Here is a 144,179-nt window from a genome sequence, read left to right on the forward strand (position 1 = left end):
TGAGTACTCAGAAGTTGAAATTGAAAAGATATACATGCGTTCTCCATTGACAATATATCCGTGATGTTTGGTGATCAAGTATTTCGACAGTTTTTTTTTTTAGTTTACCATAGTTTATCAGTTTTAAAGACAAGGGAATATATATATATATATATATATATATATATATATATATATATGGATTATGTTTCAAATTTAAGACATACTTTACAAGGAATTACAGATATGTACATTTTTTGTTTGTTCTATTTAACGCAAATCCTTTAGTATGTAAAGTGTGACGTTAAAATGACGTTAACAGAAATACAAGAAGTGACAAACTCACATATCTGTGTAGCAAAATCGTATATATATTATATGCATACAAAACAACACATTTCAATGCTTCAAATCAATATGAAAAACGCCATATCATTAAATCAATCTAAAGACATCATCTAGATAAAATCATCTGTAGATGAAATCATGGTACAGTACCCGCAACGTTATCCTTGACATTCCTATCGTGTTCTATCGTGCGTGTATCCTATCGTATTGTGCGTGTATCCTATCGTATCGTGTTTTGCGTTTATCAGGTTTTCCGTTTTCTATCGTGTTTTGTTTTTATCAGGTATATCGTGTTTTGCGTGTATCAGGTTTTCCGTTTATTGATAAAATCGATTATCGGAAACTATCGGGATTGTATATCAAATCTAATGAAAAAGTACGATACTTTTCGAAAGCTTTGTTGGTTTTGTTAAAGAAGCTATTTTTAGGAATCGAGAGAAGACAATATATTTGAAGGATAACTTAAATCTGTCGATTTTAAGGCAGAAGAAGAACTATTTATCTGTCCCGAGAGGGTGAAAATTGATCACAATTTAATTCCAAGTAATATGAAAAGTAGGCAGTGGTTTGCCGAGCAAAGCGAGGACAGTAAATCTGAAAGCTCCTTCATGTACAGATCATAAACACTTGCTTGTCTAGAAACAATCATTTGTAATTAACACTAACAGAGACGTAGGAAATCCGATTTGAAAGGAAAAATCAGTAAAGTACGTTGTTTATTACATATATTTTAATAAAGGCTCGTTTTCTTCCGATTTTTTCCCACCTGTGTTGTATTTATATACCCACCATTGAAGTGCGTGTCTGTGTATCACCCGTGTTATGACTGCAAACATTCTCAGGTACATTGTATTTGACACATTTAGAAGATTAAGTTTTAAAAGGGTGCAAGGGTTGATACTGGAAATTAATACAGGGTTTGATGATTATTTGTATTTTTTTTTTACATACTAAATATAATTTTTTAAGCGTTTCAAAATTGTGAATTTAAAAAAAGCCGTGTTTTATTCATTTTTATCCCATAGATTATTTATTTTTGTTATTAAGATATCAATTCAAATACATATGTTCCAATTACTTATGGATATCAATTATCACTCCGTGTAGAAATATCTAACGTAAGAAGATTTGGTGTAATGCAGTGGATCTTTTTTTAAGCGGTCATGATGAAAATAATTGTAATTGTTGAATGACCAGTGAACTTAGAGCTTGATGCAAAATAACTCCCTCCTCGTTACACAAAAAATTTCCTTGGTTTATTTCACATTCAAGATAATAGACATTATAATTAGAGAGCTAATGAAGCATGATATCACTACATTATATTACATTTAATTAATCCCCAGAATGATTTATATATTAAACATTATACAATTTTAGAATCATTGGCTGGGGAAATTCATATAGATATCAAATAATGAATTAAATACCGTATACAGTTTAGTTTTCTGATTTTAGCTGTGATGGCGTAAAAAATTGAAATATTCTTTTTAATACGACCGTGTATTAAGAAATTATACGTTTTAGGTGTATAATGAATATTGAAATCCTTCAGTATTATTACCAAAATAATGTAATTATGTTATCGGTATCAAAATTTCGTTCTGTCTAAATTGATTCTGAATTTACAACATTTCTATCAGGTTTTCCGTTTATAGTGAAGATCGTTTATCGTGTTTTGTGTCCTATCGTATCAGGCGTGTATCCTATCCTATCGTACATGTATCGTGTTCTATCGTTTATCATGTCAAGAATAATGTTGCGGGAACTGTACTACAATTCAATAAGTGGAACTCGCAATGAATTGAAATTCCCACACCTAGAGATGAAATAATGGTACTATAAATCAATAAACAAAAGTCACCGCATCGTGTTTGCCCAACTATCTGTTTTGTATTGCTTATAGGAGTTATGAGATTGGTCACTGTTTGTTATATTCACCTTTCATGTGTACAGTGTGTGTTATACTATTATAACAGCTGTTTATGAGATTTATTATGATGGTTTGAATGCCCTCTGTTCATTCTAGATGAATCGATTTATTACAAATATCGGGAGAAATATCATGACGTAAAATGTGCATAGGGTTTATGATGTAATCACAACGTTAATATGCGTAGGTCTTATTTTGCTAACAAAACACCACTTGCCGGTACATCGAATTCTTTTTTCATGAATACATTATATTCATCATTTTCGGAGAAACAATGTTTCATTTCTTGTGAGCCGATTGTACAAGTTGTCCATTGAAAGAGTAATGCGGTGCTGTTGTTATAGATATGCCTTCAAGTACTTCTTAAATGGTATTTTTTTTCGATATCTGGAATAGTGATGTCCTTTTGTGTGGTGTTTCATGTCCTGGTACGTCTCTCTACGATGGTACCTGTCATATGTTGTGTTCATGGGACGAAGTTCGTGACTATATGTGACTCTGTGATGTGATTTTCCTGTTCGTGGATTTTCTGTGATGCACTGTTTGACCGTGACATTTTGTGTTATGAATAATTTTAGACTGCTTGAGTGTTAATGGTTTCATAGAATAAAGTTTTATTATACAGTAAATCATAGGTGTAAATCATGCATTGATTTGCAAAATACATACGATTTTAATGTATAGTGCTGCGGTTAAACTTGTCAGAATTTGAATATTCTACCAAAACATGGGGGGAGGGTGGAGTGGGGGTGGGGGCTTGATGTGATTTGGGAGTAAATTTTAGAAATTGCGGTCTGACTCGGGCTCCTGTGGTGTTGTACATGTACGTGTAATTTATCTGTTCCTTTTACCTGCCAAGGGGAACGTACGTGTTTCTTGGAGCGCAGCACTGTAGTTATAGCATTCGTCTAGTTTGTGTAAATTGTTTGTTATTCATCAGTTAATATCCTGTGTTTATAAGTTTTGTGTGGTGTTCAGTTTTTAAAACAATCTTTATTATTAAACACATGTATGTGTGTTCTTATGACATTTATTCTACAGCAAACCCCCGTTAATCAAAAACGTTAATTAGAAAAGTTTTTATGCTTAATAATATTTTTCAAATGACGAATCCCAACTATTATTTCCATCTGCCTTTTTTTTTTTTTTTTTTTTGGTCAGCATCGGTAATGAGAGTGCGGTAGGGGCGCTTGAGTCGAATCTGGAAAGTGAATTTGAAACTAGGAAAATGGAGGGGATGTTGTAGATGTTCTCTCCCTGTTTTACCTTCAACATTTTCTGAATTTCCGTTCTAATATATATATTAAAAAGCATGAAAATTTGGTTTGAACAACAACAAAAAATATTCTGTTTTCCTACCGTGTAGACCAATCGTAACCGAGGCAGATTTCTTCATAATCAGATGGTGCTTCCTCGAGTGGTCCAATAGTCGAAAGCCTAGTATTAATCTGGCAACAAAAACTTTAATCCAATGACTGGCAGATCTGTAGGGGTTAAAGGGATCGCAACCCCCTTTTTATTTGAATGAAAAAGGTCATTATTTCCCATTATTTTGGGGCTGTCGATCTCTGTTCCCTTCCTTTGGCATGAAAGGTACAAACTTTGGGAGTAATTCCCCCTCTCTCCCCCCCCCCCTTTCAAATTGTTATGGATCCACCGCTGAATGATATAAATATAGCAACAAAATATTGATGCTTACTAGCTTGATCAGGTACACGGAATTATCCGTAATCAAAATCAGTTTACCACGAACGACCTAACAATCGGTATGAAACACATCAGACAGCATTGACGAACTAGATAGTTTTAACGACCATATAATTTGCAAAATGCTGACTTCAATCGAGACGGTTGAAACCCCTGCACCATCAACCTGTTGTCTTTAGCCTGCCTCATGTTATAAAATTTAGAAATTCATTTCAAAATTAAGGATTATCTCCCTCATGAATAGTTCTTATCCTTAGACGAATTTGGCTCCCCCTTTTATTTTGGCACGCTGTTTTCGTATATAATACCTCTAAAACGTCATTGTTATTTCGGATCTCAAACATTTCGGTTGAGCATCACTGAAGAGACGTTATTTGTCGAAATGTACATCTGGTGCATCAAAATTAGTACCGTATAAGTTTTACATTATGACCCCTGGGTCGAGGCCTCTGCTGATGGACTGTTAGTCCCCAAGGGTCTATACAGCCCAGTAGCTAAGTACTTCGTTACTAGCTTGAAAATACTGATGTATATTTAATTGCTGCTATAAAATTTAGAAATTCATTTCAAAATTAAGGATTATCTCCCTAATGCATAGCTCTTATTCTTAGACGAATTTGACTCCACTTTTTTTGGGAACGCTTTTTGTTATTTCGGATTTTTATAATTATTTGTCGAAATGCGCATCTGGTGCATCAAAATAGGTACCGTATAAGTTTTACAGAATTACATACAGATTGTCTTCCTTATGCTGATAATAATAAATTATAATAGTTCGTTCGACGAGATATTGCGAAAATTAATCACAATACAAACTTAAATTAAAAAAAAGTCTAATTAATTAGTTAGGTAGTCGCGTGGTACGTTGACGTCACATACGCCCTTCTTCGATCAACTGATTGTGAAAGTAGTGTGAAATATTAAAAACTCGGCTTTTAAGGGCCTAATTTATTCACCCTGGGCAACATTTAAATTGATGTTGACACAAAGTCCGCGTTTTATATTTTTTTTGCCACTAGTGTATACAAATAGCGATGGTTATAACCAAATATAGCGAGGAAAGCGAGAATGAAATATCGGCAATATTGCGAGTAAAGCATTTTTATATAGGTCGCTGTCTGCACACCATTTGGTAAAGTTATTGCTTTATACATCTGTAATTAATTGGCACTATAATCAGTGCAATTATTATTTATTTTTGGATTAGACAAATTATGACACGTTACATTGTTGACAACTATAAATAGTACTAGCTACTGCCATGAATGAATTTCGGAAAGAAGAAAAGAAAAGAAAAAAAAACCCACACACAATTCCATAAAAAAAAATCAAATTTAAAGTGGAAATCACAATATTTTATATTAATAAAGCAATCTTGAAAAAATGCGAAAATTGCGATAGTAAATATGCATATCGCAAGATTTAAGTTTCATCACTTTCAAACTCGAAAACTATTTAATATCTTTCATTAAAAACACATTTAAAGTAGTTTTAGACAAGAAAAGAATTAATTTTGCTGACAACATGAAAAAGTTTAGAAACATACTTTGTGTTCTTTCACCCAGGTACTGGAGGTGGGTTAAAGTTAATACAGAATTAACACAGTGTTAACGCAAACTCGCTTTTGAATAACACTTAATCATATTGTTAAACTTAACACAGAAGTTAACACTGAGTTCACACCGTGTTAAAGTCCACTATCTTTCGAAAACCAGGCCCAGATCACGATATCGGTTCACAGTGGATATGACCGGCCAATATGTTTTCTTACTCCTCCTAAGTATCTGATCCCAACTTTGGTGTGTTTAAAGGCCCGCCTTCGCTCTTCTCTTAATTTTGTATCCCTTATGGGATTCATGAGATTGGTCACTGTCCGTTATCTTCTACTGTTTGTGTTTTATGTTTAGGTGAGTGAGAGATTTTGTTCCTGATATAAGGTATTTATTTTTTGGCATAGATGTTTTTATGACGAGAGGACCACCATTATTGTGAGGAACGCATGTAAATGAGTGTGGCCGGTCGACAGGGGATGCTTACCTGTCCAAGGCACCTGGACCTACCTATGGTATATTCAGAGGTCCGTATTTTCCAAACTTCTTATTTTGTATTCCTTGTAAGTGTTCTGTTTGACTCAATAGTTTTCGATCATCTAAATTCTAAACCATTATTGTATCAGTAAAGGTGATTGTGAGGAAATTTCATCGCTGCTACATATGTAATAACAAACGAATGAGCCAATGTATCTAAAATTTTATTACAGTTTGGATTATATTTTTAAAAGACTCATGTTTAATCCTGCAAAACGTGTAAACATTGTTCTGTGATATTCCAACAATGTAACAATATGATATATATAACCAGGGCTATATATATAATGCTCATATAAAGACATGGTAGAAAATTAGATATACCCATCAGGTCAAATGCGCTATTTAGCAATGTAACCAAAAATTTAAAAAATATGAATATTATATTTTTTCTAAGCAATGAATGTTTATCATGACGAATATTTAGACGGTTCATCCATGATCCACACTCTGATGTGTCCAGGGTTCCATGTTTGCCCAACTATCTAATTTGTATTGCTTGTGGGATTTATGAGATTGGTCACTGTTCGTTATTTTCAGCTTTCAAAGCTTCAAATTTGAGAAATGTAAATCTGCATAATGCTCCCCGTATGTAAAACAGTCATATACCTAGGTTTGATAATATGTGATTTCAAGAATGTACGGATCTAGATTTAAATACAGTTTTAATTGTGTATATTGTTTATGCAGTACATTAGATCGTCTCTTGTAGTTAGTTAACTGAAGCTTTGGTGTTTTCCGTCGCGTTGCATATAATTCAGTCATATCTCAGTGGTGATTAAAAATCCAAACTCTAAACAGGCGTTGAAAATTTCTATTAGCCGTGGCTTACTACTTCGAGTTTCATCTTTTCAAAACATTGGATAAATGAAAAAATCACAAATAAAACATGCATGATGGTTAAGTCCATGAGGAAACAAAGATTCAACCAATAATTTCGACTCCGCCATGCCTAAATAAAATATTTTATTCAAACAAAACGTAATTTTCTCGCAAGTTGACCACATATTATTACAACACGCATTTTATCTTTTATTTACGATGACAGCCAGTATATCGTGTATCGTCATATAGTTATCACATGTATACACTCCTCAACATATTGATAGCAATTAAGTTTAATATCTACATCTTAAATCGAGTGCACACAATTTTGTGTCCGTCCTGTTGGTTGGTTTCCTGTGGAATTAAATTTTTGTGGAGCAGATTATGGACGATACACCTCCTGTAATGTATTGCATTCAAAACTATTCATTGATGTATTCAATAAAATGAAACGATGTATGGTTCTATGATATCTTCAATCATAAATTGTACCGTGATCCGGGTTAGAATAGGTCCTCAGTATCCCTGCTTGTCGTAAGAGGCGACTAAACGGGGCGGTTCTTCGGATAAGACAACATAACCCGAGGCCCTGTGTCACAGCAGGTGTGACAGAATAAAGACCCCCTGCTCAAAGGTTGTAAGCTCCAACCATAGGCCTAAATTTTGAAGTCCTTCACCGGCATTGGTGACGTCTCCATCTGAGTAAGAAATTCTCAAGATGGACATAAAACAATTTACAATCAATCAATTGCCATGCAGATATTTAGTAAATGAGTTTACTGTGTTTGAACTGATCAGGTGTTTCCTCCGTATATTCTTGATTAGCATTGCTAATGGTTTACAATGATATGGTGATTGTTATTTTTCTGGTCATTTAGAACGAACGAGTTCTGAACGAAAATCAATGATCAATTGAAAGAGACGAACTGAGAATAAATACCATGAGAAAGTTTTGTCATCCTGTGGCACTTTTCAGTTTCAGTTCACCATAGGGAATGCGGGTTCTGCATCAACTACATCATTTGAGCTTGGGGTGAAAAACTCTACTATGAATACTTCTGAATCCTACTAGTTGCGGAGGTACTGATGAATTCTGATCATCCTTTGAAAGATCAGTGTTAGAATGTGCTTATAAAAAGGAAAATGATAAAAATCACATCAAATACGGACAAAATATACAAGTGTGGCTAGAATCTAAGTTCCGTGCAATAAGTGACACCTGCACAATCATCAACACCGTTGTTTAAATGTTTTAAACATGCATAATCAGGGGAAAAAAAACTCAAATGCATTTTTTTAAAATTCCAGTAGGGTTTCTTACATGGATTCTACGAAAATGAAAATGGGTGATGCCAAAACTCAGACCGGATAATGGACGGCTTGTGATGGTAGGTTGTCATAAAAAAACTTAAATCCACAAAAAGAACAAAAGAAAAAATAGATAGATTAAGAGAAAAGAATAAACCTACAAAAACCTAAGTCCAAAAAAAGACTAGAATTAGAAGTCAATTTTTCAAAGTTTAGTACATTTTTTCTGGCCACCAACTCGACAAAAGATTTAAAATGCCCATCCAATTAAAACAAAACCCCCCTTTGCTTAACTAGATCTATAAAGATAAATCATGTCCTCAACAATTTTTCTCCAAGCACAGGTTTTTTAAAACGAAAATGTGTTTGATTAAGCTAGATATTCTGAAGATAATTGAAATTGAAATCTGATTATACTTCAAATACTTGATATACATAATCATATATCATATCAAATTTAAAACAAACGGAAGTGATGTTTGAAAATGGTTTGCCTCTGTGATCGAATTATGCAAAGTGAAAGTTCATGCATGTACCGATATCCTGCGAATGTGTTAAACCCAAAAGAAGTACCGCGTTTTAGCAAACCCAACTAAAATAAGCCAACTTTCAAAATTTAAATTACATGATGGATTCATTGAACACTTTCCAACAAACCAAGCCATTGATGTATTGCAGACTGATAACAAATGCATGTGGTTCTCTGACATTCAGAAGTTTTTCTGTCACATTTGGGATTGGGCTGTAATGAGCTGGTTTCGAAAAACTGATGTGCTCATAATGGACCTACACTTTTCTGATCTGAATTGATATTAATTCAGATGATGTTGTCTTGCATCCATTATATCAGTTAAAACAATTGAATTAGATTTGATATTTCAAACGTAAAGATCTAACATCAACTACAAATTGGATTCGATTAAGATATTTTAAAAATATTTTTCATATCTAAAGCCGTTCTGATCTTCTTAATAAGTTACCCTATTCATGTTTGTCACATTTAGTATTAAATAACAACAAGCAATATGTAACGGAAAAACGCAAGTATCATAAAGATAGTTGGTGCTCGATTTACCTCGTGCTATCCAGTATTCATCATTTATACACCCTTCTCAACATATTGTCCTTGAAATATATTTGGGGATGGTGTAACCAGCAGAATTTGAAGTGATTCCATATCTTCCAAACAGGTTATGCTATAAGTAAATCAGTATAGAATTATGTCTGACAACACATCGATTGATTTTGATAACCAGTAGATTGATATCTTAGAACCATAAACAGGGTGGTATATTATTTTAAAAATGTTAATACTATACTTTTCATTATTTTTGAATGGTATTACATACTCGTATTTTTGGTTTAAATAAAAATTGAAACTTTGTAACAACACAATTTCTTAAATCCTGAAAAGTGGAATGTATTTTAACAGGAAAAAAAAACATACGACGGTATTTTTACGTATAGGTTAATGCCCGAGTACCTATCCATTCCATAAAAATAATGAAGTAATGGGACCGAGGCCTCGAAGGGTACATTGCTTGTAAGGATTGAACAGTACGATACTCGTACCCACTTAAATTGACCCACTTAAATTTCAGTATCTTATAGAAGACATATAATTTCTTTTATGCATTATGAATATACATCTTAATATTATATAAGCAAGGACGCTGTATATTTTTTTCATATAGAACATCTGTTTAATTACTTCAACAGATGTCATCAACGCCAGCGGCGTAGTGGATAGAGCTTCTGAATTATGTGCGGAATGTAGAATGCTCGAATCCCATCTGTGTGTCTGGATTTTAATCTGAAATGAAAATGTTCACGATATTTTGGTAAACTGTAAAAGCTCCATAGTGATAAAGAGGTATTGAAATTTGTACATACAGAAAATGATAAAAATCAACTCAACAGAACAATGTTATGTAGTTGTCTGAAAATCTGTATAATATGATGACACTACAGGTGGATTTTAAACTAAAATACTTGTACTTTTTTGTGATATCAAGTCACCATGAACTTAAAGGCATGAATTAGTATTATGCTTTATCAAAATGTTTAGCCACACTATAAATGACTAGAAATAGCTTATACATTCACTTTCATACAGTTGTATTATTTCTGAATTGATTGGCTTCCCAGATGAATATAAAATTGAGAATAAGACAAACGCGGACTACTGGAAACATCAGAAGTAGGATCAGATGCGTATGAGGATACCTGCCGTGTGTCTTATATCTTGACCATGTAAGCAAAGCAATCCATAGGCAAAATCAGTATATCAAGAACGGTGTAACAAACGGTATGAAAAACCGGCAACCCTAACCCGCCCGTCAGTATCTGGCACCGATCCAAAGAAAAAACCCACAGCAGACCACGCCATTGTTTACCCAACAGTCACATCTTCTTCTTTTCTGATGTCCTGAAATGTTCAAATACGATAATAGAAATAAATAATAAAATAATATTTAAAACTTACCGTATTACATGTTTGTGATTATTGTCGTCATTGTAATAAGTGTAATAAACATGAAAATAATGTGATTTTTTATTCGATCCCTCATCTCTCCAGACGTACAAAATACACCATCATAAACACATACCTTATAGACACCAAACAAAAGGTGAACTTGTACATAACAAGTAAACGTGTAACTTTTTACATAGTTACGTAAAGGATGTTTTGCTTTATAGCAGCCTATTCCATAGAGAGAGAAAATAGTTTTACTCACCAGAATTGACAAATGGAATATAAATACACACCAGAGTTGAATATATGGATATAAAGGCCCATCAGCGCTGAAGACAGGGATGCATGTCTACTACGGTCTCTAGGTAGCAGTGCATTGGTGAATCTTCCATGGTTTTATTGATTTGTGAGCTGTTCTAATTGATCACTTTTCATTTTATACAGTGTGTCCGTTTGATGGATTTCAATACATGAATGAAAAAAGTTCTTGCTGTTTTATAATATATATTACATTGCGGAAATTTATTTGAAATGTATAAAGGTATCATCATTTTTCCTAATCACATGACTATGCTACTTTTGAGACAATAACTAACAGTAAATTGTTGTACAAGTTGACCCCAGGTAAAAATCACAACTTTACAATTAATCAGGATCACGCAAAGATTCAGTTGACTCGTATTGTCAGCTGTATGAGAATGATGACTGTTTCCACGTTCTAATGACAACACCTTAATCAGCGGCATATCAAACAAGACAGATCTGAGTATGTAGACAGATGTCAGATGTCTGTAATGTTTAAAAGTCATTCGAAATCGCATCAAATTAGATCCTACTCACGGTACACACTGGTAAGTGGGACAAATTGTTAACATTAGAGATGTATCTGCACACACACACACACACACACACACACACACACACACACACACACATATATATATATATATATATATATATATATATATGCGCATGAATATGCATTTATAGGATATGTCATACTATTTGTAAATAACTACATAAAATAACAAACTTACTTCCGATGCCGAGGGCAATTTAGATATTGGACAATAATCCAATTTCTACACAAAGAGTTTACCTCGTGGATTGGAATTCTTCAAGCTTTAAAGCCATTTCAAATCGATGTTTTCAATGATGTTAGCGGCAAGAGATACAATGACATTCATTGCTGATAATTTCATGCATCAAGTGTCATTGACGTATACTGTAAATTGCTACTTTACAAATCAGTGTTCTATACAATGTTCAACATGTTTGGTACATGTTGAATACTTTCCAAATCCGGTTATTGTCGAAAAGACAGTTTCTGCATCAGTGGAAAAAAAAATTCTCTTTTAATATAGAAAACTTGACGAAGGAACAATTAGAACAAAGGCTAACTGTCCTAGGTTTTAAGCTACATGTACCACCAGTAATCACACAACCTTTGATTAAATTGATCCAAAATACGTACCAGGAACTCTTGTTTCCACGCGGATAGAACCGGTGGTGGAATCTGAAATGATACAGCTTTCATTAATCTGTGGAATATACATGTACAAATACTGTTAGGTGTATATTCATTTCGTTTTCGAATCAAAGACAAATAAACGTTACAATCATAGCTTCATTGTGCAGTCGTTTCTACATTGACATTGTAAATTAGTGCATTGGACTAGTAGGGCGTGTCCTATTTCGCTCCCTATAAAACATCCATTCGCATACCAAATCCAATAAAAACGTAATTTGTAAATACGTTTGTATATTTAGTGTAATTTTAGTGCTAGTGTTTTAGTAAAGCTTTAGCCATCTGATGTAAACCTTTTTGTTTGCCATGAGGTTGGGACATATCCTACCAAAAAAGGATGATCTAATTCTTCGCGTCGTTGGTAATTGCAACGATTAATTGATTAATCGTATCATGCTTAACGTCTCGCTCGATAATTTTTTCACTCATATGGGGACTTCACCTAGACCGGTCAAGGACTTCAAGTTTAGGCCTATACTCGGCGCTTATGGCCATTGAACAGTTAGGGTTCTTTAGCGTGCAACACCTACTGTGACACGGGGCATCCGTTTCTAAGGTCATGTCTGAGGACCCGTGACGTCATATTCATACCTGGTGCCGATCGTTTGGCGATGGAACTGTCACTACCGGTTTTAACGAATTAGGTTTGTCGCCACCGGAATTTGAACATTGGCCTTCAGCATGCTGGGGGAAAGCTAGAACCTTTTGGCAACCACGGCGGTTGTCATTGTAAGGAAGTAGAGTACTTCAAGCATATCCAATATTCGCGGGAAGGAGCCGAAATCATGTATCGGGGTAAGTTTTTGAAAAGTATTATATCGTTTGCATAGAAACAATTCAACTTACACACAATAACAAACATGGTCTGTCGCTTAAAGGGAGGTATGTCCGAGTATTATACAACTCTTTTTTTCTCACTCGAAAACCCCACCTGGAAATCTGACCGATGTATCTTGACAATGTATATACTACTCTGTGAAAATTGTTTTTATTCAACAGCACAATTACTTTGAATAATTACGTCTTCAATATACCATTGTTTTTACGGTAGCGACACTGTTTTCCATTGAATTATATAGATAATAATAGTGATTGACTTTACTCAGTGCAGAATTCAACTTAAAATAGACAGAATTTGTTGTTGTTCATTTGGATGATATAAATAATAAAGCGAAACAAAAACAAATGGAAAAAATTCTTTGAAAAAATATATGGGGTAATCGAGTTTGTTTTTTAAACAAAAAAGATGTCAAAGTTTGATAAAAACTATCAAATCAGCAGTTTTTAACAAATAACGTTACACATATTCGCGAAGTCATTTAACGATATTTACTTTTCATGCATCCCTTCAAAAAGAACTCAGATAACGTTATTGACTCCTAGTTTTGAAGGGGAAATCAAATATTTATGGACAAAATAATCAATTATTTTCAAAATAAATATCACAAAATGTCTTGATATATATAAATGTGTACATGTTTTGCGTTATATATCTTAACTGTGTTGCACGGCTAATAATTGAAATACTTTTAGTCTTTTATGATCACAGTAACAATGAATAAACTAATATAATAGTATAATGTTATTTTTGAATCTCATTATGATTAATTTTTGCAATTTCATATAGTTTAATCATGTCTCAATATGCTATTCTAACCAGAAATACTACTAAAGTTGTTTCTATTTTACAATATATTTATGTTTATTTAACACACACACCCTCCCCCGTCACGTACTCACTTTCCCAAGTCAAACAACTCCTCCAAAACATGAACGCGGTTTAAAAATATTATTATGTTTAGCTTGTATTGCACATTCACTTGAATCTTTTTCTAATTTTCACCCAACTTCATTCTCTTGTTCTTTTTACACTTAAAGTCTTGAGTCCGTTGCAGTGTTTGAAATAACCGTGAGCCCGACCGCACGAAACGCATACATTTTACAACGGGCGAAGACATTTCTTTATATAGACGTCCGATCGGAGATGATAAAATTCCCGCTAAATGAAATTTAGATGAATCAACTTCATTATTGTACCTGTAACAAAATGGACAAACCTCATCAATTTAGTACATTTTACTTCATTTTCTACCCTATATCAAATTTCAATAAAATATAATGTACTAGAAACGAATTAGGTAGTTCGTATTTCATTAGACGATATATACATGTAGTAATACATGTAAAAGTAATTTTTAAGAATGCAGTTATTTTCGCAGGGCTAGTTGGTCTTTGACAGGGCTAATAACTTTTACAAGCAGTCAGTCCTGCATGTTTAGCTAATTTTACAGCGAATTTCAAACACACCTTAAGTATGGCAGTTGTAAGTTTCAATTTTGCTAGAATACATACATTGTTTACTTGCTGTTCCCCTATACCGGTGTTAGAGAGCCAGACTCCCACAATAATGAGATTTCTCCCGAAAGTAAGGATTTAGAGTGAGCCTTTCCCCTGCGAAAGTCTGGCTCTAGAGTGAGCCTTCCCCCCGGAAGTTTAACTCTAGAGTGAACCTTCCCCCAGAAGATTTGCTCTAGAATAAACTGTACCTCTAGGGGGGAAACTCACTCTAGAGCCGAAACATTCTCTTGAAGTCTCGCTCTAGAGGGACACTCCACTTTCATCCCCTTCTGCGCAAACTATGAATCTCTCTCTCTCTCTCTCTCTCTCTCTCTCTCTCTCTCTCTCTCTCTCTCTCTCTCATTCGCTCCTTATAAAACATTCATTCACAAGTCAAAACCAATAAACACTTTTTCCGTGGAGTAAATACGTTTGTATATTTAGTGTAGTGTTAGTGCTAGTGTTTTAGATTAACTTTTAGCCATGGCACGAGTAGGACCCGACCTGACGACGCCCTGCTTATGAAGCAAATTATCTACCACTGGGCTACCGCGACTGATCACTGAACCTAGGATTTGTATTGATTAAGTATATGTAATATAATTTTTGGTAAAGTCTATCCTTTTTTAGATATAGATTTGTTTTATTGCTCTAACAAATACACATCACTTTTCATATAGGCGCACCCATACATACCGTACCCTCCCCTCAAGATTAAGTTGTTTACCTTTCATGTTTCTAACAATGAAAAGACGTCATAAAATCCATCAACATTATACAATTCATTGCATTGTAGCGAGGGAGATATAAAGATTTATTTACCCAATTTTTCTTGGGTGAATAATTCTTCACATCTCCCGAACATTCATTAAATAAATTGTTTATCATACCGAAACAAAGTAAGACTACAAAATGCATTCAAAATTGGAGCCCGGTCACCTATACATTGTATGTAGGTGTGGTCGTCCTAACGGTAACACCGCGCCGTCAACGTATTAGTAGGTAAAGACAACGAAATATAGTGATGTATTTCTATTCTCCATGAATGCTGATTTACTTGCTTGCTTTTGTATAAGCCAAAATCAGACGATTTAACTGTGTATCAGAGACCCGCACATTATGTAGCTTACGGACTATGAAAATAGAATGACTCGGCCTTATTGTGACATCACAATATAATATGTCTACCTTGACGTAAAATGTATGGAAAATGCACGAGGCTACCGAGGGGGTGAAATATGATGGGGATATATAATGTTTGGGAGACAAGTGATTGTCTTAACCAGTCAGATTAGGCGTGGCATAGAATTCTCATACTGCGCTATAAAAATCACTTTAGCAGGTCAAGAGCTGATAAATCCTGCAATATACGCCACTTGAGATGAATGATGTATATTGAGTTTCTTATGGTCTCTATAACGCATATAGTTGGATTAGACTCTAGAATATATGGTTTATGATATATGAATTCAACGATTACATATATTCAGATTAGTACATGTACATGAAAGGTGAAGATAACGAATAGTGGAACTGATATACATTGATGAAATATATCAGGGAACAAATTTGTTGTGGAGACCAGACCGGTGTCTGTTATCCCGAGGGTAAATGCTATACCTGAATCACAAATTACTTCTTGAAGTTTCAGGTCCTTCAGCAATGTTTTTCTTAGAGTCACAGGGCTGTGACAGGAAGGACGGGAAATCCACTGTAATCGTCTTCTTTTCACCAAGAGAACAATGTCGACTAATGGACAATTGCAAATTAGAGGGTTTCCATATAATCCACTGAAAAAGACAAATATCATGTATTGATTAAAGAGACAAGATTGTATTATAACCATGTGATAGAAAATTGAAACACTGCTATACTTTGTTGCATTTGCCGGGGGAGGTGCAGTGATAACATTATCATGATATGTGTCCTTTCATTGAGTAATCTATTCCACATTCGTTTGAAAGTGTGTATACTATATACCAATTCAAGATCCAATGTATGTGCGTGTGGTTACGATATAACACAATGGTGAAGTAAAGCTACCTCCACATGGCCAGGAGTCCCTGCTTACGTTTTTTATTTTGTATTAATTACAGGAACATTGAGATTGATCACTGTTCGTTATGTTCACCTTTCCATTCATTGTGAATATTCTCGGAAAATATCGCTTACTGTGTCATTTAAAAAATGTTGTTAAACTTTGATATTTCGTTATATTTTACTAACAACAGAATCACAATTTTGAACCTAAGGGAAGTTCACAATGTCTATTAAGTATGATGTCGGAGTAGATCTGCAGGCTATGTTGTTTGCTTGTTTTTTGGGCCAGGAACATCTCCAGATCAATATCATTAGAATTACAATTTGGAGGAAGGTAATCACTAAATCAAAATATTTTTAAAGATGCCATTATATAATCAATTTTATGAGATATAAGATAGAATCATTTCTTCAGACGAATTATTTCATATGAGCAGCTTAAATAATTTTGCACCATTCATTATAAGATATATCACTGTTCGTTATTTTCACCTTTCATTGGGTAAAGTAACAAACATCAACACCATTTTCAAATTTACACTTTTCGTACAATTACTCTCATCGACAATATTGAATTGTCATACAAATTATCGGTATATATATAGATATCCTTACAGTATCCATAGTTTCATCAGTGTATCGATCATTCTATTCTTTAACGTTTTATGTACTAATTAAGTTTAATTGATCAACACTACAATGATGAAATATATTATTCTGTAAACTACACGAGCGCATAAGTATGGCTTTAAACATGGGAATTTTCTCATGAAAAAAAAATGATGGGAATTAGATCCATCGGCCACCATTTATTTATTTTCTAACAAATGTAATTTTCATACATATATTGAATAGAAATAACCCAGTGAATTCCAAAATAAAACACCACAGAGATGTTATTCTATATTTAGATATTTCTTCTTTACAGAACGGAGACGATGATGGTAATTGAACTCATACCCTTTATGGCAAATGGGATATTTTCACGTTCTCCATCATCAGTTCCTATATCTATGTAGCGATATTCAATTATCACCTATTTACCGTACCTGTGTCTCTCAGCTGATTCATTTCATTAGCGAAATTTTTGCTTATGATCTATTTGGATTGCAATTGAGCACCGCCTCAAAATAACAAACAATGAAAGGCAAAGACAACGAACAGTGATCAATCTCATAACTCCTATTAGCAATACAAAGCAGAGAGTTGGGCAAACACGGATCCCTGGATATACCAGAGGTGGGATCAGGTGCATAGGAAGAGTAACCACCCCCTGTCGACCGGTCACACCCACCGTGAGCCCTATATCTTGATCAGGTAAACGGAACTATCCGTAGTCAAAAACAGTGTGCCAAGAACGGCCTAACAGTCGGCATGAAACACGTCAGACAGCATTGGACCCAATCTTTTATTACTCCAATATATAGATACACATATTATCTACCTAAGCTGTGAATACAAAATAATTCGCGTCATTCATAGGGGAGTTACAGACATTTTAGTATTATCCAATCAAAATGAAGCGCACATGCAAGTGCATGCATATTGGTAATTGTGACCATTTAGATCAGTTAAGGATATCAATACCTACCTAAGACATGGATTTCAAACCATTTCCTCGAACAACAAAAAGTGAGACTGATTACAAAGTTAGCGTACAAAAATCATTTTTCACATCTACAAATGATATACCATCATCCTATTAAGGTTTCATATCGATCCCTTGCATATTCTGATTTTCCAATTTCTATACCCAAATTGTAATGCACGTGCATGTGCATGCATGCATGTGCGAACAAAATGACTATCGTTCTGCACATTTACAAACGCCATACTACCATCCTTGAAAGTTTCATATCAATACCTTTTATAGTTTCTGGGAACACTCCCAGACACAAAAGTACCGGAGAAAAATAATAATAATAACTACACTCGATCTCGTTGCGAGCAACGAGTAGGTCTTCCATCCAATTTCTGACGAGACAGAATATTAACTGGAATAATTCAATTAGTGAAGAATTACTTGATGTGAAAGGAATAAACATCTACATTATTAAAAATAGAGCGATAAACAAATTAAAGATATTATTTGTCAATGATAAACAACACCCGCTTTATTTTATTCACTTCCGGTATCTCCGAAGTCCATAAAACGACTAAAAAGTCCACATTGAGCGTGCAGAAATCCCCACTAAAAGTTTCAATGAAAAATACAGATTTTTCGGACAAATTCCGGTTTCTAATAATCAACTTCCGGTTGAAATAATATGACTTGTTATACTCTACTAGACGATATTATGAGCATTGGAAATGAAAAAATGAAAAATTACATATTTAAGCTACTTCCGGTGGACGACCGAATTGACGGCGTGGGAAGTGAAACTCGTATGTTACGTATACAAGTCACTATTTAACAACCCTGAAATTTTCAAGACTCAATATTAGACCGTTTACGAGAAAACAGCCGCAGAAAATATTAACAAATATTAGACATATCTCACAAATGACAGTGAATTTTGAAAAAAAAAATTGACGGTGGTCTTAAGATGGATAATGTTAATAATATATGTGAAAATCATATTAATCACATGATTTACAAGCGTGATTTATGGGGACAAAGAAATAGCCATTTTTTTTAAGTTTTCCTCAATAAACCGGAAGTTGCTGTTTTAACTTCCGGTAAGTATTGCACTTTTGAAACTATAAAAGAAACCTTATTTCATCATGCCAATTTCGTCTCAAGCACAGAGTTTTGAAATTTGACGTTTTCTTTGTTCACTTCCGATGACGATCGGAAGTGACGGCCAAAATAATTATATGTGTATGTCACATCTGTCAAGATCTATTATCTCTAAAAGTGTCAAAATCAAATATTTGAACGTTTATGACAAAACGCATTGACAAAATCTCTTTTTAAAATCGAAAATCGGACATATCTCACGTATTGAAGAAACATTTTGGAAAAAAATGGACGTTACTCTAGAAATAGATAATGTCAATAATATATGTGAAAATCAAATCAAAGACTTGATTTATTAGCGAGATATATAGTGACAAAGAAAGACCAATTTTTCAACATTTCTCTCCTTAACACGGAAGTTACCTTTTTTGACAGTAAGGGTTTTTCCGGCAAGTATCACATTTTCTGAAACTATTAAAGAGACCTAATCATACCATGAAAGTTTCGTTTTAGACGCATAATTTTGAATCTGACATTTTCTTTGTTCACTTCCGGTGACGAGCGAAATTGACGGCCGAATAAATGATATACGTATGTCACATCTAGAAGTCGAGATATATCGTCACTGATATATCGGACGTAATTAACGACCGGGAGTAAATATCGAAAAAAGAAAAGGAATTTAGTTCATTTTATGGTGCATCTTTCCTGAAAGTTTGATAAAAATCTGTCAGGTCATTTCCGAGAAATCGCGTGCTCAAAAACGCGGGAAAAAACAACATTAATAATAATAATAACAAAAAAGAGGACAAGAAACAAAGGAATAAGAAAAAAGGTCTTCATTTGGAAACGGAAGACCTTAATAAGAAAGAGAGTAAAAACAATATGTTCCCAAACTTTGTGTGATAATAATAAGAAACTGAGTAAAACAATGTTCCCAAACTTTGTTGGGGAACATAATAATAATGATAATAATAATGATAATGATAAGAAAAAGAGTAAAACAGTGTGTTCCCAAACTTTGTTGGGGGAATATAATGGGGGAAAAAGATGCACAGTCTGGAATACATTGTATAGAAAGTTGTTTTAAAATTTGACCCACCAAAGCAATACAAAATAGACAGTTGGGCAAACACAGACCCTGGACACACCAAAGGTGGGATCAGGTGCCTAGGAATAGTAAGCATCCCCTGTGTGATGTAAAACATCGATATTGCTTTTATTTTGTTACACTTTTCGTATGGAAAAGAGAAATATTAATCTCTATTGATCAGTCAATCAAGAAATCATTTTATTCAACAGCACCCTGACTCGGCAAACACGTATTCTGAAGTTGATTTTAAAAAGATGTTGGATTTTCTCACTAATAATATATCTCCGTAGTCTTTCGTGACCAGGTCTTCTAACGGTCTGCTAGAATTCAAATGGACACGAATTATGCTCCTTTGTTAGCTGACCTGTTTTATATTCTCATGAAGTAGAATTTATTCAAAGGATTCTACATGACAAATAACATCTTTCCTGACCTTCCAATAGTCATTTCGATATATTGTGAAGTCGAAATAAAAGAAACCATATAGCCTTCTATTTCTGCATCGTACTTAGAAATGTTATTGAACATACATTTTAAAAGGAAACTAAGCACTCGACCTGATGACAAACACGATGACTTCAGCTTCTCCATCGTTGACCTTGATTTATATCTATTTAGCAGTATTCAATTATCACTTTTATTAGGTATTTATGTGCCTGCATTGCTATGCTTATGAAAATTTTTTTAATCGAGGCAAGATACTGAAAAAAAGTTTATATTACAGGAGTCTCAACAGTCTCGATTAAAGTCAACATTTCGCAAATTATATGCTCGTTACAACGATCTAATTTACCAGTACAACCTGTCGGTGAGTCAAATTATGTCTAATATGTTTCATACTAATTGTTAGGCCATTCTTTACACATTGACGTTGACTACGGATCACTCTGATTATAGGGCTCATGGTGGATGTGACCGGTCGACAGGGGATACTTAGTCGGTCAATAAGGAATGCTTACTCTTCTTAAACACCTGTTCCCATGTCTGGTTTACCCAGGGGTCCATGTTTCTCCAATTCTTAATTTTACATTGCTTATAATACATGCAGATATAAGATTCAACACTGTTCAACATTGTTTATTATCTTCACCTCCTCTGCATACAAATAATTGTTATGTATATATATATACACTTACAGTTTCTGTAGCTTCGTCAATGCATCAAAGATTCCATTTGGTAACGTTGTTATGTTATTGTTACCCAAGTTTCTGAATCAAAAAGATCTCCTGATTAATCTTAATTGATCAACGCTCCAATGATGAAATAGATAATTTTCTAAAATGATTCAATACGCAAATGCATGCTATTTGCAGTAAACAAGTAGTTTAAATCTATCATAAATGGCTTGTCTATTTTCTAAAATTTATATTTTCCATTTGGTCGAGGCCTCTGCTGGTGGAGTGTTAGTCCCCGAGGGTCTCTACAGCCCAGTAGCTAAGTACTTCGTTACTAGCTTGAAAATACGGATGGATATTTAATTGCTGTTATAAAATTTAGAAATTCATTTCAAAATTAAGGATTATCTCCCTCATGCATAGCTCTTATCCTTAGACGAATTTGACTCCACTTTTTTTTGGCACGCTGTTTTTGGCTATAATAGCTCTAAAACTTCATTGCTATTTCGGATTTCAAACATTTCGGTTGATTATCACAGGAGATATATTATTTGTCGAAATGCGCATCTGGTGCATAAAAATTGGTACTGTATCAGTTTTACATTATGACCCCTGGGTCGAGGCCTCTGCTGGTGGACTGTTAGTCCCCGAGGGTCTCTACAGCCCAGTAGCTAACTACTTCGTTATTAGCTTAAAAATACGGATGTATATTTAATTGATACCGTAGAAGTTTTACATTGATCAGAAATTATCCAGTCAACTCGATCTAAAAGCATCACATAATGTTTTAACACACTCCTGTATCTGTGTTTTATATCTGAATCTCTCTTTTTATTGATTTGGGATGTTAATGGTAAACGAACACATAAGGTTTACGGCAGCTAAGAAAAATTAAGGCCCGTCACCATCAACTTCCTATATGTATATAGACATATCCCACTATCACTTGGGTATGGTATCTACGTTCCTCAAATGTTTCGAACAACAAGCGCATTATTGTTTGGCTAATTTTGGTTTGTAATTCCGCATTGACTCAAAACAATTTACCAACTTAAAGTTTAAATATATGCATGGGTGGCAACACGTTATAAGCAAATTTGCCCTATAACGTGAACCAATGTTGAAAAGTGACTGTCGCATTAAATTATCGTTATTCTTATTTGTATGTAATGTAAATACATATACTCTTATTTTGTGTATATATCGAACACACCCCAAATCCTGTTTGGTGCCTCTTTTTACGCTGCTCTAATAGGAACCTAACTTCACGGGATTTTAAACCACTATCCCATGCGGAATTCAGTTTGGACACGGCAGTGTAGCAGGATTGACGTTTTCATACTTCTCTGCATATCAGTTCATATTGATCAACAAACTTTTTCCGATTCTATGCATGGCGTATACATGATACAGCATATGATCCAGCTTTTCTGAGGTAAGGTGTTTTATTTACTACTTAGCATCTTGTCTATTGTTTTATGTTATTTTAACTGTCCTAAAACATCCAGTTACGGAGTTCCTTAGTGTTAACCTAATTTCATGCATGTGATTTTCATATGTTTCAAAATGGTACTAATTGAAACAAGTGTTCAGTGTATGGTGCAGTATTATAGTCATAAAGTAGACTTTATCTAATATCTGTAAATGCATATAAATGCAATGTAAAACTTCAATGTATTTTTGGAGTCTTTCCAATAGACAAAAGTATCAATGTATTGTCTTAAACAGAAGATATGTCCAGAATGTGTTATCTGCAAATAAGATAATGTTGTGTGTGTATTTATGTGTAATGTAACTCCACTCAGTGCGTATAAGTAATTCATTACAGTTTATGGATGTGTATCAAAACAGGTCCTCTCCCTGTAGTCTACTACATATATCCTGTTGTAACCAGTGTATGCAGGATGTGGAGAGTAATCGTATAGTACAAGAACAACCAAGCTACAGGAGTGTGTACACCGGTCAAACCCCACAGAGGTCTAAGCTAATGAGCCAAGATCATGGACATTTCTGGAATTATGACCATGTTGATTAGGATAGATCATACATAATGACATTTTTATATCTACATTGTGACTTTGTAATATGTTAGCTTGATATGGTTACAGCCATCTCGTCCAATTATAATAGTGACTAGTAAATTATTAGAACTATAGTTCTTAAGCCTTCAACTCTACATTTAGATATATCGACGACGTTTTACCTATTAACAACATCATTTTCATTCAGATATGGATTCGAAATATCCAAACAAATTTGAAATAAAAGACACTACATATTCCTCTACACCTGCTTCGTACTAAAATATTTTATTGAAAATAGATCTTAGCGACAAACTAATGACACACGAAATGTGTTCAGCTTCTTCTTCAACTTCCCATATCTACATGACATGTAGGAACTAGTCCATTATCACTTGTATATGATTTTTATATATCTTAACTAATTCGATACCAAAAACCTTGCTCTCCGTATGTTCCTTTTTAATCAAGGCAGGCTTCTTACAAACAAGTTGATATTAAAGGAGTTTCAACAGTCTTGTTTAAAGTTAATATTTCGCAAATTACATGCTCGTTATAACGATCTAATTTGCTAATACAACCTGCTGTTTAATCAAATTATATCTAATGCGTTTCGTACTAATTGTTAGGCCATTTTTTACACACTGGTGTTGAATGCGGATCACTCCGTTTATTGGGCCTATGGTATATGTGACCGGTAAACCCGGGATGCTTAGTCGGTCAATAGGGAATGCTTACTCTTCTTTAACACCTGTTCCCATAGTTGGTTTACCCAGGATCCGTGTTTGACCCATCTCTTAATTTTGCATTGCTTATAATAGATATAAGATTCATCACTGTTTGACATTGTTCATTATCTTCACCTCTTCTGAATACAAATAATTGTTATGTATATAGATATACTTACAGTGTCTCTAGCTTCGTCAATGGATCAAAGATTGCATTTGGTAACGTTGCTATTTTGTTGCTTCTCAAGTCTCTGAATAAAAAAGATTTCCTGATTAACCTTAATTGATCAACGCTCCAATGATGAAATATATAATATTCTAAAATGATTAAATAGGCAAAAGCATGATATTTGCCTTAAATTTGGTTTTAAAGAAGTGATACAATTCCACCGTGAACGATTTGTCTATTTTTTTAATAATAGATATATCCATTAAAACTTGTAGATCAAAAATTATTCAGTCATCTTGAAATAAAAACATCACATTATTCTCTATCTCTGTATTATATTTAAATATATTTCTTTATTGATTTGGGACGTTAATGGTAAACAAACACATAAGGTTTATGGCAGCTAGGAGAAATTATGGTCCTCCACCATCAACTTCCTATAACCATCTATTTTGTATTGCTTGTAGGAGTTATGAGATTGATCACTGTTCGTTATTTCACCTTGCATGTATGTAGAAATATTCCACTATCACCTGGAATGATATCTACGTCGTCCAACTGATTCAATAAACAAGCGCATGTTCTGCGTATGATCGATTTGGTTTGTAATTTCCCATTAGCCCAAATCAAATTCCCAACTTATAGTTTATATAGGTGTACAGATGGCAACACCTTAGATACAAATTTGCATTATAATGAGAACCAATGTTGAAGAGTAACTAGTAATAAGTCAGAAGTACAGTTGCTAGTCCTTCAACTCTATCTATCGAGATACCAACACCCTTTTACCTATTAACAAAATCATATTCAATCTTCTGTTGATTGGATATTTCCACATGGACTTGAAATAAAAAAAAACAACAACATATACCTCTACATCTGCTTGGTACTTAGATATTTTATCGAAAATAAATCTTTACGACAAACTAACGACACCTGGAATTATTTTAGCTTCTTCATCAACTTCCCATATCTACATTACACGTAACAGTATTCCATAATCACCTGTATGTGGTGTATATATATCTCAACTGATTCGATACCCAAAACCTTGTTCTCCGTATGATCTTTTTTATTAAGGCAGACTTCTTACAAACAGTTGCAATCTGATATTACAGGAGTTTCAACGGTCTTCTTTAAGGTCAACATTTGGCAAATTCTATGCTCGTTTTAACGATCTAATTTACCAATACAATCTGCCGTTGAGTGAAATTATGTGTGATATGTTTCATACTAATTGATAGGTCATTCTTTACACACTGATTTTGACTGCGGAACACTCTGCTTATAAGGCTCATGGTAGATGTGACCGGTCGACAGGGGATGCTTAGTCGGTCGATAGGGAATGCTTACTCTTCTTAAATACCTGTTCCCATGTCTGGTTTACCCAGGGGTCCATGTTTGTCCAACTTTTAATTTTGCATTGCTTATAATAGATATAAGATTCATCACTGTTTAACATTGTTCATTATCTTCACCCCCTCTGCATACAAATAATTGTTATGTATATACATATACTTACAGTGTCTGTAGCTTCGTCAATGCATCAAAAATTCCATTTGGTAACGTTCCTAATTGATTCCCCTCAAAGTCTCTGAATCAAAAAGATTTCCTGATAAACGTAACCGATCAACGCTCCAATGATGAAATATATACTATTCTAAAATGATTAAATACGGAAAAGCATGATATCTGAACTACATTTGGTTAAAACAAGTGATAAAATTTCACCGTGAACGATTTGTCTATTTTCTAATAATAATAATAATTTCCATTGAAACCTGTACATCAAAAATTATCCAGTCATCTTGAAATGAAAACATCACATCATTCTCTATCTGTGTATTATATTTAAATATCTTTCTTTATTGATTTGGGATGTTAATGGTAAACAAACACATAAGGTTTATGACAGCTAGGAGAAATTATGGTCCGCCACCATCAACTTCCTATAACTATCTATTTTGTATTGCTTGTAGGAGTTATGAGATTGATCACTGTTCATTATCTTCACCTTGCATGTATGTAGAAATATTCCACTATTACCTGGAATGATATCTACGTCGTCCAACTGATTCAATAAACAAGCACATGTTCTGCGCATGATCGATTTGGTTTGTAATTTCCCATTAGCCCAAATCAAATTCCCAACTTATAGTTTATATAGGTTTACGGGTGGCAACACATTAGAGGCAAATTTACATTATAATGAGAACTAATGTTGAAAAGTAACTAGGAATAAGTCAGAAGTACAGTTGCTAGGACTTCAGCTCTACCTATAGAGATATCAACACCCTTTTACCTATTAACAAAATCATTTTCAATCTTATATGGATTGGATATTTCCACAAGAACTTCAAATAAAAAACCCACCACATATACATCTACATCTGCTTTGTACTTAGTTATTTTATTGAAAATAAATCTTTACGACAAACTAACGACACACAGAATTATTTCAGCTTCTCCATCAGCTTCCAATATCTACATAACATGTAACAGTATCCCATTGTAACCTGTATATGATGTTTAATATTTCAACTGATTCGATACCCAAAACCTTGTTCTCCTTATGATATGTTTTATTGTCGCAGGTTTCTGACAAATAATTGGAAGTTGAAATTACAGAAGTTTCAACAGTTTCGTTTATGGTCACCATTTCGGAAATTCTATGCTCGTTATAACGATCTAATTTACCAATGTAATCTACAGTTGAATCAAATTATATATAATGTGTTTCATACTATATGTTAGGCCATTCTTTACACACTGATTTTGACTGCGGATCACTCCGCTTATAGAGCTCATGGTAGATTTTGCATTGCGTATACTAGATATAAGATTTATCACTGCTCAACACTGTTCATTATCTTAATCTCCTCTGCATACAAATAATTGTTTTGTATATACATATACTTACAGTATCACTAACTTCGTCAATGCATCAAAGATTCCATTTGGTAACGTTGCTATTTTATTTGCCCACAAGTATTTAAATCAAAAAGATTTTCTGATTAACCTTAATTGATCAACACTCAAATGATGAAATAAATCATTTTCTAAACTGATGCAATCTGTGACAGCATATTTTGCACTAAATTTGGTTTTAAACAAGTAATTTGAATCCATCACGAACGGTTAGTCAATTATCTAATAATTATATTAAACGTGTTGATCAGAAATTATCCAGTCAACTCGAAATAAAAACATTATATAATTCTCTATCTGTGTTTTCTATTTGAATCTCTTTTTTTTTTCATTTATTTGGGACGTTAATAGTAAACGAACAAATAAGTTTTATGGCAGCTAAGAAAAATTAAGGCCCGTCACCATCAACTTCCTATATGTATGTTACAGTATTTTACTATCACATGTCTGCGTCGCCCAACTGATTCGATAAACAAGCGCATCTGTGTATAATTGATTTTTGTTTGTAATTTCTCATTGACCCAAAAGAAAGTTGAAAAGTGACTGTCGCATTAAATTCTCCTTATTCTCATGTTGCATGTAATGTAAATAAATATACTCTTATTTTGCGTATATATTGAACACACCCCAAATCCTGTTTGGAACCCCTTTTTACTGTGGCCTAATTGGAACCTAACTTGATTGGACTTTAAACCACCAGCCCATGCGGAATTCAGTTTGGACACGACAGTCTAGCAGGATTGACGTTTTCATACTTCTCTGCATGTATGTAATGTAAAACTTATACGGTACCAATTTTGATGCACCAGATGCGCATTTCGAAAAATAATGTCTCTTCAGTGATGCTCAACCGAAATGTTTGTAATCCGATATTGATCAACAAACTTTTCTGATGCTATACAAGGCGTCTACATGATGCAGCATATGATCCAGCTTTTCTGAGGTAAGGTGTTTTATTTACTACTCAGCAGTTTGTCTATTGTTTTATGTTATTTTAACTGTCCTAAAACATCCAGTTACCGAGTTCCTTAGTGTTAACTTAATTCCATGCATGTGATTTTCATTTGTTTCAAAATGGTACTAATTGAAACAAGTGTTCAGTGTATGGTGCAGTATTATAGTCATAAAGTAGATTTTGTCCAATATCTGTAAATGTAAAACTTATACGGTACCAATTTTGATGCTCCAGATGCGCATTCGACAAATAATGTCTCTTCAGTGATGCTCAACCGAAATGTTTGAAATCCGAAATAACTATGAAGTTTTAGATCTAAATATAGCCCAAAACAGCGTTCCAAACAAGTGGAGCCAAATTCGTCCAAGGATAAGAGCTATGCATGAGGGAGATAATCCTTAATTTTGAAATGAATTTCTAAATTTTATAACAACAATTAAATATACATCCGTATTTTCAAGCTAGTAACGAAGTACTTAGCTACTGGGCTGTAGAGACCCCCGGTGACTAACATTCCACCAGCAGAGGTCTCAACCCACGGGTCATAATGCAATGTAAAACTTCAATGTCTTTGTGGAGTCTTTCCAATAGACAAAAGTATAAATGTATTGTCTTAAACAGAAGACATGTCCAGGATGTTATCTCCAAATAAGATAATTTTGTGTGTGTATTTGTCTAATCTAACGCCACTCAGTGCGTATAAGTAATATATTACATTCTATGGATGTGTATCAAAATAGGTCTTCTCCCTGTGGTCTACTACAGTTATCCTCATATAACCAGTGTATGCAGGATGTGGAGAATAATCGTATAGTACAAGGACAACCCAGCTCCAGGAGTGGGTACATCCGTCAAACCCACAGAGGTCTACGCTAATGAGCCAAGATCATAGACACTTGTGGAATTAGGATCATGTTCTTTATGAGATATTGTACATAATAAACTCTTTATATCTACATTGTGACTTTTTAATGTGTTAGCTTGATATGGTTACAGTCAGTTCGTCCATCTGTGACAGTGACCAGTAAATTCTTAGCACTATAGTTTTTAGATTGTCAACTTTAAATTTAGATATATCAACCACGTTTTACCTAGTAGCAAAATCATTTTCATTCATATATCGATTCGATATATCCAAAAAAAAAAAAAAAAAAAAAAAAAAAAAACACCACATATACATCTACACCTGCTTCGTACTTAAATATTTTATTTAAAATAGATCTTATCGGCAAACTAATGACATAAGGAATGATTTGAACTTCTCCATTAACTTCCCATATTTACTTAACAGGTAGTAACTAGTCCATCATCAACAGTAAATAGTGTATACATCTACTCAACTGATTCGGAACGCAAAACCCTGTTCTCTTTATGATTCTTTTTTAAAGCAAGACGGGTTCCTTACAAAATTTCAACAATCTTGTTTAATGTTAGCATTTTGCAAATTATATGGTCGTTATAATGCTCTAGTTTGCAAATACAACCTGCCATTGCCTCAAACAATGTTTGACGTGTTTTGTATCAATTGTTTTTTGTACACACTGATCTAACTACCCATTATTCTGTTTTCCTTATCAAGATATAGGACACAGGATGGGTGTGACCGGTCACAGGTATGATTACTCTTTCTAACCATCTTATCCCAACTCTGGTATATCCAGAGGTCCGTATTTGTCGAAATCCTTTTTTTGTATTCCTTATTGGAAAGGTGAAGATAACGAACATATTCCTTATTGGAAAGGTGAAGATAACGAACAATGATCGATCTCATAACTCATATAAGCGGGTCACACTCGCTGTGAACCCTATATCATAATCAGGTAAACAAAGTTATCCGTAGTCAAAAATAAGTGTGCCAAGAACGGCCTAACAATCGGCATGAAACACGTCCGACAGCATATGACACAATGATAGGTTGTATTGACGAACTAGATCGTTATAATGACCATAGAAATTGGGAAATGCTCACTTCAATCGAGACTGTTGAAACCCCTGTACCATCACCTTGTTTGCCAATACCCTGTCTTGCTTTAATAACTGACCACACGCAAAACAAGCTTTTGCTTCAGTTGAGATATATGAACATCATATGTAGGTGATACTGGAATATTGTTACATAAATATGGGAAGTTGACGATGGAGAAGATGAACTCATCCTGTTTGTCATACAATTGAATTGTCAGTTTGCCGTTAAAGCTGACATGAATTAATAAATCTTGTGTAATTTTATAGATCCACCATATTGCTCTGATAATCCGCCATATTAGTTTGATATTCTGTCGTTATATGTATCAGTTTCGCATGGTATACAATGTATAAGGGGACGGGTTTCATTACGCTTCACTTGACATCAGTGTCTTCGATTTACCTGTGCGAGTAGCTTCGACAGGTAACAAGTACATATCCGATAATAAATTAAAGGACATTAAGAAGAAATGAAATCACGTTTTGGAACACCACACAGTGCTCAAAATTATAGTAAACATATCGTACAGTAGTAAATCATTCTAACAGCTTTGAATAAATATGCATGTGTATATAGAATGCCTTTTCTTTACGTGAATGTGCGTACATTTGCAGTCAATATGTCAAAACTATACAAAAAACGCAGAGGAATATTTCATCTATTATCTATTGATAGAATAGAATAAGCAAACTGTATATATCTATACAATTCACAATTACTTTAAGGAAAAGGCAAATACATAAATACTACTGTACTTATAAACATGACATGTGTGCTTGCCAAGCAAACGCATAGGATGCGGAAGACTGTTTTTTTGGGTCTACTCGTAATATCTGTAAAGGACAGCAGATGTACGTGTACACCTGTCGAAATACTCTAAGTAGTAGTAAAACTCCCTTTATTTGCATAATCCATGAAACAAAACGATAAACTCCATTTGCATTCCAACAGTAAATACCATTCTCTATTGTACAGAATGCGATACACTTAGCCCGTGTCGATCAGTTATCTTCAATCAGGGGAAGTATCAGAGTATTATATTTACCCTGTATTTTGTACGAATCCTTATATTATATGATTTACTGGTCAGAATATTGTAGATTTTTAAAAATTAGGAAATCATTTAGGTACATCAATTATTTATGCATATAAGAGAGAGAGAGAGAGAGAGAGAGAGAGAGAGAGAGAGAGAGAGAGAGAGAGTATAAAGATAATCTAATATTTTCGGTAGGTGCACATCTCCGATACCTGTTGAATAGACGCCCGTGTTTGACCGGGTTTTTTTTTTGGAGAATATACCTTGTGAATTATATATTATGCATATGGCCTGCACCTTTATTTTGCAAGAAATGATATAAATAATATATGTTATGCTCTTTGCTTATTCCATTCTATCAGTGTGTTATTGGCAAATGATTTATCCGCATTTATTTTATAAAAAAAACTGCAAATACTTCTATGCACTGGCAAGTATACACGAACAGCGCTTTTTTTTCTTCCTTTTTTGTCTAACTTATCTAAACTTCCAGAATGTTGCATTGGTATACAATAAATATTTTGTAATTTTGAGAAAAGTATAATGTTTTCAAATGTGATTTTATGTGTCTCTCATTCCCTATATATTACTATCGGAGATGCGCACTGGTCAAATCCACCTAGAAAAACCACTCAGGTGTGACAATCACATGTGACCGGTCAAAAGGGATGTTTACTCCTCCTAGGCACCTGATCCCACCTCTGGTGTGTCCAGGGGTCCGTTTTTGCCCAACTATCTAATTTGTATTGCTTGTAGGAGTTATGAGATTGATCACTGTTCGTTATCTTCACCTTGCATTTGGGGTATACAGTACCCGTAACGTTATTCTTGACATTCCTATCGTGTTCTATCGTGCGTGTATCCTGTGGTATCGTGCGTGTATCCTGTCGTATCGTGCGTGTATCCTATCGTATCGTGCGTGTATTCTATCCTATCGTGTATCAGGTTTTCCGTTTTCTAACGTGTTTTGCGTTTTTCAGGTCTATCGTGTATCGTATTTTGCGTGTATCAGGTTTTCCGTTTATCGTGAAAATCGTTTATCGTGTAGCTTCGGAAACTATCGGGATCGTATATTAAATCTAATGAAAAAGTAAGATACTTTCCGAAAACTGTATTCGTTTTGTTAAAGAAGCTATTTTTAGGAATCGAGGAAAAACAACTTATATTTGAAGGAGAACATAAAGCTGTCGATCTTAAGGCAGAAAAAGAGCTATATGTCTGTCCAGAGAGGGCGAAAATTTATCGCAATTTCATTCTAAGTAGTCTGAAAAGTAGCAGTGGTTTGTCGAGCAAACGGGGACAGGAAAACTGAAAGCTCCTTCATCTGGAGTTCATAAACATTTCCTTGTCTAGAAACAATTATTTGTAATTAACACTAACAGAGAAATAGGAAGTTCCGATCTGAAAGGAAAAATCAGTAAATTACATTGTTTATTACATATAGTTTAATAATGGTTCTTTTTCTTCCGATTTTGTTCACCTGTATTCAACTTATATATCAACTACTGAACTTGTGCGCGTTCTTATCTATCTGATTTTGTGTATCACCCGTGTTTTGACAGTAAGCATTCTCAGGGATATTGTATTTCACACATTTAGAAGATTAGGTTTTAAAAGAGTGCAAGCGTATATTACATCTCACAAAATTCTGCTCAATTGGGCACGATTCAGCTCTCATCGTTGTTTTTTTTTTTATTTGTACATGTACACATATACCAAAAGTCGTACGTGTATATACTGAAAATTTATGCTGGTTTTGATGGTTATTTGAATTTTTTACATGCTAAACACAAACATTTTAAAGCGTCTCTAAATTGCGACTTGAAATCAAGTCGGGTTTCGTATATGTTTTTAATAGTTTATTTATTTTTTGTTAACAAAATACCAATTCATATAAATATTGTTCCAATTAATTATGACTATCAATTATCACTCATAATGTAGAAATATCTAACATATGAGCATATGGTGTAGTGCAGTGGATTGTATTTAAAGCGGTCATTATGAAAATAATTGTCGTTGTTGAATGAGCGGTGAACTCAGAGCTTGATGCAAAATAACCCCCCTCCTCGCTACACGCAAAATATTAGTTTTATTTGATATCCAAGATAATAGACATTAGAATAAGAGAGCTATTGAAGCATGATATCACTACATTATATTACATGTTAATTCCCTGTTTAATTGCTAAGCGCTCGGCATCAAGTTTCAATGCCACGGGTCCTCGGATATGACCTTAAAAACAGATTGTCACGGTAAGTGTGGCACCCTAAAAAACCCTCACTGCTCAATGGCCGTAAAATTTTGCCGAGCATAAGCCTAAATTTAAAGGTTCTTCACTGGTCATGGTGACGTCTCCATATGAGTGAAATATTCTCGAACAAGACATTAAGCAAGATAAAAATCAATCACTCCCTATATGATTCATATATTAAACATTCAAGGTGACAATATACGTTTTAAATTCATTGGCTGAGAAAATGCATATAGATATCAAATAATGAATTCAATACCGTATGTAGTTTAGCTTCCGGATTTTAGTTGTAATGACGTTAAAAAAACAATAAATAGAATTTTAAGAAAATAAGAAATAAACGTACAACCGTGGATAAATAAATTATATGCTTTAGATATATATTGAGTATTGAAATCCTTCAATATTATCATGAACAAAATGTTATTATTTTGTACGTATCAAACTTTCGTTCTGTCTAAATTGTTTCTCAATTTACAACATTTCTATCAGGTTTTCCATTTATCGTGAAGATTGTTTATCGTGTTTTGCGTTTATCAGGTGCAAGGTGAAGATAACGAACAGCAATCAATCTCATAACTCCTACAAGCAATACAAAATAGATAGTTGGGCAAACACGGACCCCTGGACACACCAGAGGTGGAATCAGGTGCCTAGGAGGAGTAAGCATCCCCTGTTGACCGGTCACACCCGCTGTGAGCCCATATCCTGATCAGGTAAACGGAGTTATCCGCAGTCAAATCAGTGTGCCAAGAACGGCTTAACAATCGGTATGAAACACGTCAGACAGCATTTGACCAAATACGAGGTTGTATTGACGAACTAGATCGTAATAACGACCATAGAATTTGCGAAATGCTGACTTCAATCGAGACTGTTGAAATCCCTGTACCATCAACTTGTTTGTCAGTAGCTTACCTCGATTTAAAAACTGACTATACCCATAACAAGCTCTTGCATATCGAATCAGTTGAGATATATAAACACCATATGCAGGTGATAATGGAATATTGCTACATAAATGTGGGAAGTTGACGATGGAGAAGCTGAATCATCTTCAGGTCTGTCGTGAAGATCGTTTATCAGGTTTTGCATTTATCAGGTTTGCCGTGTATCCTATAGTATCGTGCGTGCATCCTATCATATCGTGCGTGTATCCTATCCTATCGTGTGTGTATCGTGTTCTATCGTTTATCATGTCAAGAATAACGTTGCGGGTACTGCATACGGGTAGAGTAAATTATGCTACCTCAGAGAAATATGGCGGATAAGATGAGAAAGGTGTACGTATTTATTAATTCATATCTGCTTTAATATCTACTTTCAATAAGATATCTAAGAATGAAGCAGACGTGGACGACTCTATGGCGCCTTTTATTTCTAGCTCACATGGATATATCGAATCGCTCTATGGCTGAAAGTTATTATTGTTAATAGAAAAAACGTTGTCGATATACAGTGTATCTAAAGGTCCAAGCGCATTTAAAACAACTCAAGAGGATCTGAGAATATTAACACATTTTTTTAGAATGGATAACATTATGTTTTTTCTTTTGTTTAGCTTATCGAATCATTGGAAAACTTTAAAACCTTATATTAAAAACGATAATTTAATCAAAAATTGATAAAAAAAAACCAACTTATTCTAAGGACTACAGAAACCCGGAGTCAACACAAAACATCCAACAATATAAGTAACGTAGATTACAGGAAACGCAACATAGATTACCAGATTATCATTTAGCAATTAAATACTGCCACCGTCTCCTTTTAAGTCAGCACTTCTCACATTATATGATCGTTGCAACGATCCAGTTTGCCAACTCCTCCTAGGCATCTGATTCCACCTCTGATGTGTCCAGAGGGTCCGTGTTACCTAACTATCTATTTTGTATTGCTTATAATAGTTTTGAGATTGATTACTGTTCGTCATCTTCACCTTCCAACCTATCATTAGGTCAAATGCTATCTGACTTGTTTCATATCGATTGTTAAAACGTTCTTGGTACACTGATTTTGACTACGGATAACTACATTTACTTGATGAAGATATAGGGCTCACCACGGGTGTGACCGGTCGACGGGGGATGTTTACTCCTCGTAGACACCTGATCCCACCTCTGGTACATCCCGTCGTCCGCATTTGTCCAACCCTCTATTGGTATTACTTACAGGAATTATGAGATCGGCCTGACGTGTTTCTTGTCGATTGCTAGACCGTTCTTGGCACACTGATATTGACTACGGACAACTCCATTTACCTGATCAAGGTATAGGGCTCAAGGCGGATGTGACCGGCCGACAGGGGATGATTACTCCTCCCAGACACCAGATCCCATCTCTAGTATAGCAAGGGGTCTGTCTTTGCCCAACTCTATTTTTATTGCTAATAGGAGGTATGATATTAATCAATGTTCGTTATCTTCACCTTTCATCACTGTTCGTTATCTTCACCTTTCATTAATGGTGTGTAGTAAAACTGATCAATTCGTTCATCCGACACCATTGTGAATGTTCTAATTATCGTTGATTTACTGATTGTATATCATTTAACGATATCAAGAATTTTTCACTGGTGAAAGTTTTGATAATAACTGATATTTTTGCAGTTGGCACTGAACATGTATGTTGGTGCTGAGAATTACTGACATTTACTGTGGTTTTTACTGTTAATTCTGATATTTAATGATAAGTGCTGTGAGGAAAGTACTTTCGGAATATATTCTCTACACACTGGTGGAGACTGATTGATCAACGCTTCAATGATGAAATACATAATTGTCTAAAATAATTCAATACGTGAGAGCATGGTATTTGCACTAAATCTGGCTTCAAACAAGTAGTTTAAATCAATAACGAACAATTTGTCCATTTTCTAATAATAATAATTTCCATTAACCCTTTCTCTACGGGTACATTTTAGAGGTTTTTAAAGACTAAATGACAATATTTTTAAATCGAGTTACATCTGCATGTATCACGATTTTAGGTAGGCATGTGATATATAATTTTGTTACGAATTGGACAGGGAACATTTTTTTCATAAAGTTTGTCATGTTGTCCCATGTCCCAAAGAGTTCTACGGGGTCAAAGGTCATTTAAGTGCACATTTTTGCAATCTTTTTTCTCTGGAATATATATATTACGACCCCTCTCACTGGATTCGAGTCAAAAATAGGAAATTCTAAATGTATGAGCTGATATGTCTTTTAAAATACTACAAAAACGTCACAATCAAATTAATCAATTTTATTGACAAACAAATATTTTTGGTTGCTAAGTAACGACACTCATGGTGTAATTTTGACCATAATTTGCCTTTCTACATCCATTCGACACAATTTAAACATAGTTACATTGCATGATGATTAGTAAATGTCACATTATTTTAAAAATATAATCTTTGACTAGATCTCAATCATTTTAAAAGGTTTTCAACAAAAAATATAATGACGAGAATTAAGGTCAAAGGTCATAAAATGAAAATTTCGTACTTCATATACATATTCATCATTTTCTAATAATATGACGTTTTGCCATTGTATCCCACTAAATAGTATAAATATTGCAACATTAAAACAAAGATCTTTCCTGTTAAAATCTAAAAAAAAAAAATCAATTTTTTTATATTCAAATATATTTGGTTGCTAAGCAACAACACCATTATGATATCAAATGCTATGCGAAAATAATGCCCGTTTTTCCTCCCCAAGTTCATAGCACATGTATACGAATGTTCAAGTACTTACTTTCAATCACTAAATTTAAATGTACTTGCATTATATTTAATAAAAATTGTTCTTCTTATATTCAACCTCTTAAAACATATTTCTAGACATAATTCTTGATACTAGGTTGTTCCGATAGGGGCATGCGTTGACCAATATCTGTCTATCGACTGGAACTTCTCAGCAGACATGTATAAGATAATGCCCAAAAATCTGAAGGAAAAAAAGAAAGATTGTTTATACTTAGCCCCAATATACTGATGTATTCTCAGAGCTTTTGAATACTCAATTGGCTCTGTAAATGTTTTCTATAAGCAAGGCCCTCTGAAAATTATGCGTTTAATTACTTGTAAAATTTTATCTTTAATAAATGTGTTAGATGCACAGTCAGATTAATTTTGGTAAAGGTAATCTTATAAAATGCATTTTATTATTCGTTTTAAACTGGAAATCACTGTCACAATATCGGTACTTTAAAACTAGTAATACCTGTACAGTTCCTCTTCAGTGAGAGGCTTCGAACTTCCTTGGGAAGCATATGACAACCCTTCCCCCTAGATATGACCATCACAGCATAATGGTTGGTGGCAACACAGATGGAGAAAACCAAATCTTCTGTCAAAAAACAGCTTCATAAAATCTGCAATTCTCTGAATAATCAGGTCCCATATCTGAAAATAAAAATACAAATAAAATCAGTATTGGCCATCATACCTTATTTGTCAGCATTTAAAACACTTAGCATACCTTATAATTAGAAACAGAATAATGATTTTCCGTGTTTTGTCTCTTTTTGTATGCATGTTATATCTAGTAATGCAACGATAAACAGTAAAATGGTACACGCATATCAGTGTACCATAATGCCATGATTCCATTTGTGAATGTATTATCTGGATTCATTTGAATGTTAACTAAATGTATACGGATTTAACCCTATATTCAACCTCAAAGAGTCATACCAACTGCATGTCAGGTTGTCACTCCGAATGAAATGCCACAGTTCTTGGATCAGGTGTCCCTGTGTCCTCCACATCAACATACTTCCAATGCATGTCTGGATTTGCCAGTAGACTGTCACTAGTGGAAGATACCTGGAAGCTTCCCACTAAATATTGAGATGTCAATAACCTTTTTAAAGATAAAAAAATACAATTAAGAATTATTGGTTTGTGTTTTAAAGCAGAATATAAGCTTCATGATAGTAAGGGACAGTTTCTCACGAAAGTACTGATCATATTTATTTAAAGATAGAGATGTCCTATATTTGAAGTGCTATTTGGTAAGGGATTACATAGATAGTTATTTCGGATTTCAAACTTTTCGGTTGAGCATCACTGAAGAGACATTATTTGTCGAAATGCGCATCTGGTGCATCAAAATTGGTACCGTATAAGTTTTACATACATATGTTAGAAATCAAATGAATGGAATATTTCATTATACTTTGCGAGTGTAGCAGAGTGCGTATTGAAAAAAAAAACCCACTATACATCATGGAGGTGTTAGCATTATGCCCAACATATACATGGGAGCAAATACTGAAGAAATTCAGGTTAAAATATACAGTGTCCAGCGAAAATATTGTGCCTCTGAGGGAAATTGAATGGCCCCAGATTTAAAGTAGAATTGAATTGGTTCTTCACTGTACACAGTGTCTAAATTCCCTGGCATGGTACTCTGATGGGGTGTGGATTTAGTCGATATTAGAGAAAATCTAAGCAAGAAGTGGGCAGATGCTCATCAGCTCAAAGCACATCAGCATGTATGGATCATATAATTAAATGCTTTTTCAATAGCCTGTCATAACCTGATTTTGATTGATGTTAACACCCCCCCCCCCCCACGCACACACCTTTTGTCCCAAACAAACATGTTGTTATTATTTCTGTTGCAATATGAAGAAAAACCTCAAATTACGGTAATAAATTCTATTATTACGATAATACAATAATGCAATATATGCTTTCCTAACAGATTGTGTTTTCTTTTCATAGAAAGATTTTTTCTTATAAACATAGAAAATCTTGGAAAATAGCCTCCGCACCAATGGTCATGAATGCCCAGTCTGATTAAAACCACCCCACCCTTTTCTCATCGTACACTAAATCCACCCTCTTCTTACACTCGCACGTCAGGTAAGGATATACCAAACGGGGGGGGGGGGGGTCAGACTGATTAATGCCGGACCAGGACAGATTAATTGATGTCAGATATGTTCAGCTCTTAATAAACAATTGGGTGTTATACACTTGGTTTAGATATCATAAAATATAAATATTTTCTTTCATGAAACGACAAATTATGGCATCAAATCGCGGTTAATATATTAATCGTGCATTTTTCATAACGTGACATGACCGCGAACGGTTTTTTTTTTCTAGTCGGCCTATGTGGCTACATCAACTTACATGTTTATACTGAATGCATGATCGTTTGGGTCATCCTGCAACAGGATATCCAAGGTATCTTCAGACTTCTTCATCTGACATCAGGTCCTTTTCAAGATGTAAAATACAATACAAGCGTTTGTTGTGTTGTTGTTTTCGTTGAAACGGAAACACGTGTGTTGCCCGTGGACACTTTCAGAAAACCCCGCGGTCGCGATCCGGATCACGGGGGGAAAAGTATTATATAATACAATATGCAGACTGGTCTTTTTGTTTTCTTTGTTTGGCAGAAAAAAATAATTCTATACCGAATAAATATTACATAACGTTTATATCTGAATTTGAAGTATTTTTTTTTTTATTCACTCTGCCGATGTAACATTCTCGTTAGGTGTTTTATGAAGTTACAATACAAGTAGGTGGTGTAACTGTTATTTACCAATAATGGTTTTTATACTTCTTTTTTTTTAAAGCAGATAAATATCTGGCTGATTATTTCATACATATATGGATATTGTTTTAGTGTATCAAAAAGTATTCATATTACCAACATAGGACAATACAAATAGTTTTCACTACTTTATTGTGCGATGCGTGTCGATCGCTTTCAGCACCGACGTTTTATCGCTAATTTTGAAGAAAACCGCGCAGCATGTCCCAATTTCATTTTATCGTAATATAAAAACTGACAAGAATTACAACACGAATAAGGGCCCATCAAAAAGAAAATGTCCTGTACTTTTACAGGCTGTATTTACTTTTCCCTATTTCCATATATGAATATTGGTAAAACGCCGATCTGTTTAAACATTGAGAAATAAAATTGTAAGAAAGCGTACATGTGCAAAAAATAGCTATTTTCTTATAACTTTGCCAGGCATTAAAAATAATTTTTATATGTTCTGAAAGCAGGGAATATATGCTTTTCAAAAATATAAAAAATAGTGCATTCACACGGGAGATTAAAAAAATCGTATCGAGGGGGAAAATGGCCTTGCGACAAAGCGTTGCGTCATATTTAGACGAAGCCATCTTTCGCTTTAAATGCTTTTATTAATTTAATAGCTTTATTTACTTAACTGATTTTTACATAGTTAAAAAATAGAGAAAATTTCCAAAAATAAGATATATAAATCATATATCTTATGACCGTAGTTTGAAATATTTAGAGGCACTTCTTTTGCGCTGTCCCGTTTTTACGCGCCACCGGTCAAATTGACCGGTACGGTAGAGAAGGGGTTAAGCGTGTTGATCAGAAATTATCCAGGCAACTCGAAATAAAAACATCAATTTATCCTTTATCTGTGTTTTACGTCTATTGCTGTTTCTTTATTGTTTTGGGACGTTAATGGTAAACGAACATATAAGGTTTATGGTAGCTAGGGAAAACTAAGGTCCGCCACCATCTCCCTATATGTATATAGAACTATTCCACTATCACCTGAGATGATATATATATCGATTAACTGACTCGATAAACAAGGTATGTTCTGGGTATGATCGATTTGCTTTGTAATTTTGCATTGACTCAAAACAAATGCTCAACCTATATTTTATATAGATATACGGGTGGTAACATCTTATATGCAAATTTGCATTATAATGAGAACCAATGTTGAAAAGTGACTAGTAATAAGTCGGAATTACAGTTGTTAGGCCTTCCACTCTACACTGAGATGTATCGACGACGCTTTACCTATTAACGAAATAATTTTCATTCCATATTTCCACATCAACTTGGAATAAGAAAAGCACCTCATATACATCTGCATCTGCTTTCTACTAAGATATTTTATTGAAAATAAATCTTTACGGCAAACTAACGACACACGAACTTATTTCAGCTTCTCCATCAGCTTCCAATATCTACGTAGCATGTAGCAGTATCCCATTATCATCTGTTTATGATGTTTAATATCTCAACTGATTCAATACCCAAAACCTTGTTCTCCTTATGATCTGTTTTATTAAGCCGGGTTTCTTACACACAATTGCAAGTTGATATTGCAGGAGTTTCAACAGTCTCGTTTAAGGAGACCATTTTGCGAATTATATGCTCGTTATAACGATCTAAGTTACCAATACAACCTGCCATTGAGTCAAATTATGTCTAATGTGTTTCATACTAATTGTTAGGCCATTCTTTACACACTGGTGTTGACTGCAGATCACTCCGCTTATAGGGCTCATGGTAGATGTGACCAGTCGACAGGGGATCCTTACTTTTCTTAAACACCTGTTCCCATGTCTGGTTTACCCAGGGGTCCATGTTTGTCCGACTCTTAATTTCGTATTGCTTATAATAGATATAAGATTTATCACTGCTCAACATTGTTCATTATCTTCATCTCCTCTGCATACAAATAATTATTATATATATAGATATACTTACAGTGTCTCTAGCTTCGTCAATGCATCAACAATTCCATTTGGTAACGTTGCTATTTTATTTCCATACAAGTATCTGAATCAAAAAAAAAATCCTGATTAACCTTAATTGATCAACGCTCAAATGAAGAAATAAATCATTTTCTAGACTGATCCAATCTGCGAGAGCATATTTGGCAGTAAATTTGGTTTTAAACAAGTGATTTGAATCCATCACGAACGGTTAGTCAATTATCTAATAATTATATTTTGTTTTAAACGTATTGATCAGAAATTATCCAGTCAACTCGAAATAAAAACATCACAAAATTCTCTATCTGTGTTTTATATTTGAATCTCTTTTTTATTGATTTGGGACGTTAATGGTAATGGAACACATAAGTGTTATGGCAGCTAAGAAAAAAATAAGGTCCGTCACCACTAAGGTCCTATATGTATGTAAAAATATTTCACTATCACATGTGTATGATATCTGCGTCACTCAACTGATTCGATAAACAAGCGCATCTATGTATCATTGATTTTGCTTTTTAATTTCTCATTGACTCAAAAGAAAGTCCCAACTTATAGTTTATATAGATGCACGGGTGGCAACATCTTATATGCAATTTACTTTATTATGTGAATCAATGTTGAAAAATGAATGTTAAATTAAATTCCCCATATTCTCATTTTGTATGTAATGTAAATAATATTTTCTTATTCTGTGTATATAACACACCTCAAATTCTATTTGCAGCCTTTCTTATTGTGCCCTAATTGGAACTTCACTTCACTGGACTTTAAACCGCCAGTCCGTGTTGAATTCAAATTGGACACGGCAGTCTAGCAGAAAGGACGCTTTTATACTTCTCTGCATAACAGTTTATATTAATCAGCAAACTTTTTCCATTTCTATACATGACATATATGTAAAGCTGCATATAATCCAGCTTCTCTGAGGTAAGGTGTTTTATTTACTACTCAGCAGTTTGTATATTGTTTTATGTTATTTTAAAAGTCATAAAACATCTAGTTAAGGAGTTCCTTTGTGTTAACTTAATTTCCTACATGTGATTTTCATTCGTATTAAAATGGCACTACTGTATATCAGGTTTTTTCCGCGTCATGTTTTTTTCCCGCGAGTTCAGAACCTAAAACAGTATATCAAATTTACGCGAATGAAATATTCACTATTTCAAAGTCATAGCGAAAAAAAATTTCACGATTATTTAAACTTAAGAAGGAGTTGAGGGGAGAAGCCAGCATTTGTACCTATATCTCGCAATTTCTTATGCAAAGCTCAGTCAATGAAATGATTTACAAGATTTCTGAGTTACTCTCGCAATTATAATCAAATCTCAATATGGATGAAATTCCTATTTCTCTAAATCCATCTCGGACCATTTCGAGTTTTGCTCGCACGTAAACATAGAGCGTTGTCAGCCATTTTGCTCCAAGTGGCTTGATCCAGGTGAGAGATAAATCGAAATACACCTCGTCAATTTCTAAAGACGTGTTCAGCTGATCACCCTCCTGTGCTGCAAACCAGTTTTCAAAAAGAATTGTACACTTTCGTTTACACTCAAATGTATTGTAAATATGTACAATTTGCCGGTATAGTAACATAAATCATTGTTCGTTAACTATACCGATACTCATACAAAAGATTTATCGATAAATATTTTCAGTTTAGAACGATAAACCATGCACTGGTACATGCATGGGTAGCTCAGGTATAATTATACATTGATTGAAGCAAAGAATGTGGCCCATTTCAATATAGTGTCATATTTTGAATAAACACCGAAGCTTACATACCTGTTACTTGGCGATTATCAGATATAGGGGGAACTGAACACAGAACTTTTACCGCACTATTACCTTATGCTATATAACTCTACTACAAAAACAAAACTTTGAATCAAATTTACGAGGATTTATTCTCCGCGATTCAGAAATCATCGCGAACAAAGCGGAAAATAGATACACGTTGAAAAACCCTGATATACGGAAATTTAAACAAGTGTTCACTGTATGGTGTGGCATTACAGTTATAAAGTAGACTTTGTCCAATATGTGTAAATGCATAGCAAAACAATGTAAAACTTCGATGCATTTGTGGAGTAAAAGGTATACGGAGTCTTTCCAATTGACAAAAGTATAAATGTATTGTCTTAAACAGAAAACATGTCCAGGATGTTATCTGCAAATATGCTAATGTTGCGTGTGCATTTATGTGTAATGTAACACCACTCAGTGCGTATAAGTAATATACATTTATTAGATTTTATGTACAGCTAAAGAGCGATGTTCATTTCTTAAATAGATAGTGCTAATTTTTAGCTTTAATTTGTGGGGATATCATATCTACCTTGCTATGCTGCTTCCTTGCAATGACACAGTAACTGGGATTGCACCAGAGAATCACGCATCCCGTGTACATGTCGTATATTGTATTGTATGAATTCCACACAATTATTGCACGAATGACAGTTGCTAATCGGACAGTAAACACACTGTAGTTTAAGTTTGTTGTGCAAACAATTAATTTTACAAATATTGTAGTGTCATGGGACATTCAAAGGGCTATTCACAGCTCTTGAACGACTTTGGGAGATCGCACAGGGGCTATTATAAAAGTACTCCATAATCTAACAATTTCCATAGGGCCATCATACAAATTTTCCCGAACCTCTTTACAATAAGTCGTGTAAAAATAACACTGAAATATAAACAATATACAATAACTTCTTGAGACGTCCTAAATCATACAGAAAACAGCATACTAAATAATCACAAGACCACTGTTGCCAATGTAAACCGAGCTTTACAGAACAGTTATTCTCATTATACAACAGGGGGCGATAACCGTCCAAGATTAAATTATCGATATCACACAAGTTTTAAATATGTGTTTGTAAATGCTGAAGATTGTGCAACTACTAGTAATTGAGATGGATTAGCGGGAACATTTGCCCCAGTGATAGGAACAATACAAATACATTGTGACATCGTAATAGAAAAGGGCAAAACAGCAACGTTGGTAAACCCTTCCTACTTTTCCAACTGCATTCAATACTTTACACCAATACAACATACGCGTATTAATTCCAATCAAATAAAAAACGGCAATTGATTCCATTGACACTAAACAAGGTGATTGAACTGGATATGAAGAGCATATCAATGGTTTTAATGACTGAAGACCGTCCATGGAGTTAATGTGGGTCAGTATGTTTCTAATTGCTACGATAATCATAGATTTGTTTCTTAAAGTTGACGAAAACGATGATGAAGTTTTCATTACTTTTTTGCACGGAAGCCAGAAACATTACCAGGAGCACAGACCTTGTTTAAATTGCCAGGTAATCCTGATGAGCTACGAGTTTAACAAATTAAAGCAAATAACAAAGTCTCTGAACCCATTATTCATGACAGAATTGGAAAGGAATTTTAAAAAGGAAAAGCAACGACAAAGTATGCGTTTAAAGTAACAGAGTAAAAAGGTTTGATGCTTCATGGTTATAACGTAATCCGTATTGTTTGAAACTTTGTCATGTTGTTGGATAAGGCATTCGGGTAATAAATGACATCATTAAAGGTAGTAAAAGTGTTTTAAAGACAATAAGAGAATTTATCTTCAATTACTCATTTGAATAATCATCAGTTTTAGTATTTAATTGCTAAATGATAATCTGGTAATCTACGTTGCGTTTCTTGTAATCTACGTCCCTTGTGTTTTTGAGTGACTTTAGTATTGCATCCGCATTTGGGGAGTCCTTAGAATAAGTTTTTTATATCAATTTCTGATTAAATTAGCGTTTGTAATATAACCTCTTTGAAGGTTTGCAATGATTTGTCTGATAACCAAAAGAAAAAGCGATATATCCCAGTGAACTCGAAATAAAGACACCACAGAGTCGTCCACTTCTGCATCATACTTAGATATTTTATTAAAAGTGGATATTAACGGTAAACCAACAACTCGATTTCAACTTTTCCATCGTGAACTTCTCCATCGTCAACTTTCAATAGTGATGTAGCAATATTTCATTATCATCTGTATATGGTGATTATGTCTCTTGACTGATTCAATACAGAAGAGCTTGTCCTGTGTATGGTTAGTTTTTAAATCGAATCAGGCTACTGAGAAACAATTTATTGGTGCAGGGGTTTCAAATGTCTCGTTTAAAGACAACTTCTATGTTCGTTATAACGATCTAGTTTGCAAATACAACCTATAGTTGTGTCAAATGATGTCTGACATGTTTCATAGCGATTGTAAGGCCGTTCTTGGTACACTGATTTTGACTACGGATAACACCGTTTACCTGATCAAGATATAGGGCTCACGGCGGATGTGCCCGGTCAACAGGGGATGCTTACTACTTCAAGGCGCCCTATCCTGTATCCGGTATATCCAGGGGTCTGTACTTGCTCAATTCTCTATTTTGCATTGCGTGTAGGAGTTATGAGATTGATCACTGTTCGTTATCTTCACCTTTCAAGAATGTGCAATATTCGATATATCAGCTCTTTTGTGATGGAGGTTCATTCACTATTCTATAGAACGCTTGCATGAGTACAAGACGTATACATACAGTATAGAGTGGCTGTGTAAATAAGGATACCATTTTTTATATCCAGGAGTCTGTGTTTGCCCAATTCTCTATTTTTCATTGCTTAAAGGAGTTGTGAGATTGATCACTGTTCGTTATCTTCACTTTTCATTTCTCATTTCTACAATAATCTGACAATAAATTACAATGTGACATTTTAGATGTAGCAATAACATTGGACCTCGGTTATGAATGGACATGCAGATTTTTAATCATCGTTTTGCTCCATTTTCGAGAATGTGTTCTTTCTTGCCTTATCTTCATGTTTTCCACAGTGAAAAATGATCTTGCATTATTGTATACATGAATATCTAAAGCATCACGATCTGCAGTATTTCATTTCAACACCTTCAAGATTGGTAAACGTTAAATATTAAGCTGTCAATATTGGATCATATGTCCAAATTCTACATAATTTAGTGAGATGTTAGCAATAAAGCATCTGGAACGAAGTACTAGTAGCTTCTTTCCTCTTTCATTATGCTAGATATAAAGATTAGGGTGTGGAAAAGTGAAGATAGCAGACAGTGACCAATTTCAATCTAAACAATGGCAATTCGTGATGTAAAATATATTATATCTCACCTTTTTTTTCAAATTTGGTGTTAGTTCAATTTAAATCGGTTGTTATGAAATATTATCAATGTTAGTATTATTATTAATTGACAGCGTAATATCACGTTTTAATGAAAGATAAATCACAAACAAAATGTGAAATATTGAAGGAGCAAGATAGTAGTAATCAAGGATGACGAGCATCGCATATGCACGCTTCTTTTAGCAGGATTTTTACTTTAAAGCCCCCCCCCCCCCCCCCAAAAAAAAACACCGTACGGTTGCTCCACGGATCACTGAATGTGGGCGGAGCTTATCCATGGTCAATGTTATTAACTTGGAATTTACCTGGCCAAGAGATCAGCTGTTGTGTATATTTTTATGACATACACAGAAAACTTCTCAGGTTATTACAAATTATGCTTAGTGTTTTGATTTGTGCAAAAAAAAAAATAATTAAAATTTCTACGTACATGCATACCGCATTTCTATTTCCCGTAAACCTTCAAACTTGGTCATATTTATGTATTGCAAATGACAGGTTTAGCCTATTTCTAAACCTTTGCTTTTTAAAACTTCTAATTAAATTGTTATACATCGTATATAAATAATTCCCTAAATATAATATTACCCGGTGTTTCCGGGCACTTCCTGGTGCCCTGGGAGTTCGCGGTGTCGTGGGTGTAGTAGGTAAAATATTCATGTTTCGAGAGCATGAATAAATCCAAGTAGATCTGTGTACATGTACAACTAAATGAAGAATGATCAAGATACCCCTCAATATGGGCCGTCTGTAGCGTTTCTGTAGCTTTAGTGTTTGCATAATGGTGGTATCCCAAACAGAAGTTGACACGAAGTCTACCCCCTCCTCTCTATCTCTCTCTCTCTCTCTCTCTCTTTAGGTTTCTGTGGACGTAGTGTTTGTGTAACGATGATATCCCAATCAGAAGCTGACACGAAGTCTACACCCCCTCCTCTCTCTCGAGCTCTCTTTAGGGTTTCTGTGGACGTAGTGTTTGTGTAACGATGGTATCCCAAACAAAAGCTGACACATAGCTAGTCTACCCCCCTTTCTCTCTCTCCCTTACTCTCAATCATTGACTAAATGAGTAATTGTTGTCATACGTATGCAACACTATTGCCATGCCATATTATTTCATCTATATTATTGCTACAGTTTTACACATCTCTCTCTCTCTCTCTCTCTCTCTCTCTCTCTCTCTCTCTCTTTCTCTCTCTCTCTCTCTCTCTCTCTCTCTCTCTCTCTCTCTCTCTCTCTCTCTCTCTCTCTCTCTCTCTCTCTCTCAATATAAAACCGTGATAAATTATAAATAGAAATATCTCGATAACTTATATTCATGCTTTTTTACTATTGTTTGATTTCTGATTGTGTAATTTGTAATCCATGTGGTATCTGAAACAGAAGCATTTTTTTTAACTACTGTAACAGTTTTACGCATAGGCAATATAACCATTATACATGTAAATGTGCTGCGCCAATAAAGAATTGTTCATGTTTTTTTTTTATAAATATAAAGCCACAATAAATCATTAATAGAAAATATTCCAATAACTTTATGTTTATTTTATTATTATTATTATTTGATTTCTAATTGTTTAATCTATAATACATGTATAAAGATGGAGAGAGAAAATATGATGATAAATTGCATTGTATAGGGGACGTTAGAAATTAGAATATTCTAGGTGCGAGTCAATGCTATCAAAACTCAGGTATACTGGGGCTTTCCTGGAGATCTGAAGTCTGCCGGTCATCATTAGCCATGATTGTTATCAAAACATCTTTCTCAGGTAGCTGTAGACCATGGTCTCTGCAAACGTCAATCAACTTAAGCTCTATTGTTAAAAGTTTGATTGACCAGCGGCTTATCATTGATCGCAACACAGGTAAAATTTGGGGGCGTTAACTTAAAGTTGGGTCTTTAATCCATTATGCCTGTGTAAATTGGCTAAATTTGATTACGTCATGACCACAACCATTTGAATTACAAGTAGATATGCAATATGGATGTAAAGAAGCATTGCTAACTGATGATTGTACTCAACAATCCATGATGTACAAATACTAAGAATTGGATGAAAATCATTATGTAGTCATATAGTACTTGATATCACCAAAAACCTCTCAAATAAGCAGCGCAGTGGTTGTAAAAAGATACCATCTTACGACAAGAGGCCATTGGGCCACGTCGCTCAGCTGAGTCACCTTGGCTCATATGTAAATATTTTTCATATATATATATATATATATATATGTATATGCATGTAAAACTTTTATCCCTATTGTGGCCCCAAACTACTCCTGCGGGCCAATTTTTTTTTTCAAATTTGAATCTGAACTATGTCAGGAAGCTTTCATGTAAATGTGAACTTTTCTGGCCCAGTGATTTTTCAGATTTTCTAATGATTTTTCCTATGTATTTGTGTGTAAAACTTTGATCGCCTATTTATGCTTCATCTTACACCGGGGGTAATGATTTTGATAAACGTGAATCTGTACTATGTCGGGAAGCTTTCTCGTAAATTTCAACTTTCCTGGACCAGTAGTTTTTGAGAAGATTTTTAAAGATTTTCCCATTATATTTTTATGTAAAACGTTGATTCCCTAATGCTGTCCATCCTATCCTCGAGGGCCATGATTTTATCTGCACTATGTCAGGAAGCTTTCATGTGAATTTCCATTTTTTGGCCCTGTAGTTTTTGAGAAGAAGACTTTTAACGATGTTCCCTATATATGTCTATGTAAAAGTTTGATCCCCCTTGTGGCCCCCTCCTGCTGCTGGGGCCATGATCTTTATAAATTTGAACCTGCACTGTGTTAGGAAGCTTTCATGTAAATATCACCCTTTTTGACTCAGTGGTTCTTGAGAAGAAGATTTTTAAAGGTTTTCCTGATATATTTGTTGGTGAAATTTTGATCCCTTATTATGGCCCCATCCGACCCCCGGGGCTATGATATTAACAGACGTGAATCTGCGCTATATCAGGAAACGTTCACGTAAATTTCAGTTTTTCTGGCCCAATGGTTCTTGAGGAGAAGATTTTTAAAGATCTTCTTGTGGTAATTGTCCCCCCTTTGAAAGGGAAATGACCCTTCATTTGAACAAACCTGAACGTCCTGTACCCAAGGATGCGTTTGGCCAAGTTTGGTTGAAATTGATTCGAGTGTTCTGAAGAAGAAGACGAACATCTAAAAAAGTTTAAAGACAGACGGATAGACGACGTACTACAGGCGATCAGACAAGCTCACTTGAGCTTTCAGCTAAACAGTTTAGCAAATCAATTTCTTGAGCTTAAACTTTAGTCAATGTTATAATCACTATGCAGTTGACATCTGTAAGAAACATCGGTGTTTTAATGTACTGACTCTCCGTGCATATTTTGAGAGTTTATTCAGCGATTAGTCATAAAATGCTATCATCAAAACAATAAAGAAAACAATAAATGTTTCTCAAAGAATACAAATATACAACCTCAACCCCAACGTGGTGCAGAATTGAAAATGTTTATACACATGCATAATTTAATTGATAATAGTTCCAAACCAATTCAAGTCAAGATGTTGAGTGGATAATATCTTCCTATGCCCAACATGGACTGACCCTTGGCATTGACATGTGACCTAAAATAAATAGGTGTCACCTACTCCATCGAATGTACCAGTGTACCAAATTTGGTGTCAAACAAGCTACTGATTTTTGAAATATAGGATACAATATATTACTACGTCCAGTTTGACCCTTGATTTTTAACCATGTGACCTCAAAATCAATAGGGGTCATCTACTTCTTAAGATATACCGGTGTTTCAAGTTTGATGTCCGTCAAGCAAAGGGTTCTCGAGAAATTGAGTTGATAGTATTTTCCAATGTCCATTTTGACCTTTGACCTTAAACCATGTGACCTTGGAATCAGTTGGGGCCATGTACTCCTTAGGATGTAGCAGTGTACCAAGTTTGATGTCTGTCAAGCAAATGGTCCTCAATATATTGAACGAACAGTATATTCCTAAGTCCAGAGTAGACTGAATATTCACCTTCTGACCTAAAAATCAACAGGGGTCCTCTTCTACTCATAACCAACCAACATTTGAAATATCATAGCGATCAAGTGAATGGTTCCCAAGATATTGAGCGAACATGTGGTCTGCCGACCGACAAGAACAATGCAATCCCCCTTTCTCCTTTGAAAGGGGGCATAAGTAATGGTTTACATAATCTCATATACATTCATATTAATTTAGAAATTTATTTCGTTACAATGACATTAATGGGCGTCCATGATTCTAGGAAAAAAATACAATTGGAATAATGCATTATGCTTATCAATTTACACTCGTATTTAACCAAATATAATACGCACTATTTGATATTTTTTATGAGAAGGGACACATACTACATATCACAACAGGTTTTTGACTCATGTTGTTTTAGTTAATGCAATGTGCACTTCATTTTTCGCCGAGTTGTTTATCTATTTAAAAGTGTAAAATTGTTTTTTAAAAATTATCTTACACCTTGTAACTAATTATTATGAAACAGGCAATTGGAATGTATCACCGTGCAATTTTTAAAACTGCCATGATATTGTGATACCGTGATTAGCACATGTTTTGTGTACACGTCCTTTGTTACTTGATTTTGTCAGATTTCTGCATGTAACACGTTTTTCATGGGTCTGGGGATATGCGATTACTTGTGAGTTTTAACTTTTCTTTTGCAGTAAACGACTGATGTACTTACCCATCTAAATGCAGCGACATTTGAGAGGTTTACGTTTGAATTCTTCATTTAGTACCAATTAAATTACTGGTTTTGATTATTGATATGTTTATAATTACCGAAGGGGTCTTTATATCGCACATTGGTACGTCATTTTTCGAATATTTGGTGATGTTTTGATTACAAAACATGGAACACTCGCATCAGCTTTTTAATTGATATGAACTTTAAATAAAGAAAATATCATGTCTTTAAAACTGTATTGCTACAAACTCTCGTACTTTGCTGAAATTAACATTATTTCCCCAAACAAAACTGCTATGTAGTGTGTTTAAGGACAATATTGCCGTTTTCGTAAAAAAACAAATTTGCTGTACTGTACACAAATTCTAGTTCATTCTTTTTTAAGAACCTGCATTATTTCCACAAAGATTTATCGTGAAGTTAAATGTGATTGTACACATGAACAATGTTATTTCCACAATTTACAGGCCCCAAAAGGGGATGCGTATTAAATATATTCGGCAAAATACGGTATATGTGATCATCTATATGTGACTGTAGAATAGTCTGAAAGCGAAAACATAACAAACTGAACGTGCGTTCTTCGTCTGATCCCGGTAGATTCCCGCAGAAATAGTCACATGGTTTAGGTTTTGACACACTTTCGAAGAGGCCTAGACGTGGAGTATGATCGGTCGTAATAGATCAATACAATTTTCAAATATTTACTATGCTTTCCAACCCAAGAAAGCAAGATATTACTTTCTTTACTATAAAATATTTACTTCCAAGTTATTTGTTTCATGTTTAGGAATCTATTTTTGTACTTGATATATTTATACCCACGTACGTTGCAATCGCCTGTGACACTTACTGACTTAATTTGCTTACATTAATTATTCATGCGCACTATGTTAGCTTTCTTTAATCGTATTGAGGGAACTCATTTAAATTACTATCGGATTAAACATTCTTTTTGAAGAATTTTTCGATCTGTAAACTCCGGGCATTTTACTCACAAACTGAATAAAAATGCGAAGTACTTTTAAGTCTGTATGTAAAATTTCCGGAGCTTACACATCGATAAATTCTTCTAAAAGAATGTTTGATTCTTATAATTCCAATTCATTCACTTAACGATTACAAACATTTTAATAGTTTCCCCGTACTATGTTATTTGTTTTCAGGCGTGTATGAATACATCGCGTTCTCGGAATTATTGATTTATAAACTTTTGTTCAGCTTTATTTTTGTCCAATCAAAACAGTTATAACAAATGACACTGGGGTTATATTGTTATAAAAATGCCAACATACATGAATGATAGGTCTTCAGAACTTTATGAAGCTGTTCAAAAAAGCCGACTCAAAAATCAGAAATGATGCGAGATGATGGTACCGTTCCAGCCTATGTACTTGATCGCCCGTACACTGTACGACTTTTAACTCTAAGACAATTCCAAGAAAGTAAAAGTGCATTGTGTGTGATATTTCATCTCCGCGTTTATAGGGGATATAGTAATGACACAATTTGTATGTGGGTATGTGTGTGTGGGGGGGGGGGGGGTATAGTTGTGTGTGTTTTAATATTGAGCTTATAGACAGTCTATACTCCACAAGCTTTTTCGCTCGAGTTATTTGATACTTCACATTTAGCTTTGTTATCATGAGATGAAGAACCCTATTGATTCTGAGGTTAAAAGGTCGAAGGTTAAGGTATGAAAAGCTTGTAGACACTCATTGTGAGAGAATGCCCCACCTTGCGGATCTCTTGTCTAAATCACTTACGTACTTAGTAATATCTCCCGACTGTTTATCCTTTGGTATTTGCTGTTGATCGAATGTTTACTATTGTGTGGTCGGATCACCCCGGTAATTTAACTCAAAATCCATTCAGATGCGATAAAGTCACAACATCGAAATCTGTTCGTAAGTAGGACACATTTAATATTGCATGGGTCATTTATATTCATTATGAATTATCCAGGCAGGTAACTTATTTCAGGTATTCTACTCACCATTTAAGTATGGTTCCACGTAAAAATCAGGCAAAATCGCATTTTCGTGATAAGTCCATGTTCATGAAATGAACCCAAACTTAGCATACTAACTCACCGTAATATGTTTAGCAAATATACAAAGTAGTTTTGATTTATTTCGCCTTGTTCCAAAATTATGGACACATAATTATGAACATGGAGAATTCACGCTTAGTGCAAATCTATACAAAACACTACTTGTAATCCCTTTGAAATCTAAAAACAGCAAAGCGGGTATGAAAATATATCATTATATAACATTAAACAAATAAAAAAGGCATGCTCTGAAATAAATATTTTTTTTGAAAGTTTCAATATAACATTTTAAAACCGCTCTGAATGTTTCGATTTTAATGCAATTTCGGTTATCGTTCTTGAATTTAACCTCGATGATCGCTAGGGGCGCTGCGGTGTCAACACACTAAGTGCGCGGAATATGGCGGATCCAAAACTGAATGCCGTGTAGGATAATATTCCGACAGAGTGTGATCTACCCTCAAGCCTCATCTAAAGGAAACGAATATATATATAGCTTCGGAGAGTGTCAGAAATACATTGATGCATATGGCGTCACAGAAGATAGACCCTGTATGGAGCAGCCGACAACGAAGACCGAGCAACATATCTTGTATGACATGTCACCAAGTCGGCGCATTCCGGTAATTTCAAATGGTGTGATTTACAAATTTAATAAGTCAAAATTCGCAATATTTATTATTACTAGCATAAAAATCATAACGAATGTTGTATTATACAATGTAGCATTGTATGAGACGACTGTGTGCAGATGACACCCCCCCCCCTTGTTTGAAAAAGTCATACTTTCAATAGTTACGCTATATGTTTTAGGCCTAGGCTAATCGACGGCATGTTTCATTTGTAATGGTCTGCAATAATAGCAGACATCTACGTATCCTCCACACAAACGCCTCTTGTCTCAGATAGAAATGTAGATTATATGCCTAACTGAGGATCAGTGGGAGTAGGTATCATTTCAAAAGAGTGTGGTTTTATGTACTACATGTAGATTTCAGTCGAATTTGCATATAAAAATTTAAGACATGATATGACTTTGTGAGATGCAGTGTTTAGTATATAATGTAATCCTTCTCTTTACATATCATACATAGCTAAGTGGTTAGGTATCTGGATTAGCATGCTGGAGGGGACTTTTTTCCTTCAATTTATTTTATATACACATCATTTTTTTTCCTTCAAGGTATTCTATAATTATAAATACACACAATTTTTTTAAGTATTATTTCATATGCACAAAATCCTTTCTTTTAGTGGTCACCATTCAGCTCTTGACAAATCAGAATTCATATTTTAAAAACATATGCATACTATTAGACATATCAAAGAAAATATTTAGGGTCTGTAATTTTTTAAAGAATTCCATTTTATTGTCAAACAATTCATAATGTTAATTATAAATCTTCATATCAATCAATAAGTTGAGTCTCCTTGACATTTTTATTAGATATATATTATATTACTATTTAAAGTCTGCCTCAATTTGATATGGTCATGGGGACTGGTCAATGCATGAGTTCTTGAATTTATATTTCTAATAATAATATATAAATATAACAAAGATCAAGTCATTTAGCTAATGTATATTTCTTTAAAGTTTTCATACCAGCATCATGCAGTATCATTACCATCACTACATGCATTGGAAACCTCTGTGGTAAATACATAACTGTAAATACATGTAGCACATATGTACCAATGAATCTACAGTGTAAATGTTTTATAAACCTCAAACTTGGTAGAGCAGTATTATATAATAATCCTGATATACAAGCACTATATGACCCTTTCTGATAATGAGGTCAAAGTCAACCAACCCCCAACCCACCATTATAGGAAAATATTGGTCACTCAGAAACCAGACTCAAAACCTGATACAGCTGTTGCCCTGACTAGTACCTGAACCTACTTGTCACTGATTTAGAATATTTGGAACACCTTCTCGATGCCATATACAAGTTTCTTTAAGCATTTCTTGTTTTCAAAAGTTTTATATGCTGTTTTAGTATTTTATTCTTTCTAACTACATGTATAATTTAAATATCAATGTGTACTATGATTACTAGGCTCTGAGGTGTGTACTTTAATTGAAAGTTTTATGATATAAAATGTTCAAACATTTTCAAAACTAGAGAAATATATATTATATATTGAGGAGAGAAAAAAAAGTAAATTCTTGTGTCCTGAAAATTAATGTATATCTTATTGTATTGTAGGTCTCTGCAAAACCCAAGGACATACTTAAAGTGGTAACAGGAAGAAAATCAATCAAACCAAGTGAAAGTACAAGACACTATTACAAAAGGAAAGCAAAGGAGTCCATAAATTCAATGTTGAACATCAAAACAGTCTAAAATATTGAATCCAAACAAAATATCAAAACTTTATGAAGAAATAAATTGTCAAATAAACATGAAAGCATTCTTATCTATGGTGTTTATTCAAATTATTTCAAATGAAATTCCTAATGTACCTAAATTCGAAAGGGAAACAACTTATGAAAAACTTAAACACCAATGGGTTGAATTGCGTAATGAAATTGTGTTAACATGCAAAAATACATGTATAATGTGATGCATCATAGAATAGCTCAAATGGTCTATTTTATGCAATTTTTGTGCTCTTCACTCACCCCTTTCTGGATGGAGAAGGTAAATACACGAGTCACAGCCCCTCCATTCCCACCCTTATATTTTTTTCTGGATCTGCCTCCGTTTTGTAAATATGTTCGTAACAAATATATTTCTGTGCTCATTTGTTCCTTTATCATGTTTATGCCTTGTTTGGGGTTACACTTTTAAAAAAGTATGATTTTGAAATAAAATTGTTAAGCTTCAAAGAACTCTTCCATGTACATTTTTCAGTATACAGTTTATAAAGGATCTAAACTTACAAGTTGCAACTGTTAAAAAATCGTATAGATAATGGAATCTATTGATGAAATAATTAAGAATTCATTTTCAATTCACTTTACAGACACTAATATCTACATGGATTATGTAAAACAGTTGTTTTGTCATCTGAAAGCAACCTGTAATCATACTTGGTAAAAGATAGTGCCATAGACATGATAAATGAGTCAACTTACATTTTTTAAACTACATTATTGAATTTTAAAACAATCCCATTTCTACATTACATGTATTTTCATAAAATTGTATGAAGTCAATATAAACTGTCCAAATTTTACAATATTAATGACACAAATGTCTGCAGTTTCTGTTCTCATTTTTATTTTTTCCTGAACAAACATATATATTATACGACTGTAAAAACGTACATTTCACTAAATGTTTTTGTTCCACTCTTACAAAGGATTCATAAGGAAATCATGTGCTAATAAGTTTATTTTAAAATTTGAGCCCTCTCATGTTCTAGAATTGTTAGTCAAAGTGTTAAATGTCCAGATGCTTTGTAATAAATGTTTTAAATTTCATATTACACAGAGAAAAAATGAATTCAAAATGATTTTTCAAATAAAAGATATTTTCAATGAATTATTTAGGGTAAAATACAAAAGTTGATAAATTATATCTTAATGTTTTATCATGGGATTCCCTTGAACGTTTTTCTAAAGATATATGTTTTAAAAGAGCATAGGCATTCATTCTCTTTATACTTGGGACTATAATGCCAATCTCTTGTCATTCGAGTAACCTACAACGTACGTCGTTGACCAGCCTCACAAGAGTTGTTGATAGGTGAATTTCAAAATGAAAAACAATTGCCAACCAAGCATTTTTTCTTTAATCTGTTAATTACCCACACACTCACAACTATCCAGCCAAAAATACTTGCAAGTTAAACTCGCCATTCAGTGCAAAATATCCTATAAAGACCGGTCTAATAAGTTGTTTACAATAACCTGAGGAAATCTGAAAGAAATGGGTTAATAATAAACGGACTTTCGATCCCGACCCAAAATGCTATGCATCGTTTCTTGCATTTACATCTATAGACATATCAATATGGTATGTAAACACATAAAGAAGATCATTTTAGATATTTATAAATATGATAATTACTAGAACATGACAGAAAAGTATACTTGTTGAATAGTTTGTAAGTAGAAGAAAATTTAAAAACATGAAAATATATTATTTTCCCGCCATTTTTCACAATTTTCATATATTTTTTTCCGAGTACAGTAAAAACTTTCAAAAAAATATTGAGTAAAAATTATTCAATAGCATGTACTTTATCCGTCTAATTATAAAACTCTTTTGAAAGTGTTTGCTGTTTTGAGAAAAATGGTCTTAAAGTTGGAATGTTTTTCCGTTAGAAAATCCTTTCGTTAACTGCAGCAACGGTTACCATGGTAACACATAACAAATACTCACTGTGACAACAGAAATTCGTAAACAGTAGCCTTCTTCTTCATTTTATATAAGCCATTTGAAAATGTATGATCTTTTCATTTAACAAAACCTTTAAGAATATATAGCATTTTTATGAGTCAATTTTGGTCAAAACATGGATATTCTACTTTTAGTAACACAGCTCTGTGAAGGTGCGTCATATGAAAAAAATATTATCACCGAATGATTTCCTATAAACAATGTTACTATATATATAAGTATCGGCTCGATCCCTGACGGTCGACTTGTCACCCTCTGCCTGATTTTTACATGGAACCATACTTAAGCATTTTATGATTTACTTTTTTCTGAACATATGTAGATTTCCATTAAAGGCATAATTAACATTGGAAGGTAATTGACATACAAGCGGTATTAAATCAGGTGTAATAAATGGGGTTGTTCCAAGCAGACACGTGGAATCAGGGAGGAAACGTTTTTGACACTGTTCATTTCCCGTTATTTCTACATGTAAAGTTAGTTTACATTATCACATTCAATGTAAGGTGTACTGTGTGACTACTCCCTTCCACTGTTTTTAATAGTATAATCTGATGATAAGATTTCAAGATTGAAATGGGTTTTTTTAACCTACATGTATGTAATGAAGTAGGACGCCCCCCCTACAATCTAGGATTCTGAAGTTTGGGCAAAATAAACATCTTTATTAGATGTGGGTTTTTTGTGCTTGCTTGAAGTCAGCTGCAGCCCCCCCCCCCCCCCCCCCTCCCCCACCTTTTCCCCACACATGCACTTTGAAAAACAATTCTACGTACCTACCAATATTGATATATCAAATCGAGGGTTTCAAGTTTTGACAGAGAAATCTAACAACCTTCAGAAAATTTTTGAATTCATATATCCAAATCCTAAATCCTCAGAGATCGATCCAGTTGAAGACCAGACAAGTTGTTCCTGTCTTATAGACAAAGGGGGAGAATTCCTATTATTCTAATTTTACATGCAAAACAAAAAATGCTGTATGCATAAATTCCAATTTAAGTATCAGAATATTGAATTTCATACAAACTTGAAAATGAAAAAAAAAATGTAATTTCATGAATAACATTGATATAGATAATGCACTGCAGGTTATTGAGAATATATATAAGTCATGAAATGTCTCTGTTCTCAAATAATACATACATTTCACATACCTGACACATACATTACAAATCAGACCCGCGTTCTAACCACATACTATACATATTGTAAAACCAACTATGACACATGTACGCATGAGCAATTGCGTTACATATTCGAGTATGTATGCAATACATTATTTTATGAATATATTTACCGTGTGTTTTTGTTTGTTTGCTAAATCTGTTTTCAAACATACATTATATGAATGTTTACAAAACATGAATAGCATACTTACGTCATATGATTAAAGGTCCTTGAAATCATCATACAGATAAGAATAAAAGCAACAATGTGGAGTTTCTTGAGAAACAGGGATTGTCAGTACATATGTCAATGTTTTGAAGAAGGGTGTCAAACAACATTCTACGGAAGATGAAAATGCTAGTCACCTTGTTCTAAAAATCATATGGATTTGTCGAGAGTGTGAATGGAAGGCTGAGGCAGTGGCAGGTTTTCGACAAAGTTGTTTCTAATCAATACATACAATATATCGGTGAATTAATTAGATTGGTTTCAGCAATATGAAAAAGATATCGACCACCGCTTGCAAGACAAAATCCAGACGATATCAAATTGGCAGAGGAAACGCTTGAAAAGAGTAAACAGGGAAACCATATCCAGAGTCTGGTAGAACAAGAAGGCTTTCTGAAGAAGAGATCAGTGTATACAGTTGTAGACGGATCGTCTAACCAGCAGAAATAATTCCCTGTACATACTGAGAAAAAACTGCGTCAAATCACATTAGACATTTATCAATTAGAGCAAGCGCCATTATATGGAAAATAGCACATGAAGAAAAACAACTCATTCGAACTGAATGCTTGTAAAATAAAAGAAAACCTTCTAAAGATCAAAATGCAGTCCCGTCACAGCAATAGTATCACACACACTCTGTTTGTACAGTACAACTTAGATGGGGAAATAACTGGTTGTTAATGCACGTGCAAAGCTGGAGTCAGATTGGTAAGATGTGTATATGTTTCCAGTGTACTTTGGTACCTAGGGTATCAAATGTTACAAGGACAACACTATGATCAAAGCTTAATTTTTTCTAAATCTGTATTATAGGCTGGTGAGATTCCACAAAGTAATTCTGACTGTAGTTCTGTTATTGAGGAGTAAAACACAGTTTTCTGATTCTAACACTCCCCTAATTATTGATAAAAAATGTTAGTTAATTGTTGACGTGATACTGACGTTTGATTGCTTAGAAACTAATGATACATAAAATTAAATGTTGGTGATCTATTTGTAAATGTACGATGTTTTGTAGTTGGCTATGGAATTCATTTCACTCGTAAGACAGTTTCTTTTATACCCTTACGAATGTAAAGCACAAGTGAATATATAAAAAAGAATATTGTTTTACTTGTGAATACAAAGCATTAGATTTTTTGTTTATTACATTTTCTTTTACTTCAAATCTTATTGGATGGTATAGTAAAACACAACATAACGTCACTATCAGTTAACATGGCGTCACAATCAGTTGTTATTTTCACTAGTGAAAATATAAAGTATGATTTTATTTTTATTGAATGGATAAATCATAGCAGTTCACTGTTGAAAGTGTAATGAATCAGTTTTAATTAATTTCTCAGTTATTTAATGTCATGTGTTAGATGTATATATTTACAATATGAACTGTTGCTAAGGTATACTTGTACAGTGACTAAGGAAATATGAGCATTGAACACTTAAAAAAGTGCAATCGTAAATTTTTGTTCAAATACAAGGTGATGGAATTTGAAATTGATAAAATGTTATCATTCCAGTTTAAAAATTTGAACTTTGAGTCTTGCATTTGAAATATTTATGGAAATGAACAATTTCATTGTTGATATGTTCAATGCGTTGTTAAGTAATCAATATTAAAGATATCATAGTAAATCATGTATTTTTTTATCCATACACATGTACACTACTACTGTGATAGAAATGAGTAAATTTGAAAAGGGGGCCATAAATGTCTCTTGTGTTATGTAGTTCTTTATTATCGCGCAAACTGATTTAATACCCAACAACATATTGTTTGCACAACATGTGGCTTTAAACATGATATTTAGATACATTAACGATGATTCATCTATTACATTGATCATTTTCACTGATATGTCGATAAGACATACTCCTGTAAACTTCAAATAAAACACCACCTACTGTATTCACGTGAGTAAGTATCCCCTATAAACCGTTCACACCCGCCTTTAGCAATATATCTTGATCAGGTGAACGGAGTTATCCGTAGTCAAAATCAATGTGTCAAGAACAGTTTAAAAATTGGTATGTTACACGTCAGATAACATTTGACCCAATGATAGGTTGTATTGGCAACTAGATCTTTATAACGACCATAGAATTTGCGAAATGCTGAATTTAAACGAGACTGTTGAAACCCCTGTACCATCAACTTGTTTGTCATCGATTTAGAAACTGAACATACACAGAACAGGCTCTTGTGTATCGAATCAGTTGAGAGATATAAACATTATATGCAGGTGATGATAGAATATTGCGACATAAATATGACAAGTTGACGATGAGAAAGCTGAAATCATCCTGTTTGTCAAAAGGTTGACTTGTTTGTTTGCCGTTAATATCTACTTTCAATAAAATACAAAGCACAAAGCAAGAGTGGACGACTCCGTGGTGTCTTTTATTTAGAGTTCGCAGGGATCTATGGAATCGACACATGAATGAAAGTTTTTGTTGTTAATACATGAAACGTCGATGTATCTAAATGTCGAATTACACTGCATGACACAGCAAGAGATTGTTTCTTCTCATGTAGAGAATTTTGAATAGATTTTGTTTCATAGGATAAAAACAGGTCAGCTGATAAAGGAGCAAAATTGTTGCTCATGTACTGTACTGTAGGACGAACTGCTCACCAAAGACCACGAAGATATTGTCAATGAGGCACTTACTGGATACAACAATGTATCTTTGTTTGTTAGGGTTTTTATATAGTTTAGGAATCTTCATATTCATTTAACCCATTGACTGGAATATTAAATGTGTCAAAACTGAAGCATGGTTTTGAAGAATTTCATCTTTTGAAAGGGGAGCTGGAGTATAAGTACGATTATCAAAAGTGGAATTACTGTCAAGTTCGTATATAATACAGTTGTAATAATGAGCCTTACAAAGAAATAGTGTTACAAGCGTTGTCAACTGCAACCAAAACATATTCCTCATATAACTTATCTAATTCTTTTATCACCTCTGGTTTACTAAACACAAGGGATAGATGGTAGGTACTTTTGTTTTTATGTGTCTAATGCGGGATTTTAATATTTGTCTTATACTTTTAATCCATTCTGAAAATGTAGCAAGCCCTATTTCTATTTACTCCATTGTCTGACATATTCTTTGACATAATTCATAATTGGAAATTCTCTCACCAATTGAAAAACCGATATTATCTGTATTGATGAGTTTTAGAATAAGTGATTTGAAGTCCTCATATTCAACTATATCAACATCACTAGTAATGACATGCCCAGTTGAACTATAGTTGAAAAAAGATGAAGGATATGTTGGTGGATTACGTAGAAGATGGTCTGTATCTAAGCACTACAAAGTTTGTTTACAATTAGAAAGTTTGAATGCAATAGTAGTAGTATAGTTGTAGGAAATACTATTTGTATCTCTATCAAATGTAAATTGATATTGTTTAAGTATTTCAATATACATGTATCAGACTATCCTGATAAAGGACTTTTCACACGCTTGTTACATACTTTGATATGTGTACTGCAAATGTCTGCGTCCATGTGCAAACGTTTAAAAACAAATAAAAATTATACACATTTTCGGCTAAAGTGTCCACGCTTTTTCTAATATACTTTTTTTTATTGAAAGTAGACATTAACGGCAAACTAACAACTCAACTGTATGACAAACGGGATGATTTCAGCTTCTCCATCGTCAACTTCCCACATTTATGTAGCAATATTCCATTATCACCTGCATATGGTGTTTATATATCTCAACTTATTCGATATGCAATAGCTTGTTCTGGGTATAGTCAGTTTTTAAATCGAGGTAAGATACTGACAAACAAGTTGATGGTACAGGGATTTCAACAGTCTCGATTGAAGTCAGCATTTTGCAAATTCTATGGTCGTTATAACGATCTAGTTCGTCAATACAACCTTGCATTGGGTCAAATGCTGTCTGACGTGTTTCATACCGATTGTTAAGCCGTTCTTGGCACACTAATTTTGACTGCGGATAACTCCGTTTACCTTATAAGGATATGGGGCTCACGGCGGGTGTGACCGGTCAACAGGGGATGCTTACTCCTCCTAGGCACCTGATCCCACCTCTGGTGTGTCCAGGGGTCCGTTTTCACCCAACTATCTATTTTGTATTGCTTGTAGGAGTTATGAGATTGATCAATGTTCGTTATCTTCACCTTGCATACTACTCTGTTTCGATATCTTTATTCTTTTTTATCAGGATATATAAGACATTGTGTTACAACTAGTCAAATGTGGCACCCGTGTCTCTTGTTTATATAGGAAGTGTATGACAAAAGATCGGGAAAAAATTTGACGAAATTGTTCTATTGTTTTTTACAGCTATGTCTAATTGAAATGTCACTAGAATTTTAATTTAGGAAATGCAAACTTTGATTATACATACTTGTTATTGAAATCATCATATCGCTATTAGCTTACGAATGCCTAAAAAACGACAAACGTTTTTATCAAGCAATGTGTTTCACATTCTTAGATGTATAATGTACAAACTAGAACACATAATGTTTATATAAGAATATTGGTATTACAAATCGCACTTTCCTCTATGAATCAACCAATTTCTGCGCAGCACACAATCCGTTCATATTGAATATGAACGGATCATGAATTTGTTTAAAGCACGCAACTTTTTTTCAATTTTGAAGCTTTGAAACATTCTATAAATCACAGAATTGAAATGGAATCTTAAATGAAAATATAATAATATAGCTACCTCTCTACAGACCCAGAAACACTTGGGAACCACCTTTAGGCAAATGTGAACAAAAACTTCTATGTGAGAAGAAAACACATCTTAGTGTTGCTTTCATCATCAGAGTTATATGTAGTCAAAAACAATGTACCAGGAACGGCCTAACAATCGGTATGATAGAAGTCGGACAACAATTCACCCAGTAATATGTTTGTAGCAACCACTAATGATGTCAAATCCAGTAATGATAAATTTTGCATTAACGGATGCATTTATGTTTGCTAATGCAAACACTTTAATGATGGTCCATCATAACCATAAATCATTCACCAATGAAAAAAAAACTTTGTTTCATTGGAGGACAAACGAATAATCCACCACTTTGTATCAAATAGCAATTGTCAGACTCAAGGTCAAATTGATTTATTACGTTTGAACATAAGCAGAATAGAATGTTTTCAAACGAAACATACATTCTGCAGTTTCTATGTTAAATTTAGTACATATTTGTATTTAACACATTCAAATTAATTTCTTTTTCGCATTTGTTTAAGTTTCAGATCAAACGTATAAACGATCAGAATATGTGAAATCCGATTATCTCGGTTTTCAGTGCTTTTCATGGTCAAGTGTAAAAATAAATGATGACACCGTAATCAAAACAGGAATACAAATCTTAATGTTTAACCATTGATTTATTAAATCAATAACAGCGAAAAATGAATTTATTGTATGAATGTGGTTAAAATCACCATCAAAGTCGTCCGACTCACGATCGTATTACCAGAGACAGAGATCAAGATTTTATATTACCTATAGCTATTTTGAGATTGATCATTGTTCGTTATCTTCAACTTTCATGTTTTTATTCATATAGAAAACATGTGTATACATTGTTACTTTCATTCTTATCTGTATGCTGATTTCAAGGAGCTTTAACCATATAAGGTAAGCATGCTATTCATTTGTTGTAAACATTCATACAAGGTATATTTGATTTGTCAAGCAAACAAAAACATACGTTAAACATATTCATAAAAGAATGTATGACATACGTACTCGAATATAGAACGCATGTTCTCATGCGTATATGTGTCATATTTGTTTTTACAATATGTATAGTATGTGGTTAAAATGCTGGTGTGATTTGCAATGTATGTGTCAGGTATGTGAAATATATGCGTCATTTGAGAACAGAGACATTTTATGATTTAGATATATTCTCAATAGCCTGCAGTGCATTATCTATATCAATGTTATTCATGAGATGATATATAACCACTCATTTCATATTTTTTAAAAGGGAATCGTGAATAAGTGTATAAAGAAATAACATATATTTAATGTTATTTACATTGTTATGAAACAGGAAATAATATCTTAAAGTATTTATAATCTCCATTACTCTATGTTGTATTGTAATTGATTGGTATCTATATCAAAATACTTACAGTGTATGTAGATTTGCCAACTGATCAAAGTTTCCATTCTGTAACGTTGTTATCTTATTCAAGCCCAGGTCTCTGAATCAGAAAGATTTCCTGATTAACTTTAATTCATGAACACAGCAATATTAAAATATATTACTGTACAAATTGATTCAATACCCCAACGCTTATTACACTCAAGTTTATCCAGTGATCAAGGCGTTCGATAATTGGAACAATATATCCAGGCGCCTTGAGGCTTGCTTGTCAGATATAAGTGTGTGGATGAGCTCAAATATGTTAAAATTAAACCAGGACAAAACCGAACTTATCGTGTTTGTGCCTCGACATCGAGTGAACGAACTAAAAAGATTGTCATCTTTCGTTTGATGGATCCGTTGTGTATGATGTTTAGTTTGCTAAAAACCTTGGTGTATTTTTGACAGAACACTAAGCATGCGAAAACAGGCAACTCCTATATCAAAGGCATGCTTGTTTTCAGATCCGAAACATTGGAGGCATAAGACCATTCTTTAACATTCATTATTGAAGACGTCTGCAAGACTTTGATCAGTTTGCTAGTGACTTCGCGTTTAGACTATGGAAACGCCCTTTTCTATGGTGTTAATTCTGACATAGTGTCAAAGTTACAGCGTGTGCATAATTCAACACGGCTGCTTACAAGAACTAAGAAACATGAGCACATAACACCAGTTTTAGTGAAACTCCATTGGCTTCCAGTACAGTTCAGGGTTGAGTAGAAATTGTTAATGTACACATTCAAAGCTCACCACGGTCTTGTACCTGCCTACCTTGAAGAACTGGTCAGTCCATACAAACCATCAAAATCTTTATGATCCGAAAACGCCATGCTTATTCAAAAGAGTTAAGACCAAAACGTATGGCGACAGAAGGTTTGACAAAGCAACCGCCACATTCTGGAATAACCTTCCAAGTTATATTTGCAACGAAAATTCTTTCGAACTTTTCAAGAAAAAATTAAAAACTTACTACTTCAGACTTGCTTATCACGATTTTATGTAAGCCATTTCCAGTGACAGCATTAATATTCTCTTTTATGAAACCTTTTTGTATGTATTTTCTGTAGATTAATCATTATTTTGTGTAAACCAGCGATATAATTCATATTCTTTTAATGAAACGATTTTTTAAACACTATTTTAGATATATTCAATTTTTAATTGCAGTTTATTGTTGTATTATTGTAAAGCGCTTAGAGTAATTTTCTTTTTTATTATATAATGCGCTATATAAATACTGTAAATAAAAATAAATAATTAAATAATCAATAAAAATACGCGAAAGCATAGCGTTTGCACAAAATATGGCTTTAGACTTGATCTTTAAGTACATCAACGATGATTTATCTATTACATGCATTCAACAATAATCAATTTCACCGATATGTCGATAAGGCATACTCCTGTAAAAATTAAAACACCATATATTCTTCCAAATGAAAAGTGAAGATAACGAACAGTGATCCATTGTTTCATATTTTGATGTTTTACTTTCCTCCACTGTATACAATACATTAATTGAAAAAAAAAATACAGATGAAATTCATAGCAAAGGATTATTTCAGTTTCTCCCTTTACCCTTTACATATATATGTAGCAATATTCCATTATCACCTGGGTATGGTATCCAACGAATTCGATACACAGGTACATTTTTTGCGTTTGATGAATATGATTTATAATTTTGCACTGAGTTAAAGCAAGTTTCCAAACTACAATTTATATGAAAATGATGTATTGGTGCCAACACCTTATTTCAAATGTTGAAAAGAATCTACCAGCTTTATATCAAACTATGATGGGATTTTATGCACTCAATATGAGACTATATTGATAACATTTTCACCATTGCATGTTTATTGTTTTAGGAAAGGTGGTATATCACCTAGTTTCGGAATAACTCGTAATTGTGATAGAATACTTTTCCCTTGATACCTTGTCAGGATTGATAAAAGTATAAGAAGAATATTATATTTCTGTATTCGACACATCCAAACAAACATATGTATCGTCTATAATTCTGTGTTTAGTAAACAAGAAGTGATAAAAGAATTACATAGGTCAAAAAAGGAATACGTTTTGGTTGCAGTTCACAAAGCTTGTAACAACTTAGTGTTTTTGTTTGCAAGGCTCATTACTACAACTGTATTTTAAACGAATTTGGTATTAATTCCACCTTTGGCAATCGTATTTATATTCCAAATGTCATTTCACAAATGAAAGTCTTAAAAATCATACTTTGGTTTTAGACATATTAAATATCCTAATCAATGGGGTATTTAATAGGAGTATCGTACCTTTGCTGGATTCTTGATATAAACTACATCAATCAAATAACTGATTTGTAAATGTTAAAAGAATTTGAAAACAAGCCCCAATCTCCTGGGATTTATATATGAAACACTTGACTAATAGAATAAAAACCTTCTCTAGTGACATAAAATATTGTGTCATACAAAATGGAATAACCTCAGAGTATTTTCACACAAAAAGAGGCTGTATGCAAGGCGACTCCATATCACCTGATATTTTGTTCTTGCTCTGTGTCCTTGGAATAATGATACATATATAAAAGGAATACCAATTGAGAGGAAGAAATATAATTTTTTGACAGTATGCTGATAATACCTCATTGTTCGCAGATGGATCACCTGAATCCATGGACGGTATCCGTAGAGAGCTAGATACTTCACCAAAGTCCCTGGTTTTAAAATAAATTTCTCTAAAACTAAAATGGTATGTATCGACAGTTTAGACATTTCAGATGAAGTTTTCCATCGGTCCAGATGGAAAATTGACTGGCAAAATACAACATTTGATCATGTAGGGATTAAATTTTCTGTATACCTTAATGAAGTAGTTGAACTGAACTATAACACAAAAATATCCTCACTATATGTTAAAAATAAATTATAATTTCTGGAAACAATGGTTTTCCAGTTGGATCAAAATCATAAGCAATGAATCCAGCATTGTGTTTTTGTTTGTTGGGGTTTTTATATATTTTACGAATTCTCATATTCATTCATTTTCATTCAAAGAAAGAGTTAGATGTCTTTGAACATATATGGTCTAACTCAAATATCAAAATAAACAATAGTCCTATATTCTGGAAGAGAAGTTGTAAAGCTGGTATGATATATGTAATTGGTCTCTTTGATTCTAATGACTACTTCAATAGCTTCAAGGCACTCAGTGATTCAGGTATCAAAACAAATATTGTATATCTGAGACAGGTAGTCATAGAAAAAAAAACTAGACATGTAAATATAAAAGAAAGTAGAAAAACAAATTAAACTGTTTATCCCTAAAAACAATTTCTATATTTTTTTAAATGAAAAGGGATGCAAAGAAATGTACAATGCTTTAATAGATAAAAAACGGGTACCAATTATCTCAGTATCAAAATGGGTAGATAATGCTGAACTGTATGGAATAAAAAAAAATTGAACTCCCCTTTAAGGTAAAAAAGGGTCAACGTTTCAATAGTTACAATTTCAAATACTTCATTGAATAATTCCTACCAATAATTATCTTAAACTTAAATCAATCAACTCTCCCATTTGTACGCTTTGCAAAAGTAACATAGAAACAATTGACCACTTGTTTTGTAGATTGTTTTGAAGTAAAGAAAATCTGGTAGAAGTTTTTAAATCAACTGGAATTTTTCATTTGATACATAAGTGTTTGTCGGAGACCATTATGTTCTTGATGGGTAACTTTCAAAGATGACGTAGCAGTGAATTTACGCTGCGATCATGATTACAGCAGGGATAGCTTATATGCAAACGCTTCTGAAAAGATTAGCCGAAAAATAAAATCACAGGTGACATTAAATGTGTCCAATGCCGTTGTCATAACAATTCAAAAGTACTTCATTATTATGGATTTTGCCCCAGTTTGCAAAATAACTAGACCGTAAACAAATATATCGTCGACTGCCCTTATTACAGTGATTGACCAGAATCAATAACCTTTTGTTTACATGTGCGTGTTGTTGTTTCCGGATTTTGATTACCTCATCAAATTCATTGTATTGTTTTCAAACATACACATGTAGAACAAGTCTTCATTTTTTCCGATAATGAACTACTAGAAGGAGAGTATGAAAAAAAATCAACATGGACACCAAAGATGCATTAAAGCCGAAATCGCTAACAGTGAAATGTTATTCAAGTTTTGTGTTTCTTGACTTTTATTATTGAATGTATTTACTGTATCAAATACGAATTCTTTTTTACAAACTATATATATATATATTAAGAATCGATGTTCTGTTAGGTAAAGTATATGAATGGAACTAATAAATACATGATGTTTGAAGTGGTTTTAAGGTTTTTACTGCTTGAATAATAGAGTAAGTAATTGAAATCGCCATATACGGGTATAGATATTGACAATACATTCAATGACACAAGAAAGGTAAAATCGTGAAGAGGTTTTTGTTTTAAACACTCCGGTCGCCAAAATATGTAGTGTTTTGAATCGAAATAAATTATTTAGTTTGTTAGTTGTAAGAAATCAGTGCATGATATTCATCACCAAAGGAATATATATGAATTAATTGATTGGTGATTTCCGCCACAATCAACATTTTTTTCAGTTATGTGGTGACGCCTAGTTTTTATCGGTGAACGAGAGAACCGAGATACAATGTACCTGGGAAGAGATTTCCGACCTTCCGAAAGTAAACTGGTAAAATCTCTCCCTTACCGGCGCGAGCGAGATTCGAACCCGTGCCTGTAGAGGTGAGAGACCGTATGGTGTTGAGGCCGATGCTCTAACCACTCGGCTACGGAGGCCCCGAATATATATGGAATATGTACCCAGAAAATTATGGCGCCCCATACAGTTGCGCAAAGACAGCTGCGGCAAACTGCCTCCCTTAACGAAGAAGAAAAATGATCCAAAAATACATCATTGTGTGTATATGCATGTCAATGATATACATAATGCTTTTATTTCGTATTGTATTCATAATTAATTTCCATACCATTGTTATGTCATCAATATATATGAAGACATTCATTGAAAGTTTTGACAGTGATTTCTGTCCTTAATCATTGTTTCAGTCATTCCATCGACAGAAAAATGAAATGAGTGAAACACCAGTGGCGGTTGCTTAATGGCTAGATATTTCGCTTTCGAGAAGTCATCCTGTCAACACAGCAACAATCGATTATAAATTTTCACATAGATTATCATTGACTCTTTCTGACATAATAATGTTAACCGAACCGTTTAATGTTTAATTTTTGAAACCATTAAAGGACATAACTCTATTTTTCCAGATAATGGCTATGGAGGAGATTATGCCGGCTTTTGAGGAAAATGTTAAGATAACGAACAGTGACAAATTTCATAACTCCTATACAAATACAAAATTAACAGTAGGGCACATTTGGACATCTGGACATACCAGTGATGGGACCCAGTGTCTATATTGGGAATAAGCATATCCCGTCGACCGACACACACCCCGTAAAGACTATATATCGATCATGTAAAGTGAGTAATCTAAAATGCTGATTTTAAAGAAGGCATAGAAATCCCTGTAATATCAACCTACACGTATTTCTCAATACCCTGCCTCGATTTAACAAGAGTACCGCAATATACACTCGTCGGACAGTGACATTAAACCTGGAAGTATATTATGCATTCTGAATTGATACAACACATATTGTGAATGAAAGGTGAAGAAGAGTGAAGATAAAAGCCCTAACGTGGGTCATGATGCACCAGTCCATCTAACACGTGAACAAATTATGTATTTCTCTGAGAGAGAGGTAGTAACACATTTTCAGAGCAATACCTGCAAATATACTGAAGAAAAAATTGGAAAAATGTTTGATTTGATCTTACCCTCAAGCTTATGTTTAAATATGTATTAAGTAACAACAAAAGTGCGGAAGTCTGTTTGACCTACTTTTAGCCCTAAAGTAGGTCTATGATGACCCAATCCATCTGAAATGCAAACTCAATCTTACACTTCTTGGGGGATATATTGTGACATAATTTCAAAGTCTTACATGTACATGCTACGTACAAAAGTCAAGCCAGTCAGCCAGCCAGACAGAAAGACGAACAAACAGCGCCATAACATAATACGTCCGGTCTAATGACGGCCACATCAAACTGACCATATCCAGAACAAACACATCCTTATCGAATCAGTTGAAAGACATTGACACCACATGCATATAATAATGGAATATTGTTACATAGATGTAGACAGTTAAGTTGTCAAAGGGAAAACAGAAGTGATCCTATTTCTCACAAAGTTGGGTTGCTAGTTTGACGTTAACATCTATATTCAATAAGATGTCTACGTATCAAGCAGATGTGGAAGAATTTGCGGTGTCTTTTATATTGAGTTCACTTGGATGTAACAAATCGACATTTTAATGAAAATGAATATTTTTGATAGATAAAACGTAGTCGATATGGAGTGCTGTATCGGTACATGGGAACTCGGAATAAATGTTGTATTGTCGACATGGTGACGTAAAAATTTATAACGTTTTCAAATTTGAACATTTTAACACATATTTCCTATTTCCTTTTTTACTGGCATTGTGTCATACAAGTAATTATTATTCAGATAGAGATACTTACAAGGTCTGTAGATTCGTCAATCCGTCAAAAATCCCATTCTCTAAAGTTGTTATATCATTGTTCCACAACCTTCTGAATGACAAATATATATTGATTAACCTTAATTAAATAACGTTATTATGATGCAATATATCGTAATGTATACAATTGAACACATTTATTAAATATCTTGACCTTAATTAAATCCCCTGAAATAAAAACAACATGATCTGGTTTTGTATTGTTATGAGACAAAATTTGTACAATGTCACCTACATGAAAAAGAAAGAGTTTTTGTTTTGGCATTCAATTCAATATTTATATTGATTAACAAACTTTTTTATCTATGAACAATTCTCAGCAGTCTTGTTTAAAGTCAGCATTTCGAAAATTGTATGGTCGCTATGATGATCTAAATTGCAAATACGGCATACCATTATGTCGAAAGCTGTCTGAGGTATTTCATTGAAATTATACCGTTCTTTTAAATCTGCTTTTGTCTACGGATTACTCTGTTTACCTGATTGAAATACACGGCACACGGCGGGCGTGACCGTCCATGTTAGTTTAGGATGATGGTAGTGATTTTATGCAAAATGGTTATTGAAATGCAAAATATAAATCAAACCTTCCTTTGTACATATTTAAAACATGTTCATATAAGTATATGGTAATATATGACATGTACTGCGCATGCTGGATTATAACGTCACACCATGACACTGTGTATTGCTTACTGTAAAGTATGTCAACAAAACGACTTCGACAAAACCACAATACTAGATACCGATCCTGAAGCATATTACTGCACAATTTGAACCGTTCCCATATTAAACCCTTCTGTTTAAACCGTTTAACGTTCCATTTCGAACCCAAAACGTTCCGTTTCCAGACCAAAGCGTTCGTTCCTTCATAGTTTTCGTTGCCGTATAGCCATTCGGAACTCGTGCGTCCGTTTCTTATTGTAGGTCAATATGGCGCTTGGTCCAGATAGTAGACTACAGCTTCTGATTGAACATATTTTAAAGTTATACAAAGGTGGATAGTTCTACAGTTCAAATCCGTAAGAGTTTACAGACAAATCACCAGCTCATCACGACATAAAAGGATACAGTTTAATTTGGGATAAACGGCAAGTTTACTTCCATTAAGATTCTGAACGAACACCAACGTACTGAATAAGAAAATATGTGCAATGGGCTGATCATTTTGAAACCAATGATTAAATAGCAGCAATGTTACTGTTGACCAAAAGAAAAACTTCGTGCAGTGGGGCTTCTTTTATCACCATTGCTATTATCATTATCATCAATGTTGTCAATAGGGGATTTCTAAACAAACACAATATCAAATTATAAGAGCTGTTGTAAGTGCACATAACTCTTTGACTAATGGGAGTTTGACATATTTCAAAATAGTGAAAATGTTGGGAAATTAAAATGAATTCAACTGGTGTGGTGTCGTCTTCAAAAGAAGTTATAAGGTGATCGAGACACAAAGAGTTGCTAAAGTAACGGTACACGTGTACCAGTCTATGGGTGAGTGGTCACGGTGTACACACTATAGGTCCGCGTTTCAGATGAAATTGGCTTTCTTGATATCCCTCTTTAAATTTGGCAGGTTTCGTCAAAGCCTTTTAATGTAGGTGTATGGAATTGGTACATTTACAGATACCATCAAACAACATCAAAGGTCACCGTGATTCTGAAACAATGAGGGTATTCCCCAATCTGACTTAAACGCAAAATGAATTATTTCTATTGAAGATAATTAATTACACTGGTTTTGAAATTAGAATCCTTTATTATCAATTATCATTAAATTCGATACGCAATAGCTTTTTCTCCTTATGGCCAGTTTTTAAATCGAGACAAGTTGATGGTATAGAGGTTTGAACAGTCTCGTTTAAAGTCAGCATTTTGCAAATTATATGGTTGTTATAGCGATCTAGTTTGCAAATTCAACCTATCATTGAATCAAATGGTTTTTAGTGTGTTTCAGACCGATTTTGAGACTGTTCTTGGTATTCTGATTTTACCTACGAATAACTCCTTTTACCTTATCAAGGACTCAAGGCGGGTGTGACCGGTCCACTGGGGATGCTTACTCCTCATAGGTACCTGATCCCACCTCTGGTTGTCCAGAGGTCCGTATTTCCCCATTTATTTATTTTGTATTGTTTCTAGAAGTTATGAGGTTGATCATTGTTTGTTACATATTCCCTTTGATGCGCACATATCGATCTCGTTTTGGATACATTTATTCTGGATGTGCATATGATGAAAATTTCAAATGGGTTGGCACGCTATATTAACTGTAATGTACATTTGTATAGTATATGAGCATTGATTAAAGGTTACAAAAATGCATGTAATGCAATCATGTACAAACTAAATTCCTCTTTAAAATCGCCTGTCTAAATACCTTTCTGTGTTTCAAATAATCGAAAAAATATAACATTTCATCAGTAAAGAGTGACAATATTATGATAGGGACAGCGGACAAAGCCTGAATTGACGCAATTCGATTTGTATTTTTTGTTGGTGAAAGTTTGAAATTGTTGTCTATTGATTACATTACATAAATGTAAATATCCCAATGTGAAATTTAAGGCACGTATACTTGTAATATTAATTAACTTCAATTACCTTCCCTTCAATTTTCATGATATCAATAAAAATATGAAACTTTCAGCGTGGCAAGTAATATTTTTTTCCTACCATACCTATGTATGAATAAAGAGTACCAAAAGTGTCCAAAATGTATAATTTGAAATCGAGGCCAAAACGCTTGCTCCTATATTTGAACAAAGCGTTTCCGTTAGAAACCGTCCGTTCTCCCTGAAAACCGTTCCGTTTAAACCCATTAACATATTTTTTGTAAACAAACCCGTTCAACGTTCGTTCACCCGTTCACTGTTGTAGTAGTACGCCTCAGGGTCTGTCAATTGAAACAGTAGTAGTGTGAGAATAAACATCACACACCCCATTCTTTAGCGTTGTTACGCTATCGTAGCTTAGTTCTCTAAATTATAAAGATATATTGATTCACCTTTATTGATCAACGCTACAATTATGCTATACATGTATTATGATATATGAAAATGAAAACCATCATTTGGCTTTAATTACATCTGCTGGAGCAAAATCATATGATCTGGTTTTGTATTATTATGAGGCTTCCGCGTTTAAAATACACTAGGAAAATATATACAATATCAGTATGAGAATAGACAAATATATCTACACAATATCGTTTTATCGCATAAATAATCATTCTAATTGATATTTCAAGTGCAACAATCGACTATCGACAAAGTGTGCGATCTGATATACTTTTGAAATGTAATTGAAAGTACATTGCATTACACATTACATATCATACTGATACTAAACAAATGGTTGAAAAATATTTATTTATATTGGATTTATGAATTCAAAAATACAGTAGTATAAGCACACAGCATATCAATCAATTTTAGAAATGTATCTAAGTTATTTATTGCATTTTGTCATCAATATTTCAGAAACATTGATCTGGTCTATATATCAATTCCTGACACTCCAGACTTATCTCGAATTATCTTACTAGTTGACTGATACATAAATCTGAAAAAATCTTTCTAAGCTCTCTTTGGCGGAAGTAATTGTTCTTCATCGGCTTCTTCATTATTATAATTTTCCTGAGATAGAACTGCATATTTCAATGTTTCGTTTTTACTAGCTATTGATTTACTGAGGCTAACACCGCCTTATCTAGAATTTTGGATTTAATACTGGAGCTAAAATTAAATACCGATCTTCAAACACAGAAAGTAGCAATGACAAAGATTATTTCAATACACTCATAATTTTTTTATTGTACACTAAAGATAAAATGTTTGCATGGACTTGGTGTTTAAGTTCAAGAATGAACGGAATAGTAAGGCTAACACTTTCATTTCCTTGTATCAGAAGTGTTTCGTATTCAAATGGGTCGAAGATGGATGTTAATTAAGTCCTTAAATATATTACGCTCATATGATGCAAGGAACTATTTATATTGTTGAGTTTCTCTTTAAGATGGACCTGATCATTTTCAGCTGAGAGTTCCACTTGATTGCATTTGATCCCTGTTATCTTCATTCATGTAAGGTGAAGATAACGAACAGTGATCAATCTCATAACTCCTACAAACAATACAAAATAGATAGTTGGGCAAACACGGACCCCTGGACACACCAGAGGTGGGATCAAGTGTCTAGGAGGAGTAAGCATCCCCTGTTGACCGGTCACACCCGCCATGAGCCACATATCCTGATCAGGTAAACGGAGTTATCCGCAGTCAAATCAGTGTGCCAAGAACGGCTTAACAATCGGTATGAAACACATCAGACAGCATTTGAGCCAATGCGAGGTTGTGTTGACGAATATTATAAATACTCTGATGCATGAATTGATCTGACAAAGTTAACAATTTGAGATGCCTTGGCAATTATATTGTTTAAATGAAAAGAGCAATTCTTCAAACCATTCTTAAGCACCCCTTACAGGGAGTGCACATTTAGAATGTTTTGGCAAGTGTTCAATATTATCTTCCTTGTTCTCATTTTCTGTGTAATCCATTAAAGGTGAAGATAACGACCAGTGATCAATCTCAAATAAACAATACAAAATAGATAGTTAGACAAACACCAGGGATGGGATCGGGTGCCTAGGAGGAGGAGGCATCCCCTTATTGTTGCCCCATGCATTATCATTATCTTCAGACTCATATTCATTGTCAAAATGAAAACCAGGCCAGAGAATCTTATATATATTAACCATATTTGAGTGATTTTCAGTAACTATGGTGCACATTTTGTTTGCAATATCAAACTGCAAGTGTTTGTTTATAATCTCCTCGGGTCTTTTCTGCAGAATGTTTCTCTTAAAACAGCTTGCAGCACAGTGTTACAGAATAAATTGTCCAATATATAATGAAATAGCAAGTAATTCCTATGAAAGCTTCTATATGACGGCAAATCCATAGTTAAGCATATGCTTTTGGTTTGAGAAAGTGGAATTTTAAGATTCCCTTTTACCTCCATATATTTCTCACGAATGATTTCTTTGAAAGACATTTATGACTGGGCATCTGGTATCAGGGGTCGGTCCAATTTTCCAACAATTCTCCTAAAATTTGAACTTTCAACAATTGGAAAAGGTAAAATATACCCAGCTTTAAAATATAGCAGTGCTGATGTGGTCAGCCTTGTTTTCCATCACTAGTACTATAGTTGGTAACATTAACTGGCTAAAAAAAGGCGAATATAACGAACAGTGATCAATCTCATAACTCCTATAAGCAATACAAAATAGATAATTGGGCAAACACGGACCCCTGGACACACCAGGGGTAGAATCAGGTGCCTAGGAGGAGTAAGCATCCCCTGTCAACCGGTCACACATGCCGTGAGCCCTATATTCTGACCAGGTAAACGGAGTTATCCGTAATCAAAATCAGTGTACCAAGAACGGCCTAACAATCGGTATAAAACACGTCAGAAAGCATTTGACCCAATGATAGGTTGTATTAGCGAACTAGATCGCGATAATGACCATAAAATTTGCAAAATGTTATCTTCAATCGAAACTGTTGAAATCATTGTACCATCAACTTGTTTGTCAGTAGCTTGCCTCGATTTAACAACTGAATATACGCAGAATAAATTATGTTTAATATGAATATAGAAACATATTAGCTAACAAAGGACCACGATTCATACCAATGAGAATTCCACCAGACTACTGGAAAACTTCATCACCGAAGACCACGAAGATATTGTCAAAGAGAAACTGTAGCATTTTTTTTTTCAACTTCAGAGTACTTGTGCGTGGAATCAGAGATTTTTTTGGATGAATGATCACTTGATAAAAATATTTCCTTTTTCCATTTTTGTTGAAAGTATTTGTTCATTGACTCTGACAAGTATTTCCATGGGTCTATGTTTGCCCAACTCTTTATTTCATATTGCTTATAGGAGTTATGAGATTGATACTCTTCATTATCTTCACCTTTCACTCAGATAGAAAGAACAATTTCTGAAAATAGTTCAAAATGGTCTGCGTTAAGACCTTACAAATAACCTCAGGGAAACATTCAATAAAGATTTTGTGTTGGTTTACCATACCATAGGTATTAGAACTAAAATGGTGTTCATTAAATGCTTTTAACTATTAAAGACATTATCCTTGAAGTTAATCATTTTGTTCATATGATATAAAAGTCAATGACTAATATAATGAATTGATCTAAACCTCCAAAATATCATCAACTATCTGACGTAATGTAAATTTGATGGGATATACTGGAATGAGCAAAACGATATTTATTTACAAATAATTTATTACATTAACATTTCTTGCAATGCAAATAGACCCATTACACCCCATTACAGTTAAATTGAATGTCCTTACATTACCATTACACATTATCATTACCCCATGTCTGGCTACACTAATGAAATATATCATAATTTATAAAACTGAAAACTATTAAAGAATCTCTTGGTCTTAATTCCATCTCCTGGAAGAATGGAAAAGCATCTTGCTGTGACCTTTTATTCCTCATTTATATATGTCGACGGCATTTTATTTATCAATTCTCAATATAGTCTTTTTTAAAACCAACATTTTGCTAATTTTATTATCGTCATAATTATAAAATTTGCAAATACGACCTACTAATTTGTCGAATGCCGTCTGACGTATTCCATAGCTATATATACCGGTCTTTGCATTCTGATTTTGACTACAGTTATATGTAATTCCGTTTACCTGATAAAGATATATGTTTCATGGTTGTTGTGATCAGTAAACACGGGGTGCTTATTCTTCCTCAGCACCTGATCCTATCTTTGGTATGTCTAGTTGTCCGTGTTTGTCATTTGTTTTACTATGGAATTTATGAAATTGTTCGCTATGCATTATCATCACTAAGTTTTGTTCATAGACCATATGCAATAATTAATTGTCAATAAGTCAAACATCAGTTGGGATATACATTCATAATTTATCTATAAAAATAAAATTATGTTGAAAAATTCGAATTTACTTGCATTTACCAGATAAATATGCACTAATGCCAAATTTATAGTAACCTTTTTGGAGGTGTTTCAATATATAATAAACTACATGTGAATTAAATTGAAGAATTATGTAGGTCATCCACCTTGCACCATACAAACGGAATCAAATTATAAATTTGACTATACACAACAAATTCACCATCCTCATTATGTTAACTCGTTTTTAAACCTCATAGAAGTGTCCGTATTTTGACATTCATGGAGAAGTGTTTTTAAAGCCATCGGTATAGATTCGTATTGTCTCTTACCTAAGTTTTCGATCTCGCAACCCCAAAAGTAGTGCATAATTGATGAGCATGTGTAGCATTACAACGAATCTACATTCCATACTTATAACTTTGGGATCATTACATTTCCGACGTTTTTGGCTTTTGGTATATTTACAAAATGTAATGATAAACAAATATTCACAAACGCAATTTAATTCGTAATAATGCAAGGATGAACGTATATCTGCTTGATAGATATACAGTGTATAAGAATGCTGACAGAGGTGAGAGGAAAACGTTAATGTAAGAAAGAAATTTCATTCTAGGAATGAACTGTGAAAGGTGGAAATAACGAACAGTGATTAATCTCATAAATCAAGAATAGAGAGTTGGGCAAACACGGGCCCCTAAGTGTGATGCTTAACACCGGAATGTGTTATCCTTATTTCTTAAATGAACCTAGAAATGACTTTTAACGACAACATCAATACGTTGATAGAAACCATTGCAAGCAGTGTATAGATCCCAATATATTCTTTTTTTTTAAAGGCGTATCTTCAAACACTGACTATTTATATCCTTTGTTAAAATTAAAAACACGTGTCTTATAACGCTGATGTTTTTATATCACATGTATTTGTTAAGTGCGGAATTTCACTTAAGAAAAAATATATTCCCATAATGCAATAACGCAATTAATATAACTCTATAACAACTATTTAACGTTGTTAACATGTGTTATGCTTTTTAAGATGCTTCGAATAACTTACAGATGACAAGTGTCCGTGGGGATGTTAGTCGGTACTCTGCTCAGCCCTCTAGAAGCACAACCTACATAAGTCCCATTACAGTAAGATGACTGTTCACAGGAACACTCGTCAGGACAGGCGTCCGTCCCCTGGCTGTAAAGCACAGGGAACACGACAGACACCCAAACCACCAGCCGCATAGTTATTACATATGCATGTAATGGAGAGTTCTATCTATCTATTCTTATTAAAGTATAACTATTCAACTTCCTTGTTAGAACAAGAGCTGAATCATTATGGACCCTGTCTTTAACGCAAGGACATACGTTATTTGATCTCGTGTCAGCATGTGCATATTCGTATCCATTAAAACAAATATCGGGAATATCCAAGAAAATACTTGGAATTTTTGTCTTATAATAATTTGTGCAGTGGTAGATATTCCGCACTGGATAGGAATAATATAATAATATAAAGGAATCAACCCATTCTCCTTCTCTATTCAGAATGTATGCTTGTAAATCGTTAGTGTTAAAACAGAGAGTAAAACTTGCACAATCAACAGAAAGACTAAGGATTTACTGTATAGCAGGTTAAAAAAAAATCGCAATTTTTTCATTTCGCAAAAAATCGCGGTCGGTTTAATTCACGGAAAAGCAAATATTAATACCCTGAACCCAATTTCGTATCAATAAGAAATATTAATTCACTGAGTGTTGAATTTGCGGAAATTTTGTTTCAGCGAATATAGCGTAAATTACCTCCGTGAGTTAATTTCGTGCTATACAGTAATTATGTGCATTCAAATGGAACCGTCTTAAAGAAGTAACCAGACACACACATAAAGAAAGCAACACAGATAGTCCGGAGTTAACGCTCACATCAATATAATTACTTAGTCTCTAAACATACAATGTGCTTTTGCGCTTTAAACATACAATGTGCTTTTGCGCTCTAAACATACAATGTGCTTTAATTCATTTGAAGAAAAATGACTTTGTATTCGTCCAGGTTTTACAACAGTAAAAAAACAAATTGGATGTTTCATTTAATAAACACGAAATGTTAAAGATATCAACTCAAATTATGCCAGTATCCAGGTGTTTTAATATTCAGAATGAAGTAGCGGGTATAAATATACATACAGATCGATAGATAGATGTACATTCATTGTTATACACACAGACTCAGACATTTAATGTGACAACTCTCTCTCTCTCTCTCTCTCTCTCTCTCTCTCTCTCTCTCTCTCTCTTATATAATTCTTTATCACAATATTATTTCTTTTTCAGGAATGAAGGTAATTTTTGTTTATGTTATATGCTATGAAGTAACTTAGGACACTCTGTCTATCATAAACTGCATCGTAACCTTATTCGAGAATCTCAGAAAGTATGATATTAAACGTTAAATTGAATGTTATTCTACATTGTAACCTACGGAAGTGCAATATCAAAAATTAAATATATCACAATATGTCAACAAAGCGCAATTAGCTAAATTGTCGAAAATGATTGTTATGGAAACCACGAACATATGTACTTTTATTATAGTGTCTGAAAGTACTCGGAACTTATTAATCTCTTCACTATGGACGTTGTATTCCGAATGTTTTATACCAATCAAAGCTTCATTAAAATTGTTTCAATGAAGTTGATATGAAGCAAATACAATAGACTTGAAATTCATGTCTGTTATCCAATATTCTAATTCATTTTCAATTCTACGTCATTCTTAAAAGGGGCAAACGGATATCTTTGTTTATAGCATTTAACACTGCAGTTGAAAGTCTGCATGTTGCAAAATTTCTGACCTTTAGACATTCTGATTTACCAATACACCATACTATTGGGTAAGACACTGTCACATCTTTCATACTCATTGAGGCAATTCTTTGCACACTGCTGTTGACTACGGATAACTCCGTTTACCTGATTAAAATATAGGGATTGGGGTGGGTGTGAACAGTCGACAGGAGCTCTAAGATTGATAAATCTTGGTTATTTTCACCTTTTCATTGAAACATCATATGTTTGAACATGTAAACTTGTGGTATATCCTCCAGGTTTGTGTTAGTTATTTCATTATAAATGTTTACCATACAATATGCGGGGTTGAGTTGGATCCGTGTTATTTTCGCCTTTCTGTATTTGTTGAAGGATTTGCCCCTTTTAAATTCTTTTAAATTTCTTTCAAAAACGATTAGAGGAAAAGCAGATTCGCCCAGTTTTAAATTTGCCCATTGACAACGAAGGCAAAAGAGGCCAAATTAAAACGAGGCAAAAATGCGTTTCTTAAAACTTCAAAAACAATATCATATGGTAAATATATCTTATGTATGCTAGGTTATTCCATCGAATTCCGTTTGATAATATTTGAAATAGCAAGGATTGTTTATAAGTTAAAATGGGATACGATGGGAAATGCCATTATGTGGCGTAATTACTTATGCTTGTCCACTTACTTATTTTCTCCAGCTCTGTTGTTTTGATGCATGTATAAGATATGTTTAGCGTTTTCTTATAGTATATAGCATTTGTGAAATAATTCACTGTGCATATTATTATCATCCCATCTGAAATGACAGTTAGCACTTATTTAATGATTTAAACATGCTAGGATCAAACTATTGAGTATTGTTGATAAGAGTAAAAGTTTCACAGGCAACAGAAATAATACCACTACACATCAAGATAAATGGTTAAATGTAGCGTCCCAGGTCTTTATACATATCCTATCCATGCAATTTTATGAAATACAAATATTTGATTGCATGTCGAATTCGCATAATTCAATGTCATTTTTTTCTCCATCGAGGATACCATCGTTTTTCCTCAAATACAGAGTCACTATTGATTGTTTCATTGAATGCAAAGTTCTCCAAACGTTACCCTATCTGAAAAGATTATGTTCTGGGTTGATAAATATAGTACAAATGGGATGGATTAATGTTTTCGATTTTTTTTTAATTATTAAAGTCGAATTTTAATTAAATTGATATCAGTGGTATCATACCATGTACTACCAACACATGCAAGCATATATATATATATATATATATATATATATATATATATATATATATATATATACATTCATTTGTACAAATAAATCACCAAGATAATTTAAATTCAAATTCTACAACCAATTCTGCAAGTATAATAGAAATAAATTGCAGTATGATGATCGATCTATGATAATGGTTGAGAACAGAGATAAGTGTGATTTGATGAATTTTCTTAAAGGGGTCATATAGTGATAAAAAGGAGAGAGAGAGAGAGAGAGAGAGAGAGAGAGAGAGAGAGAGAGAGCTACAATAAACTATGTGTTACCTAGGTAACATTACACCATACACCACACATCATACACGGAGTTTTAAAAAAAATATCAGCTCATATTATAACAGTATCAGGGTGTTTTATTTGACATTTAGAATAAAGTAGCATGTATAAATAGACATATATATCGATAGATGTATTTATATTCATTGCTATACCTAAGAACGCTGACACTTAATGCGATATCTCTCTCTCTCTCTCTCTCTCAGTGTTATTTCTTTTTCAGGAATAAAGGTGATTTTTCCTTATTTTATATGCTATGAAGTAACGTAATACACTCTGTCTATTATAAACTGCATTTCAACTTTTTTCGAGAATCTCAGAAAGTATCATATTGAATATCAAATTGCGTGTTATTCTAAATTGTAACGGACGGAAATGCAATCTCAAATATTCAACTTTTTACAATATGTCAACAAAGTACTATTAGCTAAATTGGTCGATATGATTGTTATGGAAACCGCGGATATATGAACTTATACTGTAGTGTCTCAACGTACCCGGACTTTATTCATCTCTTCACGACGGACGTTGTATTCCGAATGTTTTTATAGCTATTGAAGCTTCATTAAAAATTTGTTGACAGGAAGTTGATAAGAGCACCAATAATAGACTTGAAGTCCATATTTGGTACCCAGAGATATATCCAGATGTGCACACAAATTTACTGTTACCTCATTTCTATAAAGATCAGTTTCCCCAATCAAAGCCTAGAAACACGCTCATTTAGATTTATAAATTCGTCAAATTCAATTTGAATCGTGCCTTAGAACAGTCAGCACTCTCATTTAAAGTCAGCATTTTGCAAAATGAATGGTCTTAAAACGTTCTGATTTATCAATATAACATGCTATTAGGAAAAGCACTTTCTCCCATGTTTCATACCAATTGCGGCCGTTCTTTACACACCGATGTTGACCACAAAATACTCCGTTTACCTGATCAAGACTTAGGAATTGCGGCGGTTGTGAACAGCCGACAGATGTTATGAAATCGATCAATGTTTATTATTTTCACTTTTTCATTGAAATATCATCTGCTTTTTATTGAAAATCTAAAATCGTGGTATATCCCCGAGACCTTTCTCAGTTTTTATTTCATTACATATATTTACTGTACAGTATGTAGGTTGCTTTCGATCAGTGTTATTTTCGTCTTTCTGCATTTGCTAACTGTGTCGGCCTTTCAAATTCGCTTAGACACAGTTGCCAGAGTTGTGTCAAAAGAGAAATTTGTCCTCTGACAACGAGGGCAAAAGGGGCAAAAATAAAACGAGGGCAAAAGATTCTCTGTGTGCAGTTCTTAAGCATCTTTTTTGCCAAACAGAATCATGTGGTAAATACATGCTATGTGTCCTTTAGGTTTCCGTGTTATGGTGTTTGCTTCAGCGGTCTTTTTCCATTTTGTTTTCATTTTCCAGGTTGTTTATCTGATGTTTTCGTGTTGACAGGGTGTGTGATAAACTGTCAGTAAACTTCATTGTGATGGAGTGATATTTCACCTTTATTGATAATGCTTGTCATGATGATCACCACGAATTTCCGCTAACATACGAAAATTTGTAAAGGCGTTTATTGACTTCTCTCTACCTGAAACACAAAGCACCATCCAAATATCCGTCAATATAAATACATATTGGCATAAAAACATTTAAGTCATTTGACATAGAAATATGCAGCTTTCTTTTTTCGGAACATAAATAATACACTTTCGTAAAATAAAAATACATCTTTTCCTTGTTTTTTGTTTGATATTTTTAGAATAGACATTATATCCTTCCCTAGTGTTTGTTAAGGGTGTTTACGATAGAAAGTGGATAAACCTAATCACATGGGTGTATACGGTGTGTAATTTTTACAATAATCTTAAACTGACATTGAGTATCTCACAAAACTCTTTAAAACCTCATCATGGTCATGACGTCGTTCTATCAAAACTAACATCATCGTTAGAAATGTGTAATCATTGAAAAGCTTAACATACACGGTTTTGAATGTTTTATAGCAAGCAGGACTTCGAAAAAGATCAGTCATGGTTATGGAGTATGCCTTTTCCACGTATGTGTTTTGGGGTACTGTAGACATGAACAAAAAAGGTAATATCACTCAAAATATGTCACATTCTAGAGTCGGCTGACAAAAGAAATTTTCAACAGAAGACTGTTGGGAAAATCAGCTAATACAATTGTACATCAAAGTACCTGCGAGGCTAAATTACTCAAAGTCTGATTTTCCCCAAAGAAGACAAAATAACGAAAATAATACTACGTTATAGGATGACAAATAAAAATGCAAAACAAAACCAGAGCAGAACGACGGCGAACAAATAAGGCCAAAATAACGTTATAAGATCACAAATAAACACAAATTATTGGCAATCATCTTTTTATCATGCCACAGTATTAAAGACGTGTAAAATAAACATCTAAACACATTACATAGCATCATTAACCCACATTATATAGAAAGTTGCATAGCACTGAGTATTCTTCAACATTGTGGTGTGATGAATTCTAACTGTCTTGTTGTTTAAATAACCGGTGTGTGACACGTGGTACGTTTGGTGATTTTATTTTATCTATTAATTCCGTAAAAATCATACAGCATTCACTAAACAGATATTCATCGTCTGCAGAAGTATTTTGTGGGGACCTGCAGACATGTTCACGAAACTTTCCTAAAATTTGTCGCAAGACCGAACTTAGGAAAACATTATGAACATCCCAAGGTCAACTTAGGACACGTTTTACAATGTTTCTCGATATCTTAGGAACATTTTAAGTTAGGACGTCCTCACTACCCATGACCATTGCTATTCATTTTTTATTATTTTATATATGCACATGCTATTTGTGACATATTTACGAATAGACAATTAAAATCTAGACACATACGGGTAGAGAAAAGTATTCATTTTTATAAATTTAGAGATATCGTATATGCAATAAACTAGAAAATTATAAGACCATTTACATTTTTCAATAAAGTAAGAAAATATATGAGAAAGAAACGGATATTATATGCGTTTGCCATGTACTAGTATGTTTTTTACAACTTTGAATATAAAAATAAAAAAGATAAACGGATACCGTGATACTCCAACCAATATGTTTCATATACTAGTATATTTATTTTCTTACTTTGAATAAGCATTCTAAAACTATACAGAGATCGTGAAACTAGAACATATATATATATGTTTACTAGTGTGTGTGTGTGTGTGTGTGTGTTTTTTTTACAATGAATTCAATTCAATTCGAAACCACTGAGCCACGCATTACCTTTACAGAAATATTTAAAAATGGAACCAATGTACCTTGACAAGCTGAAAGAATTGTTTTAGCACACTAAAACTGATGTCTTTCTTTCCATTTTCCGAAAAAATATATTCCAATTGTTTTTATTCAAAACACTGTATCATTTTACCTTTACATAAAAGGTCAAAGTGAAAGGTGGTCAAAAATAACACGTGACACACTGTCATATCATGGTATACCAACATATCAAATAAGCAAAAATGTTATGGCCCGGTCAAACTTTTACTGAGAAGCGGAAGACTAATACACACTAAACAATGTGTTTCCCTTTTGGAAAGAGGAGACATACTTACATGTACTCTCGTCAATGTCATAGATAGAAATGATTGGACAATCGTTATTCAAACAAAGGTCAAACCACTTTGAATTTGATTAGTGAGTTGTGTGGATTAGTGTGTTACGAAAGGTGAAGATAACGAACAGTGAACAGCACGAAGAGGAACCCAAATTTCAGAACTGAAGAAATTTAAGCAATCTAACGGGTTGTCGTGTCTCTAAATATACTTTCAAGGTTTCTATGAGTTCTTCATATCAATATCAAAATTGTCGCTATATTTATACAAACAGATTGTGATACCCTAAAGTTAGGATGGTCATATAGCGAGGCCTGGATTTAGGAAAGCTCCGAGAAACTGATTTAAGACCAAGACGTTTCCTACTACAGCTTCATGAGCATCACTTCAGATCTAGACTGATTTACATATAACAGCGTTGTACTCAGAGCTGACCATACTGGGTGGTTGTATTGGATACCCCTATCGACCATTCACTGTGGGACTGCAGAGTTCACACACGTCGGGACTCTATAATTGTAGAATTTATAACGGTTACCTGATCAGGATATAGGGCTCACGACGGGTGTGACCGGTCGATAGGAGGTGCTTACTCCTCATATGCATCTGATCCCACCTCTGGTGTGTCCAACTATATATTTTGTGCTGTTTATAGAAGTTATGAAATTGATCACTGTTCGTTATCTTCACCTTTCATCATTCACCGCGGGAGTTTGCAGAATTGAATATGATACTGAACAGTTACCACGGAACAATGTAGGGTTCATACCATTAAACACTAACTGTGAGATTCAGCAAGGTTTTCAGTGTAACCATTGGTATTTTGTCAACTTAGCTTTAAACGAACTTTGAACATAAATTATCATGATTTGTTATGTCGAAATACAACAGTAGTCCGGAAGGGTTTATACTTTTTCCCGTTTCCTTTAATACGGTAGGACTTTAAGATACAAACGTCGCCAGATATAGATTGATCACTGTTCGTTATCTTCATCTTTCATAATCATTGCAGTATAATGTTGTGATGACCATATAAAGCACGAGAAACTGCACTACAACACTGTACATGTACTACATTTAACAAAGTACCATATATCTTACATCGGTTCTACAACCAGCACTCCCGTGGGATTCCGGGGTAAACTATGTCCGTAGCACCCCTTGCGTGTCGTAAGAGGTGACTAAATGGGACAGACCTTCGGATAAGACTGCAAAAGCCGAGGCTTCGTGCCACAGCAAGTGTTTCACGATAAAGATTCATCCATACTGAAAGGCCGTACGCATCGAAAATAGGCCTAAATTTTACAGGCCTTCACCAGAAATAGTAACCTCACCATATGAGTGAAAAATTCGCAAGCAGGGCGTGAAACAATATACAACAAACAACAAGACATTGTGATTAATCAAATCACAAACTTATATCATTTGTCAGATTTTAAGTTTGATATTTCATGCTAACGATTATGGCGACTAAAAATATCGTATATGTTTCAAAAAGTGTTCATTTTTAATAAAATAATAAAAAAGATATAGGGATCATGGCAGATGTCACCGGTCAACAGGGAATGCTTACGTCTCCTACACTTCTTATTCCCATTTGGTATGTCCAGAGTTTGTACTGTTCTTTGTATGATCACTATCAGTTATCCTCACTTGATCACAATCATGTGCGATGAATCAATATGATTTCAATATCTTTTCGTCACTGTATCCTATAAAATGTTAGAAAGCCTCAGAAACATTGCCCTATTTAGAAGATACCTGCTTCCACCTCTGGTTCGTGTTTCCCTTCTCATAATTTCGCATTCTTTGTGGGATTTCAGATATTGGTCATTTGTCGTGATATTCACTTGTTCATATGCAACCAATAATGAAAAAGGTGAACATATCGAACAATGGTCTAATATCTCATATAAAGAAGATCAAATTAAGAGTAGGATAAACACGGACCCCTGGACATACCAGAGGTAGGCTCAGGTGCCTAGGAGGTAAAATAATCCCCTGTCGACCGTTTACACCTGCCGTGAGTTCTATATCTTGCTCAGGAAAACGGAGTATGTATGGAAAATTGAACGTCTATAGTCTATAGTGTTTGTTTTTACAGTAGTAGATATGTGAATTGAATTTTGGAAGAACGTGTCGATAATTTCAGTGGCTGCTGAATGCATTAACTTAAGCGCCCTTGGCAACTCCGACCGACAGTTACAAAAATGACTTAGTCCCACAAATTAACGTATATGTTTGCCCTCCACTGCATTTTATAGTCTTTATAGAATTTATGACTTTGATCGCTGTTCATAGAAAGTTAAAAATAAAACAGAGACTGAATTCCACTGTTCATAGAAAGGTTCAAAATAACAGACTGGGTTTCACTTTAAACTTAGAATGTTTCAATTCGACATCTACATCTATTGTACTTTTCAATTATCTCGAACTTTGTACAGAATGTAGCTACTTGATACATGTTAGAATAATGTCTTAAATCAGTGATCAGCCTATAGACAGGTAACTATGATAGTACAGATGAATGCTACTGTTAAAGTTTGGGCTATTCTAAAACAATCGATTTTCCACCAGTGAATTGTCACTCAACGTGGACGAGAAGTGAAGCCATCACGCATGAATTAAGGTATTAATCGTTTCATCCAATCAGAGGTTTCCAAATCCAGCTCAAGAGTATAAATAAGAGACACCGAGCTAGTGTGAAGTGTATGTGGTAATCAAAACATTATGTTCTGGTTAAAGGTAAGTGAACATTTGATGAAAAGTTAACTTTTAATGGTAGGCGGAGTATTGTCATCAAAGAATTATTTTTCAGATCTGGTAAATTTGCAGTATAGCCCCCCCCCCCCCCCCCCCCTACAAATTAATATGCAGTTTATGACATTCTAGAAAGTTATTGGCTGAGAAGTGTGATATCCCGTTAGTGATTCTTTAAACAATACACCATGATCATGAAACATGCAAATTCACTTTTTACGGAATATTTCATCTAATTCAAGGCCGATTTGGCAGCCAAAATGGCAAAGAAAAATGAAAATAAATTCCAAATTTCATGTATTGTATTACTGTAAATAATGCGGGTCATTACTACACCACTGCCTACCACAAGACGTAACATCGTTCGTAAGACATTGACGTCATAAATACTAAAACGAACACGAACACTGTTGTGAATGTGGAATCTCTGACGTAAGATATTGGAATGACTTGACCAATATCTTACCTATCATCAAAGTGGTATAATCAGTTTTCAAATCGAGGCAGACTTCTGACTAACAAGTTTATATGCTCATTATAACGATTAAATTCACAAATACAACATGTAATGGTCCAAATGCTGACTGTCATGTTTCATACCAATTGAGGCCGTTCTTTGTACATTGATTTTCACTACCGATTTCACAGTTTACCAGATCAGGATAAAAGTCTTAAGGCGGGTGTGACTGGTCGACTAGGCACCTGATGCCACTTCTGGTATGTCCAGGAGTCCGAGTTTGCCCTACTCTTACTTTTTATTCTTTATTGGAGATAAGAGATTGAACACTCTTTGTAGCTGTTTTCACTTTGATGGCATAGCAAAGAAAACCACTACTCTGGACGTGAAATGTGAATGGTTTGGGAAGAGAATGTTTTCTCTTTAATTTGTTGTTGGAAAATATGGAGCACAATTTGCTTATGTATCATTTTTATCCCACATTTGCAGTCGTTTTCCTAGTAGGGTTAAATGATGCTGACTGATTGTATATATACGCCATTCATAACCATTACAAGTATTTTGAGACATGTAAGTTAATTTGCACATATACAGTCGAACTGGCATAGTATATCACAGATTGATTGATGATTGATTATATCTTCTTTAACGTTCCTCTCAAGAATTGTTCACTCATATGGAGACATCACCAATACTGGTGAAGGGTTTCAAATTTATGCATATGTTCGGCGCTTACGGTCAGTGAGCAGTGCAGGTTCTTTAGTGTACCGTACCTACTGTGACATGGGACATCAGATTTTAATGTGGGTCTTTGGTCCTGGATTTGTGGGGTTTAGGTAGCATTTTTTTCTGGAATTGATAAATCAACATTCAGAGTACTGAATAAAGGCAAATTAATTCAGGATTTCCATAACAATTTTCATTACAGACACTACTGAAGTCATATACCCCTATGTAGATCTTTATGAAATTAATTGGAAACATTTATTTGTCGTTATTTTAAAATAAAAACAAGAAATTTTTTTACTTACATTTATTTATCAGGAAACATGTCAATAACTAACACACATGTCATTTTCAATATGTTCATCAAGTTTTAGAATAATAAGTACAACATTATTCAATTAGCGTTATTCTCCAAAATGTTAAAAAAACGAACAAATGTGGACACAATTTCCTTATATCAAGGTTTGCATATCATTTATTCTGTTTATAGTAATAGATGTACATCTGTTGTAATTATTGATGAAAAAGTCCACACCTCTCCATAATAATTTCAAATTTATAGCTTCTAGAGTATGTATACCCCCATGAAAAAAACGAAGCCCGGCACCATACAGCTGAGCTATTCAAAATCACTCATGAATTAAAATTTTAAGTAATTCCACGAAAAGACGCAGATAATGATTCCTTATCACCTTGGTAAAATGTTTGTGAAAAATAAAGGAAATATATCGCATAATGGACTTGATAAATAATTTAATGAAAACAGTTATTGTTCTTGAATTCAATATGTTGAAATATATCATTGCCTATTCAAATTTAACTAAGACTTTTGAAATATTTTATGGCTAACAATGAAGCAATCAAAAAGGATAATTTTCTCTGAATTTGCACATTTCTTGCATAAATGAGGAGATTTGAAATGTCCCGAGGATAATCGTGTGTTTATGATATCTTTCTCGATAGTTCTCACCTGCATGTATATAAACTGTGACATTCTAGTTTTCATGCAGTGTCTTATGTGTTATGATATATGTTCTCGATATGTGCATATGTTGAAGAGAGCGCCATAATGTAAACTACTTTGTATAACTAATTGTACAATGCTGTATAAATAAAGGATGTTATTATTATAGGGGCAATTCGGGGTAACAAAAGAAAATATATTATATATTATATGCAACTTTCTTCGTGAGTACTCAGAAGTTGAAATTGAAAAGATATACATGCGTTCCCCATTGACAATATATCCGTGGTGTTTGGTGATCAGGTATTTCGACAGTTTTTTTTAGTTTACCAGTGTTTATCAGTTTTAAAGACAGGAGAATATATATATATATATATATATATATATATATATATATATATATATATATATATGGTAACAGGACAACTCGCCCCCTCCTCGGGACAACTCGCCCCCAAGACAACTCGCCCTCAAGACAACTCGCCCCCACGCAGGACAACTCGCCCCCTTTCTGGAGACAACTCGCCCCCTCATACCATAGATGTTTACAGTTATTTTTCTTGGTCTAAATCCATGAGAAACGTATTGGAGAAAATTGATAAATTTATTGTAGATAATATATACATCACATGCACGTACACATAAATATCATAATACACAGAAAAGCTTAGTACAATGATAATTAACACAGCTATAAAGGTCACATTAACTGCACATTATTGTCCACCGTAGATTTGTCCGCATTTCTTCAGGAGTCGATTCACGCTGATGTGTCCCTCGTTGTAGTCGTCCCAGAGCTTATTGATGCGGCACTGTAGTAGTCTGGTTGTCTTCCTCTGGTAGCGGCGTAGCTTTCCCTCGTTGATCATCTTCAGCTGGTTGGGGATGGCGCTGGCTTCCTGGTGCAGCAGCGCGGTCAAAACATAGAACGGCAGGCAGGGTTTCTGGGCTTTCTGATTGAGTCTATGATGCCATCCTTCCACATCGTTGTTTGTCCTCACAGCCATTCTGTATACCGTCCATGTGGCAGGTGTCCATGTGTCGCCTGATATCCAAGTTCTTTCGATATAGTTGCACAGCTGGCTTAGCCGCTGGGTTGTGGCGGTCTCCTTCAAGGCGAAAAATGTTGGTGGAATCTGTTCCTCGGGGAGAAATGGGATAGCAAGGAGTTTCCTGATGAATTTATGGATGCTGTCCAATTGGGAGTAGTCAATCTGAAATGAAAAATAAATTGCATGTACTATAGTATTAGAATACGTGGAAGAATAATTCCAAATAATTAATTACCATTTCATTATCGTTCAAATTGACAATACATGTCCTTTGATAAATATAGTTTTACCTGTAGTTCAAGCTCCTGTACATGGCGCCAAACCGCTTGTCTCCAGTGAAAGGCGCATCCATGTATCCTCATCTCACCGAAAACAGATTTGGCTCCTCTCCATAAGCCCTCCTCGAAATCAGCTACCAACAGCTCGACGTTAGGGGTATTCGGCAGAAGATCGATGATGTTGGCAAGCACTTGAAATTTAAACGAAATGAATTAAACATTCTTATATATATACATGTACTGAATTATTTCATTTTTAAAACATTAAATTCTAATTCTGAATATCTGAAACGCTAACCGGAATTATAATATTTTTAAATACCAGTAAATGTATACCTCTTTGTAATTCTTTTTTCTCCTGCGGGACATCAGGACAAAAATCCCTGGCAGCTGCTTCATATCCTCCCCGGATCTGGCGAAGAAATGGATGGACAGCAGCTGCACGAATGGCCTGGCCACAACCTTGAAGGTGCCGTCTATGAACCACGTCTTCGCTCTGGACAGGTGCTCAAGCTGCTGGTCACTAGCAAAGATGAGGTGGCGATGGCTTCCGACCTTCACGTCTCCTCTGTAAAATGTATCCGATGTATGTCGGCCCAAGAACTCGGTGTCGATCTGGAATAAAATCATTCAAATAAAATAATTATTTTGATAAAAGTTGATTATTACAAAATATGATAGTGTATTTCTAATTAATGATACCTCAAAATGAATGTCCTTGGGTTCATTAGGACGATCTGTCTGCCGTCTTCTGTTAGCTGTCCTTACGGCGTTGATAAACTTCGGTCTGGCATGCTCTGGTTCTCGTGGGTCTGCGAATTCCTTCATGATGTCCTCTACGATGGTTGGTGCTGAGGCGAAGATGTCCTCCTTGGCTTTGTGGATGATATTCTTCGTCATCTGGACTGCTGTTAAAATCCCTGGCTTGGAGAAATGGCTGTGGGATTTTCCGTTCATGATGAAGTTGTCTCCCTGTTATTTCACTGACGCTGGGCACGTAACGTTGGAGTTCCGCACGCTGCATCGCCACAACACAGAGCTATTGTTGTTGGTCTTCTTTACCACGAATGTGTATCCATCGCTGCTTACAAGTTTTCTTTTTCCACGCTGTGTGGTTCCCTCGGTTACAGTGAATGTGATGCTGGCCTCGCTGGTGGATACTTCCTCCGGGGCTGAATGGTCGACGATGGAGTCCTCTTCTACATTGACTGGTTCATTGTGTTGGATAGTGGGGATGACGATGGATGTATCAGGCTCAATGTCTGTAATCCTTGTGCTTTCTGCCTCTGGGTTTATCAAGGACGTGTCCATGGTCATCTCGGGTGGGGGAATAGCGGTGGTGGACTCGGCATAGGGGATGGTTGGCTCACAGCAATCTGCGCAATTGAAAAGGATCTCTCCAGAGGTCTTCATTCTTTTATAATCTTCTCTAGTAATGCCTACGGACAAATCGTATATGAATAATGATAATATTGTAATTTTTATATAACTTTTAGATATAATTTTACAGCTATGTTCATTTTATGTAGATTTTGCGTTTCTCAAATTAATCAGTTCTGAGAGTTTTTTGATAAAAATCATAATATGAATTAAGTTATTTGAAAAAAAATATATTGTACAATTAACAAACCTTGGGTGCAAGTTTTATGCGGCTTCCCTTGACAAGAAAGACAACATAAAACTTCCTGGCGCCGGCGAACTGGAAGATTGCAAATGCAACACAAGTCAGCCATGATCAAACTGTTGCAAATTCCGAACTTCGAGTCTTTTATGCAAGACGAAAAATTTAATTTTCACAAGCCGTGAAACTCCAGTGCTTGGGTTGAGTATACTCATCATCACTTTGATGTAAAATATATAATTACAGCAGACACAAGCTAGGTTATGATAGGGAGTGTATTAGCCGGCTACTCAGCCGGCGTGGTATAATTAATTATCAATTATCTGTTTTTGTTGCTTTAAATCTAATTGTTTGATTTCCCCCGCTCTTAAGGATTTATTTTGAACGTTTATATACTCACTTTTCACTTTGAAATCGCCGCGTCGCGTGAAAATAATAAGTATAAAACAACGTTGTACTAAATATTATGAAGTATACATACCGTATTGACACCCCCCCCTAAATATCCCAAAATGTTATTTCTTTTAAATAAATAAGTGAAGATCAGTAAATATAATTCTTATTCAATATTGAATTATGAAAAATATACCATTTTTCTATTTTGTGTATAATTCTATTAGAATTTCACTATTCGTTTTAAAGTACAAAATAAAAAGACGTACATGTATCTTTACTGGGTTAAAAGTATAAATTTTTGTACAAACAAAATAACAAAAATAGAAATAAATTGTGATATTATATATAGCATTGGGGGCGAGTTGTCCCGAGGAGGGGGCGAGTTGTCTTGAGGGCGAGTTGTCTTGGGGGCGAGTTGTCCAGCATTCATATATATATATATATATATATATATATATATATATATATATATATATAGGGATTATGTTTTAAATTTAAGACACACTTTACAATGAATCACAGATATGTACATTTTTTGTTTGTTCTATTTAACGCAAATCCTTTAGTATGTAAAGTGTGACGTTAAAATGACGTTGACAGAAATACAAGAAGTGACAAAACCCACATTTTTGTGTAGTAACATCGTATATATATTCTATGCATACAAAACAACACATTTCAATGCTTCAAATCAATATGAAAAACGCCATATCATTAAATCAATCTAAAGACATCATGTAGATGAAGTCATCTGTAGATGAAATCATGGTACAGTACCCGCAACGTTATTCTTGACATTTCTATCGTGTTCTGTCGTGCGTGTATCCTATCGTATCTTGCGTGTATCCTATCGTATCGTGCGTGAATTCTATCGTATCGTGTTTTGTGTTTATCAGGTTTTCCGTTTTCTATCGTGTTTTGCGTCTATCAGGTATATCGTGTTTTGCGTGTATCAGGTTTTCCGTTTATTGTGAAAATCGATTATCGTGTAGCTTCGGAAACTATCGGGATTGTATATCAAATCTAATGAAAAATTACGATACTTTTCGAAAGCTGTATTCGTTTTGTTAAAGAAGCTATTTTTAGGAATCGAGTGAAGATAATCTATTTGAAGGAGAACATAAATCTGTCGATTTTAAGGCAAACGAAGAACTATTTATCTGTCCCGAGAGGGTGAGAATTTATCACAATTTCATTCTAAGTAATATGAAAAGTAGGCAGTGGTTTGCCGAGCAAAGCGGGGACAGTAAATCTGAAAGCTCCTTCATGTACAGTTCATAAACATTAGCTTGTCTAGAAACAATTATTTGTAATTAACACTAAAAGAGACATAGGAAATTTCGATTTGAAAGGAAAAATTCATAAAGTACGTTGTTTATTACATATATTTTAATAAAGGCTCGTTTTCTTCCGATTTTTTTCCCACCTGTGTTCTATTTATATATCCACCATTGAACTTGTGAGTGTCTGTGTATCACCCGTGTTTTGACTGCAAACATTCTCAGGGACATTGTATTTGACACATTTAGAAGATTAAGTTTTAAAAGGGTGCAAGGGTAGATACTGGAAATTGATACAGGGTTTGATGATTATTTGTATTTTTTTTTTACATACTAAACATAATTTTTTAACCGTTTCAAAATTGTGAATTTAAAAAAGCCGTGTTTTATTCATTTTTACCCCATAGTTTATTTATTTTTGTTATTAAGATATCAATTCAAATACATATGTTCCAATTACTTATGAATATCAATCATCACTCCGTGTAGAAATATCTAACGTAAGAAGATTTGGTGTAATGCAGTGGATCCTTTTTAAAGCGGTCATGATGAAAATAATTGTAATTGTTGAATGACCAGTGAACTTAGAGCTTGATGCAAAATAACCCCCTCCTCGTTACACAAAAAAATTTCCTTGGTTTATTTCACATTCAAGATAATAGACATTATAATTAGAGAGCTACTGAACCATGATATCACAACATTATATTACATTTAATTAATCCCCAGAATGATTTATATATTAAACATTATATAATTTTAGAATCATTGGCAGGGGAAATTCATATAGATATCAAAAAATTAATTAAATACCGTATACAGTTTAGTTTTCTGATTTTAGCTGTGATGGCGTAGAAAATTGAATTTTTTTTTTTAATACGACCGTGTATTAAGAAATTATACGTTTTAGGTGTATAATGAATATTGAAACCCTTCAGTACTATTGCCAAAATAATGTAATTATATATGTTATCGGTATCAAAATTTCGTTCTGTCTAAATTGATTCTGAATTTACAACATTTCTATCAGGTTTTCCGTTTATCGTGAAGATCGTTTATCGTGTTTTGCGTTTATCAGGTCTATCGTGCAGATCGTTTATCAGGTTTTGCGATTATCAGGTTTATCGTGTATCCTATCGTATCGTGCATGTGTCCTATCGTATCATGCGTGTATCCTGTCATATCGTGCGTGCATCGTGTTTTATCGTTTATCATGTCAAGAATAATGTTGCGGGAACTGTACTACAATTCAATAAGTGGAACTCGCAATGAATTGAAATCCCCACACCTATAGATGAAATAATGGTACTATAAATCAATAAACAAAAGTAGCCGCATCGTGTTTGCCCAACTATCTGTTTTGTATTGCTTATAGGAGTTATGAGATTGGTCACTGTTTGTTATATTCACATTTCATGTGTACAGTGTGTGTTATACTATTATAACAGCTGTTTATGAGATTTATTATGATGGTTTGAATGCCCTCTGTTCATTCTAGATGAATCGATTTATTACAAATATCGGGGGAAATATCATGACGTAAAATGTACATAGGGATTATGATGTAATCACAACGTTAATATGCGTAGGTCTTATTTTGCTAACAAAACACCACTTGCCTGTATATCGAATTCTTTTTTCATAAATACATTATATTCCTCATTTTCGGAGAAACAATGTTTCATTTCTTGTGAGCCGATTGTCGAAGTTGCCCATGGAAAGAGTAATGCGGTGGTGTTGCTATAGATATGCTTTCAAGTACTTCTTAAATTGTAATTTTGTTCGATATCTGGAATTGTGATGTCCGTTTATGTGGTGTTTCATGTCCTGGCACGTCTCTCCACGATGATACCTTTCATATGTCGTGTTCATGGGACGACGTTCGTGACTATATGTGACTCTGTGATGTGATTTTCCTGTTCGTGGATTTTCTGGGATGCGCTGTTTTGCCGTGACATTTTGTGTTATGAACATCTTTTAGACTGCTAGAGTGTTAATGGTTTCATAGAATAAAGTTTTCTTATACAGTAAATCATAGGTGTAAAGCATGCATTGATTTGCAAAATGCATACGATTGTAATGTATAGTGCAGCAGGTTAAACTTGTCAGAATTTGAACATTCTTCCAAATCATGGGGGGGGGGGGGGGGGAGCTTGTTGTGATTTGGGAGCAAATTTTAGAAATAGCGGTCTGACTCGGGGTCCTCTGGTATTGTACAAGTACGTGCTAGTTTATCTGTTCCTTTTATCTGCGAACTCCCAAGGCGAACGTACGTGTTTCTTGAAGCTCAGCACTGTAGTTATAGCATTCGTCTAATTTGTGTAAATTGTTTGTTATTCATCAGTTAATATCCTGTGTTTATAGGTTTTTGTGTGGTGTTCAGTTTTTAAAACAATCTTTATTATTAAACACATGTATGTGCGTTCGTATGACATTTATTTCTACAACAAACCCCTGTTAATCAAAACCGTTAATTAGAAAAGTTTTTATGCTTAATAATGGTTTTTTTTAAATGACGAATTCCAACTATTATTTTCATCTGCCTTTTTATTTATTGGGTCAGCATCGGTAATGAGAGTGCGGCTTGAATCGAATCTGGAAAGTTAATTTGAAACTAGGAAAATGGAGGGAATGTTGTAGATGTTCTCTCCCTGTTTTACCTTCAACATTTTCTGAATTTCCGTTCTAATATATATATTAAAAAGCATGAAAATATGGTTTGAACAACAACAAAAAATATTCTGCTTTCCTACCGTGTAGACTGAAGGCACGACCAATCGTAACCGAGGCAGATTTCTTCATAATCAGATGGTGCTTCCTCGAGTGGTCCAGAAGTCGAAAGCCTAGTATTAATCTGGCAACAAAAACTTTAATCCAATGACTGGCAGATCTGTAGGGGTTAAAGGGATAGCAACCCCCTTTTCATTTGAATGAAAAAGGTCATTATTTCCCATTATTTTGGGGTTGTCGATCTCTGTTCCCTTCCTTTGGCATGAAAGGTACAAACTTTGGGAGTAATACCCCCTCTCCCCCCATCAACATTAGTACCGTATAAATTTTACATTATGACCCCTGGGTCGAGGCCTCTGCTGATGGATTGTTAGTCCCCGAGGGTCTCTACAGCCTAGTAGCTAAGTACTTCGTTACGAGCTTGAAAATACGGATGTATATTTAATTGCTTTATAAAATTTAGAAATTCATTTCAAAATTAAGGATTATCCCCCTCATGCATAGCTCTTATTCTTAGACGAATTTGACTCCACTTTTTTTGGGAACGCTTTTTTGTTATTTCGGATTTTTATAATTATTTGTCGAAATGCGCATCTGGTGCATCAAAATAGGTACCGTATAAGTTTTACAGAATTGCATACAGATTGTCTTCCTTATGCTGATAATAATAAATTATAATAGTTCGTTCGCCGAAATATTGCGAAAATTAATCACAATACAAACTTAAATCTAAGCCCCGAATTAAAAAAAAGTCTAGTTAATTAGTTAGGTAGTCACATGGTACGTTGACGTCACATACGCCCTTCTTCGATCAACTGCTTGTGAAAGTAGTGTGGGATATTAAAAACTCGGCTTTTAAGGGCCTAATTTATTCACCATGGGCAACATTTAAATTGATGTTGACACAAATTCCGCGTTTTATATTTTTTTGCCACTAGTGTATACAAATAACGATGTATATACCAAAATATAGCGAGGAAAGCGAGAATGAAATATCGGCAATATTGCGAGTAAATAATTTTTATAGGGCTTGAAGCTTTGGTGTTTTCCGTCGCGTTGCATATATTTCAGTCATATCTCAGTGGTGATTAAAAATCCAAACTATAAACAGGCGTTGAAGATTTCTATTAGCCGTGGCTTACTACTTCGAGTTTCATCTTTTCAAAACATTGGATAAATGAAAAAATCACAAATAAAACATGCATGATGGGTAAGTCCATGAGGAAACAAAGTTGGTAGTTCATAAATGAAAGTTTCAACCAATAATTTCGACTCCGCCATGCCTAAATAAAATATTTTATTCAAACAAAACGTAATTTTCTCGTCAGTTGACCACATATTATTACAACACGTATGTTATCGTTTATTTACGATGACAGACAGTATATTGTGTATCATCACTTAGTTATCACATGTATACACTCATCAACATATTGATAGAAATTAAATTCAATATCTGCATCTTAAATCGAGTGTACACAATTATGTGTCCGTCCTGTTGGTTGGTTTCCTGTGGAATTTTTGTGGATCTGATTATGGACGATACACCTCCTGTAATGTATTGCAACAGTCAATGTATTGATTTTAAAACTACTCATTGATGTATTCAATAAAATGAAACGATGTATGGTTATATGATATCTGCAATCATAAATTGTACCGTGATCCGGGTTAGAATAGGTCCTCAGTATTCCTGCTTGTCGTAAGAGGCGACTAAATGGGGCGGTCCTTCGGATAAGACAACAAAACCCGAGGCCCTGTGTCACAGCAGGTATGGCAGAATAAAGACCCCCTGCTCAAAGGTTGTAAGCTCCAATCATAGGCCTAAATTTTGAAGCCCTTCACCGGCATTGTTGACGTCTCCATCTGAGTAAAAAATTCTCAAGATGTACATTAAACAATTTACAATCAATCAATTGCCATGCAGATATTTAGTAAATGAGTTTACTGTGTTTGAACTGATCAGGTGTTTCCTCCGTATATTCTTGATTAGCATTGCTAATGGTTTACAATGATATGGTGATTGTTATTTTTCTGGTCATTTAAAACGAACGAGTTCTGAACGAAAATCAATGATCAATTGAAAGAGACGAACTGAGGCTAAATACCATGAGAAAGTTTTGTCATCCTGTGGCACTTTTCACTTGAAGTAGTTTCAGTTCACCATAAGGAATGCGGGTTCTGCATCAACCACATCATTTGAGATTGGGGTGAAAAACTCTATGAATACTTCTGAATCCTACTAGTTGCGGAGGTACTGACGAGTTCTGATCATCCTTTGAAATATCAATGTTAGCATGTGCTTTTAAAAATAAAAATGATATAAATCACATTAAATACGGACAACATATACAAGTGTGGCTAAAATCTAAGTTCCGTGCAATAAGTGACATCTGCACAATCATCAACACCGTTGTTTAAATGTTTTAGACTTGCATAATCAGGAAAAAAACTCAAATGCATTTTTTTAAATTCCAGTACGGTTTCTTACATGGATTCTACGAAAATGAAAATGGGTGATGCCAAAACTCAGACCGGATAATTGACGGCTTGTGATGGTAGGTCGTCATCAAAAAACTCAAATCCACAAAAACAACAAAAGAAAAAAAATAGATAGATTAAGAAAAAAGAATAAACCTACAAAAACCTAAGTCCGAAAAAGACTAGAATAGAATTCAATTTTTCAAAGTTTAGTACATTTTTTTCTGGCCACCAATTCGACAAAAGTTTTAAAAAGCCCATCCAATTAAAACGACCCCCCCCCCCTTTGCTTAACTAGACCTATAAAGATAAATCATGTCCTCAACAATTTTTCTCCAAGCACAGGGTTTTTAAAACGAAAATGTGTTTGATTAAGCTAGATATTCTTAATATAATTGAAATTGAAATCTGATTATACTTCAAATACTTGATATGCATAATCATATATCATATAAAATTTAAAGCAAACGGATGTGGTGTTTGTAAATGGTTTGCCTCTGTGATCGATTCATGCAAAGTGAAAGTTCATGCGAATGTGTTAAACCCAAAAGAAATACCGCGTTTTAGCAAACCCAACTAAAATAAGCCAACTTTTAAAATTTAAATTACATGGTGGATTCATTGAACACTTTCCAACAAACCAAGCCATTGATGTATTGCAGACTGATAACAAATGCATGTGGTTCTCTGACATTCAGAAGTTTTTCTGTCACATTTGGGATTGGGCTGTAATGAGCTGGTTTCGAAAAACTGATGTGCTCATAATGGACCTACACTTTTCTGATCTTAATTGATATTAATTCAGATGATGTTGTCTTGCATCCATAATATTAGTTAAAACAATTGAATTAAATTTGATATTTCAAACGTAAAGATCTAAAATCAACTACAAATTGGATTCAATTAAAATGTTTTAAAAATATTTTTCATATCTAAAGTCTTTGTGATCTTCTTAATAAGTTACCCTATTCATGTTTGTCACATTTAGTAGTAAATAACAACAAGCAATATGTAACGGAAAAAAGCAAGTATCATATAGATAGGCACTATGTCTTCTGTAGCTACGGAGACTGGAAAGCTTACATTGTCATTCCTCGGAATGATACGTGGTTAACGGATAAGAGTAACAGAGTGAGACACCAGTCCATCACAGTCTAAGTTCTCCCTCCAGCCGAAGGCAATACTAATTCAATGTACAGCCGAGTGAACTGGAGTGGCAGTCGTGGTATGTCCAGTGGGCAAATCATCAAATGGCGATATTGCTCCTTCTCTTACTGTTGATAAAATGCTTATCTGTAACAAAGAAGGAACAATTTGGTGCAGTCAATATAGCACATTTCATTTCATTGTACCATCTCATTTCCCTGTATTAGAAGGCTTGTTTTAAAATCAACATTATTGTGGTCTCATAGTTAAAATAATGTGGATTTAATACTGCTCCTTATGTTATAGAACTGTTAAGCAAGATGAGTGAGGTGTTGTTGTGAATACCACATAGATGTACGAAATAAATGGTGATTTCAAGAAGAGGAAAGGATTTTTTGTGAATTTGCATACAAACGAATTGTGCTCCTTTGTTAGCTGACCTGTTTTTATATTCATATGAAGCAGAATTTATTCAAAAACTTCTACGTGAGAAGAAAAAATCTCTCGCTGTGACCTTCAATTCGACATTTAGATATATCGATAACGTTTTGTCTATTAACAATGATAGCTTTCATTCATATGTCGATTTGATATATCCCTGTGAGCTCGAAATAAAGGACACCACAGAGTCGTCCACTTCTGCTTCATACTTAGATATTTGTAGTAGACATTAACGGCAAACTGACAACTCAACTGTATGACTAACGGGATGATTTCAGCTTTTCCATCGTCAACTTCCCACATTTATGTAGCAATATTCCATTATCACCTGCATATGGTGTTTATATATATCAACTGATTCGATATGCAAGAGCGTGTTCTGGGTATAGTCAGTTTTTAAATCGAGGTATGCTACTAACAAACAAGTTGATGGTACAGGGATTTCAACAGTCTCGATTGAAGTCAGCATTTCGCAAATTCTATGGTCGTTATAACGATCTAGTTCGTCAACACAACCTCGCATTGGGTCAAATGCTGTCTGACGTGTTTCATACGATTGTTAAGCCGTTCTTGGCACACTGATTTGACTGCGGATAACTCCGTTTACCTGATCAGGATATGGAGCTCACGGCGGGTGTGACCGGTCAACAGGAGATGCTTTTTCCTCCTAGGCACCTGATCCCACCTCTGGTGTGTCCAGGGGTCCGTGTTTGCCCAACTATCTATTTTGTATTGCTTGTAGGAGTTAGGAGATTGATCACTGTTCGTTATCTTCACCTTGCATTAAATTGTTATTTACAATACTTAAATATTGATCATGTATCGTATATATAATGTGGGTTGTATATTAAGATTTGACATTAATTGCATGTAAAGAAGAAGTCGCAAGCCTTGTAGTTATGTTTTGTATTTAGAGTTTACTTTTTGACTGTTTAATAACATCACATATTTCGCGAGAAAATTTCAGACAAGTAATTCATAATCAGAAAAGTAGTGGCCAGATGTAAAGGAGACTCGAGAAATAAATATATTCTATGACTCCAACATATTGTAACATAGTCTCAAATTCAAATCCTCAGCATTTCGCCAGTTTCATATAAAATCTTAAAACATCCATTTTCCTTCCTTAAATTGGTGCTCAATTTACCTCGTGTTATCCAGTATTCATCATTTTTACACCCTTCTCAACATATTGTCCTTGAAATATATTTGGGGATGGTGTAATCAGCAGAATTTGAAGTGATTCCGTATCTTCCAAACAGGTTATGCTATAAGTAATTCAGTATAGAATTATGTCTGACAACACATCGATTGATTTTGATAGCCAGTTGTCTGATATCTTTGAACCATAGACAGGGTGGTATATTATTTTAGAAATGTTAATACTATTATACTTTTTATTATTTTTGAATGGTATTACATACTCGTATTTTTGGTTTAAATAAAAATTGAAACTTTGTAACAAGACAATTTCTTACATCCTGAAAAGTGGAATGTATTTTAACAGGAAAAAAAAAAGCATACGACGGTATTTTTACGTATAGGTTTATGCCCGAGTACCTATCCATTCCATAAAAGTAATGGGACCGAGGCCTCGAAGGGTACATTGTTTGTAAGGATTTAAACGGTACGAGTATATTGACCCACTTAAAGTCCCGTCTCTTATAGAGGACAGAGAATTTATTTTATGCATTATGAATATACATCTTAATATTATATAAGTAAGGACGCTGTATATTTTTTCATATAGAACATCTGTTTAATTACTTCAACAGATGTCGTCAACGCCAGCGGCGTAGTGGATAGAGCTTCTGAATTATGTGCGGAATGTAGAATGCTCGAATCCCATCTGTGTCTGGATTTTAATCTGAAATGAAAATGTTCACGATATTTTGGTTAAATGTAAATTCCCATAGTGACAAAGAGATATTGAAATTTGTACATACAGAAAATGATAAAAATCAACTCAACAGAACAATGTTATGTAGTTGTCTGAAAATCTGTATAATATAATGACACCACAAGTGGATTTTAAACTAAAATACGTGTACGTTTTCCGTGATATCAAGTCACCATGAACTTAAAGGCATGAATTAGTATTATGCTTTATCAAAATGAAATTTGGCCACAATATAAATGACTAGAAATAGCTTATACATTAACTTTCATACAGTTGTATTATTTCTGAATTGATTGGCTTCCCAGATGAATATAAAATTGAGAATAAGACAAACGCGGACTACTGGAAACATCAGAAGTAGGATCAGGTGCGTACGAGGATACCTACCGTGTGTCTTATATCTTGACCATGTAAGCAAAGCAATCCATAGGCAAAATCAGTATATCAAGAACGGTGTAACAAACGGTATGAAAAACCGGCAACCCTAACCCGCCCGTCAGTATCTGGCACCGATCCAAAGAAAAAACCCACAGCAGACCACGCCATTGTTTACCCAACAGTCACATCTTTTCTGATGTCCTGAAATGTTCAAATACGATAATAGAAATAAATAATAAAATAATATTTAAAACTTACCGTATTACATGTTTGTGATTATTGTCGTCATTGTAATAAGTGTAATAAACATGAAAATAATGTGATTTTTTATTCGATCCCTCATCTCTCCAGACGTACAAAATACGCGCACAGCGAGTACACGAATAACTTCGATGTAAACGCATGCCTTATACACACCGAGTACACTTATAACTAAAGTAAAAGTGGAACTTGAACTTACCAAGTGAACGTATACGATGTATATACCGAGAAAAGGTATGACATCATAAATACATACCGAGTAAAATTATACCTTATAGACACCGAACAAAAGGTGAACTTGTACATAACAAGTAAACGTGTAACATTTTACATAGGTACGTGAAGGATGTTTTGCTTTATAGTAGCATATTCCATAGAGAGAAAAATAGTTTTACTCACCAACATTGACAAATGGAATAGAAATACACACCAGAGTTGAATATATGGATATAAAGGCACATCAGCGCTGAAGACAGGGATACATGTCTCCTACGGTCTCTAGGTAGCAGTGTATTGGTGAATCTTCCGTGGTTTTATTGATTTGTAAGCTGTTCTAATTGATCACTTTTCATTTTATACAGTGTGTCCGTTTGATGGATTTCAATGCATGAATGAAAAAACGTTGTTGCTGTTTTATGATATATATTACAGTACGAAAATTTATTTGAAATGTATAAAGGTATCATCATTTTTCCTAATCACATGACGATATGCTACTTTTGAGACAATAACTAACAGTAAGTTGTTGTGCAAGTTGACCCCAGGTAAAGAAAAACAACTTTACAATTAATCAGGATCACGCAAAGATTCAGTTGACTCGTATTGTCAGCTGTATGAGAATGATGACTGTTTCCACGTTCTACTGACAACACCTTAATCAGCGGCATATCAAACAAGACATATCTGATTATGTAGACAGATGTCAGATGTCTGTAATGTTTAAAAGTCATTCGAAATCGCATCAAATTAAATCCTACTCACTGTACACAATGGTATGTGGGGCAAATTGTTAACATTAGAGATGTATCTGTACAAATATATATATGCGCATGTAAATGCATTTATAGGGTATGTCATACTATTTGTAAATAACTACATAAAATAACAAACTTACTTCCGATGCCGAGGGTAGTTTAGATATTGGACAATAATCCAATCTCTAAACAAGGAGTTTACCTCGTGGATTGGAATTCTTCAAGCTTTAAAGCCATTTCAAATCGATGTTTTCAATGATGTTAGCGGCAAGAGATACAATGTCATTCATTGCTGATAAATTCATGCATCATGTGTCATTGACGTATACTGTAAATTGCTACTTTACAAATCAGTGTTTTATACAATGTTCAAAATGTTTGGTACATGTTGAATACTTGCCAAATCCGGTTATTGTCGAAACGACAGTTTCTGCATCAGTGAAAACTGGGATGAAATCTAAATAGATAATAATATTCATATACGAAGATGCATGGATATTTCTTTGGTGGAGAGGAAAAAACCCACTTCTAAGATTCATTTCAGAGTAATTTAGGCTTCCGGAGGTTTGACACTCAGTACTTAATAACCAAGAACGCAGAATGATAGGAAAAACAAAAACTCTTTTAAGCAACTCCTGTAGATCAGCTGTTGACTCGATTCGTTTGTATTTATGAAAATTGAAGATACCGAACAGTAATAAATCTACAGAGATCAAATACAGAATGCAAAAGTAAGAATAGGGCAAACACGGACTTCTAAACACACAAGGGTGGAATCAGGTGTTTAGGAGGAGTAAGCATCCGTTGTTGATAGTTTTATAATTTTAACTCATAGTGATGCTTTACCAGCTGTTTGAAAAGAGCTTCAAAGTTTGTCCCAGGAATGGCGATCAAGGCTATCACGGTGCTTTCTTTATAATGCTAAATCTTAGGATGTTTAATTAAATAGACCTGTGATTTTCTCTTTTAATATAGAAAACTTGGCGAATGAACAATTAGAACAAAGACTAAGTGTCCTAGGTTTTAAGCTACATGTACCACCAGTAATCAAACAACCTTTCATTAAATAGATCCATAATACGTACCAGGAACTGTTGTTTCCACGTCGGTAGAACCAGTGGTGGAATCTGAAATGGTACAGCTTTCATTAATGTTTGGTATATACATGTACATATACTGTTAGGTGTATATTCATTTTGTTTTCGTATCAAAGACAAATAAACGTTACAATCATAGCCTCATTGTGCAGTCGTTTCTATATTGACATTGTAAATTAGTGCATTGAACAAGTAGGGCGTGTCCTATTTCGCTCCCTATAAAACATCCATTCACATACCAAATCCAATAAAAACGTAATTTGTAAATACGTTTGTATATTTAGTGTAATTTTAGTGCTAGTGTTTTATTAGAGCTTTATCCATCTGATGTAAACCTTTGTGTTTGCCATGAGGTTGGGATCTATCCTACCAAAAAAAAGGATGATCTAATTTTTCGTGTCGTTGGTAATTGCAACGATTAATTGATTGATTGTATCATGCTTAACGCCTCGCTCGAGAATTTTTTCACTCGTATTGAGACTTCACCAAGACCGGTGAAGGACTTCAGATTTAGACATATGATCGGTGTTTACGGCCATTGAACAGTTAGGGTTCTTTAGCGTGAAACACCTACTGTGACACGGAACATCCGTTTCTAAGGTCATCTCAGAGGACCCGTGACATTCATACCTGGTGCCGATCGTTTGGCGATGGAACTGTCACTACATGTTTAACTGTTTTAACGAATTAGGTTTGTCGCCACCGGAATTCGAACCTTGGCCTTCAGCATGCTGGGGAAAGCTAGAACCTTTTGGCAACCGCGGCGGTTGTCATTGTAAGGAAGTAGAGCACTTCAAGCATAGCCAATATTCGCAGGAAGGAGCCGAAATCATGTATCGGGGATAGGTTTTTGAAAAGTATTATATCGTTTGCATAGAAACAATTCAATTTACACATAATAACAAACATGGTCTGTCGCTTAAAGGGAGGTGTGTCCGAGTATTATACAACTCTTTTTTTCTCACTCGAAAACCCCACCTGGAAATCTCACCGATGTATCTTGACAATGTATATACTACTCTGTGAAAATTGTTTTCATTCAACAGCACATTTTTTTTAAAAATAATTACGTCTTCAATATACCATTGTTTTTACGGTAGCGACACTGTTTTCCATTGAATTATATAGACAGTAATAGTGATTGACTTTACTCAGTGCAGAATTCAATTTAAAATAGACAGAATTTGTTGTTGTTCATTTGGATACTATAAATAATAAAGCGAAACAAAAACAAATGGAAATTTATCTTTGAAAAAAAATGGGGTAATCGAGTTTGTTTTTTTAAACAAAAATGATGTCAAAGTTTGATAAAAACTATCAAATCAGCAGTTTTTAACAAATAACGTTACACATATTCGCGAAGTCATTTAACGATATTTACTTTTCAGGCATCCCTTCAAAAAGAACTCAAAACAACGTTATTGACTCCTAGTTTTGAAGGGGAAATCAAATATGTATGGACAAAATAATCAATTATTTTCAAAATAAATAGCACAACATGTCTTGATATATATAAATGTGTACATGTTTTGTGTTATATATCTTAATTATGTTGCACGGCTAATAATTGAAATACTTTTAGTCTTTTATGATCACAGTAACAATGAATAAACTAATATAATAGTATACTGTTATTTTTTAATCTCATTATGATTAATTTTTGCAATTTCATATAGTTTAATCATGTCTCAATATGCTATTCTAACCATACATACTACTAAAGTTGTTTCAATTTTACAATATATTTATGTTTATTTAACACACAAACCCTCCCCCGTCACGTACTCACTTTCCCAAGTCAAACAACTCCTCCAAAACATGAACGCGGTTTAAAACTATTATTATGTTTAGCTTGTAGTGCACATTCACTTGGATCTTTTTCTAATTTCGCCCAACTTCATTCTCTTGTTCTTTTTACACTTAGAGTCTTGATTCCGTTGCAGTGTTTAAAATAACCGTGAGCCCGACCGCACGAAACGCATACATTTTACAACGGGCGAACAAATTTCTTTATACAGACGTCCGATCGGAGATGATAAAATTCCCGCTAAATAAAATTTAGATGAATCAATTTCATTATTGTACCTGTAACAAAATGGACAGGCCTCGTCAATTTAGTACATTTTACTTCATATTCTACCCTATATCAAATTTCAAGAGAATATAATGTACTAGAAACGAATTAAGTATATTGTACTTCATTAGACGACATACACATGTATTAATACATGTAAAAGTATTTTTTTTTTTAGAATGTAGCTACTTTTGCAGGGCTAGTTGGTCTTTGGCAGGGCTAACAACTTTTACAAGCAGTCAGTCCTGCATGTCTAGCTAATTTTACAGCGAATTTCAAACACACATTGAGTATAACAGTTGCAAGTTTCAACTTTGCTAGAATACATGCATTGTTTACTTGCTCTTCCCCTATACAGGTGTTATAGAGCCAGACTCCCACAATAATGCGATTTCACCCGGAAGTCAGGATTTACAGTGAGCCTTCCCCCTGCGTAAGTCTGACTCTAGAGTGAGCCTTCCTCCTGGAAGTTTGACTCTAGAGTGAGCCTTCCCCCAGCAGATTTGCTCTAGAATAAACTTTATCTCCAGGGGGAAAACTCAATCTAGAAGCATAACACCCTCTTGAAGTTTCGTTCTAGAGGGACACCCCCTTTCACCCCCTCCTGCGCAAACTATGAACTCTCTCTCTCTCTCTCTCTCTCTCTCTCTCTCTCTCTATCTCTCTCTCTCTCTCTCTCTCTCTCTCTCTCTCTCTCTCTCTCTCTCTCTCAGTTGGTGAGTTAGAATGAGTTATTCATTTGAATGTGTTTTATTCACCGTTTTCTTCGCTTGAGTTTAATGAATGACTTAAGCAAAATCATTTAATGCTCTGCAAAAAAAGGTCTTGGTATCTAAACAATCTCCATAAGTAATTGTAGTTTACCAGGAATAAATGGAGGGAGAAGTCCTTCCAGGGGGTGGGGGGTCTGACTCTACAACAAGTGATATAGTAGGTATTCCTACGGGGAAGTCTGGCTCCAGAGTGATATTTCCCGGGGGTTCTCCTCCTCTAGAGTGAGCCTTCCCCCAAGGCTCACTCTAGAGTCAGGTTTCCGGGGGAAGTCTCATTGTGGGTGAAGACTTATTCTACAACACCGGCATTCATTTGTAGATAGGATCGATTCTCTCTCTCTCTCTCTCTCTCTCTCTCTCTCTCTCTCTCTCTCTCTCTCTCTCTCTCTCTCTTTCTTTCTCTCTCTCTCTCTCTCTCCAAAAAACGTCAAATATCGGGTGTGTGTGTGTTAAAGTATAGGCAATTCCTGCTCAATTGTTCCCAGAAATGTTTTCAGAGATATTTGCAGCATGATACATTGAAACATTAGTTCTTTGTAGTACATCTCTACCCATCGCTTTTAATTATTCAATGCTGTCCGATATTCACAAAGATTGTATGATGGGGTAGGAATAAAATAATGAATTCGCCATTTTCGAATGTTCGCCATAAATGCTTCAAATTTCTGCATAAAACTTTCATGAACTAGGGAACTTCCATCTGATTTTTTCCTGGGTTCTAAAAATGCTCGTAAAAGCAGTCCCAACATAGCCAGCAGTCTCAACTCCCCAAGTTAGCTACTGCCAAACTGTAGACAGTAACAGGATATTTTAACATATTACTGGCCGAAATTTTGCACCGGAAAGGAAAAGAAGACTTAACAAAATCAAACGAAGTATGTTCTACTTCGATACTAACTGTTGGTAATATTCATGTGATATCGGTAAAATATTACGTTTTTTATATTCGGTCAATGATCCATGTATACTTTATTGAGAGAACTTTTGCGTCACAATTGAATGTGCACGTAAAAAGACATTGAGTCGTACGTTTTGTGTACCCGAAAACTATGACGTAAACAAACCCGCGATCTACGTTAAAAGGAGCTATATCCGAGTATTATACAACATTCTTATGTAGTTTGATTTTGGATGTTTATTAAATGTTAAATTTATTACATGCATTCTTTCAGTTTCTATTTTCACCCTTTACAGCAATATCGTCGGTTGAAAACGTCCTACATGTACAAAAATAAAGTTTTATGCCTTGATTATTTATAACATTCAAACGATGTATAATATTACGCTTGTAGTTGCAAGCGTTTATTAACGTCATATAATTGAAAAGAGAATATTGAATAGTTTGTGTTTTTAAAACTCAGTATGTCTGAATGAATTTGAAATATTAACAGGTACTCTGAAGTTAAAATAAAATGGGCTGGAATATCCCATTGACAATATCTTTCGTGATCAGGTTTCCTTAAAAAAGTTTGTTGGAATTCCCATTGTGCTCCTTTGTTAACTGACCTGTTGTTATATTTTCGTGAAGCAGAATTTATGTTCATGAAACAAAATTTATTTAAAAAACTACTACATCAGAAGAAAGAACCTCTTACTATAGCATTTACCTTGACATTTGAATATATTGACGGCGTTTTACAAGAATCATTTGCATTGTTATATCCTTTCTACACACCCCTGCGAATTCGAAATAAAAGACACCATAGAGTCCAAATGATCAGCTGTATAAGAGTGTGTCACTACTTCGTGGGAATGATATGACTGCTCTCATGTTCTACTTATAACACCTTAATTAGCGACACATCAACCAAGACAAGTCCTGATCATGTAGACAGATGTCAGAATTGTATCCTCGTATCTGTAATTTCTAATTATATATGTCACGTACAAAGTCAAATTCAAAATTGCATCAAATTGGGTCCTATGACGGCATATGTGGGACAATCGTTAACATTAGAAATATATATTTACATATATATATGTGTATGCGTATTTGTAGGGTATTTCATAATATTTGTAAAACCTTCGTAAAATATCAAACTTACTTCCGATGCCAAGGACAGTTTAGAAATTGGACAATAACCCAATCTATATAAATAGAGTTTATCTGGTGGATTGGAATTCTTCATGCTTTAAAGCCATTTCAATTCGATACTAACAATGATGTTAGCGGAAAGAAATAGTATGTCATTTGCTGATGAATTGATGCATCAAGTGTCTTCAACATATACTGTACTATATAAACTGTTACTTGATAAATCAATGTTTTATACAATGTTCAAAATGTTTAGCATATGTTGAATACTTGCCAAATCCGGTTATTGCCGTAAAGACAGTGTCTGCATCAGTTGAAGCTGGGATGAAATCTAAATAGATAATGCAATTCATAAACGAAGGTGGATGGATATTTCTTATGGGAGAGGAAAAGAACAATTTCTAGCATTTATTTCAGAGTAAGGGTGGGGGGCGCTTACGGGAGTGTAAGACTTAGTATTTAATAACCAAGAATGCAGAATGATACGAGAGAACGTGTAGCTTCTTAGCAACCCTTGTAGATCAGCTGTTGTCTTCGTTTGTATTCATGAAAATTGAAGATAACAAACATGGATCAATCTACATAGATCAAATAGAGAATGCAAAATCAAAAATATGGCAAACACGGACCCTTAGACACACCGGATGTGGCATCGGGTGCCTATGAGGAGTAAACATCCCCTGTTGATACAGATGTAGTTTTATCATTATAACTCATATTGATGTTTCGCCGTTTGAGAAGTGCTACAAAGTTTGTCCCAGTAATGGAGATCAATGCCATAACGGTGATTTTTTTTATCATGACAACGTCTATCATAGTATGAAGAGTTAAATCTTGGGATGTTTAATTAAAAATACCTGTGATTTTCTCTTTTAATATAGAAAACTTGGTGAAGGAACAGTTAGAACAAATACTAACTGTGCTAGGTTTCAAGCTACAAACGATAGTTAAAGGACCTTTGATCAAATAAATGCAAAATACATACCTGGAACTGTTGTTTCCACGCCGGTAGTACCAGTGGTGGAACCTGAAACGATGCAGCTTTCATTAATCTTTCATTAATCTTTGGAATATGCATGTACATATACTGTGAGGTGAAATGTGAAGATAACGAACATTGATCAATCCCATAACTCCTATAAGCAATGCAAAATAGAAAGCTGGGCAAACATGGACCCCTGGATACACCAGAGGTGGTATCAGGTGGCTAGGAGGAGTAAGCATCCTCTGCCGACCGGTCACGCCCGTCATGAGCCCTATATTCTGATCAGGTAAACGGAGTTATCCATAGTCAAAAGCAGTGTGTCAGAAACGGTCTAACAATCGGTATGAAACACGTCAGATAGCATATGACCCAATGATAGGTTGAATTGACGAACTAGATCGTTATAACGACCATAGAATTTGCGAAATATTGACTTCAATTGAGATTGTTGAAACTATGTACCATCAACTTGATTGTTAGTAGATTGCCTCGATTTAATAACTGACTAAACGCAAAACAAGCTCTAGCGTATCGAATCAGTTGAGATATCTCTTATCTTTATGTTGTTTTCGTATCAAAGACGAATAAACGTTACAATTCTAGCATTATTATGCAGGTTTTTTTCTACAATTGCATTGCAAATTAGCGCATCGGACGAGTAGGATGTGCTCTAGCCCGCTCCCTATAAAACATTCATTCGCATGCCAAATCCAATAAAAACGTAATTTGTGGAGTGAAGACGTTTGTATATTTAATGTAGTTTTATTCTAGGGATGAAATCTAAATAGATAATAATATTCATATACGAAGATGCATGGATATTTCTTAGGTGGAGAGGAAAAAAAACCACTTCTAAGATTCATTTCAGAGTAATTTAGGCTTCCGGGGGTTTGACACTCAGTACTTAATAACCAAGAACGCAGAATGATAGGAAAAACAAAAACTCTTTTAAGCAACTCCTGTAAATCAGCTGTTGACTCGATTCGTTTGTATTTATGAAAATTGAAGATACCGAACAGTAATAAATCTACAGAGATGAAATAAAGAATGCAAAAGTAAGAATAGGGCAAACACGGACTTCTAAACACACAAGGGCGGAATCAGGTGTTTAGGAGGAGTAAGCACCCGTTGTTGATAGTTTTATAATTATAACTCATAGTGATGCTTCACCAGCTGTTTGAAAAGAGCTTCAAAGTTTGTCCTAGGAATGGCGATCAAGGCTATCACGGTGCTTTCTTTATAATGATAAATCTTAGGATGTTTAATTAAATAGACCTGTGATTTTCTCTTTTAATATAGAAAACTTGGCGAATGAACAATTAGAACAAAGACTAACTGTCCTAGGTTTTAAGCTACATGTACCACCAGTAATCAAACAACCTTTCATTAAATAGATCCATAATACGTACCAGGAACTGTTGTTTCCACGTCGGTAGAACCAGTGGTGGAATCTGAAATGGTACAGCTTTCATTAATGTTTGGTATATACATGTACATATACTGTTAGGTGTATATTCATTTTGTTTTCGTATCAAAGACAAATAAACGTTACAATCATAGCCTCATTGTGCAGTCGTTTCTATATTGACATTGTAAATTAGTGCATTGAACAAGTAGGGCGTGTCCTATTTCGCTCCCTATAAAACATCCATTCACATACCAAATCCAATAAAAACGTAATTTGTAAATACGTTTGTATATTTAGTGTAATTTTAGTGCTAGTGTTTTATTAGAGCTTTATCCATCTGATGTAAACCTTTGTGTTTGCCATGAGGTTGGGATCTATCCTACCAAAAAAAGGATGATCTAATTCTTCGTGTCGTTGGTAATTGCAACGATTAATTGATTGATTGTATCATGCTTAACGCCTCGCTCGAGAATTTTTTCACTCATATTGAGACTTCACCAAGACCGGTGAAGGACTTCAAATTTAGACATATGATCGGTGTTTACGGCCATTGAACAGTTAGGGGTCTTTAGCGTGAAACACCTACTGTGACACGGGACATCCGTTTCTAAGGTCATCTCAGAGGACCCGTGACATTCATACCTGGTGCCGATCGTTTGGCGATGGAACTGTCACTACATGTTTTAACGAATTAGGTTTGTCGCTACCGGAATTCGAACCTTGGCCTTCAGCATGCTGGAGGAAAGCTAGAACCTTTTGGCAACCGCGGCGGTTGTCGTTGTAAGGAAGTAGAGCACTTCAAGCATAGCCAATATTCGCAGGAAGGAGCCGAAATCATGTATCGGGGATAGTTTTTGAAAAGTATTATATCGTTTGCATAGAAACAATTCAATTTACACATAGTAACACACATGGCCTGTCGCTTAAAAGGAGGTATGTCCGAGTATTATACAACTTTTTTTTCTCACTCGAAAACCCCACCTGGAAATCTCACCGATGTATCTTGACAATGTATATGCTACTCTGTGAAAATTGTTTTCATTCAACAGAACAGTTTTTTTTTAATAATTACGTCTTTAATATACCATTGTTTTTACGGTAGCGACACTGTTTTCCATTGAATTATATAGACAATAATAGTGATTGACTTTACTCAGTGCAGAACTCAAAATAGACAGAATTTGTTGTTGTTCATTTGGATACTATCAATAATAAAGCGAAACAAAAACAAATGGAAATTTATCTTTGAAAAAAAATGGGGTAATCGAGTTTGTTTTTTAAACAAAAATGATGTCAAAGTTTGATAAAAACTATCAAATCAGCAGTTTTTAACAATAACGTTACACATATTCGCGAAGTCATTTAACGATATTTACTTTTCAGGCATCCCTTCAAAAAGAACTCAAAACAACGTTATTGACTCCTAGTTTTGAAGGGGAAATCAAATATGTATGGACAAAATAATCAATTATTTTCAAAATAAATAGCACAACATGTCTTGATATATATAAATGTGTACATGTTTTGTGTTATATATCTTAATTATGTTGCACGGCTAATAATTGAAATACTTTTAGTCTTTTATGATCACAGTAACAATGAATAAACTAATATAATAGTATACTGTTAATTTTTAATCTCATTATGATTAATTTTTGCAATTTCATATAGTTTAATCATGTCTCAATATGCTATTCTAACCAGAATTACTACCATTATGATTAATTTTTGCAATTTCATATAGTTTAATCATGTCTCAATATGCTATTCTAACCAGAATTACTACTAAAGTTGTTTCTATTTTACAATATCTTTATGTTTATTTAACACACAAACCCTCCCCCGTCACGTACTCATTTTCCCAAGTCAAACAACTCCTCCAAAACATGAACGCGGTTTAAAACTATTATTATGTTTAGCTTGTAGTGCACATTCACTTGAATATTTTTCTAATTTCGCCCAACTTCATTCTCTTGTTCTTTTTACACTTAGAGTCTTGATTCCGTTGCAGTGTTTAAAATAACCGTGAGCCCGACCGCACGAAACGTATACATTTTACAACGGGCGAACAAATTTCTTTATACAGACGTCCGATCGGAGATGATAAAATTCCCGCTAAATGAAATTTAGATGAATCAATTTCATTATTGTACCTGTAACAAAATGGACAGGCCTCGTCAATTTAGTACATTTTACTTTATATTCTACCCTATATCAAATTTCAATAGAATATAATGTACTAGAAACGAATTAAGTATATTGTACTTCATTAGACGACATACATATGTATTAATACATGTAAAAGTATTTTTTTTTAGAATGTAGCTACTTTTGCAGGGCTAGTTGGTCTTTGGCAGGGCTAACAACTTTTACAAGCAGTCAGTCCTGCATGTCTAGCTAATTTTACAGCGAATTTCAAACACACATTGAGTATAACAGTTGCAAGGCTCAACTTTGCTAGAATACATGCATTGTTTACTTGCTCTTCCCCTATACAGGTGTTATAGAGCCAGACTCCCACAATATTGCGATTTCACCCGGAAGTCAGGATTTACAGTGAGCCTTCCCCCTGCGTAAGTCTGACTCTAGAGTGAGCCTTCCTCCTGGAAGTTTGACTCTAGAGTGAGCCTTCCCCCAGCAGATTTGCTCTAGAATAAACTTTATCTCCAGGGGGAAAACTCAATCTAGAAGCATAACACCCTCTTGAAGTTTCGTTCTAGAGGGACACCCCCTTTCACCCCCTCCTGCGCAAACTATGAACTCTCTCTCTCTCGCTCCTCTCTCTCTCTCTCTCTCTCTCTCTCTCTCTCTCTCTCTCTCTCTCTCTCTCAGTTGGTGAGTTAGAATGAGTTATTCATTTGAATGTGTTTTATTCACCGTTTTCTTCGCTTGAGTTTAATGAATGACTTAAGCAAAATCATTTAATGCTCTGCAAAAAAAGGTCTTGGTATCTAAACAATCTCCATAAAGTAATTGTAGTTTACCAGGAATAAATGGAGGGGGGAAGTCCTACCAGGGGGTGGGGGGTCTGACTCTACAACAAGTGATATAGTAGGTATTCCTACGGGGAAGTCTGGCTCCAGAGTGATATTTCCCCGGGGGTTCTCCTCCTCTAGAGTGAGCCTTCCCCCAAGGCTCACTCTAGAGTCAGGCTTCCGGGGGAAGTATCATTGTGGGTGAAGACTTATTCTACAACACCGGCATTCATTTGTAGATAGGATCGATTCTCTCTCTCTCTCTCTCTCTCTCTCTCTCTCTCTCTCTCTCTCTCTCTCTCTCTCCAAAAAACGTCAAATATCGGGTCTGTGTGTGTGATAAAGTATAGGCAATTCCTGCTCAATTGTTCCCAGAAATGTTTTCAGAGATATTTGCAGCATGATACATTGAAACATTAGTTCTTTGTAGTACATCTCTACCCATCGCTTTTAATTATTCAATGCTGTCCGATATTCACAAAGATTGTATGATGGGGTAGGAATAAAATAATGAATTCGCCATTTTCGAATGTTCGCCATAAATGCTTCAAATTTCTGCATAAAACTTTCATGAACTAGGGAACTTTCATCCGATTTTTTCCTGGGTTCTAAAAATGCTCGTAAAAGCAGTCCCAACATAACTAGCAGTCTCAACTCCCCAAGTTAGCTACTGCCAAACTGTAGACAGTAACAGGATATTTTAACATATTACTGGCCGAAATTTTGCACCGGAAAGGAAAAGAAGACTTAACAAAATCAAACGAAGTATGTTCTACTTCGATACTAACTGTTGGTAATATTCATGTGATATCGGTAAAATATTACGTTTTTTATATTCGGTCAATGATCCATGTATACTTTATTGAGAGAACTTTTGCGTCACAATTGAATGTGCACGTAAAAAGACATTGAGTCGTACGTTTTGTGTACCCGAAAACTATGACGTAAACAAACCCGCGATCTACGTTAAAAGGAGCTATATCCGAGTATTATACAACATTCTTATGTAGTTTGATTTTGGATGTTTATTAAATGTTAAATTTATTACATGCATTCTTTCAGTTTCTATTTTCACCCTTTACAGCAATATCGTCGGTTGAAAACGTCCTACATGTACAAAAATAAAGTTTTATGCCTTGATTATTTATAACATTCAAACGATGTATAATATTACGCTTGTAGTTGCAAGCGTTTATTAACGTCATATAATTGAAAAGAGAATATTGAATAGTTTGTGTTTTTAAAACTCAGTATGTCTGAATGAATTTGAAATATTAACAGGTACTCTGAAGTTAAAATAAAATGGGCTGGAATATCCCATTGACAATATCTTTCGTGATCAGGTTTCCTTAAAAAAGTTTGTTGGAATTCCCATTGTGCTCCTTTGTTAACTGACCTGTTGTTATATTTTCGTGAAGCAGAATTTATGTTCATGAAACAAAATTTATTTAAAAAACTACTACATCAGAAGAAAGAACCTCTTACTATAGCATTTACCTTGACATTTGAATATATTGACGGCGTTTTACAAGAATCATTTGCATTGTTATATCCTTTCTACACACCCCTGCGAATTCGAAATAAAAGACACCATAGAGTCCAAATGATCAGCTGTATAAGAGTGTGTCACCACTTCGTGGGAATGATATGACTGCTCTCATATTCTACTTATAACACCTTAATTATCGACACATCAACCAAGACAAGTCCTGATCATGTAGACAGATGTCAGAATTGTATCCTCGTATCTGTAATTTCTAATTATATATGTCACGTACAAAGTCAAATTCAAAATTGCATCAAATTGGGTCCTATGACGGCATATGTGGGACAATCGTTAACATTAGAAATATATATTTACATATATATATGTATGCGTATTTGTAGGGTATTTCATAATATTTGTAAAACCTTCGTAAAATATCAAACTTACTTCCGATGCCAAGGACAGTTTAGAAATTGGACAATAACCCAATCTATATAAATAGAGTTTATCTGGTGGATTGGAATTCTTCATGCTTTAAAGCCATTTCAATTCGATACTAACAATGATGTTAGCGGAAAGAAATAGTATGTCATTTGCTGATGAATCGATGCATTAAGTGTCCTCAACATATACTGTACTATATAAATTGTTACTTGATAAATCAATGTTTTATACAATGTTCAAAATGTTTAGCATATGTTGAATACTTGCCAAATCCGGTTATTGCCGTAAAGACAGTGTCTGCATCAGTTGAAGCTGGGATGAAATCTAAATAGATAATGCAATTCATAAACGAAAGTAGATGGATATTTCTTATGGGAGAGGAAAAGAACAATTTCTAGCATTTATTTCAGAGTAAGGGGGGGGGGGCTTACGGGAGTGTAACACTTAGTATTTAATAACCAATAATGCAGAATGATACGAGAGAACGTGTAGCTTCTTAGTAACCCTTGTAGATCAGCTGTTGTCTTTGTTTGTGTTCATGAAAATTGAAGATAACAAACATGGATCAATCTACATAGATCAAATAGAGAATGCAAAATCAAAAATATGGCAAACACGGACCCTTAGACACACCGGATGTGGCATCGGGTGCCTAAGAGGAGTAAACATCCCCTGTTGATACAGATGTAGTTTTATCATTATAACTCATATTGATGTTTCGCCGTTTGAGAAGTGCTACAAAGTTTGTCCCAGTAATGGAGATCAATGCCATAACGGTGATTTTTTTTATCATGACAACGTCTATCATAGTATGAAGAGTTAAATCTTGGGATGTTTAATTAAAAATACCTGTGATTTTCTCTTTTAATATAGAAAACTTGGTGAAGGAACAGTTAGAACAAATACTAACTGTGCTAGGTTTCAAGCTACAAACGATAATTAAAGGACCTTTGATCAAATAAATGCAAAATACATACCTGGAACTGTTGTTTCCACGCCGGTAGTACCAGTGGTGGAACCTGAAACGATGCAGCTTTCATTAATCTTTCATTAATCTTTGGAATATGCATGTACATATACTGTGAGGTGAAATGTGAAGATAACGAACATTGATCAATCCCATAACTCCTATAAGCAATGCAAAATAGAAAGCTGGGCAAACATGGACCCCTGGATACACCAGAGGTGGTATCAGGTGGCTAGGAGGAGTAAGCATCCTCTGTCGACCGGTCACACCCGTCATGAGCCCTATATTCTGATCAGGTAAACGGAGTTATCCATAGTCAAAAGCAGTGTGTCAGAAACGGTCTAACAATCGGTATGAAACACGTCAGATAGCATATGACCCAATGATAGGTTGAATTGACGAACTAGATCGTTATAACGACCATAGAATTTGCGAAATATTGACTTCAATTGAAATTGTTGAAACTATGTACCATCAACTTGATTGTTAGTAGATTGCCTCGATTTAATAACTGACTAAACGCAAAACAAGCTCTAGCGTATCGAATCAGTTGAGATATCTCTTATCTTTATTTTGTTTTCGTATCAAAGACGAATAAACGTTACAATTCTAGCATTATTATGCAGGTTTTTTTTCTACAATTGCATTGCAAATTAGCGCATCGGACGAGTAGGATGTGCTCTAGCCCGCTCCCTATAAAACATTCATTCGCATGCCAAATCCAATAAAAACGTAATTTGTGGAGTGAAGACGTTTGTATATTTAATGTAGTTTTATTCTAGGGATGAAATCTAAATAGATAATAATATTCATATACGAAGATGCATGGATATTTCTTAGGTGGAGAGGAAAAAACCACTTCTAAGATTCATTTCAGAGTAACTTGGGCTTCCGGGGGTTTGACACTCAGTACTTAATAACCAAGAACGCAGAATGATAGGAAAAACAAAAACTCTTTTAAGCAACTCCTGTAAATCAGCTGTTGACTAGATTCGTTTGTATTTATGAAAATTGAAGATACCGAACAGTAATAAATCTACAGAGATGAAATAAAGAATGCAAAAGTAAGAATAGGGCAAACACGGACTTCTAAACACACAAGGGCGGAATCAGGTGTTTAGGAGGAGTAAGCATCCGTTGTTGATAGTTTTATAATTCTAACTCATAGTGATGCTTCACCAGCTGTTTGAAAAGAGCTTCAAAGTTTGTCCCAGGAATGGCGATCAAGGCTATCACGGTGCTTTCTTTATAATGATAAATCTTAGGATGTTTAATTAAATAGACCTGTGATTTTCTCTTTTAATATAGAAAACTTGGCGAATGAACAATTAGAACAAAGACTAACTGTCCTAGGTTTTAAGCTACATGTACCACCAGTAATCAAACAACCTTTCATTAAATAGATCCATAATACGTACCAGGAACTGTTGTTTCCACGTCGGTAGAACCAGTGGTGGAATCTGAAATGGTACAGCTTTCATTAATGTTTGGTATATACATGTACATATACTGTTAGGTGTATATTCATTTTGTTTTCGTATCAAAGACAAATAAACGTTACAATCATAGCCTCATTGTGCAGTCGTTTCTATATTGACATTGTAAATTAGTGCATTGAACAAGTAGGGCGTGTCCTATTTCGCTCCCTATAAAACATCCATCCACATACCAAATCCAATAAAAACGTAATTTGTAAATACGTTTGTATATTTAGTGTAATTTTAGTGCTAGTGTTTTATTAGAGCTTTATCCATCTGATGTAAACCTTTGTGTTTGCCATGAGGTTGGGATCTATCCTACCAAAAAAAGGATGATCTAATTTTTCGTGTCGTTGGTAATTGCAACGATTAATTGATTGATTGTATCATGCTTAACGCCTCGCTCGAGAATTTTTTCACTCATATTGAGACTTCACCAAGACCGGTGAAGGACTTCAAATTTAGACATATGATCGGTGTTTACGGCCATTGAACAGTTAGGGGTCTTTAGCGTGAAACACCTACTGTGACACGGGACATCCGTTTCTAAGGTCATCTAAGAGGACCCGTGACATTCATACCTGGTGCCGATCGTTTGGCGATGGAACTGTCACTACATGTTTTAACGAATTAGGTTTGTCGCTACCGGAATTCGAACCTTGACCTTCAGCATGCTGGAGGAAAGCTAGAACCTTTTGGCAACCGCGGCGGTTGTCGTTGTAAGGAAGTAGAGCACTTCAAGCATAGCCAATATTCGCAGGAAGGAGCCGAAATCATGTATCGGGGATAGTTTTTGAAAAGTATTATATCGTTTGCATAGAAACAATTCAATTTACACATAGTAACACACATGGCCTGTCGCTTAAAAGGAGGTATGTCCGAGTATTATACAACTTTTTTTTCTCACTCGAAAACCCCACCTGGAAATCTCACCGATGTATCTTGACAATGTATATGCTACTCTGTGAAAATTGTTTTCATTCAACAGAACAGTTTTTTTTTAATAATTACGTCTTTAATATACCATTGTTTTTACGGTAGCGACACTGTTTTCCATTGAATTATATAGACAATAATAGTGATTGACTTTACTCAGTGCAGAACTCAAAATAGACAGAATTTGTTGTTGTTCATTTGGATACTATCAATAATAAAGCGAAACAAAAACAAATGGAAATTTATCTTTGAAAAAAAATGGGGTAATCGAGTTTGTTTTTTAAACAAAAATGATGTCAAAGTTTGATAAAAACTATCAAATCAGCAGTTTTTAACAATAACGTTACACATATTCGCGAAGTCATTTAACGATATTTACTTTTCAGGCATCCCTTCAAAAAGAACTCAAAACAACGTTATTGACTCCTAGTTTTGAAGGGGAAATCAAATATGTATGGACAAAATAATCAATTATTTTCAAAATAAATAGCACAACATGTCTTGATATATATAAATGTGTACATGTTTTGTGTTATATATCTTAATTATGTTGCACGGCTAATAATTGAAATACTTTTAGTCTTTTATGATCACAGTAACAATGAATAAACTAATATAATAGTATACTGTTAATTTTTAATCTCATTATGATTAATTTTTGCAATTTCATATAGTTTAATCATGTCTCAATATGCTATTCTAACCAGAATTACTACTAAAGTTGTTTCTATTTTACAATATCTTTATGTTTATTTAACACACAAACCCTCCCCCGTCACGTACTCATTTTCCCAAGTCAAACAACTCCTCCAAAACATGAACGCGGTTTAAAACTATTATTATGTTTAGCTTGCAGTGCACATTCACTTGAATATTTTTCTAATTTCGCCCAACTTCATTCTCTTGTTCTTTTTACACTTAGAGTCTTGATTCCGTTGCAGTGTTTAAAATAACCGTGAGCCCGACCGCACGAAACGTATACATTTTACAACGGGCGAACAAATTTCTTTATACAGACGTCCGATCGGAGATGATAAAATTCCCGCTAAATGAAATTTAGATGAATCAATTTCATTATTGTACCTGTAACAAAATGGACAGGCCTCGTCAATTTAGTACATTTTACTTTATATTCTACCCTATATCAAATTTGAATAGAATATAATGTACTAGAAACGAATTAAGTATATTGTACTTCATTAGACGACATACATATGTATTAATACATGTAAAAGTATTTTTTTTTAGAATGTAGCTACTTTTGCAGGGCTAGTTGGTCTTTGGCAGGGCTAACAACTTTTACAAGCAGTCAGTCCTGCATGTCTAGCTAATTTTACAGCGAATTTCAAACACACATTGAGTATAACAGTTGCAAGGCTCAACTTTGCTAGAATACATGCATTGTTTACTTGCTCTTCCCCTATACAGGTGTTATAGAGCCAGACTCCCACAATATTGCGATTTCACCCGGAAGTCAGGATTTACAGTGAGCCTTCCCCCTGCGTAAGTCTGACTCTAGAGTGAGCCTTCCTCCTGGAAGTTTGACTCTAGAGTGAGCCTTCCCCCAGCAGATTTGCTCTAGAATAAACTTTATCTCCAGGGGGAAAACTCAATCTAGAAGCATAACACCCTCTTGAAGTTTCGTTCTAGAGGGACACCCCCTTTCACCCCCTCCTGCGCAAACTATGAACTCTCTCTCTCGCTCCTCTCTCTCTCTCTCTCTCTCTCTCTCTCTCTCTCTCTCTCTCTCTCTCTCTCTCTCTCTCTCTCTCTCTCTCTCAGTTGGTGAGTTAGAATGAGTTATTCATTTGAATGTGTTTTATTCACCGTTTTCTTCGCTTGAGTTTAATGAATGACTTAAGCAAAATCATTTAATGCTCTGCAAAAAAAGGTCTTGGTATCTAAACAATCTCCATAAAGTAATTGTAGTTTACCAGGAATAAATGGAGGGGGGAAGTCCTACCAGGGGGTGGGGGGTCTGACTCTACAACAAGTGATATAGTAGGTATTCCTACGGGGAAGTCTGGCTCCAGAGTGATATTTCCCCGGGGGTTCTCCTCCTCTAGAGTAAGCCTTCCCCCAAGGCTCACTCTAGAGTCAGGCTTCCGGGGGAAGTATCATTGTGGGTGAAGACTTATTCTACAACACCGGCATTCATTTGTAGATAGGATCGATTCTCTCTCTCTCTCTCTCTCTCTCTCTCTCTCTCTCTCTCTCCAAAAAACGTCAAATATCGGGTCTGTGTGTGTGATAAAGTATAGGCAATTCCTGCTCAATTGTTCCCAGAAATGTTTTCAGAGATATTTGCAGCATGATACATTGAAACATTAGTTCTTTGTAGTACATCTCTACCCATCGCTTTTAATTATTCAATGCTGTCCGATATTCACAAAGATTGTATGATGGGGTAGGAATAAAATAATGAATTCGCCATTTTCGAATGTTCGCCATAAATGCTTCAAATTTCTGCATAAAACTTTCATGAACTAGGGAACTTTCATCCGATTTTTTCCTGGGTTCTAAAAATGCTCGTAAAAGCAGTCCCAACATAACTAGCAGTCTCAACTCCCCAAGTTAGCTACTGCCAAACTGTAGACAGTAACAGGATATTTTAACATATTACTGGCCGAAATTTTGCACCGGAAAGGAAAAGAAGACTTAACAAAATCAAACGAAGTATGTTCTACTTCGATACTAACTGTTGGTAATATTCATGTGATATCGGTAAAATATTACGTTTTTTATATTCGGTCAATGATCCATGTATACTTTATTGAGAGAACTTTTGCGTCACAATTGAATGTGCACGTAAAAAGACATTGAGTCGTACGTTTTGTGTACCCGAAAACTATGACGTAAACAAACCCGCGATGTACGTTAAAAGGAGCTATATCCGAGTATTATACAACATTCTTATGTAGTTTGATTTTGGATGTTTATTAAATGTTAAATTTATTACATGCATTCTTTCAGTTTCTATTTTCACCCTTTACAGCAATATCGTCGGTTGAAAACGTCCTACATGTACAAAAATAAAGTTTTATGCCTTGATTATTTATAACATTCAAACGATGTATAATATTACGCTTGTAGTTGCAAGCGTTTATTAACGTCATATAATTGAAAAGAGAATATTGAATAGTTTGTGTTTTTAAAACTCAGTATGTCTGAATGAATTTGAAATATTAACAGGTACTCTGAAGTTAAAATAAAATGGGCTGGAATATCCCATTGACAATATCTTTCGTGATCAGGTTTCCTTAAAAAAGTTTGTTGGAATTCCCATTGTGCTCCTTTGTTAACTGACCTGTTGTTATATTTTCGTGAAGCAGAATTTATGTTCATGAAACAAAATTTATTTAAAAAACTACTACATCAGAAGAAAGAACCTCTTACTATAGCATTTACCTTGACATTTGAATATATTGACGGCGTTTTACAAGAATCATTTGCATTGTTATATCCTTTCTACACACCCCTGCGAATTCGAAATAAAAGACACCATAGAGTCCAAATGATCAGCTGTATAAGAGTGTGTCACTACTTCGTGGGAATGATATGACTGCTCTCATATTCTACTTATAACACCTTAATTATCGACACATCAACCAAGACAAGTCCTGATCATGTAGACAGATGTCAGAATTGTATCCTCGTATCTGTAATTTCTAATTATATATGTCACGTACAAAGTCAAATTCAAAATTGCATCAAATTGGGTCCTATGACGGCATATGTGGGACAATCGTTAACATTAGAAATATATATTTACATATATATATGTATGCGTATTTGTAGGGTATTTCATAATATTTGTAAAACCTTCGTAAAATATCAAACTTACTTCCGATGCCAAGGACAGTTTAGAAATTGGACAATAACCCAATCTATATAAATAGAGTTTATCTGGTGGATTGGAATTCTTCATGCTTTAAAGCCATTTCAATTCGATACTAACAATGATGTTAGCGGAAAGAAATAGTATGTCATTTGCTGATGAATCGATGCATTAAGTGTCCTCAACATATACTGTACTATATAAATTGTTACTTGATAAATCAATGTTTTATATAATGTTCAAAATGTTTAGCATATGTTGAATACTTGCCAAATCCGGTTATTGCCGTAAAGACAGTGTCTGCATCAGTTGAAGCTGGGATGAAATCTAAATAGATAATGCAATTCATAAACGAAAGTAGATGGATATTTCTTATGGGAGAGGAAAAGAACAATTTCTAGCATTTATTTCAGAGTAAGGGGGGGGGGCTTACGGGAGTGTAACACTTAGTATTTAATAACCAATAATGCAGAATGATACGAGAGAACGTGTAGCTTCTTAGTAACCCTTGTAGATCAGCTGTTGTCTTCGTTTGTGTTCATGAAAATTGAAGATAACAAACATGGATCAATCTACATAGATCAAATAGAGAATGCAAAATCAAAAATATGGCAAACACGGACCCTTAGACACACCGGATGTGGCATCGGGTGCCTAAGAGGAGTAAACATCCCCTGTTGATACAGATGTAGTTTTATCATTATAACTCATATTGATGTTTCGCCGTTTGAGAAGTGCTACAAAGTTTGTCCCAGTAATGGAGATCAATGCCATAACGGTGATTTTTTTTATCATGACAACGTCTATCATAGTATGAAGAGTTAAATCTTGGGATGTTTAATTAAAAATACCTGTGATTTTCTCTTTTAATATAGAAAACTTGGTGAAGGAACAGTTAGAACAAATACTAACTGTGCTAGGTTTCAAGCTACAAACGATAATTAAAGGACCTTTGATCAAATAAATGCAAAATACATACCTGGAACTGTTGTTTCCACGCCGGTAGTACCAGTGGTGGAACCTGAAACGATGCAGCTTTCATTAATCTTTCATTAATCTTTGGAATATGCATGTACATATACTGTGAGGTGAAATGTGAAGATAACGAACATTGATCAATCCCATAACTCCTATAAGCAATGCAAAATAGAAAGCTGGGCAAACATGGACCCCTGGATACACCAGAGGTGGTATCAGGTGGCTAGGAGGAGTAAGCATCCTCTGTCGACCGGTCACACCCGTCATGAGCCCTATATTCTGATCAGGTAAACGGAGTTATCCATAGTCAAAAGCAGTGTGTCAGAAACGGTCTAACAATCGGTATGAAACACGTCAGATAGCATATGACCCAATGATAGGTTGAATTGACGAACTAGATCGTTATAACGACCATAGAATTTGCGAAATATTGACTTCAATTGAAATTGTTGAAACTATGTACCATCAACTTGATTGTTAGTAGATTGCCTCGATTTAATAACTGACTAAACGCAAAACAAGCTCTAGCGTATCGAATCAGTTGAGATATCTCTTATCTTTATGTTGTTTTCGTATCAAAGACGAATAAACGTTACAATTCTAGCATTATTATGCAGGTTTTTTTTCTACAATTGCATTGCAAATTAGCGCATCGGACGAGTAGGATGTGCTCTAGCCCGCTCCCTATAAAACATTCATTCGCATGCCAAATCCAATAAAAACGTAATTTGTGGAGTGAAGACGTTTGTATATTTAATGTAGTTTTATTCTAGGGATGAAATCTAAATAGATAATAATATTCATATACGAAGATGCATGGATATTTCTTAGGTGGAGAGGAAAAAACCACTTCTAAGATTCATTTCAGAGTAACTTGGGCTTCCGGGGGTTTGACACTCAGTACTTAATAACCAAGAACGCAGAATGATAGGAAAAACAAAAACTCTTTTAAGCAACTCCTGTAAATCAGCTGTTGACTAGATTCGTTTGTATTTATGAAAATTGAAGATACCGAACAGTAATAAATCTACAGAGATGAAATAAAGAATGCAAAAGTAAGAATAGGGCAAACACGGACTTCTAAACACACAAGGGCGGAATCAGGTGTTTAGGAGGAGTAAGCATCCGTTGTTGATAGTTTTATAATTCTAACTCATAGTGATGCTTCACCAGCTGTTTGAAAAGAGCTTCAAAGTTTGTCCCAGGAATGGCGATCAAGGCTATCACGGTGCTTTCTTTATAATGATAAATCTTAGGATGTTTAATTAAATAGACCTGTGATTTTCTCTTTTAATATAGAAAACTTGGCGAATGAACAATTAGAACAAAGACTAACTGTCCTAGGTTTTAAGCTACATGTACCACCAGTAATCAAACAACCTTTCATTAAATAGATCCATAATACGTACCAGGAACTGTTGTTTCCACGTCGGTAGAACCAGTGGTGGAATCTGAAATGGTACAGCTTTCATTAATGTTTGGTATATACATGTACATATACTGTTAGGTGTATATTCATTTTGTTTTCGTATCAAAGACAAATAAACGTTACAATCATAGCCTCATTGTGCAGTCGTTTCTATATTGACATTGTAAATTAGTGCATTGAACAAGTAGGGCGTGTCCTATTTCGCTCCCTATAAAACATCCATTCACATACCAAATCCAATAAAAACGTAATTTGTAAATACGTTTGTATATTTAGTGTAATTTTAGTGCTAGTGTTTTATTAGAGCTTTATCCATCTGATGTAAACCTTTGTGTTTGCCATGAGGTTGGGATCTATCCTACCAAAAAAAGGATGATCTAATTTTTCGTGTCGTTGGTAATTGCAACGATTAATTGATTGATTGTATCATGCTTAACGCCTCGCTCGAGAATTTTTTCACTCATATTGAGACTTCACCAAGACCGGTGAAGGACTTCAAATTTAGACATATGATCGGTGTTTACGGCCATTGAACAGTTAGGGGTCTTTAGCGTGAAACACCTACTGTGACACGGGACATCCGTTTCTAAGGTCATCTAAGAGGACCCGTGACATTCATACCTGGTGCCGATCGTTTGGCGATGGAACTGTCACTACATGTTTTAACGAATTAGGTTTGTCGCCACCGGAATTCGAACCTTGGCCTTCAGCATGCTGGAGGAAAGCTAGAACCTTTTGGCAAACGCGGCAGTTGTCATTGTAAGGAAGTAGAGCACTTCAAGCATAGCCAATATTCGCAGGAAGGAGCCGAAATCATGTATCGGGGATATTTTTTGAAAAGTATTATATCGTTTGCATAGAAACAATTCAATTTACACATACTAACAAACATGGCCTGTCGCTTAAAAGGAGGTATGTCGAGTATTATACAACTTTTTTTTTCTCACTCGAAAACCCCACCTGGAAATCTCACCGATGTATCTTGACAATGTATATGCTTCTCTGTGAAAATTGTTTTCATTCAACAGAACAGTTTTTTCTAATAATTACGTCTTTAATATACCATTGTTTTTACGGTAGCGACACTGTTTTCCATTGAATTATATAGACAATAATAGTGATTGACTTTACTCAGTGCAGAACTTAAAATAGACAGAATTTGTTGTTGTTCATTTGGATACTATCAATAATAAAGCGAAACAAAAACAAATGGAAATTTATCTTTGAAAAAAAATGGGGTAATCGAGTTTGTTTTTTAAACAAAAATGATGTCAAAGTTTGATAAAAACTATCAAATCAGCAGTTTTTAACAAATAACGTTACACATATTCGCGAAGTCATTTAACGATATTTACTTTTCAGGCATCCCTTCAAAAAGAACTCAAAACAACGTTATTGACTCCTACTTTTGAAGGGGAAATCAAATATGTATGGACAAAATAATCAATTATTTTCAAAATAAATAGCACAACATGTCTTGATATATATAAATGTGTACATGTTTTGTGTTATATATCTTAATTATGTTGCACGGCTAATAATTGAAATACTTTTAGTCTTTTATGATCACAGTAACAATGAATAAACTAATATAATAATATACTGTTAATTTTTAATCTCATTATGATTAATTTTTGCAATTTCATATAGTTTAATCATGTCTCAATATGCTATTCTAACCAGAATTACTACTAAAGTTGTTTCTATTTTACAATATATTTATGTTTATTTAACACACAAACCCTCCCCCGTCACGTACTCACTTTCCCAAGTCAAACAACTCCTCCAAAACATGAACGCGGTTTAAAACTATTATTATGTTTAGCTTGTAGTGCACATTCACTTGAATCTTTTTCTAATTTCGCCCAACTTCATTCTCTTGTTCTTTTTACACTTAGAGTCTTGATTCCGTTGCAGTGTTTAAAATAACCGTGAGCCCGACCGCACGAAACGCATACGTTTTACAACGGGCGAACAAATTTCTTTATACAGACGTCCGATCGGAGATGATAAAATTCCCGCTAAATGAAATTTAGATGAATCAATTTCATTATTGTACCTGTAACAAAATGGACAGGCCTCGTCAATTTAGTACATTTTACTTTATATTCTACCCTATATCAAATTTCAATAGAATATAATGTACTAGAAACGAATTAAGTATATTGTACTTCATTAGACGACATACACATGTATTAATACATTTAAAAGTTTTGTTTTTTTTTAGAATGTAGCTACTTTTGCAGGGCTAGTTGGTCTTTGGCAGGGCTAACAACTTTTACAAGCAGTCAGTCCTGCATGTCTAGCTAATTTTACAGCGAATTTCAAACACACATTGGGTATAACAGTTGCAAGGTTCAACTTTGCTAGAATACATGCATTGTTTATTTGCTCTTCCCCTATACAGGTGTTATAGAGCCAGACTCCCACAATAATGCGATTTCCCCCGGACGTCAGGATTTACAGTGAGCCTTCCCCCTGCGTAAGTCTGACTCTAGAGTGAGCCTTCCTCCTGGAAGTTTGACTCTAGAGTGAGCCTTCCCCCAGCAGATTTGCTCTAGAATAAACTTTATCTCCAGGGGGAAAACTCACTCTAGAAGCATAACACCCTCTTGAAGTTTCGCTCTAGAGGGACATCCCCTTTCACCCCCTCCTGCGCAAACTATGAAACTCTCTCTCTCACTCCCCCCCCCTCTCTCTCTCTCTCTCTCTCTCTCTCTCTCTCTCTCTCTCTCTCTCTCTCTCTCTCTCAGTTGGTGAATTAGAATGAGTTATTCATTTTTATGTGATTTATTCACCGTTTTTTTCTCTTGAGTTTAATGAATGACTTAAGCAAAATCATTTAATGCTCTGCAAAAAAAGGTCTTGGTATCTAAACAATCTCCATAAAGTAATTGTAGTTTACCAGGAATAAATGGAGGGGGAAGTCCTACCAGGGGGTGGGGGGGTCTGACTCTACAACAAGTGATAGAGTAGGTATTCCTACGGGGAAGTCTGGCTCCAGAGTGATATTTCCCCGGGGGTTCTCCTCCTCTAGAGTGAGCCTTCCCCCAAGGCTCACTCTAGAGTCAGGCTTCCGGGGGAAGTCTCATTGTGGGTGAAGACTTATTCTACAACATCGGCATTCATTTGTAGATAGGATCGATTCTCTCTCTCTCTCTCTCTCTCTCTCTCTCTCTCTCTCTCTCTCTCTCTCTCCAAAAAACGTCAAATATCGGGTGTGTGTGTGTTAAAGTATAGGCAATTCCTGCTCAATTGTTCCCAGAAATGTTTTCAGAGATATTTGCAGCATGATACATTGAAACATTAGTTCTTTGTAGTACATCTCTACCCATCGCTTTTAATTATTCAATGCTGTCCGATGTTCACAAAGATTGTATGATGGGGTAGGAATAAAATAATGAATTCGCCATTTTCGAATGTTCGCCATAAATGCTTCAAATTTCTGCATAAAACTTTCATGAACTAGGGAACTTCCATCCGATTTTTTCCTGGGTTCTAAAAATGCTCGTAAAAGCAGTCCCAACATAACTAGCAGTCTCAACTCCCCAAGTTAGCTACTGCCAAACTGTAGACAGTAACAGAATATTTTAACATATTACTGGCCGAAATTTTGCACCGGAAAGGAAAAGAAGACTTAACAAAATCAAACGAAGTATGTTCTACTTCGATACTAACTGTTGGTAATATTCATGTGATATCGGTAAAATATTACGTTTTTTATATTCGGTCAATGATCCATGTATACTTTATTGAGAGAACTTTTGCGTCACAATTGAATGTGCACGTAAAAAGACATTGAGTCGTACGTTTTGTGTACCCGAAAACTATGACGTAAACAAACCCGCGATCTACGTTAAAAGGAGCTATATCCGAGTATTATACAACATTCTTATGTAGTTTGATTTTGGATGTTTATTAAATGTTAAATTTATTACATGCATTCTTTCAGTTTCTATTTTCACCCTTTACAGCAATATCGTCGGTTGAAAACGTCCTACATGTACAAAAATAAAGTTGATTATTTATAACATTCAAACGATGTATAATATTACGCTTGTAGTTGCAAGCGTTTATTAACGTCATATAATTGAAAAGAGAATATTGAATAGTTTGTGTTTTTAAAACTCAGTATGTCTGAATGAATTTGAAATATTAACAGGTACTCTGAAGTTAAAATAAAATGGGCTGGAATATCCCATTGACAATATCTTTCGTGATCAGGTTTCCTTAAAAAAGTTTGTTGGAATTCCCATTGTGCTCCTTTGTTAACTGACCTGTTGTTATATTTTCGTGAAGCAGAATTTATGTTCATGAAACAAAATTTATTTAAAAAACTACTACATAAGAAGAAAGAACCTCTTACTATAGCATTTACCTTGACATTTGAATATATTGACGGCGTTTTACAAGAATCATTTGCATTGTTATATCCTTTCTACACACCCCTGCGAATTCGAAATAAAAGACACCATAGAGTCCAAATGATCAGCTGTATAAGAGTGTGTCACTACTTCGTGGGAATGATATGACTGCTCTCATGTTCTACTTATAACACCTTAATTAGCGACACATCAACCAAGACAAGTCCTGATCATGTAGACAGATGTCAGAATTGTATCCTCGTATCTGTAATTTCTAATTATATATGTCACGTACAAAGTCAAATTCAAAATTGCATCAAATTGGGTCTTATGACGGCATATGTGGGACACTCGTTAACATTAGAAATATATATTTACATATATATATATGTATGCGTATTTGTAGGGTATTTCATAATATTTGTAAAACCTTCGTAAAATATCAAACTTACTTCCGATGCCAAGGACAGTTTAGAAATTGGACAATAACCCAATCTATATAAATAGAGTTTATCTGGTGGATTGGAATTCTTCATGCTTTAAAGCCATTTCAATTCGATACTAACAATGATGTTAGCGGAAAGAAATAGTATGTCATTTGCTGATGAATTGATGCATCAAGTGTCTTCAACATATACTGTACTATATAAATTGTTACTTGATAAATCAATGTTTTATACAATGTTCAAAATGTTTAGCATATGTTGAATACTTGCCAAATCCGGTTATTGCCGTAAAGACAGTGTCTGCATCAGTTGAAGCTGGGATGAAATCTAAATAGATAATGCAATTCATAAACGAAGGTGGATGGATATTTCTTATGGGAGAGGAAAAGAACAATTTCTAGCATTTATTTCAGAGTAAGGGGGGGGGGGCGCTTACGGGAGTGTAACACTTAGTATTTAATAACCAAGAATGCAGAATGAAACGAGAGAACGTGTAGCTTCTTAGCAACCCTTGTAGATCAGCTGTTGTCTTCGTTTGTATTCATGAAAATTGAAGATAACAAACATGGATCAATCTACATAGATCAAATAGAGAATGCAAAATCAAAAATATGGCAAACACGGACCCTTAGACACACCGGATGTGGCATCGGGTGCCTATGAGGAGTAAACATCCCCTGTTGATACAGATGTAGTTTTATCATTATAACTCATATTGATGTTTCGCCGTTTGAGAAGTGCTACAAAGTTTGTCCCAGTAATGGAGATCAATGCCATAACGGTGATTTTTTTTTTATCATGACAACGTCTATCATAGTATGAAGAGTTAAATCTTGGGATGTTTAATTAAAAATACCTGTGATTTTCTCTTTTAATATAGAAAACTTGGTGAAGGAACAGTTAGAACAAATACTAACAGTGCTAGGTTTCAAGCTACAAACGATAATTAAAGGACCTTTGATCAAATAAATGCAAAATACATACCTGGAACTGTTGTTTCCACGCCGGTAGTACCAGTGGTGGAACCTGAAACGATGCAGCTTTCATTAATCTTTCATTAATCTTTGGAATATGCATGTACATATACTGTGAGGTGAAATGTGAAGATAACGAACATTGATCAATCCCATAACTCCTATAAGCAATGCAAAATAGAAAGCTGGGCAAACATGGACCCCTGGATACACCAGAGGTGGTATCAGGTGGCTAGGAGGAGTAAGCATCCTCTGTCGACCGGTCACGCCCGTCATGAGCCCTATATTCTGATCAGGTAAACGGAGTTATCCATGGTCAAAAGCAGTGTGTCAGAAATGGTCTAACAATCGGTATGAAACACGTCAGATAGCATATGACCCAATGATAGGTTGAATTGACGAACTAGATCGTTATAAGGACCATAGAATTTGCGAAATATTGACTTCAATTGAGATTGTTGAAACTATGTACCATCAACTTGATTGTTAGTAGATTGCCTCGATTTAATAACTGACTAAACGCAAAACAAGCTCTAGCGTATCGAATCAGTTGAGATATCTCTTATCTTTATGTTGTTTTCGTATCAAAGACGAATAAACGTTACAATTCTAGCATTATTATGCAGGTTTTTTTTCTACATTTGCATTGCAAATTAGCGCATCGGACGAGTAGGATGTGCTCTAGCCCGCTCCCTATAAAACATTCATTCGCATGCCAAATCCAATAAAAACGTAATTTGTGGAGTGAAGACGTTTGTATATTTAATGTAGTTTTATTCTAGGGATGAAATCTAAATAGATAATAATATTCATATACGAAGATGCATGGATATTTCTTAGGTGGAGAGGAAAAAAACCACTTCTAAGATTCATTTCAGAGTAACTTGGGCTTCCGGGGGTTTGACACTCAGTACTTAATAACCAAGAACGCAGAATGATAGGAAAAACAAAAACTCTTTTAAGCAACTCCTGTAGATCAGCTGTTGACTCGATTCGTTTGTATTTATGAAAATTGAAGATAGCGAACAGTAATAAATCTACATAACTCAAATAAAGAATGCAAAAGTAAGAATAGGGCAAACACGGACTTCTAAACACACAAGGGCGGAATCAGGTGTTTAGGAGGAGTAAGCACCCGTTGTTAATAGTTTTATAATTCTAACTCATAGTCATGCTTCACCAGCTGTTTGAAAAGAGCTTCAAAGTTTGTCCCAGGAATGGCGATCAAGGCTATCACGGTGCTTTCTTTATAATGATAAATCTTAGGATGTTTAATTAAATAGACCTGTGATTTTCTCTTTTAATATAGAAAACTTGGCGAATGAACAATTAGAACAAAGACTAACTGTCCTAGGTTTTAAGCTACATGTACCACCAGTAATCAAACAACCTTTCATTAAATAGATCCATAATACGTACCAGGAACTGTTGTTTCCACGTCGGTAGAACCAGTGGTGGAATCTGAAATGGTACAGCTTTCATTAATGTTTGGTATATACATGTACATATACTGTTAGGTGTATATTCATTTTGTTTTCGTATCAAAGACAAATAAACGTTACAATCATAGCCTCATTGTGCAGTCGTTTCTATATTGACATTGTAAATTAGTGCATTGAACAAGTAGGGCGTGTCCTATTTCGCTCCCTATAAAACATCCATTCACATACCAAATCCAATAAAAACGTAATTTGTAAATACGTTTGTATATTTAGTGTAATTTTAGTGCTAGTGTTTTATTAGAGCTTTATCCATCTGATGTAAACCTTTGTGTTTGCCATGAGGTTGGGATCTATCCTACCAAAAAAAGGATGATCTAATTCTTCGTGTCGTTGGTAATTGCAACGATTAATTGATTGATTGTATCATGCTTAACGCCTCGCTCGAGAATTTTTTCACTCATATTGAGACTTCACCAAGACCGGTGAAGGACTTCAAATTTAGACATATGATCGGTGTTTACGGCCATTGAACAGTTAGGGGTCTTTAGCGTGAAACACCTACTGTGACACGGGACATCCGTTTCCAAGGTCATCTCAGAGGACCCGTGACATTCATACCTGGTGCCGATCGTTTGGCGATGGAACTGTCACTACATGTTTTAACGAATTAGGTTTGTCGCCACCGGAATTCGAACCTTGGCCTTCAGCATGCTGGAGGAAAGCTAGAACCTTTTGACAACCGCGGCAGTTGTCGTTGTAAAGAAGAAGAGCACTTCAAGCATAGCCAATATTCGCAGGAAGGAGCCGAAATCATGTATCGGGGATATTTTTTGAAAAGTATTATATCGTTTGCATAGAAACAATTCAATTTACACATAGTAACAAACATGGCCTGTCGCTTAAAAGGAGGTATGTCCGAGTATTATACAATTTTTTTTTCTCACTCGAAAACCCCACGTGGAAATCTCACCGATGTATCTTGACAATGTATATGCTACTCTGTGAAAATTGTTTTCATTCAACAGCACAGTTTTTTTTAAATAATTACGTCTTTAATATACCATTGTTTTTACGGTAGCGACACTGTTTTCCATTGAATTATATAGACAATAATAGTGATTGACTTTACTCAGTGCAGAACTTAAAATAGACAGAATTTGTTGTTGTTCATTTGGATACTATCAATAATAAAGCGAAACAAAAACAAATGGAAATTTATCTTTGAAAAAAAAAATGGGGTAATCGAGTTTGTTTTTTAAACAAAAATGATGTCAAAGTTTGATAAAAACTATCAAATCAGCAGTTTTTAACAATAACGTTACACATATTCGCGAAGTCATTTAACGATATTTACTTTTCAGGCATCCCTTCAAAAAGAACTCAAAACAACGTTATTGACTCCTACTTTTGAAGGGGAAATCAAATATGTATGGACAAAATAATCAATTATTTTCAAAATAAATAGCACAACATGTCTTGATATATATAAATGTGTACATGTTTTGTGTTATATATCTTAATTATGTTGCACGGCTAATAATTGAAATACTTTTAGTCTTTTATGATCACAGTAACAATGAATAAACTAATATAATAGTATACTGTTATTTTTTAATCTCATTATGATTAATTTTTGCAATTTCATATAGTTTAATCATGTCTCAATATGCTATTCTAACCAAAATTACTACTAAAGTTGTTTCTATTTTACAATATATTTATGTTTATTTAACACACACACCCTCCCCCGTCACGTACTCACTTTCCCAAGTCAAATAACTCCTCCAAAACATGAACGCGGTTTAAAACTATTATTATGTTTAGCTTGTAGTGCACATTCACTTGAATCTTTTTCTAATTTCGCCCAACTTCATTCTCTTGTTCTTTTTACACTTAGAGTCTTGAGTCCGTTGCAGTGTTTAAAATAACCGTGAGCCCGACCGCACGAAACGTATACATTTTACAACGGGCGAACAAATTTCTTTATACAGACGTCCGATCGGAGATGATAAAATTCCCGCTAAATGAAATTTAGATGAATCAATTTCATTATTGTACCTGTAACAAAATGGACAGGCCTCGTCAATTTAGTACATTTCACTTTATATTCTACCCTATATCAAATTTCAATAGAATATAATGTACTAGAAACGAATTAAGTATATTGTACTTCATTAGACGACATACATATGTATTAATACATGTAAAAGTATTTTTTTTAAGAATGTAGCTACTTTTGCAGGGCTAGTTGGTCTTTGGCAGGGCTAACAACTTTTACAAGCAGTCAGTCCTGCATGTCTAGTTAATTTTACAGCGAATTTCAAACACACATTGAGTATAACAGTTGCAAGGTTCAACTTTGCTAGAATACATGCATTGTTTACTTGCTCTTCCCCTATACAGGTGTTATAGAGCCAGACTCCTACAATAATGCGATTTTCCCCGGACGTCAGGATTTACAGTGAGCCTTCCCCCTGCGTAAGTCTGACTCTAGAGTGAGCCTTCCTCCTGGAAGTTTGACTCTAGAGTGAGCCTTCCCCCAGCAGATTTGCTCTAGAATAAACTTTATCTCCAGGGGAAAAACTCACTCTAGAAGCATAACACCCTCTTGAAGTTTCGCTCTAGAGGGACATCCCCTTTCACCCCCTCCTGCGCAAACTATGAAACTCTCTCTCTCTCTCTCTCTCTCTCTCTCTCTCTCTCTCTCTCTCTCTCTCTCTCTCTCTCTGTCTCAGTTGGTGAGTTAGAATGAGTTATTCATTTTTATGTGATTTATTCACCGTTTTTTTCTCTTGAGTTTAATGAATGACTTAAGCAAAATCATTTAATGCTCTGCAAAAAAAGGTCTTGGTATCTAAACAATCTCCATAAAGTAATTGTAGTTTACCAGGAATAAATGGAGGGGGAAGTCCTACCAGGGGGTGGGGGGGGGTCTGACTCTACAACAAGTGATAGAGTAGGTATTCCTACGGGGAAGTCTGGCTCCAGAGTGATATTTCCCCGGGGGTTCTCCTCCTCTAGAGTGAGCCTTCCCCCAAGGCTCACTCTAGAGTCAGGCTTCCGGGGGAAGTCTCATTGTGGGTGAAGACTTATTCTACAACATCGGCATTCATTTGTAGATAGGATCGATTCTCTCTCTCTCTCTCTCTCTCTCTCTCTCTCTCTCTCTCTCTCTCTCTCCAAAAAACGTCAAATATCGGGTGTGTGTGTGTTAAAGTATAGGCAATTCCTGCTCAATTGTTCCCAGAAATGTTTTCAGAGATATTTGCAGCATGATACATTGAAACATTAGTTCTTTGTAGTACATCTCTACCCATCGCTTTTAATTATTCAATGCTGTCCGATGTTCACAAAGATTGTATGATGGGGTAGGAATAAAATAATGAATTCGCCATTTTCGAATGTTCGCCATAAATGCTTCAAATTTCTGCATAAAACTTTCATGAACTAGGGAACTTCCATCCGATTTTTTCCTGGGTTCTAAAAATGCTCGTAAAAGCAGTCCCAACATAACTAGCAGTCTCAACTCCCCAAGTTAGCTACTGCCAAACTGTAGACAGTAACAGAATATTTTAACATATTACTGGCCGAAATTTTGCACCGGAAAGGAAAAGAAGACTTAACAAAATCAAACGAAGTATGTTCTACTTCGATACTAACTGTTGGTAATATTCATGTGATATCGGTAAAATATTACGTTTTTTATATTCGGTCAATGATCCATGTATACTTTATTGAGAGAACTTTTGCGTCACAATTGAATGTGCACGTAAAAAGACATTGAGTCGTACGTTTTGTGTACCCGAAAACTATGACGTAAACAAACCCGCGATCTACGTTAAAAGGAGCTATATCCGAGTATTATACAACATTCTTATGTAGTTTGATTTTGGATGTTTATTAAATGTTAAATTTATTACATGCATTCTTTCAGTTTCTATTTTCACCCTTTACAGCAATATCGTCGGTTGAAAACGTCCTACATGTACAAAAATAAAGTTTTATGCCTTGATTATTTATAACATTCAAACGATGTATAATATTACGCTTGTAGTTGCAAGCGTTTATTAACGTCATATAATTGAAAAGAGAATATTGAATAGTTTGTGTTTTTAAAACTCAGTATGTCTGAATGAATTTGAAATATTAACAGGTACTCTGAAGTTAAAATAAAATGGGCTGGAATATCCCATTGACAATATCTTTCGTGATCAGGTTTCCTTAAAAAAGTTTGTTGGAATTCCCATTGTGCTCCTTTGTTAACTGACCTGTTGTTATATTTTCGTGAAGCAGAATTTATGTTCATGAAACAAAATTTATTTAAAAAACTACTACATAAGAAGAAAGAACCTCTTACTATAGCATTTACCTTGACATTTGAATATATTGACGGCGTTTTACAAGAATCATTTGCATTGTTATATCCTTTCTACACACCCCTGCGAATTCGAAATAAAAGACACCATAGAGTCCAAATGATCAGCTGTATAAGAGTGTGTCACTACTTCGTGGGAATGATATGACTGCTCTCATGTTCTACTTATAACACCTTAATTAGCGACACATCAACCAAGACAAGTCCTGATCATGTAGACAGATGTCAGAATTGTATCCTCGTATCTGTAATTTCTAATTATATATGTCACGTACAAAGTCAAATTCAAAATTGCATCAAATTGGGTCCTATGACGGCATATGTGGGACACTCGTTAACATTAGAAATATATATTTACATATATATATATGTATGCGTATTTGTAGGGTATTTCATAATATTTGTAAAACCTTCGTAAAATATCAAACTTACTTCCGATGCCAAGGACAGTTTAGAAATTGGACAATAACCCAATCTATATAAATAGAGTTTATCTGGTGGATTGGAATTCTTCATGCTTTAAAGCCATTTCAATTCGATACTAACAATGATGTTAGCGGAAAGAAATAGTATGTCATTTGCTGATGAATCGATGCATTAAGTGTCCTCAACATATACTGTACTATATAAATTGTTACTTGATAAATCAATGTTTTATACAATGTTCAAAATGTTTAGCATATGTTGAATACTTGCCAAATCCGGTTATTGCCGTAAAGACAGTGTCTGCATCAGTTGAAGCTGGGATGAAATCTAAATAGATAATGCAATTCATAAACGAAAGTAGATGGATATTTCTTATGGGAGAGGAAAAGAACAATTTCTAGCATTTATTTCAGAGTAAGGGGGGGGGGGCTTACGGGAGTGTAACACTTAGTATTTAATAACCAATAATGCAGAATGATACGAGAGAACGTGTAGCTTCTTAGTAACCCTTGTAGATCAGCTGTTGTCTTCGTTTGTGTTCATGAAAATTGAAGATAACAAACATGGATCAATCTACATAGATCAAATAGAGAATGCAAAATCAAAAATATGGCAAACACGGACCCTTAGACACACCGGATGTGGCATCGGGTGCCTAAGAGGAGTAAACATCCCCTGTTGATACAGATGTAGTTTTATCATTATAACTCATATTGATGTTTCGCCGTTTGAGAAGTGCTACAAAGTTTGTCCCAGTAATGGAGATCAATGCCATAACGGTGATTTTTTTTATCATGACAACGTCTATCATAGTATGAAGAGTTAAATCTTGGGATGTTTAATTAAAAATACCTGTGATTTTCTCTTTTAATATAGAAAACTTGGTGAAGGAACAGTTAGAACAAATACTAACTGTGCTAGGTTTCAAGCTACAAACGATAATTAAAGGACCTTTGATCAAATAAATGCAAAATACATACCTGGAACTGTTGTTTCCACGCCGGTAGTACCAGTGGTGGAACCTGAAACGATGCAGCTTTCATTAATCTTTCATTAATCTTTGGAATATGCATGTACATATACTGTGAGGTGAAATGTGAAGATAACGAACATTGATCAATCCCATAACTCCTATAAGCAATGCAAAATAGAAAGCTGGGCAAACATGGACCCCTGGATACACCAGAGGTGGTATCAGGTGGCTAGGAGGAGTAAGCATCCTCTGTCGACCGGTCACACCCGTCATGAGCCCTATATTCTGATCAGGTAAACGGAGTTATCCATAGTCAAAAGCAGTGTGTCAGAAACGGTCTAACAATCGGTATGAAACACGTCAGATAGCATATGACCCAATGATAGGTTGAATTGACGAACTAGATCGTTATAACGACCATAGAATTTGCGAAATATTGACTTCAATTGAAATTGTTGAAACTATGTACCATCAACTTGATTGTTAGTAGATTGCCTCGATTTAATAACTGACTAAACGCAAAACAAGCTCTAGCGTATCGAATCAGTTGAGATATCTCTTATCTTTATTTTGTTTTCGTATCAAAGACGAATAAACGTTACAATTCTAGCATTATTATGCAGGGTTTTTTTCTACAATTGCATTGCAAATTAGCGCATCGGACGAGTAGGATGTGCTCTAGCCCGCTCCCTATAAAACATTCATTCGCATGCCAAATCCAATAAAAACGTAATTTGTGGAGTGAAGACGTTTGTATATTTAATGTAGTTGTATTCTAGGGATGAAATCTAAATAGATAATAATATTCATATACGAAGATGCATGGATATTTCTTAGGTGGAGAGGAAAAAACCACTTCTAAGATTCATTTCAGAGTAACTTGGGCTTCCGGGGGTT

At 34.5% G+C, this 144,179-nt stretch overlaps 1 protein-coding gene and 1 long non-coding RNA gene across 5 annotated transcripts; both read right to left on the bottom strand.

The window, feature by feature from the left end:
• Positions 1-7,371: 7,371 nt before the first annotated feature.
• On the bottom strand, positions 7,372-80,820 carry LOC125667723 (slit homolog 3 protein-like). Of its 3 annotated transcripts, XM_056152361.1 has the most exons (14): positions 80,609-80,820; positions 72,543-72,614; positions 65,908-65,979; positions 42,024-42,095; positions 25,897-25,968; positions 24,385-24,456; positions 21,478-21,549; positions 16,149-16,318; positions 10,926-12,179; positions 10,414-10,615; positions 9,899-10,000; positions 9,263-9,383; positions 7,820-7,981; positions 7,372-7,577 (listed from the first exon to the last, which is right to left on the bottom strand). In XM_056152361.1, the coding sequence occupies exons 1-9, from the start codon at positions 80,785-80,787 to the stop codon at positions 12,115-12,117; spliced, it is 846 nt and encodes a 281-aa protein (XP_056008336.1). In that variant the 5' UTR covers positions 80,788-80,820; the 3' UTR covers positions 7,372-7,577; positions 7,820-7,981; positions 9,263-9,383; positions 9,899-10,000; positions 10,414-10,615; positions 10,926-12,114. The 3 variants fall into 3 exon arrangements, with proteins under 3 accessions (XP_056008336.1, XP_056008335.1, XP_056008334.1); XM_056152360.1 differs by having other exon boundaries at positions 10,520-12,179; XM_056152359.1 differs by having other exon boundaries at positions 10,414-12,179.
• A 20,236-nt stretch (positions 80,821-101,056) lies between these two features.
• Positions 101,057-103,540, bottom strand: LOC130051072 (uncharacterized). 2 transcript variants are annotated; one of them, XR_008799493.1, is made up of 4 exons: positions 102,334-102,558; positions 101,907-102,074; positions 101,459-101,664; positions 101,057-101,349 (listed from the first exon to the last, which is right to left on the bottom strand). It is a non-coding gene; the product is annotated as an uncharacterized LOC130051072 (long non-coding RNA). The 2 variants fall into 2 exon arrangements; XR_008799492.1 differs by lacking the exon at positions 102,334-102,558 and adding an exon at positions 103,363-103,540 and having other exon boundaries at positions 101,058-101,349.
• Positions 103,541-144,179: the final 40,639 nt, after the last annotated feature.

This window comes from Ostrea edulis, chromosome 10, assembly GCF_947568905.1.
Source record: "Ostrea edulis chromosome 10, xbOstEdul1.1, whole genome shotgun sequence".
Taxonomy (NCBI): domain Eukaryota; kingdom Metazoa; phylum Mollusca; class Bivalvia; order Ostreida; family Ostreidae; genus Ostrea; species Ostrea edulis.

What these genes read in the sequence shown, in the direction of transcription:
- LOC125667723 (XM_056152361.1), bottom strand. Translation starts at nt 80,787, where the DNA reads ATGCGGCTGGTGGTTTGGGTGTCTGTCGTGTTCCCTGTGCTTTACAGC. An exon ending in CCCACGGACACTTGTCATCT is followed by an intron (nt 72,615 to 80,608) that starts GTAAGTTATTCG and finishes TTTGTCATTCAG; the next exon opens with AAGGTTGTGGAACAATGATA. An exon ending in TTGGCAAATCTACATACACT is followed by an intron (nt 42,096 to 65,907) that starts GTAAGTATTTTG and finishes TTTTTGATTCAG; the next exon opens with ATACTTGTATGGAAATAAAA.